General features: G+C 35.9%; 4 protein-coding genes and 1 non-coding gene across 7 annotated transcripts; 3 read left to right on the top strand and 2 right to left on the bottom strand.

The window, feature by feature from the left end:
- Window positions 1-12,174: 12,174 nt before the first annotated feature.
- CHORDC1 (cysteine and histidine rich domain containing 1) lies at window positions 12,175-31,820 on the top strand. Of its 2 annotated transcripts, XM_069469076.1 has the most exons (11): window positions 12,175-12,343; window positions 15,993-16,042; window positions 18,907-18,963; window positions 20,017-20,174; window positions 22,001-22,104; window positions 22,646-22,704; window positions 27,219-27,289; window positions 28,471-28,576; window positions 30,301-30,420; window positions 30,858-30,920; window positions 31,169-31,820. In XM_069469076.1, exons 1-11 carry the CDS (start codon window positions 12,280-12,282, stop codon window positions 31,313-31,315), a joined length of 999 nt encoding a protein of 332 aa, XP_069325177.1. In that variant the 5' UTR covers window positions 12,175-12,279; the 3' UTR covers window positions 31,316-31,820. The 2 variants fall into 2 exon arrangements, with proteins under 2 accessions (XP_069325177.1, XP_069325178.1); XM_069469077.1 differs by lacking the exon at window positions 18,907-18,963.
- Window positions 31,821-40,219: 8,399 nt separating this feature from the next.
- On the bottom strand, window positions 40,220-78,715 carry NAALAD2 (N-acetylated alpha-linked acidic dipeptidase 2). 2 transcript variants are annotated; one of them, XM_069469078.1, is made up of 19 exons: window positions 78,603-78,715; window positions 77,761-77,872; window positions 73,176-73,362; window positions 71,540-71,641; window positions 70,728-70,853; window positions 69,146-69,332; window positions 65,106-65,199; window positions 63,989-64,087; window positions 61,841-61,926; window positions 61,405-61,524; window positions 61,219-61,301; window positions 56,926-56,989; window positions 55,891-55,958; window positions 52,788-52,879; window positions 51,117-51,207; window positions 49,184-49,448; window positions 45,989-46,070; window positions 43,806-43,898; window positions 40,220-40,433 (listed from the first exon to the last, which is right to left on the bottom strand). In XM_069469078.1, exons 1-19 carry the CDS (start codon window positions 78,682-78,684, stop codon window positions 40,241-40,243), a joined length of 2,226 nt encoding a protein of 741 aa, XP_069325179.1. In that variant the 5' UTR covers window positions 78,685-78,715; the 3' UTR covers window positions 40,220-40,240. The 2 variants fall into 2 exon arrangements, with proteins under 2 accessions (XP_069325179.1, XP_069325180.1); XM_069469079.1 differs by lacking the exon at window positions 63,989-64,087 and having other exon boundaries at window positions 78,603-78,696.
- An 8,831-nt stretch (window positions 78,716-87,546) lies between these two features.
- On the bottom strand, window positions 87,547-87,617 carry LOC138385600 (small nucleolar RNA SNORD56). Its single transcript, XR_011233820.1, has one exon. It is a non-coding gene; the product is annotated as a small nucleolar RNA SNORD56 (small nucleolar RNA).
- A 31,102-nt stretch (window positions 87,618-118,719) lies between these two features.
- Window positions 118,720-124,504, top strand: LOC138383934 (tripartite motif-containing protein 43-like). Its single transcript, XM_069469080.1, has 6 exons — window positions 118,720-119,130; window positions 119,763-119,858; window positions 120,971-121,201; window positions 121,891-121,913; window positions 122,445-122,542; window positions 124,011-124,504. The coding sequence occupies exons 1-6, from the start codon at window positions 118,720-118,722 to the stop codon at window positions 124,502-124,504; spliced, it is 1,353 nt and encodes a 450-aa protein (XP_069325181.1).
- Window positions 124,505-133,217: 8,713 nt separating this feature from the next.
- Window positions 133,218-138,696, top strand: LOC138384810 (tripartite motif-containing protein 64C-like). Its single transcript, XM_069470478.1, has 6 exons — window positions 133,218-133,628; window positions 134,192-134,287; window positions 135,059-135,289; window positions 136,066-136,088; window positions 137,037-137,134; window positions 138,203-138,696. The coding sequence occupies exons 1-6, from the start codon at window positions 133,218-133,220 to the stop codon at window positions 138,694-138,696; spliced, it is 1,353 nt and encodes a 450-aa protein (XP_069326579.1).
- The last annotated feature ends 5,483 nt before the right edge of the window (window positions 138,697-144,179 follow it).

Below are 144,179 nucleotides of genomic sequence, written 5' to 3' on the forward strand. Positions count from 1 at the left end.
AAAACATAAATGTATGATTTTTTAATATACAATATTACCATCTCTATTGTTCCTGTTTATTTATGTTTTAGTTTGTCCTTTACTTTGTAGGGATGAATTTTAATTTATTCTTGTTGGTAATCTTTATTTTTAAAACTTGCAACTCCCTCAGAACTTCAAAAATTGAAGGTTTTCTAGCAATCTAAATTTAACTATTTTGTTTAAAGATGTTCAGCTTCTTTTGAAAAGTAGTGCTACCAAATTATTTACAGAATTTTCATTAATACTAAGGGATATTTATGTTTATTTACAAAGTACGGAAACAAATTTAGGACATTTCTAAAAATTTACTTGATGCAGAGAAGCATAGGCAAGAAAACATACAGCCATGCTGAGTTTTTTTTTTCTTTTTTTTAGGGAAGGGGACATTTAACATAGACTTCATCACAAAAAAAGGTTCAGTTCAGTCATTATATGACATATGAAAATATTTATAAATTCTGATAATTAGATTTCTATTTTAATTAGGACACTATCAAAATTTAATTAAATAAAATTATACATGCTCCATAACTAATCTCCAGTACATTTCTGCTTCATAAGTTTCTTAATTTGGTAATGGCCTATAGAAACTTTCTAGTTAACAACACAGAGAAGAACTTAGGCACAGTAATCCAGTGGTCTTCCTGAGTTAAAGAGATGGATATGGGATTCCAAGAGAGCCAAGGTGAAAAGAGTTTGCAGTGCAGAGTACCGAAAGGTAGAGAGCTACAAAGAGGGAGAATTCCAGAGATTTGCAGAGTCTCACTTGAGAATCAACTGAGTACAGATTAGCACACGAATTTGAGAAAACTACAAAAAGATGGGGAAAGCACCATTTGAAAATATTAGAGAAAACAACCCTAGAGTTCACACAACGTGACGATATTTCAGCTCCCATCACAGTAAAAACTTCACAATCCATAAGGCATTAGCTAGAGCACTCAGGTCTTTGTCTCAGTAGAAGGCAAAATAGTCAAAGACTAAATGCTACACTGGTTCTCCTTCTCCCTAAAAAAGCTTAAAAGGAATACTCAAATAATAAAACTGTTTTCAAGTAATTTAACTGCAAACCAGAACAAATATCCAGTACCCACCAAGCAAAATTAATAGTGTTGGAAAGTAAAAATTTGCCAGGCACATAGGGAAGAAGGAAAATATGTCCAATAATGAGGAGAAAAATCAGACAACTGAATGTAAACCAGAAATGGCATGGATGATATAATTAGTAGATAAAGATATTAAAAGATAAACATGTTAAGTAGACATATAGAAGATTTGTTTTAAAAACTTCTAAAGATGAAGACTACAATGTTTGAGATTAAAGAAAAAAACATTGCACGGGATTAATGGTAGATTAGATTTTAAAGCCTCACTTTCAACAATGAACACACCATCATGACAGAAATTCAATAAGGCAACAGTGACTTGAACAACACTACAGAACAAATGGACCTAACAGATATATACAGACTATTACACCCAACAGTAACAAAATCCACATTCTTCTCAGGTGCACACGGAACATTCTCCAGGATAAATTGTATGTCAGTCTATAAAATAAAATTTAACAAATTTAAGAATACTAAAATCATATCAAATATCTTTTCCTGCCACAATGAAACTGGAAATCAATAATAGGAGGAAAATTGGAAAATTCACAAATGTGTGGAAATTAACATACTCTGAATAACCAATGGGTCAAAGAAGAAATCAAAAGAGAAAGAAAAAAATATCTTGAAACAAATGGAAATGGAAACACAATATACCAAAACTTACAGATGCAAAAGCACTTTTAAGAGGGAAGTTTATATTAATAAATGCTTACATTTGTAATGTCTCCTCTTTCATTTATAATTTTATTTATTTGAGTCTTTTCTTTTTTGTCTCAAGATAAGCTAAGTCTCTAAAGATTTGTAAATTTTATCTTTTTAAAAAATCAGCTCTTACTTTTATTGAACTTTTCTCTTGTTTTTCTAGTCTCTATTTCATTATCTCTGCTCTGATCTTTATTATTTCCTTCCTATACTAACTTTGCACTTATTTTGTTCTTTTTCTAGTTCTTTGATTTTTAAAATTAGGTTGTTTGAGATCTTGTATACAAATGGCTAGCACATATGAAAAGGTGCTTAGAATCACTAATCATCATAGAAGTGCAAATTAAAACCATAATGTCATATTTACCTTACACCTGTTAGAATGGCCATTGCCTCCCATCCAAGTACTAACCAGGCCCAATCCTGCTTAGCTTCTGAGATCAGACGAGATCAGGTGCGTTGAGGGTGGTATGGCCATAGACAGATCGGCCATTGCCAAAAAGACAAAAGATAAGTGTCAGTGAGGGTTTGGAACAAAGGGAACTCTGGTGCACTGTGGGTGGGAATGTAAATTTGTACAGCCATAATGGAAAACAGTATGAAGGTTCCTTATAAAATAAAACTACTATATGATCCAGCAATCCTACTCTGGGTATATATCCAAAGGAAATGAAATCAGTATCCCAAAGAGATACTGTACTCCCATGAAATTGCAGTGTTATTCAAAATAGCCAAGATATGCAAACAACATTAAGTGTCCATTGACAAATAAATGTATAAATAATATGTGATTGATATATACATGTATTATGTACCTATACATAAAGATTAAATTTTAATCTTTTTCTTGTGCATTTGTTTAACTTCAGACTGATCACTGGCTTTTTTTTTTTTTTTTTTTTTTTTTTTTTTTTTTTTTTATGACAGGATTTCACTGTATTATCCGGGGTAGAGTACATCATTGTAGCTCACTGCAACCTTCAACTCCCAGCCTCAAATGATTCTTCTGTCTCAAACTCCCAAGTAGCTGGCACTACAGGCACACATCACCATACCAGGCTAATTTTTCTATTTTTTGTGATGATGGGGTCTCGCTGTGTTGCCCAGGCTGGTCTGGCCTCAGGTGATCCTCCCATCTCATCCTATCAAAATGCTAGGATTACAGGGGTGAGCCACCACATCTGGCCTTATTTAGCCTTTAAAAAGAAAGAAACTTGTCATTTGTGACAACATGAATGAACCATTATGCTAAGGGAAAGCAATAAGAAACAAGAAAACTAATAATGTATCATCTCATATGTGGAATCTTAAATAGTCAAATTTTAAAAGCTAAAGTACAATGGTAGTATCAGGGACTGGCAGGTAAGGAGAAAGAAAATGCTAATCAAACAGTATAAAGTTTCAATATGCAAGATTAATAAATTCTTGAAATCCAATGTACAACATGGTGACGATATTACAATACACTACTGTATACTTGAAATTTGCTAAGGGAATTAGATCTTAATTGTTCTCACAAAGAAATAAATTATAATTATGTGAGATTATGGATACATTAATTAGGTTGATTATAGTGAATGTTTCACAGTATATGTATACATCAAGGCATCATGTTATACACCTTAAATACACATAACTTTTATTTGCCAATAATACCTCAATAAATGCAAAAAAAAAAAAATCCCCCAAGGAAAACTCTAGGCCCAAAGGGCTTCACTGGAGAATTCGACAAAACTTTTCAGGACAAAAAGCCATTTTTCCCATAAACTTTTTCAAAACTGAAAAGGAAGAAATACTTTCCAACTCATTCTATGTCCTCACTATTACCCTGTTAGGAAAATAGGGAAAGACATTATAAGAAAATAAAATTACAGGCCAATATTCCTCATAAATATAAATGCAATAATTCTTCAGAACATGTTAGCAAATCAAATTCAAATATATGTGGAAAAAGTAATAATAATACATGACAACCAAGTGGAGTTTACCCTAGGAATGCAAGGTTGGCACAACATTCAAAAATCAATCAATGTAATTCACTATACTAACAAATGAGAAAAGGATATTCATATGATCATCTCAATATTTGCAGAGAAAGCATTTAACACAATCCAATATCCATTCATGATAAAATCTCTCAGCAAACAAGGACTGTAGAGAAATTCCTCATCTTGTTAAGGAGTAACTACTGAAAACCCATAGTAAACATCATAATTAATGGTAAAGACTGACTACTTTCCCTAGGATAAGTAACAAATCAAGTATATCAGCGCATATTATTTCTATTCAACATTTAGGGTGGAGATTCTAGCCAGCGTAATATAGCAAGAAAAGAAATAAAAGGCATACATATTGGAAAGAAAGAAGTTAAAGTGTCTCTAAACTCAGATGACATAATTATCTATCCAGGAAATCCAACGGAATCTATAAAAAGTAACTTCTAATGAGTGAGCTGAGGTTTCAGAATATAAGATCAAAATACAAAAATCAATGGTATTTCTATATACTAGTAACAAACAATTGGAAATAGAAATTTCCTATAGTCCGAGCTACTCAGGAGGCTGAGATGGGAGGATTGCTTGAACCCAGAATTCAAGCTTAGCCTAAGCAACATAGCAAGATCTTGCCTCTAAATGAAGGAAGGAAGGAAAGAAGGAAGGGAGGGAGGGAGCGAGGCAGGGAGAGGAAATTTTAAAAAATTATATCTTTCTAATCACATCCAAAAATTTGGAATATTCAGGAATAAAGCTTACAAAAAATATTCAAGATTTGTAAACTGAAAACTTCAAAGTGTTGCTAACAGTAATCAAACACCACCTAAATAAGTGGAAAGATATACAATGTTCTGAATGGGAAGTCTCAATATTATTATAATGTCAGATCTCCCTAAATTCATCTAAGATTCAACACAATGCCAATCAAAATCTCAGCAGGTTTTTTTGTGAACAATGACAAGCAGATTCTAAAATTCATGTGAAGATGTGATTGACACAGAATAGACAAAACAACATGATAAAGAAGAATGATGCTGAAGGAAAAACATCTAATTCAAAATTTATTATCACTACATGCCTATCAAAATGGCTAAAATTGAAAAAAATATAGTAAGAATACAGAATGTTAGCAAGGATGTGGAGAAACTAAATTACTAACACATTGTCAGTGGGAATACCAACTGTTACAGTACTCTGATGACCTAACAATTGCACTCCTGGCCATTTATCCCAGAGAAATGAAAACTTATGGTCCACAAAAGCCTGTATACAAATGTTCACACCAGCTTTATTTGTAATAGCTAAAAACTTAAATCAGCCCAGACATCTTTCGACAGAAGAAATGTTAAACAAACTGTGGTACATACATACCATGGAATACAACTTAGAATTAAAAAGATACAGACCCACAAGTTTGATGTATCTCTAGGGAATTATGCTGAGATAAAAAAACGAGTCCCAAAAGGTTAATTACTGTATGATTCCAAACACATATGATTCCACATATATAACAATAAAATTTTAGAAATAGAGAGCAGATTGCTTCCCAGGCATCACGAACCAGATAGAGGGTGGGCTGGTGGTGTGACCGTCTATCCAGCAACATCAGTGACCCCATAGTGTTGGAACTATTCAGTATTTTGACTGTGGTGCTGGGTAAATGATAATACATGTGATAAAATTGTATAGAATGTAATATAAACACACACACACACACACGAGTACAAGCAAAACTGGGAAAATTTAAGTATGGTCAGTAGACTGTATCAGTATCAATATTCTGATTGTGATAATACACTATTGCTTTACAAAAATGTTACCGTTGGGAAAAACTAAAAAGTGTACAAGACATTGTTCTGCATATGTCCTACAATCGCATGTTAATCTACAATTACCTCAACAAAAATTTTCATTTAAAAAATATTATACAGCTACAGAAACCAAGATACTGTGAAATTTGCTATGCCTAGACAAATAGACCAATGGAACTGTTTTAAAGTGGAACATATATTCTACTTATAGTTAATTAGAGCTATATTGAATTTACCACCTATGTGTTTTCTATTTGTCTCATCTGTTTTAGGCTCCATTTTCTCCCCTTTTATGGATTATTTGGATTTTTTTATTTGTATTATTTATTTTTTCCCCTCTCCTAGTTTTGAAGTTATATATTGTTTTATAATTCTATTAGTGGTCACCCTAGAACCTTCCTCCCCAGCTTTTCAGAGTCTCAGGGTAACTGGTACCTTATACTCATCCAGACAATGCAACGACCTGAGACAATTTTAACTTCCTTCCAATGTGTATGTCATTGTTATCTGTAATATTAATTCTATATACTTATTTTACACCCCCCAAGATTATATAATTATGTCAATATTCATTTTTATTTACTCATATATTATTTTTATCGTTCGTTCTTTATGCATCTCTGACGTTTCCTCTAGGAACCCATTGATTCTGCCTATGGAGTTATAACTATGAGAGAAATCTGACAGAAAGGGGGTTTGACCCCACAATTTAATGCTGTGACAAGCTGTCATTCCATAAAGACATCTCAGAAACATAAGAATACAGAACACACATTACCCTAAATAAAATTAAAAAACTGAAATGGGAAAATGATGATATATTGGTAGTGATTATCAAAGCAAATTAAACATAAGATTTAGTAAAAATTTTGCAAGTATGGTGACAAAACTGAATATAAATTTCAAAAATTATACCTGAAGAAATATATAACATGAAAACTAAAAGTTTAATATTAATAACGTGGCTTTAATTCTTCTCATTACATTATTAAAATCTGAGAAAATGAAAGTGATATCAGAATAAATATATGAATTTCTATTAATTAACCTGTTACTGGGCTGAAAACATTATATACATTAATTTAATACTCATGACAACCATCTTAAGTAGATGTGTTACTTTTCTCTTGCTGCTGTAACAAATTACCTCAATCATAGTGACTTGAAAAAACACAAATTTATGATTTTATAACTCTCTGTGTCAGAAGTCCAATATGAATCTCACTGGGCTAAAATCAATGTATCAGAAGGGCTTTGTTCTTTTTTGGAGACTCCAGAAGAAAATCTGTTTCCTTTTCTTTCTAGTTTGTAAATGCTGCCCATCATCTTTGGTTTGTAGATCCCTCCCTCATTATTCAAATTAGGAACAGTGAGTTGAGTCCTTCTCACATCACATCACTCTAACCTCTTCTGCATCCCTCTTCTACTGCAGGGTTCCAGGAACTAAAATGTGGAAATCTTTAGTGGATCATTATGATGCCCATCACAGTATATCCTCTGGTTTCTAAAGATTCTTGTCACCCATATGTTTACTTCAGCTCAAGATTCTCAAAATTCTGAACTCATTATAGCATAAATTAAAAATCCAGAAAACTCATCTAAATCTCATCAGCTCAAAAGTCCCAAATCTCATCATCTAAATAATCTAAATTAGGTATGGGTAACATTATGGATATGATTTACCTGGGGACACATGTTTTTCTTCATCTGTGGATCTGTGAAACTAAAGAAGTATACAATGTTAAATTCATGTTACAAAGGAGACCTAGCAAGATTAAGTAACTTGCCTAGGACCACATCCTTATTAAATTAGAGATTATAATCTGTTTTCAACTTTGAAGTTCATGATAGTCTTAACCACTTCATTATCTAGTGGACACAAACTTCTTAACTTCCTCATTTTACAATTGGAGAGTTTAGAAGATATTATTTCCTTGGGAAATAAATAAATAAGGTACAGGGAGAGGCTTTAAATATGTATATTCCTATGACCAAGAAGTAGTTTAAGTCAAGAAAAGATCTGGATGAGACCAAACTGAAGGGACACTATTTTCAGCTGCACTGGAGAATCCTGTGATAATGATATTGTGGTAGGCTGAACAATGCCTCCTTCCCCCAACAAGAAGCCCACATATTAATACTTGAAACGTGAATATTTTCCTTAGTTTTGAAGGTAAGTTTGCAGAATACAGAATTCTTTGGCTAAAAATCTTTTTCTTTCATTACTTTGAGAGTGTCATCCTATTACCTTTTGGTTTCCATAGTTTCAGATGAGAAATCATGTGTTAATACTATAGAAAATCCTTTTGTCAGTCATTTCTCTCTTGCTGCTTTCAAGATTCTCTCATTGCTTCTGGCTTTTGTCCATTTACTATGATTTGTGTGTACTAATCTCATTGAGTTTGTTCTATTTGAAGTTCATCAAATTTGAGAAGTTTTCAGTTAATAATATCTTTAAATATTCTTCTCCTTTTCCTTTCTCCTCTTCTTCTGTGACTCCTATTACGTGTATTCTGGTAAGCTTGATAATGTACCACAGGTCTCTGAGACTTTATTTATTTTTCTTCATTTTTTAAATGTTTCTTAGACTGGTTGATCTTAACTGACTTGTATTCAAATTCATTGATTTTTTTTCCACCAAGACTAATCTGCTGTTGAACTCCTGTAGTTAATTTGTTAGGTATTGTCATACTTTTCAATTCCAGAATTCTTACTTTTTAAAATAATTTTCATCTATTGATAGCATTTGCTGAGACATCAGTCTCGTATTTTCTTTTAGTTCTTTACACATGATTTCCTTTATTTCTTTAAACATAATTATAATAGTTAAAATCTTTGTCTAGTAAGTCCAATGTCTTCCTTAGGGACAGTTTATAGTGTATGTTTTTTCTGTTTGCTGTATACGAGCCATTTTTCCTATTTATTTACATATCTCATAATTTTTAAGTTGAAAACTGGATATTTTATATGTATACTATGGTAACTCTAGAAATCAGAATCTCTTCTCCCAGGCTTTCTTTTGGTTGCCATTTATTATTGTTGTTGCTGTTTCATTTCTTTCCTGGACTTCCCTGTTTTGTGTGGTCACTGAGTATTCCACTCAGCTAGCTTTGCAGTTAGCTCATAATTATACAACGATTCCCTTACATACCCTGAACAAATAAGCCGTTTATTCTTTGTTGAGGCTCTATGTGTATATTATGACATGCTCTCAATATTCTGACAGTTTACAGTTCTGCATTAGTCTTCCCTTCCTTCTTGGATGGGGCCTAAACGTCAGCTAGAAGTGAGAGCTTAGGGCCTTCTCAGATCATTCCTTCACATGTACATAGCCCTGGCCATGCATGTAGCTTTCTTAGAGTTCCTTAGGAATGTCAGAGTTTTCCAAAGATTCTTGTGTAATCTCACTCATCAAATATTCTGTTTATATTTTTATTGGCCAGATTTTTATTTACCTCAACTAGTATAGCCTCCTCATGCAGCTTCCATGTTAAACAATCACTACAGATTGTTTTCATCAAATTTCCTGGAGACAGGATTTTTTCCTAATCAACAAGCTTTGGGTAGGTAAAAATAATCATAACTCATGAAAATGGAGCTTTTCCAAGGAGCTGTGAGATAGATCAATAGTGCCAGTTGTCTGAGTATTGGGATCAGGTGGGGGTAGGGGGGTGGGGAGGGCTCTGAAAGCAATTCTGCTCCCTCTAGTGGCTTCTAGAATTCTGCTTTACAAGTTGTTGGGAGGCTGCTGGATTTCGAAAGGACGATTTAGCTATGAAGAAGAGAATGGAAATAAAGAAGTTAAAATATAACACAGCTTGTTGTTTTTCCTGACATTCAGCTCTTTGGTTGAGTAAGTGCTCTTTGGATTACTGAAAGCCTTCAGTTAATTTCCAGATTTATGGAAAAGTTTGTCAATTTTGACACTGTGCTCTCTGTTTTTTAAGGATGAGCTCATTGTTTTTTGGAGGTCTCTGCTCTGCCATTCTGGAAGTCCTGCCTCCTCTTTGTAGCTTTTGTAAGTTACCCTAGACTCCCTTTAGTAATTGGTGTAGCTGAGTGCTGCCATTTTCTTTCCTGTCTCTTACTGCCTCCAAGGAGGTTTAATAACAAATATGCAGAAAACAAAGCTTTTGAAAATGTTACAGGTAATAACTAGTAGAATTAAAATCATATTTACGGTAAAATCCTTTCAATTATTCCTCATTGTCCTAAGGATAAAAGCCATTTTATCATCTTTACAACTGTCTCTTAGGCTGCCTATGTGTTATGGCTTCTAACTACCCCTCCAGCTTCATCTAGCATTCCTTCTTTTCTGGGCCCTGGTTTACTTCAATGACTTTTTAGTTTCTTTAATGTTATGCTACTTTCATCTCAGAACCTTTGTCTAGATTATTACCTATGCCTACACCCCAACCCCAGATCAAGCAAATTCCACTGTCCCCACTAATTTAGCATAATGTAATTTCCATTCATAACATTTACAACAATTATCAGACGCTGATTTTACCTTTGGGAGTATTTGATTCATGTCTGTCTTAGGAAATTCAAACACAATGACGACAGGTAAAGTGTCATTGCACTTAATGCAGTACCAACACCTATACTAACTACTGTTTCTGTACCATTTTTTTTCTTAAATATAAGAATGATTTAATTTTACAGTTAATCAAAATACCCGAAGGAGGAACATAAACTTTCCATATATAACTATATTCTTTCTTTTCTTTCTTTCTTTTTAACATCTATAGCTATAAATGGTTGGGGTGGTAGGGAACACTGAAAATAAATTTACCAAAAAGTTATTTTAGCCACTCAATACTTATTATTGCTGGGTGGTATAATTATTGTTGATTGTATTCTTAATGTATTTCTGCATTTTCCAAATTATCTACCATAAATAATTATTTTCTAATTCTAAAATGCTATAGATGACAAAAACTGGCAATAAACATTAAAACTATTTAAAAGATTTAGCTTACTAACAATTCTGATAATGTTGCAGTGGTACTAGGATACTCAAAACAATAGACTTGGCCACAACTAAAACTTTTTAGAGCTCTCCATTTCTATTTCTGTATGGTTAAATTCTATGGTCTCTTACTTCCATGGATGGTGAAATTGCCAATTGGTAACACCTTCTGGAAAGCAATTGGCAACATACACCTTTAAAAATTTTAAATTATTTAAAAAGGTTTATGACCTTTATCCCAGTACTGTCACTTTCCAAAAATGATCCCAAACGAAGAATTTAAAATAAGAGAAATGATATACTATAAGTCAATCATTGAAACTTATGTATAATAGACAAAGTTGGGGAGATTCAGAAAGGTTAAATTACAGTGTATTTGTTCAACAGAATATCCCGTAATTCTTAACAATGATTATGAAACAAAACAAAAATATTCACCTTAGGTTAAATGAAAGGGAATGCATCAATGTATGTATCTATGTTGGGATTACCATATAAAAACGTAATACTTCTAGGTAGAAGAAGAGAAAGGGAGTATGGAAAACGGAGAAGTCTGATTTTAGGTGCAGGAGAATTGTAAGTAGATCTTTCTTTAACAAACTTGTGATCACTGGGAACATTGTATGGCTTTTTACTTTCACTTACAAACTACCGATTTAATATTTTAAGATCATTCAGTATGTTATCAAAAAGTATTTGCTTTTATTGCAAATACCCCAAGTTTGAGAAATATGCAAGTTGGAGCTAGTACTGTCTACATGCGCCTGTGTCAGTGTATTATTGTACTTTTTATAACGTACTTGAGATTTTACTAGATATTCCAGGATTGGACAATTGAGCATTGACAAATTGGTTAAGTGGAAGCTAATAAGAAATACTAACGATTACACCAAAGTCTTACAGCAATTGTGACCATTTGTAGCACTGTGTTTGATCTACAATTTTGTTACTCTGATTTTTACGTGCTTTATTTACCTTTGCAAAGTAATCTGAGTGCAATTGTTCGGTTATTCAAACCGCTCGGGATGCCTACTTTTCTTCAATGCTCCAGAGATCAGGACGCTGGAGACAAACACACACGCACAAAAGATTCTTCCACCATTCCTTTCCTCACTTACTAAGTTCTCACATTCTATGCACGGATTTGGAAATACCGTACGACTCTGCACTTTTTCTCAAGCAGCTAGCGGGTAAGCAGATACCGACCAAGCTGTGTAATCACAGCCTCTAAAGAAGCAGGAATGATGCTGGGCCGCGGGGTACAACAAGGCAGGGCGGCCGCTTTGCTGAGGAGATACCCACGGCCAATAAAGAGTGACAAGTCTGGAGACAGCATGTCAGTCCCACCTTCATTTGCAGCTCTTTAACTCTCTCCTCCACAAAAGGCCGGGCTCCGTCTCCGACCCCTCCTGCCACTCGCAGGAGTCTGACCTATTGCCGCTCCGCTAGTGCCCGGCCTCCCGCCGCTTCCTCCGCCTCTTCCCATCTCTTCTGCGCCTGCGCGACCGGAAAATTCGCGAAGGTTCTTGAAACGGAACTAGTCGTTTCCGGAAGCGGGCAGCCGCCTCAGCGGTCAGACCGGTGTTTGAGACAGAGGAGTGGTGAACGCATCATTTTGCGTTTCGCGGTGTCTGGGCCTTGCCTGTCTGTAACGGTTGGGAAAGAAGATGGCCTTGCTGTGCTACAACCGGGGCTGCGGTCAGCGCTTCGATCCCGAGACCAATTCCGATGGTAAGAGAACGGCGCTGGCAGCCCGCTTTCCCCTCGCCACCTCGTCTACCCGCGGGAGGCCCTTAGGGCCCGAGGGCTGCCCGGGCCTTCCGGCGAGCCGGCTTCGTGACGCTCCGGTGAAAGATCCCTCCGGGGCCTCCCTTGGCTGCTCGCGTTGTGCACCGCGGCTCCTTGGCCAGCGCCCGGGAGTGGCGTCTGGCCGCCCTCGGCGCTCCTTCCGAAAGAGACTTTCCCCACGGCCCACGTGTTTCCTGGGTCGCCCCCGCACTGTCTTTATTTCGGCCCGGAATTTAGAGCAAACACTCTTATCCCCGGTCCCCTTGGTCTCTTTGGGGAAGCAAAAGTTAAGGTACTACTGAGTTCGCTTTGCAGTTCTCCAGATAGTATTGGCTGTGATTGTGTGAGTGAGGGAGAGAAAGGAGGGATTGGGCGGGCAGCGGGTGATCCTAGCGTTTAAGTTCTGCCTCGTGTTAGTATAGAAGCTTGTCGCTTGTTCTGTCGACCCGCTGTTAAAAACGACTTACTTTTTAAAGTGTTCTTGGTTAGGGAAATTACTCTGTCTTTATGCTCAGTTTTGATATACTTGCCCCCAGGGGTACATTCGTTGTCCTTTGCTTGGTAGCAGCATTAGTTGCTTGTTTTTGGAATGGCGTCCACATTTTTATACCTTGCTATCTTCAGTATAAAATGAGCAAATATCCTTTACAACACTTAGGTAGAGTTAAGGATGTGAAGTTAAAGAGGCTACGCTAGGTGAACGATGGGAAACGACCAGTGAGTTTGAATTTTGATTGGTGAATGAGATAAAGAAGTGAGTTGATTCCTTCAATTTTGTGGGAAGTGACAACACTGTCTGAAGTTCAACTAGCATTTATTGCATGTTTTCTATATGCCAGACATTGGCAATAGATGCCATTAAATTGGTATGGCCAGCCAGTGTATCCTGTGTGCCAGACTTTGTCATCTCATTTAATCTTCACAGCAGCCCTGGAAAGTATGCAGTATTCGAGCCATTTAATAGAGAAACCGAGTTCAATATGGTAGTTACATGGTTCAGTATTCTGCAGGAGATTAGAACCAGTGCCTTTTAAAAGCTTTTTCATCTCTGAAATGTTTGAAATACTTTGGCACACAGATAAATTGGTGATGTCATTTAAAATAAGACTATTGATTTAAAGGGTTTTAAGGAAGAGAAAAATCCAGTCTGTACAATATTCAGGTTGGTGTTACTGACATTTTTATGATGTAAATATGTTACTCAAGGAGAAAATCGTGAGATTTCAGTAGATAGCAGATTTGAGAAAGGACGATTTTAAAACCCTTTGGTGTTGGTAGCCTTGGTGTCTGTAGATATTTTCTACTTTAATATCAATACAGAGGAAAGGCTGATGCTGTGTTGTATGGGACAATAGGTTTATTTGGGGGTAGTTAGTACTGTCTAAAGTTCAAGGGAGATACAGCCATTTGTTGGAAGTCGGTACTTCACTGTAAGTGAAGTGATACAGTGCCTAGGAAAGAGAGAGAAGGGAAGGCCAGGACATCCAGAAGAATAGACAGTCTTAAAGATTGAGTGGTCAACGGTACCAGATACAGCAGGGAAACTCCCTTAAGATTGATGAAGGTTTATTCACTTAGCAAAATGAGGGTTGTTTTAGAGACCTAGTATAAATACTGAAATAAATTGGTTGAGTGAATGAATGGAAAGTGAAGAAAATGGAGATAGAAGACAAAAACTAATAGTGAACTGTGGGCTTGGTTAGGAAAAAGTTTTATAGAATGGAAGAGGTTTAAGCTTGTGCTTTGACTAAATTAAAGGGGTGAAGTTGAAGATGCAAGCAAGTTCTATCATGCATGGAGTCAGATGCTGGATCCATTATCCTTAAAAATCTGTTAATCTACACTAAATATTTTCTAAATTGGTGCTGTGACATAATTACCGTGTTTATTGACTTAGTCTCGTGATTTTTTCCCTATAGACAAAAATTATACTCCCTTCTAAGCTGATAGGATATTTTACCTAGTTTTATTCATTTTAGCTAGTTAAGTGGGTGTTTAAAGTAGACACGGTTGGTAACTTGCATATGTTAAACACTTATTCTAGAAAAAAATTACAACTTCACAAGCAGTTATTTAATTTACACATGCAAGAAAAACTGAAGCAACTGTTAGTAGCAGAGGGAGATTTTAGCCAAGGTCAAACTTAATGTTAAAAGCCCTTGATATTTGACTGTGTTGTAGCTTTCTTACTCATAAAATAATAATTTAAGCAGAACTGGTAAACATGATAAAAGCTAATAAAGAATGGTTAATTGCTTTTGAAAGTAGTGTTTCTCAAATTTTGTTCATACTAGTTCGTTTAAGATGTGATTCATTCCTGCTGCCATTCTATCCTAGTTGACTAGTATTATGACATTTTATGCTTCTGACTGTGTTGTATACATTGTGCGTTTTATGCTTTGGACTACATTCAAGTTGATATTCAGAAATACTGTATCCTTTACTTCCATTGCCCTCTCAGCTTCCCTTCCCTCTGTATATACATTTCTACTTCTAACTTCTTTTTCAGCCCTTAATTCCATTATTCCCCTTAATTAATAGTATCTTTCTGATCCATGGGTTTACTCACTGTATGAAGAAAATATCTAATATTTTCTTACTATATTAGCTAGCATAGTATCTATGTAACACATGGTTACTGAGGAAGCAATACTGGCTATTAATATGGGATAGGGAGATTTCTCTGAGTACCAGCAATTAATCATTTTAAGGCAACACAACAAATTTAATTGGGTTGTAGAGAAATGAAAGCTGAACAAACTCAAAAGGTTGAGTGAGGTAGCCTTGTAAGGAAATTGCAGAGGAATTGACATCTTTTCTCTAAGCCCAGAATGCTATATAGCCGGGGAATAAGTGTGTTTGTTATGTGTGGGGTGTTTTGTGTTGGTGTTTTGTTTTGTTGTTGTTGTTTGTTTTGGTTGTTTTTTTTTTGTAATATAATACTCCCTATTGCAAATTGTAATAACCCCATTTTCATGAGAGTTAAATAGTAAAGATTGATGGTGTAGTGGGAGGAAAGTACAGAATAACAACCAGTGACAATCCTGAAAACAGACAGTAGAACTTAAACTTCTTTTCAATGAGCTTTGTATGTAGGAATTGACAACTGTCTACAAAAGTGACATTAGCAATAAGATACTACAACAGTTTTTAAGATTTTGATCCTATTCTTCCAAAGTATCTTTTTAGGGAATCTCTTGAGAAGCTTTTGTGTATCAGTGCACTTAAGAACATTTAATTTTGATAGTATTTTTGTAAAAGGATTGAAAGATGACAGTCATAATCTTGGGAATTCAAGTTTTGGTACTAAACAAATTTTACTACAAAGATTAGAGGAATATATAATTTGTTATACTTAAACTGTTTTATGTTTTTATCTATAGCAATTGTACTCTTGAATTAGAGTTTTAGCTGTTAACTACTTTAATACAATATACTTTGTTATACGTCAAACTCAAGCATTAGTAAATTTTTAAGAAACAATATTACCTGCATTTGGGAAAATAATTAAAGGTAACCGCTGAAATAATGATGTATATATTTTACTGAATTATAAAGAATGGCACTTTTTTCTTCTCTATTTTTTTACCAGATGCTTGCACATACCACCCAGGTGTTCCAGTCTTTCATGATGCATTAAAGGTGGGAACTAGATATATTTTCAGTTTCTTCATATGTATAGTAAAATGAGAAATGTAATACTAAATCTTTATTAGTCTTCTCTTTTTTCCCCTCAGCTTGTGACTTACTTCTTTCTTACTGATCATTGTGAGGTGCTTTAAGCAGAACTCCACTAAAGAAAAAGAAGATAGCAGATGGTGGTCTTAAAGTCTTTTCCAGTTATAAATTATATTATTTGCATTTCAGTACTCATTTTCTATACCCCCTTTCTTGACTTTCCTAATTTCGAGGGGAAATAGAAGTAGTTGTACTGAATCTCAGTCTCTCACTGCTGGCTGATAAAAACAGCTCTGAATTTAAAGAAAGATTGTTACAAACACTTAATGATCCTAATTTCAAGGCAGACATGTAAGTTTAAAGTGTTTTTACTGAAAAGAAATGTTGGCGGTTTTCTAACTGTACTTCCTTGATCTGTAGAATTAGAGAAGTAATAGAATGTCCAGATTTTTGGTGGTGATCTTTTTATTTATTTTATTTTATTTTTTTAGAGACAGGGTCTTGCTCTGTTGTCCAGGGTGGAGTACAGTGGACCAGTTATTATCTCAGTGTAACCTCAAATTCCTTGGCTTAAGCAATCCTCCTGTCTCGGCCTTCTGAGTAGCTGGGACTATAAGTGCATTCCATCACACTCCCCTAATTTTTTTTCTTTTTCTTTTTTTTAAGAGACAGCATTTCCTATGTTGTCCAGGGTGGTCTCAAACTCCTGAGCTCAAGCAGTCCTCTCACTTCAGCCTCTCAGAGTGCTGGGATTGCCGATGTGAACCACCATGCATGGCCTGACCTTTTTTATATTCATGATATTATAATATGGTACATTTAGAGAGTTAACTTTGTATATCTTAAAAGAAAATGCTACAGTGGGGCAGCCATGGTTTTAGGTACTACTACCTTTGTTCTCAGGAATGTAAACAGTCTTATATGTTTAAATATTGTTGATCCCCTTCAAATGTCTTAATTATCCTTCCAGAAAGTAGTTGGACTCTTTTGGTCCTTAAGTGTTATACAACCAAATCTAGCCACAGATGTACATTAGATAAAAAGTTTATGTTGCTCTGATTAGTTCTCAGTGAGGAAAACAGAATAAACATTCAACAGGGAAAGCTGAGACTTTATTCCTCCCAATATCTTTTTTTAGCCTCTTTACAAACCTTTATGGGGGTAGAAACTGTGGTTCTGTGGGAAGATTTATTTTTCTTTCTTGGGAATTTTATATTTCCTAGACTGCCATTTATTCTGATTATTTTTCTTAGTCTACCTTTTCCTTTTTCTTTTTTTCTCTATGCTATTTTTCTCCTATTTCCTAACCATGGTCTTTGGCTTCCTATTTTCTCTCTTTCAGTTCATTCATTTGTGTCCTCAAATGTCACCTCTATTCCAGTGGCTCTTACAACATATTTCCATTCATGTGTCTCATTGGCAACCTCAAACCAGTTTTTAAGGTGAACACTGACTCTAAAAATAGTCTGCTTCTCAAAACTTTACTGTTCCTAGTGATGATGCTACGGACTACTTCCTAGTCATTCTGTCCATTGCTCATTTTTTTTTTTGTCCTCACCTCACTGTTAATTACTCTAAATCTTAATGATTTCACTTTGAAGTATTTTTGTTTCTCTTCTCCAATTCTAGTGTTTATTATTGTCTCTATCCTATAAATATTTCTTGAAGACCTAGATTTTCTAAGACTATTGAGTTTCACAGCACAGTAGATTTCAGACAAAATGGGTACATCAATACAGGGCCACTACTTTTGTGTTTGACCAAATAAGAAGTCAAACATTGCATTAACAATTTCAAAGAAAGACCATTTTAAGATTAGAAGGGGCATATTCAGAGAAAAGGACAATCCTGCTCAAGAAAAGACAGCAAGCAACCTCATACTCGCATGCTTACATTTATCCTTCTTTTTTTTCATTTTACTGAGGACTAACATAGAATCCAGATTGGGATTTAAGGACAGCTGGCCTCTATCATGGTTTAGATGTATGTATCCCAGTATCTGGCATAATTCTGTGTATATTATTAAGACAGTAAAGCTTTTCTCTTACAGAGTAACTTTTCTGGTAACTATATTATCAGTACTATTTAAATCCTATATTTAAGGTTGTGGCAATTGATTCCTCTATATCTCAATGCAGAAGAAAAGAATTAAATTTCAAAATAAAGGAAAATTTGAATTATTGGATATTTAAAGTTCCCTTTAAAGAAAAAGAACCTGACAATGCATATTGTGAAAAAAATCACTACCAAATTCCCTATGCAGTATATTGAGAAACAGGGAAGTCCAGGTGGATATGAGCAAAGTTGGTCCTTGAATTTGGGACTTCCCAAGTCTTTAGACTGCTGAATTTTTGTTCCAGTATTCTCTACTGTAAATTGGACTTAGAGCCATTTTTGGTAAGCTACTTGTATTTTGTTCAGAAATCATAAACAGTGGTACGATACTTTCATGCTTTTGACTATAAAGATCACCACAGATAACAGGCTGCTGTGTTAATTAATCTGTTATTCTGAAAATAGAGAGCTTATTGTTATCTTTAGGAGATTTTTAAAGTAAAGCACTTTCACTTAAACAGAAGCAGTTTAAAGTGCTTTCTCTTGATGGTACGTCACAACACAAATCACCTTAATAATGGTTAGTTGTTGTTTTTAAAAATCAATTTACTTGATTAGGTGAATCATATGCAACACTAAAACTGAAAAATATGTATATGCAAGTTACTTACAACTCAAGGATATAAATACTAATACAAGTAGAGTTGTTTTAGTAAAGGGTTGTTGTTCTCATGCAAATATAGTTTTCAGTTTTTTTCTCTTATCTTTCTTAGGGTTGGTCTTGCTGTAAGAGAAGAACAACTGATTTTACTGATTTCTTAAGCATTGTAGTAAGTACTAATTTTTTTTCTAGATTATGTCCCTAAAAGTACATATAAGAAGCTTCAAATCTGAGGAGTCTGATTTCTGGTATCTCTTGACTGGTCCTTGTCAACTTGCAGGTAGCACCTTTTAAAATGGAGTTTATCTTTTTTTTTCCAGTGTCTCTAAAATAAAGAATTTATCTATCTGTTTTAGAGATTGACATTGTAAGATACTAATTACTCATTTGTCATTTTAGGTGTATTTTATTTTATTTCTTTTAAGAATCTTAAAGACAGGTTCGTTCTTGATGTTAGAGTATTGAAAGAACATCAATAAGAAGGGACTGGTAGGCAACAGTTGAAGGCATTTTCAATTAGGAACAATAAATTTTTGCCAAATCTAAGATACCATTGAGGTGCATCATGATTTTATGTACCACTAAGAAACAAGACTAAAGCTGCTGATAAACTGACATGCTATTGATTGTATGATTTCAGAGGTGAGGTGTTAAAATGTGTATATAACTCAGTGGAATGTGGTATTAAAATAGCTAACATTTAAACATGTACCCCTGCCAGATGTGCCAAGTATTCTATTTTATTTAATCCTCTCAAAAAATATTTTAAACGCCATTTACCTCTATTTTACAGTAAATTGGGGTTTAAAAACATTAGCTATCTTGTTCAAGGTTATATAGCTAGTAAGTAGGAGAACTGGGGCTCAAATTGAGGCTTTTATGAGTAACAGACTTTTGTATGTGAATAATTTTTAGAATTCTCTTTGTGAGTTTCTCCAGAATTCATTTTCTATAAACAAGTTTATGCTATATGTTTAATAGAATAAGCATATATTTGTGAAGTATAATTCAAAAGCTTTTTTTTTTTTTATCTTTTTTTGAGGCAAAAACTAATCAGAAGTAAGAATTCACTTAAAAATACAGCACATTTGTAGTCCTATTTTTTAGTTTCTTAAAATATAAAACTGGAGAAAATTGTAAAATAACGTAATAAAGGAGTGAAAATACAGTATTTTTATCATGGCATAAAATATAACTCTTACTGAATACATTTCACTAACAGGGCTGTACAAAAGGTAGACATAACAGTGAGAAGCCACCTGAGGCAGTCAAACCTGAAGTCAAGACTTCTGAGAAGAAAGAACTATCTGAATTGAAACCTAAATTTCAGGAGCACATCATTCAAGCCCCCAAACCAGTAGAAGCAATAAAAAGGCCCAGGTATAATTTATACAGTTGCCTATTTCAATACACTTGAATAATAGCATTTGTTCATGGTATTTCCTTTTGATTTAGCGTAATACCATTTGTAGCTACTGTAAGCCACCAAATTTTGAACCATTTAGTTCTTCGCTTAAATCTGCCTTTAACTTTATTCCCCATCAACGTGAGAAACATATACGCAGTAAAACTTCATTGCAGATATGCTTATTGTATTATCATAATTACAGGTACATGTACCTTCAAGGTAGGGGAGTCAAATACCTGTCTTGTCTGTTGGCATGTATTTTTTTTTCCACTGTAGCACAGTGAAATTCTTTCAAGGAGTTGTTCTTGTCCTGGGATCAGTTTGAATTGAAAAAGAGCACAGAGACCTGATAATCACTCATCTTTACTTTCAGATACCTGAAAAAATTACTTTTAATCTCATTAATACTGGTGAATTTTTGATATTTGATTTTGATGACTTACCTGTTAAAGCAGTCTTAAAATAGCTTTTGCTTATTTTGCAGTAAAATGTTACAGATTCTTCATCCTCACTTTTTGATAACCAGACTCTATGTTCCCACACATGTACATTGGTTACCTCTGTTATACCAGCTCTTCTTTATAACTGGCTTTGAGTACTGAATTATTTTAGAACCAAACTCTAGATCTTAAAAAACCTGATTTGGGGCTTTAAAAATGACTCTTGTCAAAATTTTTATTCTTGCTATCAACTCACAGTATTCCCAACTTTTGCTCTTTGATCCTACTTAAATAAATTTATACAGTATTGGATGATACAGGACCAAGGTAACGTTCAGAGACTTTAGATGGTTATTTGTTCATTAACACTCTGGATACATATCATTGTTAAAGGAACTATTCAGAATGATTTTATTCCATCTCCACATTTTTCGTAATTATGATACTATTAAATGCCTTGCTGTGACTGATTTGTCAGTTAAATAAATTATTAGAAAAATACAAAAGCCTATCATGGCTCACTCTTAATCTCTTTAGTAATAAAGTAGAATCTTCTATGATAATATGAATTAATATTTTCTTTAAATGATGGACTAATACTTTTATTTAAGAGACAGAAAAATTAAGTACTTTATCCTCAGTTCATTTGGTGGTACTATGGAATATGAGGATATCGGTCTTTATGTACTTTTTAAATGCCTCCTGTGTCCGTTTTTTCATTGTTAACATAGAGTGAATAACCTAGGACTTCTATTTTTTATTGCTGCATTTATTAAATTCTCAATATTTATTGAATAGGGTTAAATGAATTATATATATGAAACTTAACTATTCTAAAATGTTAGAGGATATTTTTTTTTAACCCTGCTAAAATGGCCTTACGATACTATTGTGTCTCAATTTACAGATCCATATGTCCACATAAAGTAAATTATCTTCTCTGGTAGAAGTGAATATGGATACATTTAGTACTTATTTATTGCCTGTTTATTATGTGCTCAGCATTTTGTTGGGCATGGAATGTAGAAGTACTTTGTGGTTCTTTCCCTAGAGTTACTCATTTTGACAAACTTGGATTTCTATCTTAATTCCCTTCCCATTAGTGCAACTGATAATTAAATGTGCTGCCAATAGCGTGATTATTTGAGACTCATTATTTTAGTATAAGAACCTTTTCCACTTTTCCTTAGAAAGCAGATACATTACAACAATTATTTGTAAAATACTTTTTAATGGGAATCACTTGATTCATGAAACATTTGGCTTCTCAAAACAAAGCTTTTAAGGTTATTAATTTGGAGTACAAAGAAATATTTTAGTACATATTAATGTGGTAATAAGGTTTCAAAATTCTCTAGCCCAGATGAACCCATGACAAATTTGGAATTAAAAATATCAGCCTCCCTAAAACAAGCACTTGATAAACTTAAACTGTCGTCAGGGAATGAAGAAGATAAGAAAGGTAAGATTTTATTTTGTTTTATTGTAATTATTTTCTGTACAAGTAAGCAGTCCAAAAGAGATAGCAGGAGTTTACTGAATATAAATAATGAAAGAGCACATTGTGGTAAAAAAACAATAATACTGCAGAATAAATATATGGTTAATTTTCATTATGTCTCTATTAAAAATGAGAACCTATTTAAAATTGGTTTTTTTTTATGGTTTATTGTTTTTTAACAGTAAGTTAAATTTCTTTGATTGAAAATATTTTCTTGTGTGTGGTATAGGAACATATTTATTCAATATTCCTGACCTGTACCTGATACCATGGGAGGAAAACATCCTTTCATGATTTCTGTTTGTATAAAATTAAGATACGGCAGTTTATTATAGAATAGAAGTGCATCATATATCATTCTGGGGATATAGGCAAAATCTCATCACAGTAGTTGGTTTTTTTTAAAGTATTGTTTTATGGAAAAGATTTCTTTTTAAGAATGATGCTGCAGTGAAAAGTTTAATTTTAACTTTTTAATTTGATTTTTTTTTCTTTGTTTCAGAAGAAGATAATGATGAAATTAAGATTGGGACCTCATGTAAAAATGGAGGGTGTTCAAAGGTATATATTACAAAATTGTGATGTGTTATGAAGTAAAATTTTAATTGTGAAGAAAAAGTGCAGTTCACTGACTCAGTTCAGCAAACATTTGCATGCCTATTATATGTTGGACGTTATGCTGTGGACCAGGGCTGTGAACATGGATAAAAGCCTCTGTCTCTGAGGAGCATCATACCTGATAGAATCATGGGAATAAATATAATTTAATCAACATTTGCTGAGCACTCGCTGTGTACCAGACATTGTTTTAGGGCCAGCTATATAGTATAAAGTAAATGAAAAATCTATGTTCCTGTAGAGCTGATATTCTAGTATGGGGAGGACAGTAAATAGGTAATTAAATATTATGAATTCAGGTAGATATGAAGAAAAGCAGATTAAGGAACTAGAGTGGTTGGATTTGGGAGCTAAATATTTATTGTAAGATTGTCAGTGAAGTATTTTTTGACGTGATGACACCGAATAATATAACAGCTGTGTTTTGTAAACCTGGAGGGGGAAATGTGCTGTAGATAGTGGGAGCAGCAAGAGTAGAAATAGGCTTTAGAATTTGGCTATTAAAGAAATAACAAGGTCTGTGGAGTTTGGACAAGGGTGTGAAAGTATCAGGTAAGAGATGTAGGCAAGATTATGGAGGTTCTTATAAGCCACAATGAGAGATTTGGGCTTTATTCTAAGCATGATGGGAAGCCATTACCTGTTTTAGGGAGGGATTTTAAAAAGATTATACAACTGCTGGTAGAGCAGGAGTGAAATTGGGAGAAGAAAAACCAGCTAGGATGCTGTTAAAACCAGGCAGTGGGATTGGAGAGTAGAAGTTCATTAGGAAGTGATTAAATGTGGGATGTAATCAAACATTTCAGTGAGGCCTTTTCCTACATATTGCCTACTCTATGTAAAATTGCATACTCTTCAACATTTTCTCTCTTCTCCTTTTTTTCGTTATAACTTTTTACCTTATATTCATTTGTCATATTTATTTTTCTTATACTCTGTCTCCCTCCCCCCCCACTCCCCACTAGTATAAGGTTTATGAGGATAGGGTTTATTTGTTTTGTTCTTTGTTGTATCTTGAGTGCTTAGAACAGTGCATATAAAATGAATAATTTGGAAGTACAGATGGTTCCCAACTTACAATGGTTCAACTTACAGTTTTTCAACTTAAAGATGAGTTTATTGGGATGTAACCCCATCATAAACAAAAGAGCATCCGTATTAGTATTTGTTAATGGATTGGCTGTGAAGGAAACTTGTGGCTCCAGCATCTGGGTGACTGGCAGGCGACAGCATTAACTGAGAAGGTGAAAATGGAGTGAGAGCAGGTCTGTATTTTTCCCACATGTTACTTTTGAGATCACCTTGCTCATTAAGCGAGGGAAATATAAATGTATTCACATGTATATGAGGTAGAAGTAGTAGATACAAGGGAATGAGTAATTGTTTGGAGTGAGGAAGGCAGTATAAATGGCAGGGTAATGGCAGAAGATCAAGGAGAAGGCATCAGATGAGTTTTGAAAAATGAATGACTGTATTGTAAATGGAAAAACAGGGAGAGGATATTTCAAGCATAGGTGGTAGCAGTAGCGTAAAGAAAACAGTACTTAATAATAATAGTACAAAATTTGATGCTGTGGAGTTGAGATTAATAGAATTAAGTAGGGACCAAATCCTAGAAGGCTTTACTAGTAAAACTGAGAAATTAGACCTTATCTTAGGTTACGGAGGCCATTAAAGAAATTGTTAATCTTTTTCATTGAAGTACAACATTGAAATTTGTTAAAAGGTATACAAATACAAGTTTATAGCTCGAGATTTTCACAAAGTAATTACAACAGCATTACAGTGCACTCATTTTCCTTTTGTCATTCATTATTCCCTTCCTCAAAGGTAACCCATATTTTTCTATCAACATAAATTTGTTTTACTTATTTTTGAATTTAATGTAAAAAGAATTATAGAATATGTATTTTTTCTTATATTTGTTATCTTCTGCTTAATGATATGTTTGTTATAGTTAACCTTTGTTGCATGTAGATGTAGTTTTCTTCTCTTTCATTGCTTTTAAGATAGGCCATTGTTTGTGCCACAATTTATTTTTTCTTTCTTTTGTCCTTTAAAAAATTTTCTTTGAATGATGCTATTATGAATATTCTTGTGCATGACTTTTGGGACACATATACAAAGTTGTCCCTTATCTGAAATGCTTGGGACCAGAAGTATTAGTATTTCAGATTTTTTTTGATTTTGGAATATTTGGTTATTATACCTGTTGAGCATCCCTAATCCAAAGATCCAAAATGATCCAGTGAGCATTTCCTTTGAGCATCATGTCACTGCTCAGAAAGTTTCATATTTTGGAGCATTTTGGATTTCAGAATTTTTGGATAAGGGATGTTTAATTTCTGTATGTTTAGCTTTTTTTTTTTTTTTTTTTTTTTTGAGACAGAGTCTCACTCTGTTGCCCAGGCTAGAGTGAGTGCCGTGGCGTCAGCCTAGCTCACAGCAACCTCAAACTCCTGAGCTCAAGTGATCCTCCTGTCTCAGCCTCCCGAGTAGCTGGGACTACAGGCATGCACCACCATGCCTGGCTAATTTTTTCTATATATATTTTTAGCTGTCCATATAATTTCTTTCTATTTTTAGTAGAGATGGGGTCTCGCTCTTGCTCAGGCTGGTCTCGAACTCCTGAGCTCAAACGATCCGCCCATCTCGGCCTCCCAGAGTGCTAGGATTACAGGCGTGAGCCACCACGCCCGGCCTGTATGTTTAGCTTTAACAGATAATTCCACATAGTTTTCTGAAGTGATTGTATTACTTTACACTCCTGCCAGCAGTATGTGAGTCTAGTTCCACTTCTCCCATGTGTCAGCAACACTTTGTTGTATCAGTCTTTTATATTTTCAGTCATTCTGGTGTGAGTAGTGTTCTCATTGTGGTTTTGATTTGTACTTCCTTGATGGTGAGGTTAAGTACCTTTATGTATATTTATTAGCCATTTGTATATCTTCTTTTGTAAAATGTCCAAGATCTTACACCTATTTTTCTAATATCTTTATCTTAACAATTTGTAGGAATTCTTTGTATATTTTAGCTGCAAGTCCTTTGTCAGATACTAGTGCCTTTTTACTGGCTTACTGGCTTTGATAAATAGAGACTCTTTAATTTTAATGAAATCTAATTCGTCCATCTTTTCCTTTATAACTATTGCTATGTCCTATTTAAGAAATCTTTGTTTACTTTTAGAGCCATGAAGATTTTCTCATATAGATGGACATTTAAACCAAATAAATAAATAAATAGAGGGGGAAAAGGGGCGGGGGGAAGGACATTTAAATACACAAACCATCTGGAGTGGATTATTTTATAAAGTATGAGGTAAACATAATTACAGAACTTTGAAAAAGAGGGTGATAGTAATTAGATAATATCATTGATAGTAGAGAACAGAAATTGAAGGTTGAGAAATGAATTAGTAGAAACGTGTGTTAGTATAGTGTGATTGCCTAAAATTTGCTAGTTCATGAGGAAGGAAAGCAAATTAAACTGATAGGTTGACAGGATTTCATGATAGACTACATACGGGTGAAGTAAGAGGAGAAACTGAAGACAACTTAAGGAATTTTGTTTTGGGACACTGAGTGGATACGATGCCATCAGATACCCATGGGATGAAGAATAGGTTTGAGGGGTAATAGTGATAACTTTAGAATCTAATGTATTGCGTTTTATGTGCTTATGTCTCTTGCCTACATCTCTTACCCGATACTTTCACATCCTTGCCCAAACTCCACAGACCTTGTTATTTCTTTGGGGTATATACATATCTAGTACTATGCTTTGGATTTACAAAAAATGAAGAGTTTTATTTTCTGCACTTGTAGGTAGTTGCTATAAATACAAAAATAGAAGGAAAATATACTATACATCCATGTTTTATTAACATAACTTTTTGTGAATTCATCTGTAGAGCCTTCACCTACTACAGCAGTGGGGCCCGGAATCTTCCAGACAAACACTGGATATATATATAGGTCTGCAGCTCATTTTACCCTTTATAGGGATAAGAAATCACCATCACTCTGGAACTTCCAGAATTGCCTATTAATTTCCCCATATTAATTGATAGCGCCCACATGGAGTATACTGTACACATAAATCATACTGTAACTGTATTTCTGTTCAGAGTACTAATCCCTTGGTTTCAACATTGTTCTGTAAATTTAAATACCTGAGTATGATTGGATGGGACCTCATACTCAAAAGGGTGAAAGCATCTTAATGCCTAATTTTCCATTATTTGACTTTCTCACAGGGACCTAAAACTTAATCAGGTCCCAAAAGGGAGTCATTTTTCATTCTTAACGACATCCTGGGATGAATTTATGAATGTTCTAGGATACTGTTGTTATTTCTTGAGTTATTTTCATAGTGGTCACCAGTACTACAAATATGTACAAGATATAACTGTGAGATATGCGGCTAATTTTTTTTTATCCCTCTTTTTTGTCTTTTAGACATATCAGGGTCTACAGAGTCTAGAAGAAGTCTGTGTATATCATTCTGGAGTACCTATTTTCCATGAGGGGTAACTTATACATGACTTACTAAAATACTTTGTGGTAGAGTTTAGGAAAGTTAAATATCTTTAAAAATTATTTGCCATGCAGTGTTACAAGGCAGTTTGCTTACATTGCCATTTAATCTTTACAGTAACCTAGAAATGTAGGCTTTGTCTTTTTTTATACATGAGTAAACAAACAATGTTACAGTTATTAAGTGGTCATTATACTTCAAACCCCATGTTTTTTTTTTATACTCTATATTTCAGTGTGATGCTCTTTTTATTTGGGCTAAATTAGTTTTTTGTTTGAAAGACTGTCTTGCACATGGAGGGGCATTTACAGTTTTTGGCCATGGGTACTAATTTTCTAAGAAGACCCTTAGTTTTCCATGGCCCTCAGTTGAGAGCCTCTCTTCTATATTATCCTGTAGTTTATAGAAACAGTACTGTGTTGAAATCTTCCACTGGTTTTATATTCTTCGGGAATCAAACCTGAAGTTTTACTGTAATTTTTTACTTCCTGTGTTGGATTTTTCTCAAATAATGGTGGGTTTCGTTAGTTTTTAATATGTTTTCATGTTCTTACTTTACTGATTTGTTGAAATGTCAGCCTTATAAATCTTTGGTCATACTACTTTTTGGTAGTTTCATGAGGAAATTGGAGCGTGATCTATCAGTGAAAAGCTGATTGGAATTCTGTGATGATTTTATGTGTCTTTACTCAGGAGCTCCAAAATTACTATAAAAAATGGCATTCTGGTTTTAAAATTACTAGTGTTCTGATACACCATATAACCATTTTTAGCTGTTTAGTAACTTACGAGATATTAAAGTTGTACACTTGATGATTTTTTAAAAAACTCACACTTGTCACTATATTACTGAATTTAACACACTAACTGCCATGTGAGTTGTATTTAACTCACGCTGGTTTTGAGCCCAGGACCTTGTGAAACATACGTAACTCAACATGTCTCTTTACCTTGAGCTGTGAACTCTTGTTCACGTTGCACGTAACTCACACACAGAAAACAATAAATACCAAATTTTTCATTAAATTAAAAAGGATCGTTTTGTTTTCAAAGTTTTTATTCTATTTTCATAATAAAACACCATGACCCCAAGGGAAAAAGAATTTTTAGTGTGGCAGTCAGTGTGTTAATTGTGAGATTGTATTTCTTAAATTTTTTTATGACAATTTAAAGGATGAAATACTGGAGCTGTTGTAGAAGAAAAACTTCTGATTTTAATACATTCTTAGCCCAAGAGGGTTGTACAACAGGGAAACACATGTGGACTAAAAAGGATGCTGTAAGTACCTTTCAAAATAACACTAGGTTCTATTCATCTGAGTCATTTTTAATAGATTTGAGATTTTTTTTAAAAAGCTTTCTTCCTCACACAGTAAAGTTTTGACATGCCTGCAAAGTAAAATTAATCTGAGTCAAGCTTCCAGTACACGATGCCCTTAAACATGGTAGCCATTGTGTATATTGATGCAGGTATATGGGTTTTTGTGAAATACGCCTGCCAAAATTGAAGTATCCTTGTGTTTTTTGCTTACTAACATTAATTCAAAAGGCTGTTCCTACTGTTTGGTTTGTAAAAATTACTTTTCTACTAATTTGATGTTATTAAACATTTAGACCTCTATTTCTCTTTGGCCAGTTAAAAAACTTCATTCAACCATTTGCAGGTGCACAAACACTCCACCTAGTGGCCAAAGGGGAGGATTGCAGGCTTGTTTTTGGTGGAATTCTTTTGAATGCCTCTGCTTTGCTGCAAGGATATTTATCAAGAGAAAAAAGAAAGCATCAGTTCCTACTTCCCAGCACAGCTTTTTTAAAAGTTTTGGGGCTATGCAAATAATTCCCCCAAAGCCCATTAAATTGTAAGAAGACAAGCACTTTATTGCTAAATAAATTTTTGCCTGTTAGCTTAGGTTAACGTATTTTATGTTTTAACTGTTCAAATTTAATAGTTTAGATATTTATTCAACATTTGAGTATTCTATAGTTGCTTTTCAGTAATACATGTTGGATATTATAAATATACCCCTGAAGTTATAATACTCCATCTACCACAAAACTTCCAGGAATGTTTTATTAGCAAAAAGTGAGCTCTGTCTGTATATTTTTTCTAAGGTTCAAAAGTTTGAAAGTTGTTAAAAAAAAAAAATAAAATTTTTTCTATTATGTTAAAAAGTTTTCAGAGTATAACCCTTGAAGGAATGATGTATTTATTTCATATATGCAGTTATCAAGTATTAAGTATTTAAGGTAGTAGCTAAGGGCAAAATGTGAGTGCCATATGTAATTTAAATTCAACTAAATTGTACCAAAATGTAAATAGTGTCTTTACTAGGGTAGTTTCTCAGAATGTTTCCTGAATTATGTAAATAAATTGTTCTCATTTATAAAACAAATCCCCATTTGCTGCTTTTAAAAAAAGAATGTAGAAATATACCACTGTTATGTAATGATTATTTCCATAATAGTAATCAAAACATACCACAAATTCTCGTTTTTTCTTAATGTTAACATAAGAGGAAAATGAGAATTCAGTACTGGTAGTAGAGAGTTAAAAGTGGTCAGGTTTCCCCCAAAATTCTGATTTGTAGAAAATATAAGCTGAAGGTTCCTGTGCATGAGGTTAAGTTGTTGTCTGATCCCACTAACCACATGTCCTTTCCATTTCAAAGACTGTTGAGGGACAGTACTTAGTGGATTATAGAATGTTAAAATTGGATAAAGTTTATTAGAAGTTCTTAAATTGTCTTTTTAAATGCATATTAATACTGTGGTTGTAAAAGAGAAGAAACAAATGGAAGGGATAAACTTTGTTCTCAAATTATAAAACTATGAAGAATTTTTGTATCATGGTGTATTCTGTTTAAACTTCTTGATGTTTACTATAAAAACATTAAGTTCTTAGTTGGGCATGGTAATTTTTTCTCATTCGGATGAGTCAAATTTCTCTTTTTAAGACATTAATTATGTGGCACTTTTTAAACTTACAAAGTTCTTATGTTACAGGGTAAAAAAGTTGTTCCCTGTAGGCATGACTGGCATCAGACTGGGGGTGAAGTCACCATTTCAGTATATGCTAAAAATTCATTTCCAGAACTTAGTCGAGTAGAAGCAAATAGTACATTGGTAAGTACACAAAATAACTTGAAATTCTCTTCTCCACATTGTCCTTTATGTTAATGTATTACGTAATAAAATATTGTTCATACTTCAGGTGATTTTAAGGTCTTACAGTGTCTTCCATATGAAAAAATTAAATTCATGAAATTCTATTTTAAATGAAAATCTCTGCATAATAGTTACTTGTGAAGCATTGTGGAGACAGTAGCTTAGAAGATTTGTCAAGTTATAATATTATGTAAGCTACAGTTAAAAAATTGAAAATAATGTACTTCTCAGTATGAAACTTAAAGTCAGTTTTTCTTTTGTGCTAATGGTTTTCTCATAAAAAAAATTAGCAGTTTCTTAAAATAGCTTAATTGATTTTATCAATGTCTTGTTTTTACAATTGGCAATGATAAACCTTTAATTTGAATTTGATCAATTAACTTTATCTTTTTCAGTTAAATGTGCACATTGTATTTGAAAGAGAGAAGGAATTTCATCAAAATGTGAAATTATGGGGTGTAAGTATTATGAATCCATAAGAATTTCTTCTAATAATTTAAAATACTGTTTGTAGAATAAAAGGCAGTAAGCATTAATGCAAAGTACACATATAACTTAATATTATATCTCCCCCAAAAGTTTGTCTAGATATAAAAATGGCCTTAGAAGCTTGGATTGGGGGTTATTAGCATAAACAAGACTTTCGTTTTCCTGTGAAACTAATAAAACCACCCAGGTTTACTGTAATTCTTTTGATGTGTTTCAGGTGATTGATGTAAAGCGAAGTTATGTAACTATGACTGCAACAAAGATTGAGATCACCATGAGAAAAGCTGAACCTATGCAATGGGCAAGCCTTGAACTGCCTGCAACCAAAAAGCAGGAAAAACAAAAAGAAGATATAACAGATTGAGTGGGAGGGGGGAAAAAAGCTATTACCTATTTCAAAATTCTTAATGTGTGATGAAGTGGTAGCTTGCGACTGTAATCTTGTTTTGTTTTTGTATTGTTGCTAAATCTGGCATTTCAGGGTCAAGATTTGGTTTTTAAAAACCAAAGTCGGTTGGTTTATTTTTTTGTGCCTCCCATCTTCCTTTTGAGTTACATAAGATTGATTATTCATGTCTCCTCACTTACAGAACCATGGTTTGTCCTATACTTCAGGAAGCTGGAAAATAGCTAATGGACATAATTGCAGTATTTCTATGTTAAACAGAGAAATATTAAGGACCATTTTTTTTTTCACATCTCTATTATCCCATAATTAGTGTAAAGCAAGGTGAAATGTCAAATTTTTAATCAGTTTTTTCATGCATTTGTGTTCCTATAATACTTGAAAATAAGGAAGACATGAAGCTCTGCATTGTTTTTTTCCATGGCATGATTACTTTTTTTAGGAGGCTTAATTCTAAGGTAGTGTATAGTAAGTAGTTAAAGGGGAATATATGCATTGGTTAACAAATGAGAATTTGTTTACAACTAATAGAATTTAAAAATTACATCAAAACTTGAATTGCTTGCCAAGCATTATGACTTAAGAGTATGAGAAACATAAATACAAGTACAGGGGCATCAATTTGGTTAAAATTCACCATTTTATAAGACTAAGCAATAATGTTAAAAATCTTTTCTGATTATTTAAATATCTTTGTATGGTGTATGACTAAATTGTACTTGATTTACAGATTAAACTCTCTTAAAAACTTTTAGATCCATATAAAAAGAAATTATATATATCTCAGCTCCCTGATGGAAAGCTATATCTGTAAAATTATAGACTTAAAGGTTTGTGGAAATACATTAGGGGATGAGAAAACTAAATATACAAACTTACTTTATGACAGCTGTCTACTACATGTTAAATAAAACAGCTTAATTCTTTTGGAATTTTTTTTTCGTTAAGGTTTTCATGAAGAGCTTCGTGATTTTAGTGATACAATGTTGATTATATATTGTATTTTATTTATTAAATATAGGTAACATAGATTATTTATGCTAGTTGGACTGATTAAAGGATAAGTTACTTTTTGAGGCAGTTCAGAACTCAAAAAATTAAAGAATGTTATGAAGGCCAGACTCTGACAGAACTTAATAAGTTTGGGAATTAATTAGGCTTATATAAATTAAAAATGAAAAGGGTGGTTTATTTCTCAAACCCCTTGAGTGTTTTCCTTTTCTTGGTATTAATGGAATTCTCATGAAGAAAAATTTGCAGAAGTGCTAGTTAATAAAGTGTATATATCATTCTACTACCCTTAGCAAATGACAATTAGATGTAGTTATATAATTATTAAAAGGTTAAGCTCTGTTACAAATACAGACAAAATCTGGCAACTAGACTTTTCATGACATTAAAATGCCATTACAAATTTTTGGCAGTAAAAATGATACACAAATAGAATGCATAAATGTCTAGTATACTTCAAGATGTATTTTTAAAAGTTATCTTTTATAATTTAGGAACCTGGGTTCATTTCAGAGACATAAAGTCTTATTTTTGGGGGAGGTTGATACTTTGATTAAAGGTAATGATTAATACACCTTTTTTAATGCTTCCTTCTTGAGGCTGTTTTCCCTTAAACAATATCTTAATCCGTTATATGTGATTGAAATATTATTTAAAGCAAGTGGATTATTGTAACCTCAGATTCAGTTACAAGGCACTGATTTCTTTTTTATATACAGCTTGTGTATTTAGTTTGGTTACATTAGTAACCATCTTATTTTTTTTTTTTTTATTCCTAAGAGTCTTTGAATTTGTTGTCCACGTAAAAATTTGAATGATATTTATCTTATACTTATCCATAAAGGGACACAGTTAGAGTTAGGTAGAATATGTTTTACTATCAATTTGTCAAAAAGTTAATAAAAATTTAATTTTATTGAATCGTTTCTCTGGAAATACGCTTTGTCTTTTTTAACATTCAGAGAACTTCCTGTAGCAAAGCAGTCAAAGCTAGGTGTAGTATACACTTCATAACCAGGTGTATCGTGAACTTGGTATAACTAAACTCAACTCTCGGAAACCTAAAATGTTATTTTTCTTGCCTATCGCGTTTACTTGTATAAAGGAAGTCATGTTCTAAGAAGCTGAGCTTTCTTTTTAACCTCTTATTTTGAGATAAATTTTAGATTTACAGAAGAGTTGTACTAACAGTATTATAAGAGTTCTTATATCCTAATTATCTTTTCCTTAGGTTAAAATCTTATATTATCATAAAACGTTTACAAAACTAAGAAATTAACCTTGGTACAATACTGTTAAATAAAGTAGAACATTTAGTTTTTAACTATTTAGTGGAACTCTTGAGGGTTAGGTCTTGAGATCACCCCTACTTTTTTTGGTAATAATTTGAGCTATTAATTTATAAACAATTAAAAATATGAATTGGAATCAAATGTTTACAGGTTGGTGGTTTATAACTTTTTGGTGTAACCATATACTGGCAAAGGACTATAATTATTATTTTACTTTATTATAATTTATATTCCAGAGATTTTAATTCTTATTAAATGTAACTTTTTTGATTTTCTTTAGAAAATTCTTCAGCCATCAAAGGGTAAAGAAAATCTTAATTCTTGGCGATATTGTAAGGGGACTTTGAATTATTGCCTCCAAATGTGTTGCTTTTTTAAAGAATCAGTCATTCCTGAACCTAAAAATTCATGGCATGCATACACCTAGAATAAGTAAACTTTTAAAAACTAATTTATGAGGGCTGGTGTCGGTTTTAGGTCATTTGGGTATGTACTCTTTTTTTTTTTTTTTAACAGATAATTTTAAGTTACCTATTTGAACATTAACAGGTTTTTTGTTGATGTTTTATTGCAAATTATTTAGACCTGGCATTCATATTTGTTATTTGCTTTGTTCTCTTTTGCCGATATCATAATTTCACGTCCTTGGTTCTGAAATGCAAGCTAAGTCCAGCTTTTTTTTTTTGGTTTTGTTGATAGGGTTTTTGTTTCATTTCTTTTAATTGTTTTAAAAATGGGAGGTTTTTGTTTTTGATTGTTTTGTCCTTTACTGCTTCCCTATTGCCCAGGTATCTCACAACTTAAATTTATCTGGTAGTGTTGCATGGCTTGTCTTTGTTAATTGTAGATGCCTATGGTTTTATACATGTGGCATTATCTCTAAATACCAGACTCACAAATTTTTTTCTTTTACAAAGTTATTGTTTGATTCTAAGTTTTTATAAAATTCTTAGTTCTGAAAAATTCCTTTAAGAATAGTCTTTCTAAAGACTTTTCATTAAATGCTTATAATGTGACTTTTCTTAGTTTTCTAGTTTAGTAGGCCATCTTCAATGTCCATTGAAATGAAATAAAACTTCCAGTAGTAAACATTTTTATGTTCCTTGTCAAATTTATTTATTTATTTATTTTCATTTTTAGAGACAGGGTCTTCCCTCTGTGGTCCAGGCTAGAGTGCAGTGGCGTGATCATTGCTCAGTGCAACCTCAAATTCCTGGGCTCAAGCGATCCTCCTGCCTCAGCTTCCCAAGTAGTTGGGACTATAGGCGCACACCATGACACCCAGCTAATTTTTCTATTTTTTGTAGAAAGGGAGTCTTGCTATTTTGCTGGTCTCAAACTCCTGGCCTCAAGTGATTCTTCCACCTGGGCCTTCCAAAGTGCTAGGATTACAGGGATAATCCACCACACCCAGCAGTGTGTCAAAAGAATTTAATTTGCCATTCTTTTTTGACTAAGCAGAGATGCTGTTCAAATAATTTGATTGTTAGATTATCCTTTTTTAAAACTTTGCTATTAAAGTGAGATTAGTGATTAAGTCTGGAAAAGGGAAATCTCCCTGAACTTGAGGTCCTTTCCTCTCCTCCAAAAAGTGATTAGATGGACAACAGTGTGATCCTTCATAATGTTTATTTCAGTTTATAGTTTCATATTTATTCATACTGTATTATGAACTTGTTAGTGTCTGTATCCCTTGTAAACTGCATGTATATTTGACTACTTGGCATATTGGTTGGCTCTTACAAATGTTAGACATGTAGCATTTATTGGCTGGTTACTGTTATAAGAACTTTAATGAAAATTAACTTAATACTCATGACAACTCTGTGCGGTGGGGTCTATTATTATTTGATGGTAGAGTAATTTATGACACTGTTAAAGTATTAATAGTTTATCCAGAGTTGAAACTAGTGAATTGTAAACTAACTTTGAGGATGCAAAAGTGATAGCATTCTGAACTTTGTGGGCATCCTCCTTTTGTTCAGAAAAGAATTATAATCCCTGCTTTTGAGTATGATGTAAGTATGAGTACACAGGTATGGGAATAAGTACATCCAATAAAACAGTTTAGTTAGGCATGATATGTTCTTAAGGTACAAGAAAATATATGCATTTTAAATGTTTGATACTTTAGGCTGGTTAGAGTTAATGGGTTCATGATAATTTTATGTAAAACCTTAAAGATTCCCTGTAACAGATTGGGCCCAGACTGCCTACTTTATTTTAGAGGCCAACTTGCTGTTACTGATGCCTTAGAGATTCCTTCAAGTCCCCCCTTCCTCTCTCCCAACAATAAAGCTACTTAAATTTATCAGCTGGAAAAGACTAAGGGGGCAGAGGAGGGGAACAAATTTAAGGGAGCATGAAGCCAACAGCAAGATAATGAAAACCAGAACCTGAAGATACTTAGATGGAATTTTAGTCCCATTTTTTCAGGCAGATAATTTAAAACCTTTAGGAAAAGTAGGTGTCTAATCACCTACTAATCACAGGACTTAATTCACTTGATTAGAGGACACTTCAAAAATTCTGTGATTTAGCCTTAGGAATTTAGAAATTATTGGTTAAAAGAAGTAACTTGATGCTGTAAATATATTCGTAGCTTTTTTTTTTTTTCCACAATTAGAATTTGGCAAACACTTAGCTAAGTGCTTTATAATGACTTTTCATTTACTCGGCAGAATATCCCCATGATTACATAAAGTACGAGTATATTACTACTTATTTTACAGAAAGAGAAATGGAGGCAAAGGAAAGTTGCGTGACTTGCTTCAGATCACATAATAAATGATGAAATTTGATTTTAAAATGTGAGACTGACTCCAAAATCCTTAAACTCTTAACCATGACACTGAAGACATCCAAGTCACAATGCAAGACCCAAAATTGAAACTGCCATTGCTTATTGTTTTTCTTAGCACCAAATGATTAAATTACAATAAAAGATACTGTGCTTTCAATTTTTGCAGTTATCCAAGTAATTTTTGCAGTTATCCAAATAATCAGTTGAGCCATTGATTTTCTTAAGAAAATCAATGATTTTCTTAAGAACCTTTAAAGGGTAGTTGACAAGAATTAGAGATGGATTCTGCAATGCAGCTGTAGGACTGATTCAAAGTAAAATGTCATGGTAATGAATTTGTCCCTTGCAGGCAGTCTGTTCTAAAGGCTTGTGCATATAAGCCTTAGGGCCTTATTATCATCTAGGCTCTGAACCTTACTCTGCATCTCTGTGTTTTTAGATGTGGATGATTAGAGGACTATGTACATAGGCAAATAAGTCACTGTAATGGTTTGAGTGCAATCAGTTAAAATTAAGTATTAGCGTATTAGGCAAACAGATTGTCTCATTTCAATCATGTAAAATTAGGTTCTCAACTGTGGAAGGGGAAAATGTCCCATCACATTACAAGGGAAAGATAATTTCTTAAAAGTTCAGAACTTTTACTGATTAAGCATCTTTAATGTTAAAGCCATCCCTTAATTATTTTGTGTGATTCAAAAAACCCTTTTGAACCCTGCTGAGGATAATTAGTCAAACACGGAGTGTCTGCTTCCAAGGAAGTTTCCAACAAGGAAAATAACAGGTCATTCAATAAAAATTATGCTTAAAATAAGCCTGTAAAAAGATGGTTTGGAACATATTTGGTAGACCTTATAGATTTCTTAAATGAAGGATAGCAGAATCCTGAAAAAAAGAAAAAAAAAGGGGGGGAGCCATACAAATAGAAGACAGGGGAAGGGTTTCATGGAAAAAGACTAGGGTGTGAAAAAGGCTGGAGTTGAGAGATGGCATTGGCTTGTTAGAAAACTGCTCAGCCCCCAAATTTTCTACCCTAAAAATACCCTCAGTATTGGGATTGGAGCTCGTCTAGATTCCAGTACATCAAGGTAATTAATGCAGCCATCAACAGCTCTGCTGCTTTTCCCCCAGTAAAGTGTCTTAATTCACGCCAAGCCTGATATTTAGTCCATCCCCAGAATTGGCAAATGCCCTCAGGAAAGAAAACAATAGTCTCTGCTATCTAGGAAGGACCCAGAGACCTTTAATACATCTAGTCTTTAGTGCTTCCATGGCTCTTTTAATGTATAAAGTATTTTGCATTTGATGCTTTTTCCTAGGTATTGCAACTGGTCTGATTGTCTACCATTTTGCATTTGATCCATTTTTTTCCTAGACACTGCAACTGGTCTGATTGTCTACCAGGACTACTACATTTCTGGGAGTGAAAGTCCCTATTGAAGGGTTTTTAAATGACATTTAGCATGATCACATCTAGGAAGATCATTTTGGCTGTAGATAGTATAATTATAACACAAAGGGGGAAAGGAAGTGAGGCAGTATGAAAGGAAGTTTTGTATCATTTAAGTAAAAGATAAGATACTGCTCTGAATTTAGAGTAATCACGTTAGGGAGTGGGGGAAGTGGATGAATACAAGTTATTGAAAGGACAAGAAAAAAAGCAAATGACTTCATAAAGTTAAGAAGCAATGACAAGAAAAAAGCTAAAATCTGGTTTAGTATTATAATTATTTCAAAGGTTACTATTTTACTCTAACCTCATTTCTATCCTTGAAAGCTCAAGGATCAATTAGCTGATATTTTTGAAATTCTGAACTAAATATGAGAAATGTTAAGATGGCCAATGTATGCATATGTAAATGAATTATTTATATCCTCAGAATAGAAAAACCAGTAAATTACAAAAATACAAAATAGGATTATTTGTGAACTGTATTGCATCCCACAACTCTGTACACTTTTTTCTGTTTAAAATGAAAACGGTAGTTTTTATTATATTATTTTACCCCTTACAAAAGGAATATATTCTGATATAAAAAATTCAAGCAATTCAGAAAAAATAGAGTACAATAAAGTCCACCATCCCAATGTAAGCACTGTTGACATTTTGTTTGATATCTGTATATTTAGTTTTATCACTAAGTCATGGACAATTTACCATAGAAATGAAAAATGTAAACATCAGTTTTATGATTATTTTTATATTATGCTATAATCAGTTCCCCACTGATATTTACTTTGTTACTTTTCACTATGATAAATGCTGCAGTAAACACCCTGTGTCATATATATTATCATTCTGCCCAGTTTCCTCTCTAGAACCAATTTTTACAATTTGTAGGTTGAAGTATTTCATTACATTTCACATGTTTTTTGTTTAGTAGTTTTCTATCATACAACTTCTGATTGAGCATGTTTAGATTTTTTAAATGATTAAAATAAATTATTGTATTATAATAAGAATTTATGGCTTATTCTTTTTGGTGAAGTAATTGTATAGCCAAGTTTATTGAAGCTTTGAATCAGTTTACCTGTAATTCGGAGTCATTAGGCTCTGCATAAAAGTTTGCAGATGCTGATGAATTTATAGGAGTTACAATATGAGGATCTGTGGCAGCTTTTTTTTTTTTTTTTTTTTTGAGACAGGGTCTCGCTCTTGCTCAGGCAGTCTTAAACTTCTGGCCTCAAGTAATCCTCCCGCCTCAGTTTCCCAAAGTGCTAGGATTTACAGGCGTGAGCCACTGTGCCCAGTATGGTAGCTATTTTTATCACCTATTAGACAACATTTTTATTTTGTAGAGTTGAAGTTATCAAAAGTACAGATATTACTGACTTTTTCCTGACTTTAACATTCCGTGGTGATTTCACAAGACTCGGTGTGTTATTCTGGCAACAATTCTTGCCAGACTTGTTTGTGGTTCTTTTGTAATCATTTAAGTTTACAGCCTGATGAGGTTTGACATATGTATACACCTGTGTAACTACCACCCAGATCAAGATATTGAAAACTGCCGTCTATAGGAGAGGGTTTCTTCACGCTTCTCTGCATCATCCTTCCCTATCTACCACTTACCCAGGCAGTCTCTAATTTCTAATACCATAGATTAATTTTGTCACTTCTACATATCAATAGGATCATATATTATGTACTTGTTTTGTGTCTGGCTTCTTTTCCTCAACAATGTCTGCCAGTAATATTTCATGTATTGACAGTTATTCTCACTGCTGAGTAGTAATCCACTGTGGATATGCCACACTTTATCCATTCATCTGTTGATTGTCATTTGAGTTGTTTCCATCCTAAGTTCCTATGAATGTGAACCTGCGTACAAGAGTCTTTGTGATGATTGTTTTTGCTTCTCTTAAGTAAACATGTAGAAGCAGAATTTTGGGGTCATAAAGTAAGTATATATTTAACTTTATAAGAAAGTGCCAAACTGTTTTCCAAAATGGTTTTACCATTTTTCATTACCATCAGCAGTGTGTGAGAATTCAAATTCCTTGCCATAATTTATTTTAGGCAATTTTCTGTTACCTTCTTTCTGCTACAATGACAGGGTTTTTTTATTTTGTTAGAGTAACACTTTGGTTAGGTAGTTATGCATTTTTAAAGAGCCAAAAAACTCTTTACAGACAAGACAGAAGTCTATAATCAAAACATGACATGAAAAGCAAGATTTTAGGATACTCTGGGTTCATGAGTTATCAAAGAGAAGGGTAAATTTTATCATCAGACTTTCAGCAACACCTTTAATGGCTAGGCACTTAGTTAAGACCTTATTCTAACACTTCTTTCAGAGTCTCTGCTGCTGCTTGAATTGTAAAAGCTGCAATAGAAATATGTTTCTTTACTTCTGTCCAGGCCCAGTGAGGGTCTGCTTTATTTTCAATATCAAACATCGCATCGTAGATCCCAGGAAATGATTCTCCAGCATATTTGTTATGGCTACTCGGAGCAAAGATGATGTGCCTAAAAGAAAAAAAGAAAGAGAAAAAAAAAAAATATGGCATGTTCAACTAAAGAGTATATATATGAGGGCTGTCCAGAAAGCATCCATGTGCTATGGTTCTCGTCGTATTAAAAACAGCTGGATACTTTCCAGACAGCACATTTTATAGGTTTTTATTTTTTGTTAGACCACATCTTATTATAGACCACATCTTATTATATTACTATGTTTTCTCCTCAAGTCCACTTTTGTTACTCCATTAGGAAGATATATGTATTTGATCTGAGATATTTATGCAAGGTATAATTTTAAGCAAAGAAAGTAGCTGACATGCATTTGCTAAGACGTCTCAGGAATCATACCATGTTGCTCACCCATACAGTTGGAAGAAAGTAAATTCTTTCTTGTAAGTTGTTCATAGTAGTTGTGTAACTGCCTGTGAGCATCCATAAACATGGTGATAATGTTTGCTTTATGAATATTTTTAATAAGAAAGAAGATTGAGGGGCTAATTTTATGTTGCTTTTTTAATAGATTCAACAAGAATGGCATTTGTCCCTAATACCTTTCAGATATTAAAAAGCAATAACTTAAGGAAGTTTGTATTCCCAAAGTATCATAAACACCAAGGATAATGAAGCCCATTCCACAAAAGTAAAACAGTTATATGTGGGTTGCCCACAAAGATATATTTAATTTCTGATCTAGAAGGAAAGTTTTACAATTGCTTTCCTACTTCACATAAGTAACTCAAGAGATAAAGCTACTTCTTTCCCCAATAAATGTGTGGAACTTTGCTTTCAAGAGAGGGACATATTTTATTAAACACTCTTATCAGGAATTAGGTCCAACAGTCAAATCCTAGAGCTTATTCAAAATGTAAATCTACTGTAAGAAACACTATAGGGCTCTGTATGTCAATATTAATGATCAAAGAAATTTATACTGCTAATCACTTAGATATACCAAAGCACATCAGGATTTATCACTCTTGCCTTTTAAATTTCAATGTGGCCTCAAATGGAGCTTTCTTATTAAAATCAGTACATATGCTAAGCTGTTTACAAGCATTGATATTCTGACCTGTAGAAGAGTCAGGAGATTAGAGAAAAAAGTCATAGGTCCTTAATATAACTACCCTCCTCTGGAGAATTGTAAAGGGAGGGATCACTTGAGCCCAGGAGTTCAAGACCAGCCTAGGCAACATAACAAGACCCTGTCTCAAAAATATATATGTAATCTTAATATCCAGCTAACAGTTAAAAATGTATTCTAAAAAACATGGTACAGTTTTTTTGGAGAATAATTTGGCAGTAACCTAATCAAATTTTCAAATGTGCTTATCCTTTGACCCTTAAATCCCAGGTCCTCCCTTATAGAGATATTAACAAATATTTATACAGGACACAAGGATGTCCTATTCTAGTACTTTTCATAACAGTAAATAATTGGAAAAAAACTAATTAAAAAGTCGATAAGGATGAGTTAAAATTATAGATGTAACCCATACGATGGAATGCTATTGTAACAGAGTAGTCACCTCTTCTCCCATAGATATGGAAGCATAAAATTGAGAGTGAGGAATATGTAACAAAGGAGAATAGGTAACAACAAAAATATTTTCTATCTCATTAAAACTTCCCCCACTCTTTTTGGGAACTGTGGCCTGGCCTACATCCCTGCCTGCCTCGGACAGGGAGAATGTCTTTTGTTCTCTATGTTACAGGAGATAGCTCAGCCATCCCTTTTTATTCTATATGTTTCTATAGAGTCAATTTTTTATAATGATAAAATATAGATATTTTTCTTATAAATAAATAAATACATAAAGATAGATTAATAACACTCAAGAGAGGGCTAACATTGTAGGTATTGCTTTCAACTTTTTGAATTATATAAATACTTAACTGATGGTTGCTATTTCATTTGTATCAATGAAGAAATAAACATTTGTGTTCTTATTTATAATTTATAAAAATAGCCGCTGTTTTCTGAGTGCGTCCCTTTCTGAGATAAATCTTCAATTTATTTTAAATCTACAAACCTATGGGGTAAAAGCAATTATAATCTCCATTTAAGAGCTGAGGAATCTGAGGTTTAGAGGCATAATTTTCCCAGGTCACACTTAGGACGCAGCACAGCTGGGCTCTAAAAGCCTGTGCTTGTAATTATTTAAATGTTAATACTAATCACTAACATTTATAAGAAAGATAACATAGAACTATGTTTTGCATAGCTTTATAAATAGCTTTATAAAGTAGCAAATTATCATCATCTTAATTCAGATGGGAAAACCGTAGAAGTGACTTGCTCTAAATCACACAGCTGTAAGTGAACTAGAACACAGATTTTCTGACTTTAAATGCTAGGACCTTTCTAATTTCCACCAACAAACCGGTTTAAAAGGGATCTTAAGGAAATAGAAGCATACGGCCAAGATACTGAAATAAAACATGATGTAAAGATACAGATGCCTTTCAACTTAATGGGATTATGTCCTGATAAACCAATCATAAATTGAAAATATCATAAATCAAAAATGCATTTAATACACATAAACTACTGAAGATCTTAGCCTAGGCTACCTTAAATGTGCTCAGAACACTTACATTAGCTTACAGCTGGGCAAAATCATCTAACACAGAGCCTATTTTATAACAAAATGTTTATTATCTTGTAATTTATTGAATACTGTATTGAAAGTGAAAAAAACAGAATGATTGTATGGGTACTCAAAGTATAGTTTCTACTTAATGCATGTTACTTTTGCGCCATCATAAAGTCGAAAAATTGTAAGTCGAACCATTTTTAAGTTGGGGACCATCTATATTTCTTTAGGTGAAACATGACATACATCTTTGAAAGCCGAAAATGTTATACAGAAATAGAGCTAGACTTATTCTACTTGACTGTGAAGAACAGAACAGAGTCAAAGGGAGAAAATTACGGGAAAATAGATTTCAGATCTTTATGAAAAAAACTTTATAATAATTAGACCTTCCCTAAAGTAGAATGGGGCTTCCTCAGGAGGTAGTAAGCTTCCTATCACTAGAAGATTCAAACAGAGACTGAACAACTACTTAATCTGAGAATCTATAGAAAGGATTCACGTGGACGTTGAACTAGATGAGCTCTAAGATTCTACAGCATGAAGATTTTGTTAGAGTTCTTTTTCAACTATCATTTACCATTTCACTCACAGCAAAGCAATAAACAGTACGAAATTTATCTTTCTAATTTACATATTATACTATTATTAGATCTTGCCCATATTCCTTTCAGTCAACATAGTCACCTTCCACTCATCTGATGGCATTAAAGATGACTTTGGGGATGCTGTTTTTGGTCATAGTGATGCGTACCCTTTAGTGGGATACCTGTTATTTCCTTACCTATAGAACCGCCTCCCTGGTAAACCAAGAGGATCGATGAATGCTCTTTCCAGCAGCATCAATTGGTCATTCATGATTCTCACTGCAATGGGACTTTGAGAACAAGATATACATAATTGTAACACTTACCATGGAACCATGTTTTGAAATAATATTAAATAAAGACAAGGTATGGGAAAATAAACATCTAAAATCAACAGATTTTAAACAAAATGCATATTAACATATCAAGCTTTACATGGTAAGCTACATATAACATCAGGGTCATCCTGACATTTTTAATAAGCAGAGAAATCCACTGGAAAATGGTTTATTTGTCTAGATCACAGACTGATAAAAAAGAACTGAAAGGCCAGGCATGGTGGTTCATGCCTGTAATCTTAGCACTCTGGGAGGCCGAGGGAGGATCACTTGAGGTCAGGAGTTCGAAACCAGCCTCTGCAAGAAGAAGACCCCCATCTCTACTAAAAAAAATAAAAAGAAATTAGCCAGGCAACTAAAAATATAAAAAAAATTAGCCAGGCATGGTGGTGCCTGCCTGTAGTCCCAGCTACTTGGGAGGCTAAGGCAAGAGGATTGCTTGAGCCCAGGAGTTTGAGGTTACTGTGAGCTAAGCTGACACCACAGCACTCTAGCCCGGGCAACAGAGCAAGACTTTGTCTCAAAAAATCAAAAAAAAAAAAAAGGAACTGAAAGATATTCTTTATTTATTTCTCGGAGGATAGCCAAACTTCCTGGAAAGGTAGACAAAAGTGAACTATCATGTTGTTCCTGATAAGCCATTCAGTTCTGTGGAAGAAAAGAGCAGATAAGGAAGGGCTGGGAAATAAAGAGTAAATGAAGGTTTCTGGAGTCTGTAAGAAGGGTAGGAGATAGCTGCACACAGTGGACAGAGAACTCCCTTTCACAATCTATCTTTTTGGGGAGCTGAATAAGTTCCCTGGGCTCTCCTACAATCTCAGGGAGAGGCCCTTCAAAATGACTGACATAGCTTTCTGTCGATATGCAAATTATTCTGATTAAGTCTGAAAAAATAATTGTGACATAGACTAGACCAATTTATGCTTGTTATGTAATGTTTTATTTTGAATATACCTTTTAAACTATTTTTTTTTTTTAAGGAAGAAAAGGTTAGCTTTATTTCACAGAATCAGGATAAATCATTAAGGATGAAAGAGGCAGTGCCAAGAATAAAATTCAAGTCACCTGAAAGCACTTTATGGAAAATCTACATATTCCTATAATAGAGTTCTTCTAAAGAACTAGTTAAAATATATCATTCCTTAATTTGTGGATATAAGTGAGTCTAACAGTTGCACAGGTCAATCTGAAACATGTCACTAACCTGGTGACTGTGCCACGAGGGCCACAGCCAGTGAATAGCTTTTAAACTATTTTCAACCTAAAAGTGGCAAGAAGTTAAATGAAATGCAAAAAAGTATCAATGAAAAAAGAATTTTACTTTTTTTTTTTTTCCAGTGATAAGAAAACAGAGTCTCACTCTATTGTCCAGGCTGAAGTTCTTTGGGTGATCACAGTTCAGTGCAACATCAAACTCCAAACAGCTAGGACTACAGGCGTGTGCCACCAGGCCCAGCTAATTTTTAAAGACTTTTTTGTAGAGACAGGATCTTAATATGTTGCCCAGGCTGATCTCGAACTCCTGATCTCAAGTGATCTTCCCACCTCAGCCTCCCAACGCACTAAGCATGAACCACCACACCCTGCCGAAAAAAAGAATTTCTAACCTGATACACAGGAGTATCAGACAAGGGACTGTAATGAAATATATTATAAATACACTAAACCTGTAGAGCTATGAATTACCAGCTATAGTCAGAATTCTCATCATGCCAACTCCTAAAGACATGTCTCTTTAGCCATGGACTTGGGCCAAAGTCAAGATGAGCTTTTAGTCCACCATTCAGAGCAATGCTCCTCAAACTTTAGTGTTAGTATAAATCACCTAGGGGTCTTGTTAAAATGCAAAATTCTAATTCAATGTCTTGGGTGGGGCCTGATATTCTTTTGCCTTTGTAATAAGTTCCCAGGTGCTGTGGCTGCTGCTGCTGGTAGTCTGCAGACTCTAATTGCAATGATTTAGAGGTGAATGCTTATGTGAGTTAAAACAGTTCATTCTAGTAACGAGATTGCTTTTCAAATAGTAGCCATCTGAAACTTACTTATTAAGATCAACTTGAGTAAGTCTTCTATGAAAATCTGAAGCAGCCTCTGAGAAGTTTTTCACAGCAGAAAATAAGGAGTCTTTTTTAAAAATAGAAAAGTAGAAGATAAATTAGTAAGCACAAGTGCTTCATATTTCAGAGGCTCACTTTCCTGCCCTTCCCATTCCAGACTGATTTGACTGAGTAGATGCTGAAACCATTTTTCTACTAAGCCTTCTTGGAGATCCATGACAAGTTATTAGAAAATATCACAACAAATAAATATTGTATGAAAACAAAAAATGGCTAAATTTGTTCTTAAGGAAATAACTTTCAAAAGTCTAGGACATATAATTCCTTAACCAATGGTTCACCAGAAAGCCAACATTCACTTCTTTATTCGTTCATTCAATACGTATTTTTTGGGACAACTATTATATGCTGGACACTGGATACAACTATAAATAAACTATGATTCTGTAATTATTGCAGAATAAAACAATAACATTTTTTTGTTTTCAAATAGTGGATTTAAGATCTTGTTCAAATGACAACCTGTGACAAACTGATACATTAGACTCTGAGAAAGAGGATCAGGTTTGGCTTGCTCAGACTTTTCTTTAGTTTACAAAATTTCAAAGGAAAGTAATTAGGTTCTCAGTACACTTGTCCCTCAGTCTCTTTTGGGGATTGGTTCCAGGACCCCTACAGATATCGAAATCTGCAGATGCTCAAGTTTCTGATATAAAATGGTGTAGCATTTGCACACATCCTCCTCTATACTTTAAACCATCTCTAGATTACCTATAATACCTAATACAATGCCTACATATCACTTCATTCATGTGGATTCAACATAGTACTCGGCACACAGCGAATTCAAGTTTTGCTTTTTCGAACTTTGTGGAATTCTTGCCAATTATTTTTGACCCACGGTTGGTTGAATCCACAGATGCAGAACCCATAGATACAGAGGGCCAACAATATATTGTATTTTTTATTACAACACCCCACTTATTGTTTTCCATATTTTTGAAAAAGGACTTTAACATACATTATTGATTAGTTGTTTCTATCAATCCTGTGATGCAAGCAAAGCAGGAGACAAAATATTCATTTTACAGATACAATACTTACATATCAGGACATGGGATTTCTTTTAGGTCACACAGGTAGTGAATGGTACATTCAGTCTAAGTACATTCAGTGTAAAAAACAGGGGCTTTGGGTCCTAGATATCCCTTAAGCTTTAACTGTCATTTTTTTTAAAACTTGTTCAAATAAAATAATCTAATAATATATGGAATGGAAGCCAAGAGAAGAGAGTATTGAAGATTGAATTTTAAATTTCAAATGCAGTACAGAAGTCAAGATAGATAAGAACTGAAATGTGTCTTCAGATTTCGTGACACAGGTCAATGACAACTTTGGCAAGAACATTTTCTCTAGAGTAGTAGGGTCATAACACAGCACAGTGGATTGGTTGGCAGGAAGTAAAGAACTATAGATAGGGAGTATAGATTATGTATTCATCCATTCATTTATCCAATCATACCTTCATTCCTTCGTTAATACATTTTCTCAGGAACAGTTTTTGTCTGGCACTAAATGAAGAATTTGTAAAGGAAGTGTACATCAGATAGAAGAAATGTTAAAATAGAAAAGATTTCTTTCTATGATAGCTTAAGAAAGAAAAAAGAAAAGATAAGAGAATATTTAATCTGATGGATAGTCCCCAATGGTTATAGAGATTTTGAAAATATGGCAGAGAAAAGCATTAAATCAAACTTTAGAAGAAGGTAAGCAGGTAGAGGAATTAACGTTGCATAAAGAGAGCCCTTCTATTATAACTGTGTAGTTTCTGTCCCTTGGTTGGATCCTGACTTATACAAACTAATAATAGATAATTTACCAAACAGGAATCATGGTATTTAGGATGATATCTGGATAATGGATAGCCACAGATCTATAAATGTCCATTTTTCTGCAGGCTCTGCTTATTTCTCCAGTTTGATCTCTCTTCATTTCCCCTATCTTTGCAGAGATACTCCAATCATATAAACACAATTTCCTACATTTTCTTTGCTTCACCTTATTTTCTAGATCACAGTACCTGCTCTTCATAACTTCATAAAGATTACTAATCCTTTATGTAATAATATTCAACAGTCATCGCTGACCACTCCATACCTATTCTCTGTGCTCTTACAGTACTTTTATGTACCCCCATAATAACTTGTCCTCTGCATTTTGCCTTCTCCATCCCCAGAGGAGACTTTTAGCCCTTTCAGGACTATGACTGTGTCTTACACATCTTTATATCTCCCAAGAAAAACACAGTACTTGGTACACAGTAGACATTCAGTACATATATGATAATTTTGATATATGCTAAGAATATGTGCCCCCAGAATAAAGAAAATAGTTACAATAAAACAGCAATAATGGGTAACATTCATTGAGCACTAAGTGCCAGCCACCACTGCTTCTATATATTACCTAACTAAATCTCTACAACAATCTTTGAAACATGTTAATTCTTTTTTATTTTTTTTTTTCACCATTTCACTCATATGAAATCTGACACATAGAAAAGTTAAGTAATTTTCCCAAGGTCACACAGTGACCAAATGGTAGAGCCAGTATCTGAACCAGGCAAACTGCTTCTAGGCCCAATGCTCAATGCTACTGTACTACATTATTATTTCATCCCTACTCTACAGGAGATACACAGTATAGCACAGCAAACATTAAATGGCCAGTTATAAAAGGAAAGAATGCTTATAACTATGTAGAAAATCCTTCATGTAGATAAACACTAAAAGATATATGCAGTAATAATGATAATGATAATTAAAAATACATCTGTAATGGAATTCATGGTTTTCTCTACTTTTCAATCTTTTATGATAATGCTGCATTTTTCTAGTATTGTTCTGTAACAGTAAAAATGTGCTTAAAGGCAGTAATATAGGAAAAATGTTTACCATCCTAATGTTTGTGGCAATAACTTGGCCATAAAGGATTAATTTTACACAGATCAGATTAAATCCTATTCTTTAATAGGTATTTGTTTAAAAGATTTGTCTAGAAGTCAGAATTAGTGAGAAAAGGATATATGCTAGTATGAAACAATATGCATTAATCATGATAGGAGATAATATCTCAAAGCTCTATCTTAAACACTGTAAAATCTGTCCAACCATTTCTTACCAAAGGATACTCCATGGTCTCTCAATTGTTGGTCATGCTTCTTGGATAAATTATAGATACTTGTTGCATAATTTTGCAAAGCTTTTGCATAGTCTTTAATATTAAAAGGAATGATTTTAGCGTCTGCAAGTTCATATACCAGTGCTCCTCGTAATTGAGCCACAGAAAGTTGTTTTTTAAATGTGGGGTCATAAAAATTCTCTACCAGTTCAAATGTCTCATAAATTGTGTGGTATACTGGGTAGCTGCTGTACTTTTCTGTTTTCTAAAAAAAAAAAAAAATGGAAAGAGACAAGTATAAACAAACATTATTCAAATTATAATATTTTATGTAATCATAAAAATAACTATACAAAAAATACAACTATATAGCATCCTGAGCTTTATCACCATGAAGCAAAAAGTTAAAAATCTAAGCAAAATACAACTAAATATGCCCTGATTTAAAATTTTACCATTATTTGTTTTATAATTCATGTAACCTTCATTCAAAATGCTGCTCCTTGAAAATTTTTCTTATTGTATTTTTGATAACTAAAATTAGTAAATACATATTCAAACTGCATCTTAGCACAATTCAAAATTATCTATCAGTTGACTGGTAATAAAAGGTCTGGGCAGGTAAGTATCTGCATAGCTGGAGGATAATGTATTTAAGCAGAATATAATCCTTACTTCCCAAGCAGAATATAATCAAATGCCATTTAACCTTTAATAGATAATTAAGGGCTAAAATTATGAACGTGAATTATTACATAGTAATATCCTATATAAACATTTTTTTAATTCTTAGGTCTACGTATTCTAATTTTCGTTTTTACCATCCACTACCTTGTTATAAGGCTATCATTCTTACTGCTTTTAGTACCACTAAAAAGTAATCCCTGTATCAGTCCTCTTCTTTTATCTAACTATCTGCTTCTAATCTATAGTGGTCTTCAAAACTAGATAATTTTGTTCAAATTGATGACATTATAAAACTGAACAGGCCTTGAAAAAGATTTCAAACACATCTTTTATGTATTAAATGTAATGAATATTAACACATCTTATATGTATTAAATGTAATGAATGTTATACAGCATTTATAAACATACTTTGGGTTATTGTAACTTGATTTTCTTTCTTTTACTGTATTCTGAATAGTCAAATTTATAAATGATATATGTATTATGTCACAATATATACATTATATATTATATATGGGCAAGCAACATGGTGTATTGAATTATGATTTGAAAATTGATTAAAGTTTATGATAAATCTGTATCTATTAATGTAATCTGCAGTTTGGTTTATGAAATAACTTATAACATTGACAAGCAAACATATATGTTGGTTATATTACAAGTATGTGCATATCCATTCAGGATGTTTGTGTGACAATGGTGCAAACCAGTCAGTGCAGAACAGAAAAGAGGATAAAGTTAAAAAAAGAAAATTGCTTTACTGGCTAACCAAGAGCCCTTACCTCAGATGACAGTCAAGACAGGGAGTATGAAGTGGGGCTGCTTACAATAAAGAATCTTAGCCTAGTGTTCCCCTTAACTAAAATATGTCCTTTAATTACACTTTTCCTCAGAAAGAGCATTTCACCACCTTTAAGACTCTTCTATACAGAATGAGATTTTTCTGGCAAATCCTGCATCTGAAAAAGGATCTGAACTACTCAGTACTGATAACCAGCTAAGTATCTGGCGTTACTCTGTGAACTGTCATTTCACTGAATAACTCTGGTAATGAAGTATTCATGAAATAATTCAAATTATTTCCTAGTCCATCTTCAAAGGGACAAGCAGTCTATTTCTGTTCCAGGAACGCTTGCCAGGCCACATGTCCACCAAATGTCTGGTGCCAAACAACTCAATGACAGAGTTCTCACCAAAGGAATGTGGATGAAATGCTGTATATTCAAAATGATTAAATGGTTTACCTTATTCTTAGTGTAACGGGCTCTGCCTGAAGCAATTCCAAGTCTCTGAAAATAAGCTTCAAAATCACTTCCCGATCCCAGCTTATTGATTCTAGATGTAAAATATAGTACACACACACACACACACAGAAGTAAATGATACAATGTTAAATAGATGAGACAATGAATATTGTCCCAAGAATAGCAAAGAATTATATGTATACGTCTAAGAATTAAGTAAAGTTTAACCATGTTCAAGACACTTTCCTATCATCTGCTGAAAAACTGCCATGATAAACCTATAAAGCTACATTAAATACAAGAAGTTTGGCAGTGTCACCAAAGACTGCAGCCTGATGATGATGCTCTCTTCAATATTTCCAGCATTTATAGTTTTATTTAGCGGGGAAAACAACAAAGACATCAGTCCTGCCCGCAGAGAACTATCATCTAGTAAGAAATTGCCACAAAGAAGTCTGTATTTGAGACCATGAAGAATCTAAAAATGTGCCTTACTTCATTTCAGAAATAAATCTAATCACAATATATTTCCTTGCATATAAGAAACCACTATCACTGAATCTATTCACATATACATACATATAGATATATAAAATGTAATGAAATGGAAAATTACTTGTGATATAAGTCAGTAAAGCAGCATATAAAGTTGCATATGAACTAAGAATGTTAACTATATATTTCCAAACTATTAGATTATTAGATATGTTTTTAAGATTGAGACCTTCAATGTTTTTAAAATCTTTTTTGTATTCTACTATTTTTCTTAAATTAGCATATGAAACTTTTATAATGGAAACATGTAACCTTTCATAAGACTGATCCATTGGTACAACTTGAGTATCCCTGATCCAAAATGCTGAGGACCAAAACTATTTCAGATTTCAGATTTTTTCAGATTTTCAATATTTGCATATACATAATGAGATATCTTAGGGGTAGGATTCAAGTCTAACCATAAAATTCATGTATGTTTCATATATACCTTATACACATAGCCTGAAGGTAATTTTATACAATATTTTTAAGAATTTTGTGTATGAAATAAAGTTTGTGTTAAATACTTAGTGTGGAATTTTACACGTGTGGTATCATGTTGGTACTCAAAAAGTTTTGGATTTTGGAGCATTTTGGATTTAAGATTTTCAGATTAAGGATGCTCAACCTGTATATTAGAAATAGCATTTCAGTAGAAAACAAATGTAAAATAAACTCAAGGAAGCTTGAGTAGTATGAATAAGAAGAATAAATCAGTATTTATATAAAATCTAAATTGTATGTAAAGACACAATTTGGTGGTTATTAAATAATGCCCCTTAATAAATGTAGAAGGAAATAATCCATCATGAGATTTTTACTTCATCATTATCATTTGAAGTTATAATATATTATTTATTAATGTATATTACTTATTAATGGCTAATAATGTAGCAATATCATTATGGCTACAAATTTGCAAAGCTAGATCTATCTGTGCTCTATTGCACGCTAAATGACCTAGCTGTGCTGGCTAATCAGCCAAAACAAAGGCTGGACAGAGGAACTTTATTATCTTTTCTTTACTCAAATTATTAAGCAGATATCTGAGAATTGCACGTTTGGAGAAACAAGGGGCAAATGAGATGCCACAATTTATCCTATGGTAGAAAAAAATGCATACAAGTAATTTACCTAGGAAAATTTTTATTTTCAGGTGAAGGGTCTTTTTCTAACCAGCTTTCATAAAGTGATTTACGATCAAAACCATCATCAGGGCTGGAGATCTAGAAAGATACATCAAATACTGGGAATTAGAGACAGAAGCAAATAAATTCATGCCAAAATAAACCCATATATTATTTCATCAACTTGTACTTCTACCTATATGTGCATATATGTATCATATTCATTAACAGAACTACATTTTTTGCAAATGGCAAGAAATAATCTAGCCCAAATTCTTTTATTTTTATTTCTTAAAATTTTGCTATGTTGCCCAGGCTGAGAAAATGACAATGAAATTTAAGAGCATCCAAGAAACATGTTAGGTACTGTCACAGGTTTTTGAATACTTGTCCTGTTTTAATCTCATCCCATCTCTATTGAGATGCACAAAAGCATTGTGCTTACTGTTAACATAGGCCCTTACCATTCCAACAAGTAGAAGGTAACTGTGGTGAATCTCAGAGTAATGGCAGAGCTGAGAAGTAGTCACTTGTCCTGAGCTTAATATGGATGAGATGGTACTTCATCACTGCATACAAAGTCCTCAGCTTAGAAACAGTCTTGGCACTCCAGAGAACCATTCCCTTCCCCACTAGCATGTTGCAGCTAAGAGGTTTTCTGTTCATTTTTCCAGACAGCTGACTGCTCTACTCTGCTTCTGTCCATTGGCAACGGCTGAGAAAGATTCTGTTCCATTTCCTACATCCTGCTTGGATTGAATTCCCAGCAAAATCCTCTCATTTTCTGGAATCATATTATCTCAATCTAATGCTAACCAGAACTGTGTCCCATACAATTTAGATGAATCTTTAAAAAAAAAAAACAGAGAGAGAGAGAGAGAGAGAGAGAGATGGGGTCTATGCATTGAACTCCTGGGCTCAAGCTATCCTGCCTCAGCCTTCCGAGTAGCTGGAACTACAGGCGAATTCCACGATGCCTGGCCAGATCAGTCCTAACTGCTTTAGCTACATGCATTGTCAGAACAAATAGCCCTCTTCTGACTTATCAACACTTTGTCCCATTTCTTGCTCCATCAGGCAGCTGCTCTTCTCTCTAAGCTCAGCCCTTCCCCTCACCCCCACTCTCCCCTCATGTCACCAGCATGGTTTGACTATTTGTGCCAACACACACTAGAGGTCGACAAAACTGTAATAATCAGTTTATAGGACAGTAAAAAAACATCTCCTTTGTCTACCGGGTCTTGGTATGGCCATAGATAAGCATTCACCTTTGTACAAACGGGCATAGACATAAACCACTCCCTTATTGGCCCCCAAATTCCTATCATTCCTGACATCAAAGGCAGAACAGCCATCTCTCTAGCACAGCACAAATCATAAATTCCTATCCTGAAAAGAGTTCTCCCAATAAGGATTTTCTTTAAGCTTATTTTTAGATAAGATGCTTTTATGGGACATTCCAACGAAAGGATCAACAACATCAGCTGCTCAAGATGGTGAGAGAGTGGTGATGAGGATTAAAAGAGGACTCTCATTTGGGAGAACTAGTTTTTAAAGACACTAACAGTAAAAAGGGAGGGACAAAATTAAAGAAGATTAGGAAAAAGTACCTAGAGAAAAGGGATACCTACTTTACATTGTTATCTAAAGCTGACCTCAAACAAACATCTCTATAAGTAAATTTTATAGCAGGGAACTATTTAAATGAAGGGCACAGATATTAAATGAGTAGACATATAATGTTTAGAGATTCAGAGTGCTTTAACTTTCAGAATATTTTTTACTTCTAAAACTCATTTAATATTTATAAAACACCTGTGTGATCAGTAAGCATGGAGAATTATTTCCATTTTGCCTTTAAGCTTGCTACTTAATTTATTCACTACGTGGACATACAATAATGAGCAACCTTGTTAGAAATTCTTAAACAATTTCTCCATCACCAGATTTCTGAACTCCCTGGCCTATTTGTTATCATCTTTCCACCAACATCTTTTGCTTAGGCCGTGCTGAGCTGCCTACAGGTCAGGGAAATGTTCTTCCATACCTCCACATCTTTTTTGGGTACTGTGTCCTCTGCTTAGAATGCCTTTTCCCTTACTTCCACATCCTTTCATTTAATAGTCACCAATTACTATTACAAGCATTAATTATTCTGTAAACATTCTCTATGCTTCCCAACTTCCCCCAGCCACCCTAGGATTTTAGATTCTTTATTCCTTAATTGTTCACCATTGCATGTAATATCAAATATTCTAGTAAACTATAATTCCTCATTTTGGCCGGGCGTGGTGGCTCACGCCTGTAATCCTAGCACTCTGGGAGGCCGAGGCGGGTGGATTGCTCAAGGTCAGGAGTTCGAGACCAGCCTGAGCAAGAGCGAGACCCCGTCTCTACTAAAAATAGAAAGAAATTATATGGACAACTAAAATATATATAGAAAAAATTAGCCGGGCATGGTGGTGCATGCCTGTAGTCCTAGCTACTCGGGAGGCTGAGGCAGTAGGATCGCTTGAGCCCAGGAGTTTGAGGTTGCTGTGAGCTAGGCTGACGCCATGGCACTCACTCTAGCCTGGGCAACAAAGTGAGACTCTGTCTCAAAAAAAAAAAAAAAATAATTCCTCATTTACAGCTCTGCATCCTCTCTAGATTACAAAGTCTTTGAATTCAGTGACCCTGTCCTTTTATCATTGTTGCTGCTATAATTCATTTTACAAGGCCTGATACATAGTAACAACTCAATATTTCTTGAATGAATGAGTAGCTAAGGCAGTTTTTGAACCCCAAGCTTTTCCATTCCAGCTCAGTGTACTTTCTGCTACATCAAAATGCCTCTGCCAGATAAATATTATATATCCTATATATTATAACTATGTATATAATTATTAAGAGCTATTATTAGAAAAAAGAGACTGGTGATATTATCTTCATAGTTATGTCATATAAGTAAATAGTATATGAAAGATTTTGTTTTGTCATATTATCTGTTCTATCACCTATCAACTATGTTCTATCACCTGTTAATAATAAGCACCAGAAATTTAGGGGAAAAAGTATTATTCTTTTATCCATTCATCAGCAAACATAGTACAACAGATCTCCTTATATACCTCTTTTGTCAGTTTATACACCAATTGGTAAAGAAGGGGTGTACAATCAACTCTTAGAGTATAATTGCCTGAAAAATAAATAAGACACAAAGAGTATTATTTCATACTTCCAAATGAAATTCCATTTATGTTTAACTCTAACTTTAGTTTCTAATTTTAAACAAGACATTATGGTCTTCAAATCAAAGACATCATTCTCATGGAACAAAACAGGGTGGAAATAATTAATCAGGAGCAAGAGAGGCTACAGCACATATTTTAGACAGAAGAAGGTCTAGGTAGACTTTGGTTGCTAAGGCAGCAGCTTCCACAGCGATTGTAAGAGTCATCTTTACAGCAACATTTCTTAGGGGGACTTTGGCAAAGGAAATGGTAAGGCTACAACATTCATTTCTTATTTTGTTTCTTTCAATTCAATAGTATATATCAAGACACTAGACAAGAGCATGTGAGTAATCAGTAAGTATGCTCTGACATGTATCTAGAAATAATGGCAATGCAGTAAAAGTCTAGACACACAAATCTCATATGTCAGATTCAAAAGGAAGTTTTTAGTTTGTGCTTACTTCAAATTTGTTACAATAAAAACACAAACTATTTCTGTATGAAATTTTCTGTGAAATATTTCTTTTGAAATATTTTGGCCTAATTCCTTTAATATCTCCATAGAAAAAATGTGATTATAGTTTTAAGTAGTAATCTAATAAAGACATGATAAATATACCAAAGAAATTAGGAACAATAGCTTAGTCATGAATCATATTGATTCATATGAATAATAATCATCTTCTTTGTGATAAAAATGGAAAATGAAGGTGTTATTAAGGCATCTCATACGAAGAGGTGTCATATAAGTAAATAGTGTAGTAAAGATTTTGTTTTGACTTATTATATATATGAGTCAACTATGTTCTGTCACCTATTGAAAACAAGCACCACAAATTTAGCAGAGGTAGCTAACAAGTTGGAGTTTCTAGACTTAAAGGATAGTCTACTGCTCAACAATAAATAAAAATTACCTGGAATGAAACTTACCTTCTATAGATGAATCTGAGTTGATATAAGCAATGCTTCTCTCCTGGAGTATTTTTGCATTCTCCTATCATTGAAGCAAAATTGTTACGTAAGTCACAATATTTACAATTGTGAAAATATAAACAAGAAAAACAAATTAATTTTATGGAAAAGTAGTTTATAAAAACCTTTATGAATCAAATACCTGTGCCTGCCTATGACCATAATTTCTGAGAAAATACTGAAAACTGGTTGCTTGACAAATTAATACAATTAAAACATGAAGAATACTATGAAATAGTAGCTATTCTTTATTAGCAATAGCAGACAGCCCTAAAGAAAAAAATATTTTTAAAGAGTGGTTCCTTGATTCCCTGCATCAGAATATGCAGGGGTGTGGACATATTCTAATGCAGGGATCATCAGCAATTCTGATTCAGCAGATCTGGATAGGGTGCCAGAATCTGTGATTCAGCATTTCTGGAACCCTACCCAGAACCGCTGAATCAGAATTGCTAAAAGTAAGGACTGGAAATAAATTATTTTCTAACAGATATCACCAGTAATTGATTATTACATACAACAAGTTTGAGATGCACTGTGAGTGTATACTCATGTAAATTTGCCATTTTAAAAGTGAGAAATATAAAATTTTCATTTATCTATATTTACTATATATATATATATATATATATACACACATATGGAGAAGTTAAAAAATAAAAAAAGGAGAGGAAGACAGAAAAAATTAAAGGGAGAGAAGGAGGGACAGTTAAGACAAAAAAAGACTCTCCCACACTCACACACTACACAGATTCAAGAAAGATAGAGGAAGATTAATGTAGTCACACACAAATGGGAACATGTAAGAGTCCTTCACTTCTCTCTCTCTCTAGCTAATCACCTTATGAGAACATGTTAGAGTAAAATCATTTAAAGCTGTGTATAGTTGTGGCACAAATAAAAACCGTCAACTCTTTGCACTTGCCTGCACAGGCCAGATGATAGTTGCTCCATTATAGAAAAATATAAAATCAGAGTTTCCATTATAATAGATTTATAGTAAAAATAAGCACTATTCCTTATGTGTACTTAAAGAAGGGAAGTATGCTGCTGAATATGATCAAGAATCTGGTACAAAACTGGAAAAAGTATTAAAATTATCTTTTAATGCACATGTATATAAATTAATGCAAAACATATTTATTATTTTATATCTTAGATTTCTTTAGTCTTTATTTTAAGCTGCTGAAATTTAAATAAAAAGACACATGTAATTATGTATTACAAGAAATTACATATTTCCAAAAGTAAATGGCCTTCCACCATTACAGGAGTAGGAGAAAAAAAAGTAGCTGACCTAAAAATGAAATTTTATTCATCTAAATTAATATTCTATTTCCAAAATGTATATTCATAATACAAATGTAATAATAAAAATTTGCAATGTAAATATAGCAAAATTAATGTACACAAATCAGTAGCATTTCTATACACTAAAAACTGTCAAACTCAGAATCAAATCAAGAACTCAATACCATTTACAATAGCTGCAAAAATTAAAATAAAATACTTAGAGATATACTCAACCAAGGTGGTGAAAGATCTCTACAAGGAGAACTACAAAACACTGATGAAAGAAACTGTTGATGACACAAATGGAAAAACATCCCATACACATGGATTGGAAGAATCAATATTGTTAAAATGTCCATACTGCTCAAAATGATTTACATATTCAATGCAATGCCAATCAAAATACCAACATCATTTTTCACAGAATTAGGAAAAACAATCCTAAATTTCATATGGAATAAAAAAAGAGCCCAAATAGCCAAAGTAATGCTAAGCAAAAAGAATAAATCTGGAGGCATCACATTATCCGACTTCAAATTATACGACAAGGCTATAGTAACCAAAACAGCGCGGTACTGGTATAAAAGTAGACACATAGATCAATGGAACAGAATAGAGAACCCAGAAATAAAACCATATACCTACAACCAACCTATCTTTGAAAGCAGACCAAAACATACACTGGGGAAAGGACACCTTATTCAATAAATGGTGCTAGGAAAATTAGAGAGCCACGTGCAGAAGAATGAAACTAGATCCCTCTCTCTCACCATATACAAAAATTAACTCAAGATGGATTAAAGACTTAAATGTAGGCCCTGATACCATAAAAATTCTAGAAGAAAACTTCAGAAAAACTCTTCTGGACATTGGCCTTGGCAAAGACTTTATGACTAAGACCCCAAAAGCAAATACAACAGAAACAAAAATAAATAAATGGGACTTAATTAAACTAAAATGATTCTGCATGCCAAAGAAAAAAAATCAACAAACAGAGAACCTACAAAATGGTAGAAAATATCCAGAAACTATACATCAAACAAAGGACTAATATCAGAATCTACAAGGAACTCAAACAAATCAGCAGGAAAAAACAAATAACCCATTAAAAAGTGAGAAAAAGACATGAACAGAACATTTTCAAAAGAAAATATACAAATGACCAATGAAAATATGAAAAAATATTCAACATCTCTAATCATCAGGGAAATGCAAATTAAAACCACAATGAGATACCACCTTACCCCTGTCAAAATGGCCATTATTAAAAAGTCAAAAGGTAATAGACATTGGCTTGGATGCGATGAAAAGGAAATGCTATTCACTGTTGGTGGGACTGTAAATTAGTACAACCTCTATAGAAAACAGTATGGAGATTTCTCAAAGAACTAAAAGTAGACCTATCATTTGATCCAGCAGTCCCACTACTGGATATCTACCCAAAGGAAAATAAGTCATTATTCTAAAAAGACACATGTACTTGCATGTTTATTGCAGCACAGTTCTCAATTGCAAAGATATGAAATCAACCTAAGTGCCCATCAACTGATGAGTGGATAAAGAAAATGTGGTGTATATATATACACACACAAACCATGGAGTACTACTGAGCCATAAAAAGAAATGAAATGATATCTTCCATAGCAACTTGGATGGAACTGGAAGCGATTATCCTAAGTGAAGTATTTCAGAAATGGTAAAACAAATATCACATACACTCACTTACAAGTGGGAGCTGAATGATGGGTACACATGGTCATGCAGAGTGTTATAAAGGATTTTGGAGACTCGGGAGTAGGGAGGCTGGGAAGAGGGTGAGGCATCAGGTACAATGTACACTATTCAGGTGACAGGTACACTAAAAGCCCTGACTTCACCACTATACATTTCATCCATGTAACAAAAAACCACTTGTACCCACTAAATCTATTGAAATAAAATAACAACAACAACAACAAAAGACAAGTGATACCAGGCAAGTATCTGTGTGCATGATTTTTTTACCACTCCCATATTTATTTGATTCCTATTATTTTTATTATAGTATTTTAAAATAATGTAAGAGGAACTGAGTCAGAAGGAAAGTATTTTTAAAACTAAACACAATGACAAGAGAGGTATGCCATGCTTTAAAACAAGTCTATAAAACCTGGACTTATAAACGATAAAAAGCAGATGGTGGAGGGAAAGTAAGCAGTTATAGAGTACACCAATCTGTACGTAATGTATGAGCTTACCTTATACATTTAAGAACTTAGAGATTACTCAACAGAGAGACTAAGAGAAGAAGATGAAAGACAGGGGACCTAGGAGAGACACTTAAAGAACTAAGAGCTAGTGAAAATCAATCATATCTGAAGAAAAAAAATACCTCAAATTGTAAAGCAAGTCAATTTAGTAAAGTAATTCAATTTACAAAATTATCATCTTATGCTTAACAATTAAGCATATATTTTGTGAATGGTAAAATATACTTATGGTTCCAATTTTATATGGAATCCGTAAATGTGAAATTATAATTAAAATATAGCTATCCTAATAGAGTATCTTATATTTTCTCAGATGGAAGAACTCTGAGGAAACTTCAAAAACTTAAAAATTCACTCCAATGATCTGTGTCAGTTTTTAGATAAGTTAATTCACTTGTAAAAAGCAGCTGGCTAATTCTGATTATTTTCTGAGCTTACTGATTTTTCACAAAACAAATACAGTTGGAAACTGAAATATTTTTACATGAATAAATAAATTTGTCTATAGTCTAGTAATAAGAGGTTATTTTGTTTTGCCAAACTGATGTGAAAGTATTAACAAAAACAATTTCTTAAAATCTCTTGAGTCATTCTCCAAATTAAAACCATATTAGATAATGGAATCTATTTGTGACCATCTTGAGACACATATTTATTTTTTTCCCTGTTGACCAAAAAAAATAACAAGAATCTTCTCTGCTGTATTTACCTCTGCCCATTCTGTGGAACCCAGAAGTCCAAATTCTTCTGCATCCCAGCTTGCAAAAATAATAGTTCTTCTAGGTCTCCAGCCTGTAATCATTGTTAACATACATGGTTGGGTACCGCCCAAAAATAAAGGAACATTAAGTAAGTCACATTTTTTGTCATTACCTAGGAAAGAAATGTTATTTACCTCTACTCATCAGTTTTCCAAAACTCTGGGCAATTTCTTGCAAAACAGCAGTCCCACTGGTTGGGTCAATAGCTCCAAACACCCAGGAGTCCCGGTGACCTCCCAGAATAACATACCTGTCTGGAAAAGAATATGTTCAAAACAACTACAACTTTGAATATAATACAAATATAATTTATGTTTTTAAATGAAACTTCCTCCTGATTAAGTTTCCTCCATAGAAAACAATCTCCCTAGGAAACTCTGTTTCAGTTTCCTCCATAGAAAATCAATGCTGTAAAGTAAGTTTTCTTTTAGAGTTGTACAATTTTTTCCCCAAATTTAGTAGTTTCAAATCAGCCAGGAAAAAAAAAAAATCAATTCTTGATGAAATTTTTCTTTTACTTTTTAATCTCTGTAAAAACAAAATGTTTAAAAAAAAAATTCACTGACTCACCAGGTTCCACAGATCCTCTGATAGTTCCAATTACATTGTAAATCCTTGTAATTTTATTGGTGTTATGAACATGCATTCTAACCTTCCTAGAATTTCAAAAGGAATAAACTACTTAGTATAGAGCATTCATTATGTCTATAGTTTTCTTCCAATGTTTTATTATGGAAAACTATTTTCATAATGAAAGTTTATTATGCAAAACTATAAAATAGGACAATGAAGTCACATATATCCACCACCTAAATTCAATAATCGTTAACACTGTTGAACCAAGTGTAAGCAAGTTTCAGACATCATTCCATTTACTCCTAAGTACCTAAACATGCATCTTAAAGTCAAATTTTAAAACTATTTTATATTTCTCTTCCCTTATAGCTATATTGTTATTTATTTAAAATTAAAAATATTCTATTATTCAGTGTCTTAGTTGTTTATTCTAAAATTTTTAAATACACCTTACTTAACTACAAAATCAAGGAAGACAGCCCATTATCTAATAAAGTTAAAAGTATAAACATATTATTTGAATGTTTGTCTTTATATTTATATTAAATCCTGCTATTCATTAACTTTCTTCATGACTATGGAAGTACTATATAAGTTCATTGTTAAAGAGTTGGCTAAATGCTGCCTGTAACAAACACAACAAATTCTATTGTTAAATGAGATTTTGGGAAGCTTCTGCTAAAATGTACAACTACATAATGAAACATTCCCAGGTCTTCATTTTTGATTCTGATTTGAGCCATGCTTTAACACTGTTCTTATTCAATATATAGATAAACACTTACATCAATCAAATACTTCTGAGCGAGGCATGGTGGCTCATATCTGTAATCTCAGCACTTTGCGACACTGAGGCAAGAGGATCACTTGAGGCCAGGAGATTGAGAACAGCCTGGGCAACATAGCAAGATCCAGTCCTTAACATAAAAAAAATCAAATATTTCTAAAATTCTTATAAAATAAGAAAATTGAATTTTTTTTTTTTTTTTTTTTTTTTTTTTTTTTGGAGACAAGATCTCTCTGCCACCTAGGCTGAAGTACAGTGGCATGATCATAGCCCACTGCAGCCTGAAACTCCTGGGCTCAAGCAATCCTCCTGCCTCACTGAATAGCTGGGACTATACCACCGTGCTCACCCTTTTTTTTTTTTTTTACTTTTTGTATAGACAGGGTCTCACTCAGGCCATGGTCTCGAACTTCTGGCCTCAAGCAATCCTCCCACCTCAGGCCCCCAAAACACTGGGATTACAGGCATGAGCCACCATGTCCAGCCTGAACTTCTAATACTTTAAAATTTCTGCAATAAAAACAAATTCCTACAGAAACTAAAAAACACTGTGAGAATCCCAAGTTCACATAGTTAAGGTAAACTGTTAGCAAACAAGACTGATAGAATAATTTTGGTTTAATAAATACAGCTATGTCTTCATTGATTTATCAGTTATATTTCCCTCTCCTGCTACATTTCAGGCAAATCAAACTTCTTAAAGTTCTGATCATGCCATGCTGTTTCATGACTCTGTACAGGATGATTTCTCAAGGTGGCATTTCCTGCCTGCTTTGACCTGGTGGAAAACTTTTATTCTTTCTGTAAGACTAAGCTCAATAATCACATATTCTATGATCATTCATCTACAATAGTGCTGTAACACATTAATAACAATAATATTGGAAAGATCAGTCTATTGAACCTTACAGTAGCTACATAACTTACTCATTTTAACTCATTTAACCCACATAGTAAGTGATCAGTAAGTGTTGGCTCCTTTCTCTCTTCTTTACTCCCTCCCTTAACTTAACCTAGTGTTTCACATGTGTAGCATTTTGAAAGTTATTTGAAAAATTGTTTAAAAAACATTAGATGAAAAGAAAAGTTAAAGAAAAAAATACTGCTTGAAAATAAACCTATAACACAAATGTAGTAATTTTTGAGACTATGAAAATAATAATGAGATATCACTAGTTGAAAAATTCAATAGCTCATTCTGTAAGTACTTCTTAAGTGATATAAAATGATCATTTGTTTACTAGTGAAAATGAGAAAAAGAGACAAGCAAAATACATCTGGCAGAACAGTTATCCTGACATGTTTCCATTAAAAATATAAAACTTTTCCAGGCTATGAAAGTAATGCAAAATTACCTGAAAGAATTACTCCCTGTAAAGCCAGGCCCAATATTGTAACCCACATTAAGACTTCCCTTCCAGCTGTCATCTGGTGGAGCAGTTCCTCCCAAATGGCTGTTGAAAAAAAAGAAGAAAAAGAAAAAGAAAAGAAAATGACAGAAAAAGCCTGAGCATTACAATTTCCAAGAAGAAATAATAAAATTTGATGAAGAGATAATAGTTCACTCATATATCTAATAAATATTGAGTATCTACAATGTGCCAGGTACTATCAAAAATCCTTCCCTTGCAGACAGGACTGTAGTGAGACAGCCATAATTGAAATGAATAAGTAAAATATGTAATATGTTAGAGATAAGAGCTAAGGAGAAAAAATAAAATAGTGAGGGCAGATGGGAAGCATTAGCCTCCTTACTTTTGACCTAGTTACTTATGTGGGAAAGCGCTGTGTCCAAGAAATCCTGAATATGGGAGACTCATGACTGTGTTAAGGATAAGAAATTTGTAAAGAAGCAGCCAGTTACATAGTAGGAACTCATAAGCAATTATTAAGTTGTACTAACACAGACACTTAAAATACAATAATACAATAGCAAACATTAATTATTTACCATATTCTAGACACTGTGCTAACTCCTTTACATGTATGGTCTTATAATAACCCTACCAAGGAGAAATAATTACTGTGCTCATTTTACAGATAAGGAAACTCAGTCAGAGAAAGATTAAGTAATTTGTCCAAGGCCATACATCTAATAAGGGGTGGGCATTATTATATTTTTAAACTACATATCAAGTATAAATATCTAATGAATATATCTAAGAAAATCCGACTACTTGAAAAATCTCAAATCAGTATTCATTTTTTTTTTTTTGGACATAGTTTTTTATTTGAGAATTTCATTTGTAGCAAACAGAGCAATGTTTTCCTATTATTTTTTTTGTCACTAGACTGACTACTTTTCTCTTATGGAATAAAAACATGGTAGGCTCTATTATTCCTACTTCAGAAGTTATTTTGATACAAGACTTTACTTTTTAAATAATTAGGTTTTAAATATTGGTTTTATATCAGAAAATGGACACCTTAATGCAAAATATCTTAATCTCATATCCAACTAGAAAACTATACCGTAATAATATTTCTGCATCATTATATCCAATGGGATGTACAGGTATTTTGGGGATTCCCACTCCTTCTTCAATATTAAGTCTAAAGGTGTACTCTGCAAAAATCAAGTGCACAAAATGAAAACAATGAAAGAATCTGAGCAAATAGCATACAGGAATTTTTTATATTAGTATTGCAGATTTGCTATACATTTGCAATTATACCAACATTAAAAGGTCCTCAAAGTCAAACAATTGTTTTACCTAATATGGCCTATTTGACTCAACAATAAGAATTAAATTATTTATATTTTCAAGGTAAATTGATTATAGAGATTATAGATTCCCAGATTTGTTTTGACAGTTCACATAATTCTCTTGACTTTACAAGAATATTTTATTTCCTCAAGGATATTGTGAATCCTTCTTAGAGAAGCTTCATTAACCAGATGACTACAATCTGTCTCAGATTCTGAAACTTTAAGTAATTGGGGGGAAAAAGTCTCAGAGGAATATATAAGATTTTTGGAAAAAAGATAAACATTCAAACAATAATGTAATATTCTCTTTAAGGGAAGACCAAAAAGTACTGCCAGCATTAAAACCTCATTGGAACCTTGGATGTCAGCCAACATAAAGTAAGACAAACTGAATTTATCTTTATGCCTGAAATAATTTTAAAATGACAAAAATATATAAAACAATAGTTTTTCCATAAGATTTTTTCTTATTAAGTATTTTTATAAAATAATTGACTATTGAAACAAAAATCTTACCAATACAATTAGTCAGAAAAATTTTACGTACATAAGATTTCATTAACACGAACAACTTACTTGACCTGACTTTTTTTTTCACTTATAGAATATTCCACCCCAAAACAGCAGAATATACATTCTTTTCAAGTGCATATAGAACATATATTAGATAGACCATATTCTGGGCCATAAAAAAAGCCTTAATAAATATAAATAGTTTTGTTTGGACTTTTATAAAAAGACAAAAAATGTAAAAATCATACAAAGTATGTTGTCTGCCCACAGTGGAATTACATCAGAAATCAATATTAAAAAGATACCTAGAAAATCTCCAAGTATTTGAAAACCAAATGATATGCTTGTAAATAAACCATGGATCAAAGTAGAAATGAAAAGGAAAATTGGAAAGTATTGATATTTGGAGCTAAAAAAATAAAATACAATATATTAAAAGTTGTAGGATGCAGCTAAGGCAGTGCTTAGAGAAAGAGTTATAGCACTAAAATCACCTATCTTACAAAAAGAGAAAAGTTTCAAACAAATGACTTCGGATTCCACCTTAAGAAACTAGAAAAAGAACAAAGGCCAAAATAAGCAGGAGGAAGGACATAATTAAGAGCAGGGCAGAAAGCTAAGAAATGGAAAGCAAAAAAAAAAAAAAAAAAATAGAGATAATCGATGAAACCCAAAGTTGGTTCTTTGTCAAGATCAATAAAACTAATAAATGTCTGTCTCTAGCAAGACAGATCAAGAAAAAAAAAATCAACAAGACATAAATTTCCAATATCAGGAATAAAGGAGAGAATATTACTACAGTATCTGCAGACAAGAATAAGAAAATATTACAAACTCTATGCTCATAAACTCAACAATTTATATAAAATGGTTAAAATCCTTGAAAAACAGAAACTACTAAATCTCACTCAAGAATAAATAGGTAACATGCACAAACATATAGCTATTAAAGAAATTCAATTTGTCATGAAAAACAATCCTCCAAAAAAAATTTCAGGCCCAGGTAGATTCCTGGGGAATTCTACTAAACATTTATAGACAAAATTGAACTCACCCCATATAAAATCTTGCAGAAAGATGAAAAAGATAGAACAGTTTCCAACTCTTTCCAAGAGGCCAGTATTACTCTGACACCAAAGATATTATAAGGAATTAAATATACAGATCAATATCCCTTATGAATATAGAGATATTCTTAACAGGTACTCTTAAGAAAAATTTAACAAAAATTCAACAGTATATAAAAGGATAATAAATTGTCACCAATTTTATCTCAGGATGGTAGGGTTGGTTTAACATTAAAAAAATCAAAATACTTTAACAAAGTAAATAATAACATATGATTATTTCAGTATACACAGAAAAAGCATTTGACAAAATGCAACATACATTCTAGGTTAAAAACTCTCACCACATTAGGATAGAAGTAAACTTTCAGTGTGACAAACTCTCAGTGTGACAAAAAGAAACTATAAAGAACCTAGAGCTAGTATAATATTTAACAGAGAAAGACGTGATGCTTTCTTTGGAACAGAAAAAAGGCTAAGATGTCTGCTCTAACAACTTCTATTCAAGATTGTACTGGAAGGTCTACAAAAGAGCAAGAAAAGAGAATAAAAAATATCCAGATTAGAAACAAAGAAATAAAATGGCTCTTATTTGCAAATGACATGATCATCTATGTAAAAACTCTGATAAGATCTACAAAAACCCAGCAGAACTAATTGGTAAGTTTAACAAGTTTGCAGGATACAATATCAATGTATTTCCTCTACAAATACAATAGTGTTTCTATTTACTAGTAATAAAAAAATTGGAAATGAAATTTTAGAATTTAAAATTATGAAATGCTTATGAATAAATCTGACAAAATATGTGCATAATTCATACAGTGAAACTATAAAACATTGCTGGGAGAAATTAAAGAACAGAGACTCGTATCTTATTCATGGATTAGAAGATTCAATATTTTTAAGATGTCAATTATCCCCAAATTGATCTATAGATTTCATTTAATCCCAATCAAACTCCCAAGAGGCTTTTTCATGGAAATAAGCAAGCTGCTTCTAAAATTCATGAGGAAAGGACCAAGAATAGACATAACAATTTTGCAAGAGTCAAAACTTGGAGGACTTACATATCTGTTAAAATGTAGAATTATTTAATAAAAAGATTGACATACTAAGTGTTGGTGAGAATGTAGCAACTAGAACAGGCATACACTGCTGTTGGAATATAAAATGAAACAACCATTTTGGAAAAAAAATTTTAAATTTCTTTAAAAGTTAAACATCCATCTACTATATTATTCAGGCATTCCACTTCCAAGTCTTTTATACAAGAGAAATAAAAGTGTATGTACATAAAAGACTTGTATACCTGGAGCCCAGGAGTTCAAGGCTGCGGTGAGCCATGATCATGTCACTACTACTCTCTAGCCCAGGCAAAAGAGCAAGACCCTGTCTCAAAAAAAAGGACTAAAATGTAAAGATTCTTCTTTCAAAAAAAAAGGGGGGGCTTATACAACTGTTCATAATACCTTTATGCGTAATGGCCCCCAAACTGAAAACAACCCAAATTTCCATCAACAAGTAAATGAATACACAAACTATGTTATAGCCATTCAATGGAATACTGTTCAGAGAGAGAGAGAGAGAGAGGGGGGAAGGAAGGAAGGAAGGAAGGAAGGGAGGGAGGGAAGGAACAAAGAGACTACTGACACAGATATCAACATGGATAGATCTCAAAATAATTACGCTGACAGAAGAAAGCAGATCAGTGGTTGCCTAGGGATTGGCATGGAGGAGGCAGGAAGAGTTGGGAAGAAGAGAGGAAACATTTTGGGATAATGGATACGTTCATTATCTTGATTGTAGAGATCATTTCCCATATGCCAAAAGTTTTCAAATTTTACTTTTTAAAAAACACAAAACTCATTGGTAATTTTTAAAGTAGAAATGTATGAGCTAAAGAAGGATAAAAACCCTAGATAACTCAGCAAACATAAATTCTAGTTTGATAAGAGCAATAAGACTTAGGGTGTGAGGATCAGTGTTTCCGAACCTCTATTCAACTAAAGGAAGATGGAGAACATGAACTAAGTGTTCCCTCCCCATGCCCAAAGTAATACAAGAGGAATGCTTTCGAATCCCTAGCAATAATAATCCAAAATGATATAACTGTACACATTTTAGTTTTAATGTTATTTTGTAGATCTTTGCTTTTAACCTATCTAAAAGGACAAGGAGTATTTTCGCAAAAATGGTAGACTGACAAGCTCATCCATTACCTTTAGCTGGATAGCCTGGAGTGAGTGGGTCACCAGCGCCATTCAAATTTAACACATTTCCTCTCTGGGCTGCAGTACCAGGAAGATTCCATCCTTTAGGATATGGCTGTACCTCAGGGGCAAAGTAGTCAGCTGGATCTGAGTACAAGATAATTCCTATGGCTCCTGCTAACATGGCATTTTTAACCTGCAGAGGCAACGTGCAATCCATAATGCAGAAATGGCAACTAATTACCTTATTCACATAAGAAAAAGATTAATTTAATAATGTGAGAAAATTTAGACACTGCATTTTATCATGCCATTATACATTCAGTTCTCTTGGCCTCAAATGCAATTTCTCTCTTTGTAGAAATAAACTGCCATTTATTCTATAAAATTCTAAACAAGTTATCACTTCTGTGAAACAATCCTATTATCCCCAAAACTACAAAATTAATGTCTCCCTTCTTTGCACTTCTATATTTTGTATCTATTTCTATCATAGGATAGATCACAGTATATTAAAATATCTTTTAAATGTCTGTTTCTCCTACCAGACTGATGGTGTTTTGAGAACATGGATCATATCTTATCCATTTGTTAACTACGGCTTTCCAAAATCTTACATATCATACAATAAGCATTCTACTAATATGTATGGAACTAAATTGATTTAAAATCTTATGCAGAGCAGTCATAGTGTGTGAAAAACTGTCCATAGCGTTTTTGTAAACATCTAACGATCCAAACTGCCAAGAATAAGAAAATCGAACCTGTGAGATACTAATTCTTCATTATCAAAACTATTGTAGCAAAAGATGGATAACCATCAGTCTTTATTCACTAAAATACATTCCAATATTCAGAGAGTACTCTATTATATCAGTGGAAGTATAATCTGTCATGATGTTTTTGAAGGGCAATTTGATGATGCCTATTAAAATTTTGAAAGAACATATACTATGATTCAACTATTCAATGTGTAGGAATCTATACTACAAAAATCTTCACACAAATGTTTGAAGTATATACAGCTGAGGATGTACACAATGGAATTATTTGTAGTAATAACAAATCCAAGACAAGACAAGCACCCATCAGTAGGGAAATGGTTAAATAAATTGCTTATCAATTCTGTGAAATATTATGCTACCATTTAAAATGATGAAATATTTAACAAGGAGTTATATAGAAATTACTAAATACCAGCCATTAGCCTAAGCACTTTCAAACATAAAGTCATTTAACCCTAGTAAGAACTCTATGAGATTGGTGCTATTACAAGCACTCCCATTTTATATATGAGGAAACTTTGCCACAGAGAGGTTAAGTAATTTACTCACAGTACATGACCTAGATAGAACAGGGGCCCAAACATTACTTTTGTAATATAAATTAAAAATAATTTTCCTTTCCAGAAATGTAAGGTAACAGAAAAACAGGATTTTCTGTGCACCATGGCAAGTAGCAAAACATAAAACAAAAAGAAAAGAAAAGAAAAATTTTGAAAGCAGTTTTGGAAACTATGAAGCAAGCTGATCATCGGCATTTATAGGATATATCCTCTCTCATCCCTTTAGAAAAACAAATAATACTATACTTTATTTCCTCTGAAGATTTTTCCATATCTTGCAATAACAATCTTCCCAGTGCAGTTAATGTTCATCTCTCTTTCTAGTTTGAAAAAGTCTTCAATACGAGCATAGTTCACATATACAAGATCTCCCTATAGCGAAAAGAAAACAAATACATACTACTGCTAAAATTAAAAACAAAACAAAAAAATAAATTTGTTTCACAATACGGCATCATCAAAAGTTTCCTTTCCTTATCCAGAATTAATAAACAGACCCATGATAATTCTACAAAAGGCTTTAGAGAATCTTTCAAACTCCAGAAAAGTTAAAAAAAAAATGATAATATGTAAGACTTGTTTAAACAGTGTGTTCTGTTTTGAAGCAATTATCAATGTATACAAAGCCACAGGGGACAGAGTAAATAAGTGTCATGCTGAAAATTTTAACTATGTTTAATTTCTAACCATGATATTAATTTAATAACTCTGTGGTATGACCTCTAAAATCAGATATATAAATCTATAAAAAAATTCAGATTATGAACAATGGAAGGAAACTCATAAAAACATCATTTCTTTTACTGAATTAAAGGCATGTTCAGCAGTTTGTTATTTCAGAGTGGCATCTGCTTCCTCAGGGTCTGTTTTTAATGAATTTGTTTTCTTTTTCTAGTGTTCTTTTCTGTTTTATTTTATTACTAGTAGTATTTTTAATTTTAAGGAGGAGGTGCTCATAGTACTGAACATCGAACAATGGTTTAGCATGTATGATTCACCTAATCCCCTTGGTTTTAGTTCTCTAAAGACTTGAATAAAAAAACTGTCTTTTATTTTACCTCTGGCATGCCTTGGGCTGAGAAAGCATTATATGGTGGTACAATATTTGTAACATTCTCATATCCATCTGGTAGTGGTTCAAGGTATGATGTGTTGAAAATCTAGTAAGATTTGAAACATATCAAGTTGGAGAGAGTGATTCCAGATTATTATTATTAAGGTATAATTCATTTTGTCTTCAAGTATACACTTACAATTAAACATCCTGGAACTAGGTTCAATAATTAAATAGGTAAATTATACTGACAATGAGAAAGAGCTTTATCGTTATTGTCTTCAAAATAACAGAAACTTTTATAAATGCATACAATCTCAGTAACTAAAAGTTCCCTTTTGAAGTGTAAAAACAGAGCTTCAAAGATGGCACTCTTGTGACTCTCCTTTTCTCCCTATGCCTTTTCAGCATCTTTTGTGGGTTCCTTTTCTTTCATCTTCATTTAAATAATATTTCCCCATGTTTTACCCCCAGTCCACTGTTTGCCTCTATACCGAGATTTCATTGACTATCAAAATTTTGCCAATAGCTAATATGCTTATGATGCTCAGCTTTTCAGATTCATATATTTAAAAGCCGTATGATTATTTAAGCTTGGGTGTCCAAACTCAACATGTTAAAATTTGAATCTATCATCTCACACCCCTGGCCTCCCTCTGGTTCTGCATTTCCTACGTCTATTAATAGCTTCACTAGTTAATCACCCACATTAGACAGTCTAAGAGTCATCTTGAACTCTCTCTTTCCACCTCCTTCTCCTAGTCAATCACTAATCAAGTCCTACTAATACACTTCCTATTTCTCAAATCCATCCCTCTTCCTCATTTCTGCTAGCAGCCTAATTCAAAACTTCATTATCTTTTACCTGGCCTATTGTCTTAGGACTGCAACTTTTTAACTCCTTGCCTAATCTAGGTGTAATCTACAGACCTGACTGTCCGATCTATCTAAAATACTTCCTCTAACCACACCTTTCCCCTGCTTAGGACTTGTCATTGATTCCCATGGACTATAGTTAAAGTCTAATCTCTTTAGGACAGCATATAAACTCTTCTACAATCTGTCCCCAGAATGTATCTACTGGTTTCTCTCTTATCATGGCCAACTTTGTATTTTTTGCTCTTGGAATATAGAAAGTCTTCAAGCTCTCCCATTAATACTAAGCTGGTACATGTCTCCAAGCCATTGCCAGTATTTTATCTTCTGCCTAAAATCTCTTACCTTATTCTATTATGTGGTTAACCCCTTATGGTCTTTCATGACTCACATAACATTTTCAGAAAGCCTTCTCTAACTCCCAGCCTGGTCTGAATGACCCTTTTCTTTATAGATACAGAGCTTTAATCATAATCTTCAACAGCGCTTATCATATTGATTTGAAATTTGAAATATTCCATTGTCTGCCTTAGCTTACTTAAGCAAAGGGACCAAGTCCTAGTTTTCATTCTGGCCTCAGGACCTAATACCATGTCTAATACATGGTAGACCCTGAACAATTAGTTTATAACTTATTAACTTTTCAAAAAAAATGTGAGTTCTATTGTACTATGAACAAAATTTCTTTTACTTGACCCTACGTTCCAATCAACATAAAAGGGTAGGATTATAAAATATAAAAAGTAGCAACAATTTCACATCACCTCAATTCCATGTTCATCCACAATTGATATATAATTGGCATTTGTCTCATTAGGGTATGACAAGAGGACATCATAATGAACCAACTTGGCTGAATCTAGTCCAAATTTCTTCCACTGGGTTTGGATTTTCTTGGCAAGCAGCAAATTTTGTTCTGTTCCTGCTAGATGAGGAACCTTTGTAAAAGAACTGAAATGAAAAAAAACAAGTGGGAGTTAAAGACTATATTCAGGTGTGTCTAAAAACTATTTTAAATGCATTACTTACTTATCCTTTAGGTATTAAGATATCATATCTATATGAGAAATATAAGAAACCCACCTAGCGTGACCACCTTGTAAATATGCTGATTTTTAAATTATTTGTGTGCAACTGCAGTTTTCATATTATGCTCCCTCAGAAAAGAATGCATCCCACAGTAAGTACAATCAGCAGATATGAGAAAGCACGCTGGAAGAATATCATACTTCTATACCGATGATACTCCTTCTCACTGCTTATCAGACATTTTGGGAAAAAGGTCTTAATATCCGGCAGCAACCAGCGGGCACTTCTACATTTAACTTATATTTTCTTTTTTTAAAACTTATAATTTCTACTGCTGATTGTACCATCTATATAGTTGCTTATCTATCTTATTGAGGTAAAAGTCCATGCCTTTTTTAATTCTATATCCCTTAGTGCTTAGCTCTTGCCTGTTACACAAAAAGTACAGAAGTACAGGCTTGTTAAATTGAATTTGGGCAATGTTCTCTTGGTTCTGCATGTAAATGAGCCATAACATTTTTTTTTTTTTTAAAGAGACAATGTCTCATTCTGTCACCCAGGCTGGAGGGCAGTTGCATGACCATAGCTCACTGTAACTCCTGGGTTCGAGGGATCCTCCTTCCTCAGCTTTCCTAGTAGCTGGGACTAAATGCACATGCCACCACACCCAGCTAATTTTTAAAATTTTTTTTACAGAGACAAGGTCTCACTAAGTTGCCCAGGCTGGTCTCAAACTCCTGGCCTCAAGTGATTTCTCCCACCTTGGCCTCCCAAAGTGCTGGGATTACAGGCGTGAGCCTGTGTTCATCCTAAATTGTAGCCTTTATGTGACAGCACATAGTTTTTAGTGAGATTCATTTTACTTGAGGTGAAAAATACTTTAAAACACTTTCCCAACGCACCCCCTCACAGCACTAGAGCAATAATAAATACTTTCGTAAATCTGTATTTTAGTCAACCAGAGGACATCCACAAAATATACTGCAGTTGGGGAAATTAGCATTTATTGAAAACGTACAATGTGCCAAGCACTCTACACTTTCACATGTGTTATCTCATTTAATCCTTACAATCCTTCTTCTGTTGTCTCCATTTGCAAATGAGGAAACTGAAAGAGTGGCTAAATAATTTGTTCATAATTTCACAGCTAATAAATGCTGGGGCTAGAATCTGAAATTATAGTTGTCTGATCTTAAGAAATAGTGATGTTTCTAAATAATTCATCTAATCTCATTACCCAACTGCTTAAAATCCTTCTACAGCTCCCCACACCCTGCATTATAAAGTTCACACTCCAACATGGCACCTAAGGCCCTTTTAGGTCTGGTCCACTCTTCCACCTTTTCAGCTTCATTTCCCATCACTCTGTATAAACTTTTCTGTTCTATGTCACTGAGTATTCTCATTTTTCTCCTGAAATGATTTATGCTCTTTCATACCTTTTAGCCTCTATATAAGGTCTTTTCTCAGACACACATATTTCCCCATCTCCCTGAATCTCCCTCCATCACCACTTCTATTTATCCCCTTTCCCATCTTTAAACTATTAATCATCCATTAGGACTCCCCAGGCACCATCTTCTCTGTAAAGTTTTCCCTCTCTACATCACTAGATGAAAACTGTAGGTAACAGATGTTTAGTATCTTACTTTGTTTAAGAAATGTACAAACGTGTTCAGACAGATTATTTCATATGCATAGAAAAAAACTAGAGAGGCTGGGGATATTTATTTTCTACTTTATACAATTCATTATTATTATTTTCCTACAAAGAACAGACACTATTCTTGCAATGAGAAAAACTAAATATATTTTCTTAAATTGAGAGGGAGGATTAACCACAAACTTTTGCCACCCTTCTTTTAGAGAATCCAATGAAATAAAATACAGAAGTACAAAAAAAAGAGCAGCAGAGTATGACATCCTTTACCTTTATGTTTCTCCTTATGGTCCTGAGATGAACAATACAGCTCCAGATATCACATATTTAGTAATGTTCAGGAGAAACAAGTACAAACAAGAACACCTATTCCCTCTTTTGTGTTTCTTCTGGTTTTTTTTTTTTTTTTTTTTTTGAGTCAGAGTCTCACTCTGTTGTCCAGGCTAGAGTGCCGTGGTGTCAGCCTAGCTCACAGCGACCTCAAACTCTTGGGCTCAAGCAATCCTTCTGCCTCGGCCTCCCAAGTACCTGGGACTACAGGCATGCACCACCATGCCCTGCTGATTTTTTCTATATATTTTTAGTTGTCGGGTTTCTTTCTTTTCTTTTTTTTTTTTTTTTTTAGTAGAGATGGGGTCTTGCTCTTACTCAAGCTGGTCTTGAACTCCTGACCTCAAGCAATCCTCCCACCTTGGCTTCCCAGAGTGCTAGGATTACAGGTGTGAGCCACTACGCCCGGCCTGTGTTTCTTTTTTTTAACCAAGAAAAACTTTTTGTAAAAGATCTTAGCTAAATTTTTCTTCCATTTCATTACACAAATTACGGTCATTTATCCTTCTCAAAGCAATCATTGTCAGAGGGAAGAGAATTATAATGATTGGTTTATGGACTCATCAAGAGATTCTTAGGCCGGGAAGCAGGGAAACTTTACTGAACAGATGTCCGCCAGAGGAGGGCAATCATTCTCAGTTGAGGCTCTGCCAGTAAGAAAGTGGCTGGGAGATATCAAGTCATTCTCACCATTACCCCTTTAACCCAATCTTGAACCCCTCTTTGGCTCTTAAACTCTTTTGCTGTGCTCATAAACCTTCTAGATGTGTGCTCAACAACTCTCCTACATCCTCAGCCCCTTCTCTGAATGTTTGCTTGATCTCCTTGTTTTAACTTGTTTCCTCTGAGGACCCTGCTCACCTGCAAGCCCATGCCCCTGCATATTTATTTATTTATTAAAATAACTAAATATGTACAATGAGATATCACTACACCTATCAGAATGGGTAAAATTAAAAGTAGTGATAATGCCAAAACAAGTGAGGATGCAACTGAAAGCACCACACATAATAAGTAGGAATGCAAAATGGTATTAACTACTTTTGAATTCTCTTTGGCATTTTCTTAAAAAGTTAAACATATGCTTATCATCCAACCCAGCCATTTCAAGAGAAATAAAAACATACATCCATACAAAGACTTGTAAATATATGTTCATAGAGGCTTTATTCACAATAGTAAAGAACTGGAAACAATTCAAATGTCCCTCAACTGTATATTGTAATATACCTATACAATGGAATTCTACTCAGAAATAAAAAGTAATGAATGGGGCACATTTTCTCAGGACCTCTTGAGGCTCTGTGCTCTGGACCATGGGTCACACACATACTCAGCTCAGAATAAACCTCTTTAAATTATTAATAAAGTAATGAACTACTGATACGTGCAACAACTTGGATGAATCTCAAAATCATCATTGAGTAAAAGAAGTCTCAGACACAAAAGAGTACTTACTGTATAATTCCATTTATATAAAATTCCAGGAAATGCAAATGAATCTAAAGTGACATAAAAATGATCTGTGATTGCCTAGGGCCAGGAGTGAAGGAAGGAATAAACTGCTAAGAGCATGATGGAATTTTTTGTATCATGATTGAGGAGGTGGTTTATTTAGTATAGTATACCTCTGCCAAATTCTCAAATTGTAGGCTCTACAGGGATACAGTTTATTTTATGTAAATTATGCTCGAACAAAGCTGATTTTTTTTAATGATATCCTTTTAAAAGACTCTGGACGCAGAAGTAAACGCTATGATCATTGACCTTAAGCAGTTTATAATCATTCTCCTGAATTTCACTCTTTTTTCATGCTTAGAAGCTGGAGGATTTGCACTGATCCTTTTTGCTTTCATTTTGTCCTATTTGTAAACAACAAATTATATTTTCAAGATGGAATAAAAGTTTAACTTTTGGCAGATAGAATCTGAACCTTTGATCTCTTTTCCACTAAATCACTGAATCAACAAGCATCTAACTCTTGCTGAGAGAATATGATGTCTAAATAAAATTGCTGATTAAACCCGGGCATGAGGAACAAAGAATAACATTCAGTTGCAGTCCAAAGTTACATGAAGTTGAAACATCTCTCAATAGGCCAAAAAGATACTTTTTTGGTAGATGAAGTCAGGAAAGACAGACCTACTTCTGTAATATTTGGATGGATTTCATCGTGAGTGGTTTAAATAGATATTTTAAACTATCATAAATTAATGAGTAATATATAATTTCACAAGAAGACTGCCTACATACATACAGTTATAATACACTTCTCACTCTGCGATATTTTAAACACTATTTTTAAGATCAAATATGCAAAATATACTTACCGAAGAAATGATTTAATGTTTTCAGCTTTCATTTCGGATACCAGTTTCCACCGTATACTTTGATGATAGCGCACTGAAGTGGTTGTTTCTTTGAGAGGCTTAATAAACCAGCCTGAGGGAAAAATATACATACATACACATTATCGCTTTTGGCTTTATTAAAACTAAAAGCAAAAACAAAAACAAAAAAAAGCCAATTCCCAAACAGACCATACACAGTGAGCTTAAAAAAAAATGTTCATTAGAAATGTTAATAAAAAATATGTTCATATTAAATTCAGACAATTTTCAAATTCTGATGTGTAATGTAATTTTGAGCTGATTAAAACAAGTTTTATGTGAGGATGTTCTTTAATTTTCTCACATTTTATTGAAGGCATGGCCTTTCTCATTTTCCCCTGGGCATCTAGTTCTTAGGGCAGTGTCTGACACACAGGGAGCATTCCACAAATATTTATTTAAATCAAGAGCAGTTCTTTGCAGTGCTGCCCATATTAGTTGAAAGCTTTGACTCATTAATATTGCTTTGCAAATAAAACCATTTCTTTCATCCCTGCAGAGAATGACAGCTGTAAGTTGTTCATTCAACAGCCCATCACAGTAGCCTGAACTCCTTGAGCATTTAATTAATTTGAATTTCGTTCACACTTTGCCTATTAGGAAGGCCAGAATACATCCCATTTGGTTTCTAGTTGTGCTGAAATTTGCGAAGCTCGCCGTATCTAGCTCGGCCCGCCCAGGCGAGCGCACAGCCCAATTCCCTCGAGCTCCAGGCTTTCTCCCGGGGTCTCCGCGGAGGAGCGCGAGCCGTGGGGTCGGAGGAAGGTGTTTCGTACACTTACCAACCATAAATCCCACCAGGAAAGATGCCAGCGCTGCAGCCAAGCACATCCAAAGGTACAGACGGCCCCTGGACTTCGCCATGGCTTCTTCAGGACTGAGTTTGGGGCGCCGGCTACCTTCGCGAGCCTCGGGGCTGCGGACGAACAGAGAGCGCGCCCAGGGCGCGTGAGCGCCGCGACGGTCACCGCAGCCCTTCCCAAAGGCCCGCCTCCACCCTCCCCTGTCTGTCCCAGACTAATGAAAACGAGCGAGCGCCGAGCTCGTGCTGGCCCCTGTGGGCCCCGGGGCCCCAGAGCAGCGAGAGGAAGCCTGCAGAGGGAGGACGCATTCTTCCTGTTGGCAGGAAGCTTTGGTTCTGTGGGTCCTGCAGTGACCCGGACGAAGTAGGCAGCCGGAACTGCTGAAAAACGCCCCTGTTTTCTAAAGACCTCACCTACTGCCTCTTTGCCACCCTCTTCCCAAGAATTCCCAGATTTCAGCTGCAAAGTGCATTTAAGTACTGCTTTTCCTGCCCTGTGGATTACTCGGCTTCCAGGTCCTCTGTTCCAATTTTTTACAAGCTAAGGAAGAATTTCTGGTCCTGGGTGCTTCACTGTTAACACGTTTCGTACCTCAACCAGGCATCTACGTCAAAACTGATGGCATTGAATTTTTGTTCCCCCTTACCTAAACAAGTCTTCAAATTCCTGTAAATCTGTTTTCTCTCCTTTAACTGAGGTTTTTACCTACCTCACTAGAATGTTGTAGGTTCAAATTAATGAAATTAACCCATGGTAAGGGCCTTGCACTGCCAATAGTTACTGACAGGAGGTTCTTAATGTTGGGGCTCAGAAACCAATACCCCAAAATATAGCCCTTTGACGTGCTGAACTGAAGAAGCAACCCCAAGGTCTCCCTGACCTTCCCCCTCTCCACCCCTTGCCTCCTGCTTCTCAATCCTTTGTCTCTCCCAAAGCACAGGATAAAGTTGTTCTCTGAAGTTCCCTTATCTACTTGAAGTCCAGACCTGCCAAAGGAATAAAACAATTACCTGTGGTCTCCTCCCTGAGTTTTCATTAACTCAACTCCTACCGCAGGAAAAAAGACTGAAGTCTACTAACACAACTGGGAAGATTTTTGTCACCAACTATTATCTGCTCTGAGGGCCCAGTAGACTTTATCTCAGGCCATTGTATGTTCTTCAAGCTCATTGAATTCCACTAAAAATCATTTGCTACCCACCTAAAATCATCCACACTTCTCCATCTCCCTTTCTCTAAGAAGGGTATATAACCATCTGTACCTCATTGGGTTATTGGGAAATCATTCTCCTACAATTCCCCTTTGCTATACATGTTAAAATAAATTTATATGCCTTTCCTCCTATTAATCTGCCTTTTGTGAGTTTATTTTTCTTTTTTAGCAAAACTTCAGAAGGCAAAAGGGAAGTTTTCCCTTGACTCCTACATTAACAAATGTCATTCCCTTGTCCCCAGTCCCCTATTACATTTATAAAGCATTTCTATTTAAAGCTGTTTAGAACATTTGCAAAACAGTGGTCCTTGTCTATAGAACTCCTACATCCATCCATCTCACCTCAGAGGAGAATTTTAGCAATTTATGATTGTCTTCTTAAATCTAACCAAAACCAGTATTGCAGCCAAAACAAAACTACTGAGTGGACTTTGAAGATCATGGGACATCTAGGATTATACTCCAACCTTCACAGCATTGTCTAGGGCCCTGATGGTAATGCACCTTTGCTCCTACGAAGTTGCTGGAAGATTCTAATTTATTTTTGGGGGGGAGGTAATTGTTTGTAGACATATCTAGTGAACTAATTGATTTTAAAATGTTTGAATGTTGTTTAAGTCCTAACTAATGTCAACTCCTTCAGCTACTGGTCTGTTGGACATTTCCTGACTGATTCCCCAGTGTTTTGTACCTTAGAGATAAATATCTTTTAAACGATATTTTCATAATAAAATAAATTCTCCCCAAACATACACATATAGCAGCATATGTAGGAAATTAGAATGAAATTATTCAAAAGGTTCAATAGCTAGTGAAGTAACCGTACTCCTGAAACATGATCTAAGAAACACTACCCTAGAGGATTATTTTATATGTTGTATTATTAAAGAATATTGATATTTTAATAACTATCCAGTGTCTAACAGTTGGGTGACAAGGGTGTCCTCTATACCAAACAATATCAAATTATATTTGTGCACATATTAACATTTTTAGGCTTGATTATATAATTTGTTAATTTCTAGACTCTTGGCTTTTTCTATCTGTTATGCATGGGACTATTTGTTACTGACTACATATCTCTCAAAAGGCAGATCATAATTATCTCTAGAAAAAGGTTTGTTGGAGAAAGAGAAGGTAAAAGGTAAGGAATAAAATGGCTAAGTTATTTGTGAAATTTGTTTTTCCCACTCCTATCCAAATTTTTATAGCTACTTGAAGTTTGACTAATAGAAGAAATCAATGTATTATTTAGCACAGTTTGACAGTTTGATTAATCTTCCCAAATTTAAATTATATTATTCATCATTCAATCAACATTTATTGAGAGGCTATAGCATGCCACACATTGTGACAAATTCTTAGGATATGATCTTTGCCTTTGTGAAACCTACAATACAATGAGAAGGCAAATGTTGAATAATTAAATGTAAAGAGTTCCAAGAAGAAGCAGTATTACCTCACATATGAACGTTGTCTATACCTCAGTAGGCGGCATCTGCAATCTGTATCTTGACAATCCATTGTAAAAAGTCCAGTTAGCTGGTTCAACAAGTCTTTGGCCTTTTGTTAATACAGAAGCTGAAAGTATTCAGAATTCCATCTTAATTAAGCTTGTAATGGAAGGCTGCTATCAAAAAATAGTTTCTAATTATTACCATCTTGGCAGATAATTGCACCTTGCAAAGCACACTTAACAAAGCAACATTGTTGACTTAGGCTAACCCTTTTCAACTTCTTCTTCAAAGCTAAAAGTATATTATAAAAAGAAAGTTTGGTATTGGAAAACCAATCTCTCAATAAAACCATTTGACACATTTGACCTACTCATGATTTGGTAAACCTCTAACATGACAGAACTCACCATTTTCTCCATTCAAGTTAAATTGTTTTTATATAACATTTTCTCCTCTCTTCTCACATCATAGAAGTTCAAGTCCCTTCAGATGGGTTGTGGCAAGGTTCAAAAACAAAGTGTGACATATGTACTAACAAAGCAGTATATGTAAATTCTGCTTATAGAATTAAGATTTCATTACTAAGCTTTAATAAAAAAGGAATAATGTTTAGCTTGATGATTTGTCAAACTCATAGTCCCACTAGCTGCTATGTCTTCATGTTTTGTTTGAAGATGTTGCCTTATCCTTCATATGAGAGGCTCACTGTATAGATATAGACATTATGCCATTAATGATGTCACAAGGTGGCATTACTAGGGAAGTGACAATAGGCCCACACGATATGGTCATCCAGAAAGCAAATGTTCACTTTCCAAAAAAGCGAATGGTTTATGTCATGATAGCCATGAATCATGATAAAAGATACATTCAAGTTGAGATTCTTGGCCCCCAAATTGTCAAAAATTAGTTACAAACATGAAATAAGATGTTAGAATGTTAGTACATTAAACAATATACCAAAAACTATATAAAAGGTGAGACAGAGAAAGGAGTATAGATAGTGAGCAAAGGTAAAAGACTAATAAAAGGGAGAAGAAATTTTAAAAGAAAAGCAGAAACCATGATTGGATGATTTCCTTCTGATGTCACAATTACTCTACTCAACAATAAATGTAGAAATTAGAAAAGACCCACCAAGTTAAAGTGTAAAATAGAGGGAGGACCCCCACCCATGCCTTCCCATCAACACAGAATGTGCCTCCTATCATGTTAACATTCTGGTTGGAACTGACACTGGTAAGTTATATAACTTGGCCTTTAAACTAGATTTTCCTGCTCAACCCTTATCATTCATACATGCCGTCAGCCTATCACCCATGATAGCTTTAAATATTAGTGCCAGGATCAGGGCACCTTGGTGCTTTTTCTTCTAATACTACCATCCTTTAGCCTCATTTACAGCTGCAGTCTCTGTATTCTTTCAGTATTATTTGATTCTGAATAAATCCCTATAGACTCTTAATCTTCTAACAGACCTGTTTCTACCCCATCTTGTCTGACACCTATTTTCACTTGATGATACCACTTTCCCTGAGAACCAGGTAAGTGGACATTTCCTATTCTTGCTTCTTTATTGACTCATAGAGTCAGAGGGGAAGGACAGACCCTTGCTCTGCTGCTATTCTCTGTGCATTCTCTTCTGAAGTCACTTCCTTCTGATTATATAATTTGCTTCCTCTTTTCATCATGGTTCCCAGTTAAGCTCCAAGATATTCTCCTATCTTTTCCAGTAGTTTTAACAGCTGCATTGTAGAATTTGGGTGTACCTGATTCTTTGGTCCTTTACTCCTCATTTTTTTTCCACTTCTCCCATCCAATCATTTAGGTTGGTCTGTTGGCTCTGCAATCAAAATATATATTGGATCCAGCTGCTCACTCTCTTCACCAGCACTCTTCTAATTTTAGCTACAATAATATCTTACCTAGACTTCTGCAAAGCTTTTTAACTGGTCTCTCTGCCTCCACTCTTGCAGTCCATCTTCCACTCAATAGATTGTTCTTTCTAAGGCAACAATCAGATCATGTTATTATTTAACATCCTCCAAAGCCTTCCCTTTAAACTTAAAAACAATATTTAGACTCATTATAGTGAGTCTCTATCCCACATGATCTAGGGTTTAAATCTCACCTCCCTTCAAAGGAAGACTCCACCAAGGAAATACATGCAAACTAAATACATGCAGACCAGGCAACCAACAAATCAACAAAGATCACCAGCATCACAAAGAACCTGATAAGCCCAAAGGGAGGCCTTAAGGTACATGCCCTCCCAGTACATGTGTCTACAGATGAAACAGGCATTGTTACATGGTAAATGGCTAAGAAAGCCCCTGGCCTTCTATAGTGTTTTATAAGGAATCCTAATAATACAAAATATTAATAGCAAGAATGGGGTGTCCAACAATTTTATAATTGGAAGAATTTATTGGAAAAACTAAAATTATTTTGTATTTTTACTCTAGACAATTGAGACTCTTTAATTAACTGGTTACTCTCCCTGATCAGCTAAACTGACCAAGAATAGTATAGTTCATAACAATAGAAATATAATATCTATTCCGTAAGCCATATCCACAATAACCCCATAATTCCCTAAGCTGCACTGCCAGTATTCGGGATTCAGCGCTTATTCCCAGCTAAGTCTCAGATCACTTTGAAAAAGGCTGGCAGGCATTTGCCATGCCTTCTCACTACTATCCCACCTTTCATGTAAAATGCCTTCATTTGTTAGACCCAAATAAGGCTATTAATGAATGAGTGAAAGAAGTTTTCAGATGATCAAGTGATGAATTTGCAGCAGACTCTGGTTTGTACATGGAAAGCGGGTGAATAAGATCACGAGAAGAAGAGACAAAGAGTCAGGGAATCATGGTGGGGCCCAAGGGGATGTGAAATAGCCCGTTTAATGAATGAATGTTCTCTGGCCTTCACAAAGACCAAAACTGTCACAGGCTACCTATCTTGAGTCCCAAAATACCCACAGGTAACCTATCCACAACAAAACTAAATCTCTAACCAACATAGACTTTTTTTTTTTTTTTACTCCTCCTTAAAGTCTCTTCTCATAAAAAAGATGTCAAAGATGTAACTTGATAACACTAGCCAAAAAAAACAGTGGTTATTAATGTATCAGAGAAAGTATATTTAAGAGCAAAGAATACTAGTAAGGATAAAAGTAGGTTATTTTAGAATCATAAAGTGGTCAATTCAAGAGGACATAACAATCCTAAACATGTGTGCACCTATGAACAGACTTTCAGAATACACGAAGCAAACATGGGTAGAACTGCAAGAGGCAGACAAATCCACAATTATAGAGTTTGATACTCCTCTATCAATAATTGACAGAAAAAGTAGACATGAAATCAATAAGGACATATAGGATGTTGCAACGCTATCAACCAACAACAGCATATTATGCATTTTTTCAATTGTTCACAAACCAATTAACAAGTCCCCATTATGTGCTGTAAAACTAGTCTAAACAACTTTGAAATTATTAAAATCACACAAAATACATTTTAGGAGTACGATGGAATCAAATCAGACACAAATAACAGAAAGATATCTGGAAAATCCCCAATTATTTGCAAACCCAATAACATACTCTAAAATAACATATAACTCAAAGAATTAATCTAAAGGGAAATCATATAATATTTTAAACTTAATTAAACTGAAAACACTACATGCAAAAATTTGCAGAGTGTCAGTAATGCAGTACTTAGAAAGAAAATTGTAGCACTAAAAGCCCATATATTAGAAAAGAAGATCTCAAATGAATAACTTCAGATTTCACCCTAAGAAACTAGAATGATAATATAAATTAAACCCAAAGTAAGCAAAACCACAGAAATAACAATCTGAGCAGAAATAAATGATACAGAAAACCAAAGCAATTGAGATCAATAAAACCAAAACCTATTGATCTTTGAGAAGATCAATCAACTTGATAACCTCTAGTCAGAGTGACAAGGAAATAAAAGAGAGAAGACAGAAATTGCCTATCAGGAATGAGAAAGGTGACAATGCTGTAGATTCTACAGATATTAAAAGAAGAGTAAGAAAATGTTTTGAACAACTTTATGCCAATATTTTAGGCAATTTTGATAAAATAGGGGAAAAAAAAAAAAAAACCTCCTGAAAGGAACTTCAGCCAAAGACTACAAGGAACACACCTATAATTAAGCAAATTGGATTTGTTACTTCTTTCCATGAAGGAGAACACATACCAAAGGAAACCAACAGGTATCTCAGTGGTAGGGTATTAGAAGGACCTATTATGGGATTTGAACTTTGGTTGGGAGATATGAGTGCGGGTCCGATAAAGAGGGAGTTTGCTCTAATTGGATGCTGTTAGAAAGCAGAGGCATGTGGTCCACGCATTTCATTCCTAGGTATTACCCAGAGAAATCAAAGTGTATGTCCTTATAAAGATTTGTACATGAGTGTTCACAGCAGCTTTATTTATTATACCTGCAAACTGGAAACAACTAAAATTTTCATTAACAAGCATTGTAAAAGGTAAACAAACTGTGATATATCTATTTAATCAAATGCTATTCTTCAATAAGAATTTATGCACATAACAAGGATGAATCTCAAAACAAATGCCGAGTGAAAGAAGATGGGCAAAAGCAAATATATATGATTCATTTATATAAAATTCTAGAAAATGCAAACTCACCTAATAGTGTCAGAAGGCAGATCAGTAGTTGCCAGGAGAGGAACAGCAGAGATCAGGACAGTGAGATTACAAAGTGGCACAAGGAAGCTTTTAGGTGATGGATGTTCATTATCTTGATTGTGGTGATGGTTTTACACATGAACACACATGCCAAAACTTAAACGGGGCAGCTGTAAAGATATGCAGTTCATTATATATCAATTATGCCTGAAAAAAGCTGTTTTTTTTAAAAAGGAAAGAAGATAGTTGGCTTTCCTAAACTTTATGCACAGTCACCTGAACCAGAAAAAATGGACTTGACCAAGACCCTACTTCTTCCTCTATGAGTGCCAGTAGTCATATCTCAATTAGTATGTGTATATTTTTAAAATGTATTAATATTAGCTTTGATTGACAAATAAAACTAATGGGGTACAATTGATGTTGTGATATATGTATATAATGTGAAATGATTGAATCAATCTCATTGACATATACCTCACTGTGCTCATATATCATTTTTTACGGTGAGACATTTGAAATTTACACTTAGTTATTTTGAAATATGTAATACATTATTGACTAAAGTTACCCTACAGTACAATAGATCTCAAAACCTATACCTTTTGCCTATCTGAAACTTTGTATTCTTTGATCAACAACTCTCCTTTCCCTCCCTCTGCACCCCTACTCCTGGCAACCATCCTTCTACTCTCTACTTCTAGCATACAAGCATATTTTTATGGAATGAACTTGAAAGTAAGTAATCTGAAAGGTTAATTGGAAGTTGAGGCTTATATATGAGCCTCTTCCCCGCCCCCCCCCCCCCCATGTGTGTGATAAGTAAAACCATGTTTTCTCCCTTGCCTATCTAGGCAATATTATGACTCACTATTATGTTTGAAGACTAAATTATAGTCTCGAGTTCATGGAATCCACACAGAAAAATTTAGAGAATTTTTGTTTTCTTCTTGGCTCAAACACTGATTTTCCTTTTGCTTCTCTACTTAGAAATCTTGATTCCTACTCAGCACAAAAATTCTTATCTTCTCTGCATACTAGAACCATTTCATCAATCACATTGTCTCTATGCATGATGTTTACGGGCCCCACCTAGATTGGCTGAAAAGACTTTGCTTCAAAAAGTATACTTTAGGCTGGGCACGGTGGCTCACGCCTGTAATCCTAGCACTCTGGGAGGCCAAGGCGGGTGGATCGCTCAAGGTCAGGAGTTCGAGACCAGCCTGAGCAAGAGCGAGACCCCGTCTCTACTAAAAATAGAAAGAAATTATCTGGCCAACTAAAATATATATAGAAAAAATTAGCCGGGCATGGTGGCGCATGCCTGTAGTCCCAGCTACTCGGGAGGCTGAGGCAGGAGGATCGCTTGAGCCCAGGAGTTTGAGGTTGCTGTGAGCTAGACTGACGCCACGGCACTCACTCTAGCCCGGGCAACAGAGTGAGACTCTGTCTCAAAAAAAAAAAAAGTATACTTTATTCCTTTTTTCTTTTTTAAAAAATTTTCTGTCAGCCTCTGAAGGGACAAACTATCCCCCCGCTGCCATATTCCCTCTACCTTCAGCTTCCCTCAGACTGAAAGTATCAACACTCACTAGGTGAATTGCTGTAGGTAATTTATGTTGTTGCTATCGCAATAGACTTTATTCTTAGTAAGGATCTGAGGAAAATGACCTTAAATGTTATTTCAGTCAGGTTGTATACAAATGTCTATCAATGTCCTCTATGGTTATTTTCAGGCTCATTTTTGTATAGTTTACCTCTGTCCCAACTTTGACAGTCATTTGTGGTTTCCAAGAGGAGGATACAGACAATGCTACTCAGAGTTTTTAACTTACAGATGTCTGTAATAAACTAGCATTAGAATTACCTTGGAGCTTTAAAAATGCCAATGATTGAAGCCCAATCCTAGAGATTCTGATTTAATTGGTCTGATCCTGGGTGTTAATTGAGCTTGCCATGTGATTATGCATCTAGGGTTTCCAACCACTATTCTATAACCTTGTTACTTGAAGTTCATTCAAAAGATCAGCAGCGTCAATATCACCTGGGAACAGTCTCCAGCCTCACTTTAAATTTACTCAGTACGAATCTACATGTTGATAAGATACCCAGGTGAACTAAATGAACTTTAATTTAGAGAAGCACTTGGTGTCTAGAAAACATACAAACTCCAGTGGGAATCAAATTCTTAAAGAGAGTTTATTTTTTGAGCACAAGTTTTTCAAATGCATTCTTCAAGATTAATTGAATATCTTTAACAGTTTGAATTTTTATATAAATTTTAGAATTCACTTTTTTAAAACAAACCTGTGTTTTCCCTTGGATCAACTTTTATTTTTCACAGAAAAAAAAAGCTGCTTGGTTTGTAGTTTTCACCTTAATCAATTAGTATTATCTGAGACAAATTATTTAACAAATTAAACCATCGATTAAACTATATTATCGTAAATCAATTCCTTAAGGAAAATGTCTCTAAAGTGGCATCATATTTAAGAAATTGGGAAATTAGGATTCTTGTTGGGATTACACACACGCAATGCTTTTTATAATACCTTGTACTAGGAGAATATTTCCACAAGGGGGCAGTAGTATATCAATTTTATCCTCTGAAAGCTGCAAGCTTTTGCGTATTGAAAGATAAAATGGGCCTTTCTGAATTCAATCCAGTGTTTAGAATACAACAATTTGATTTAATAGGTCCTTAAAACTTATAGTCTTAGATGATTCATTTTAGTGACTTAAATTATTTTGCATTTAAAAATACTTAAAGGAATATGTACTATGCATACTGACTGATTTGACCTGTGAAGATGTTTTTACTTTATTTTCAGAAATATGCCTTTAAAAAATTTTTAAACTTCCCAAACTATGATTTTTTTATTTTATTAAAAAATAATGTGCAGATGATGTGCGCTCGCTAAAAAAAGGGGAAAAAAAAGAAAAAAATAATGGACCCACATTGTATCCAATTGAATTTTAATAAGGATTCAAAAGCAACTCATTTTTTCCAACAAATGTTGCTGGGACAATTGGACATCCATAAGTACAAAAATGAACCCTGACCTAAATTCATACCTTAAACAAAAATTAACTCAAATGAATCACAGACTTAAATGTAAAATATAATCTTGTAAAACTTTTTTTAAAAAAGGAGAAAATTCTTGGGACCTGGGCTAGGTAAAGAATTTTTAAGCTTGATATCAAAAGCAAAATCCAAAAAAGAAAAAAATCAATAAAATTGGTCTTCATTAAAATAAAAATTTTGCTCTTGGAAAGATCCTGTAAAAAGAATTCAAGGATAAATTACAGACTGGGAGAAATAATTTGCATATCTGACAAAGGACTTAGATATCTAGAATATGTGAAGAATTCTCAAAACTCAATAAAAACAAGGTACCCAATTAGAAAATAGGCATAAGGGACCTCTCTGTATTATAACTTAAACTACCTGTGAATCTACAGTTGTCTCAAAATTAAAAAAAATAATAATGCTTGTTTTTAGCATATAAAATATTCAGAGAACATAGAATTGTATAAAGTTAAATTATTGAACCATTTATTCAATCTAAATATTTCTTAATGCATATACCCATTTGCTTGAGGATGTGTGCATGTATTAATATTTTTTACAGTAATATGGTCACGAGTATATAGATTACTTTTTAAAGTTTTCAGTTACCCCACATAAGTTTTTGATTCTCTCATTCTTAATAGCCGAATAGTATTTCATTTTGTAATTAAATCGGTGATAGATTTATTCTTTTTAAATTATGCTTTCATATTTTCTTCATTATAATGTTGCAATGCACAAAAATACAAATCAAGGAGGCTTTCTTCTGTATCTCTGTCAAATAACTTTGAATTAAAATTACTAATTCAAATTATAAGCAAAATAAACATCTTAATTAATAGGGCTTCTGTTTAAGATGTTAGTAGCAGCAACATAGTTTTATTCATAGCCCTGAATCTTTCACAAAAACTGACAGAATAACTGGGATAACAAGGTAATATCCAGGAAAAAGCAATGTGACAAGTTATCCCCAGGAACCTCTTGTGAAGTCAAACCACAGGGAATCAAGAGAATCATCAACTGTCTTGGAAGAAGTGAAGGAAAGGAAAAGGATTTTCAAAAGCCCTGAGAACTGGAAAACCTAGAAATCCAAGTGCTAACACATATACTCCTCAAACTGCTGACCTCGAGCAATCCTCCCGCCTCGGCCTCCCAGAGTGCTGGGATTACAGGCGTGAGCCACCAGGGGGCTTCCTGCACCCCAACTCGTGGCAGAGAGTGAGGACGGCAAAAGCAGGTGCTGTGAGTGGTCTGTAACTTATGAACTCTACAAATTAACCACCTCTAGCACGAAGCCCTGTCCTTAGGAGAAACTGCAGCAAGTCAATTATAAATTGAGTTGGATAAGGACATGGAAGCTTAAGAAAAGAGCAGGTCCAGGTTAACATGCAAGGGAGCAAGGAAAAGGCAGTTCTCAGCAAGTTCAAGCATAGATGATTCCTTTACCTTCTAGTTCTGGAAATACCAAATGCAGTATATGTAAAATAAGAAATTTGAAGTTGAAGATTATATATACAATCTTCTGACCCATTGTTACTAATCCAGTCTTCCCTCTACTCAGATCTGTCCCACTACAGACAGACTAACAGATGCTTAGCAAATAGTATCTAATATTTTCTTAGGAAAATAGGTGCTTCCTTAAATTCCTACCTCTAGATCTATAAATTGGTTTGAGCCAACACTAGTTCTTGATCCTGCCCATCTTGTTGAGGGCAGGGCTTCTCTCCTCCTGTGGAAACCGATAAACTCCACCTGCTCACCATCAGCCATCCTCTCCTGAAACTTAGACCCTGCTCTGGGCTGTCATCCCTCCTAGTCCAGAATGAACGTATTCATTCTCCTTCTCTGTCATTTGCTCTCTCTCATCTCTATTCCATCAACATATAATGTTTGTTTGTTCATTTGCTCCTGTATTAAAAATGCCAAATACACAAACAAAACACAAAAAACCTTCCGGTAGTATGGTAGTGTGTACTGAGTTTTGTTTTATAATTAATGGGTGATAGGTTTATTCTTTTCAAATAATTTGTGCTTTCATATTTTATTCATTAAAATATAACTTAAAAAACAGAACAAATGCAGGATAAACCTTACAGAAGGAAATGTAATTGTTAGGTGCTCTGACAATATAGAAATGAGAGACTAAAAATGGGAGGAAAAGGAAAAGAAAAGATATTCTATAGATTTACTGACTGCTCATCTATCCTGGAAGTCAAAGGATTTTGTTTGTAAGAAGATAGGCATGTTTAATACCCCCAAAGGAAACATTTAAAGTTAATATCAAATTGGGGGATGACGGATCACATGGGGAGGAGAAGGAATAGAATACAGCTGGTATCATTGTTCTCAGTTTGAAGACAACAGCTACTGTCTGAAGAAATGACTTTAGGGAATTATATATGGCAGGGATCAGAACAAAAATCCAACCTTCCTAAACATCACAACACCAAAACAAAACCAATAAAAACAAATGAGATTGTGAAAGACAGATGTGTTCGTATAAATCAATAGAATAAAATACTATAACCAAAATATGACCAAACAAAATTCTCATATCAATAAAAGTAAATAGGCTTGACTCTTATTAAAAGAAAAAATATTGTCATATTGAATCACAAAGCAAGACTCAATTCTATGATGGATATAAGACACAAAGCGTTTTAGAAAAATTAAAAATAAAAGTATGGGCAATAAATAAAAGGCTCTTCTCTTTATTCATAAGGAGTATAAAGCAGTACGTAAACACATGATACATCTTTCCCTTTTGTACTTAACAGATGTTACAGCACTAGTGTGAGTTTACTTTGAATATATAAAGGAAACACCTTTATATGATTAGAAATAGAATTGGAGACAGTGATAAAAAGGAGAAAATAATCACCTCCACACTGAGGGCTGGGAGGAAAGAGCCATTTGCTGGGTACACCGTGACTACATTACCATAAGGCAAGCTATCCCAATTAGAATGTCCTTGCCCTTCGCTGAGTTCATGTATGAGCCTGCAAAAGTAGTGCTGCTTCCCACAAATTTGCTATCAGCTGTGCCATTGCTGTCCACACAGAATGAAATATAAGACCTAGATTCAGTTGTTATGTTATTGTTGGTCATATCTGGCTCTTTACAGAGGTTGTGTTATTTCAATTATATTTTGGATAATTCATTTAGTGTCAGATAAATAATCTTTCCAGAATGTGATGAGAACTACAGCTTGATCCATATAAAATGACCCTTTGGTAGAGATCCAGGCATTGAGTTTATTTTCAATTACTAACATTACAGAATCCTGGTCAGATTGAGAAACAGATTACCTTTCTATTTTCCTGGGATATGAGCACGGTTAGGTTTAGTGTGAGAGTGCTTGAAAGTTTATGATTTTTAACATTTTATTTATTTTTGTGTCTTTATCACAATAAAATTAATGCTGAAAATCGGTATTAAACAAATTAATTTAGGATGATATTTTCCCCCTTTCTTCTAATGAGAGGATATCCACAGATATGTGAGGAGCTTGATTCACCTCGAAATGTGTTGAGGGCCACAGATTCACCTAGTAATGTTTAGGGACACCTCCCCAAGTTGTGGATGGAGGGCGGAGTAAATGTAAGATAGAATCAGGCTTATACAGATCAGATGGGAGTATTATGTCCCTCCAGAAACATGGTGTATACCTAGGGGATCCGTTCTCAATATCAGTGTCTTAACAATTGTAAGATTCACTATTGACCAAGACAATAACTAAGTAATTTTTATATAATTTGGTACAACAATATTGGAAATGTGTATGCACTGTTTTTCAATTTTTCTAGTTATAATAATTTATTACACCTTGAATTGACAGAACAGTATACTTAGAATACATATAGAATAAGCACAGAATGAACACCCATGTCTCCAGCTTTCTGGTTTAAGAGCTAGAACTTATGATTGCTTTTGAAGTGACTTGTGCAACTTTTGCTGATTACATCCCCTTCTTTCACACTCGAATGACAACCACTGTGAATTCTATGTGTATGGAACTGTGTTTTATCATTTTATCATCTTCATACTTTATATTTTAATATTTTAATACAATAGGCTTACTCATTTTTGAAAGTTTTGAATGTTATGCAAATAGAATCCATGTTTCCTATAATTTGGTTTTTTGAAAATTATCTTCCTGAAATTTTTCTGTTATTTGTGCATGGTGGTGCATGCCTGTAGTCCCAGCTACTTGGGAGGCAGAGGCAGGAGGATCGCTTGAGCCCGGGAGTATGAGGTTGCTGTGAGCTAGGCTGATGCCACGGCACTCACTCTAGCCTGGGCAACAGAGTGAGACTCTGTCTCATAAAAAAAGAAAAAAAAAAAAGAAATTAACTGGACAACTAAAAATATATATAGAAAAAATTAGCCGGGTGTGGTGGCGCATGCCTGTAGTCTCAGCTACTTGGGAGGCTGAGGCAGTAGGATTGCTTGAGCCCAAGAGTTTGAGGTTGCTGTGAGCTAGGCTGATGCCATGGTACTCTAGCCTGGGCAAGAGAGTGAGACTCTGTCTCAAAAAAAAAAAAAAAAAAAAGATTCTTTCATCTATGCATTTTTGCTTATCTGATCTGGAAAATCTTTCGCCCATTACTACTTTAAATATTTTTCTGTCCTCAATTTATTTTACTTAATTTATTTTATTTTTTTAGCTTTTGCAGATTTCAACAACATTCATATTTGGCCCATTGAAAATGCCTCTGGCTCACTGATATTCTGATCATATTTTAAAATTCTCCTTTCTGTTTCATTTTGTATTGAATGCTTTGTCTTTACATTTACTAATCTAATCTTATGCCAGGTCTACTCTCATTAATCCCTGTGTCAATTCTGGTTCATTTGGAATGATTACAGTTTTTCCTCTTTATTGATATTATTTTTCCACGTCTTTGCATAATTGATAATTTTTTATGGAATTCCAGACATAGTGAATGTTTTGAGGGGTGTTGTATGGTATTATTATCCTAGTAATGTTTTAAGTGCTATTTGGAAGCACTGTTAAGTTATTTGGAAATAGTTTAATCCTTTTGGATCTTCCTTTCAAGACATGTTAGCCTGGACTGAAGCCATGTTCAATCTAGAGATAATTATTCTCCACTGCTGAGGCAAGTATTTTCTGTGTACTCTACCCATCATCCATAGAGAATAATTAGGAACAGTTATGAATAATATATATTATTTTAGTAAGTGCATACTTCTCTGAGGAAAAGATGTTGTGAATTGGTGAACAAACAAACCATAAACCAAAAAAACTTGGGGATATTTATAAAAAACATGAGCCTCAGAAAAGATTAGTTGCTTTTTTTTCCCCCAAAGCCAAGATAATTTTAAAAAATCAATAGCAGAACCTTAACCACATAATGTATCTGAAATATGTATGGCTGTATTATGGAAGGTCCAGAGACCAGGTAATAATTCTCATTCCTCACAAAAACTTTTTTTTTTTTTTTTTTGAGCAACATATTCCAAAGCTATGAAAACTCTTTATAGCCAGAGCTAAAGCTTTAGGTGGGGGAAGCTTCAGGGAAGGGAGGCTTCCAGATTAAATTATTAAGTTTTGGTAGAGTTTAGATATGAGTTATTCATTGAAAAAGGTTTTTTGTCATTTTCCACTATTGTGATTTTTTTTGTTACAATGAAATGTATAAACTAAAGGGTAAAGAACAAAAAAAACTTTTTTCAAAGAAGTCAACTTGGGAACAAGCACTATGCTGGGAAGAGGTGGGTGTCAAAAGAACCTTTCAGCAGGACTTTTCCACAGATATCTTCTCACATTTGTGAAGCCAGGGCAAGAAAACAAATTGAGCCCTACATACCAAAAGTGCAAATGTTTAAAATGCATAACTATAGCTAACAAGCTGTCAATAAATATTTTTTGTCCTTTTGCTTTGGGAGATATTTTATACCTTCATGACGTGGAAGGCTGGAGTGGAGTTTAGAATTGTCAGACCCATGCATGGAGCAGTTCCTGTCTTGTCTACTCTTGGAAAAATGAACCAGGGCAGCTCCTGGTTCAGACAGGGAATTTGGGATTTAGAAAACCAAGAGAGACTGTAGGAGCCACACATCTTCCCAGACTTCTCTGCCAGCAGAATTAGATTGGGTGCTTTTTGAGGAACCACAGAAAAGTGCTCTACTGTTTTGGTCCCAGAGCAAGAGCAACTCTTTCACCCTGTACTCATGGTTTCTGAAACTAAGAGGATCCCCTGTCCAGTGAACAGCCAAGTGCCCTCTAGTCTCTCACTTCCCTTCTTCCAGATTTCCCTTGGCTTCCCCTCTCCCATTTGACTGGCTCCATCCCCTGGTGATGGAGACTTAGGAGCTTTCTGGGACTTTCAGTTCTACAAGGTTATTAATCACTGTACCTCCACCCTGCCCCATGCATTCAGGCATCTGCTCAGCTGGGTCCCCTTCCCACAGGGATTCACCCTCCAAAGTCCCTGCCTTCTGCCCCCAGAATCAAATCTCCTGTCCTATCCTCGGGTGGCTCACTCCAGGAAAACTCCCAGATCTCAGAGGAGTCCAGCAAAGACCTCATGGTGGAATCATCCGTCTTTCCGTGTACACAAAGTGAGGCATCCTAGAAGCTAGGGCTGCCTCATTTTCCTCTCTCTAGCTGGCAGTCGTTCCTCCAGCTCCTCAGAGTCTTGCTGTACCATTCCACTGTCCCAGTGTTCTCTGTGCAGCCAAGGCAGTCCTCTAAAACTCTTGTGCACAGATCTGAGACGCTTTTTCCAAATCCACAGTTTGGCTTTCTCAGACTACACGAAAGACATTTGGAGCTAACTGTAAGTAGGAGGGGGTTTTCTCAAGGCTGCAAGGTGGCATCTCCTCCCATCTCGTAAGTAGTGAACTAAATATGTTGTGGGGAAAAGCCTCTCTCCTGATTATATTTTGGAGTAGAAATAAAATCTGATTTACTTGGATAGAACCTGTCTTCCCCTGCTCTGATACAGGGGTTCCCTGAATGGAGGCTCTCCAGCCTTTCTCTCTTAGCCCCGGAGAGGGCTGGGGTGTGCCTGGCAGGGAATTCTGTCTCCTGCTCTTGAGAGGAAACCTTAGGTGACTTTCTGGAGTGCGAAGAGCAGGAGAAATCTCTTCTGAAGTAAGGCTAAATTTGTTTACATTACATTCTTAAAATAAAATACAAAAATAAATCAATACATGAAATAAAACATGGCCAGCGCGGTGGCTCATGCCTGTAATCCTAGCATTCTGGGAGGCCGAGGAGGGAAGATTGTTTGAGCTCAGGAGTTCGAGACCAGCCTGAGCAAGAGCGAGACCCCGTCTCTACTAAAAATAGAAAGAAATTATATGGACAGCTATATATATATATATGTATTTATATATAAAAATTAGCCGTGTGTGGTGGTGCATGCCTGTAGTCCCAGCTACTCGGGAGGCTGAGGCAGGAGGATACCTTGATCCCAGGAGTTTGAGGTTGCTGTGAGCTAGGCTGATGCCAAGGCACTCTAGACTCTAGCCCAGGCAACAGAGTTACACTCTGCCTCAAAAAATAAAAAAGAAAGAAAGAAAACATTACCTACAGTAACAAAATATATGTAAAGCCAACCTCAGGCAAAATATCCCCGAAGTTTCCAAGATATTTGCCCAAATCATTAAGTGATGAAATAGTTTTTCTACCAATTTTTTTTTGTTTGTTTTTAGCAAGGGGAGGGGGAGGGGATCAACCTATTTTGTAAGTTAACAATAAAAACCATCAATCCTCCCAAATTTTTTTAGATACTTGGGAGTACATTTGTTGCGAAATTTGTGATTTTGATGAGATTATGTTTGTAGAAATTTGTTTATGGAGATTAGCTGAGATGATAAACCAATCTATTCCTTTGTCTTCAGGAAACCTAATTATCCATATTCACACCTATCTGAGGATCTGGGATATCCAATCACTTAGAAGTTGTGGGTGTGGTCTTCAGAGATCCCATAAAAGGAGGCTCAAGGAGCCAAGCTCATTCTTCTCCACAACAGGCAGAGTTAAGGTTGGAGCTCAGCGGGCTGCGGAGACTTTAGAAAGCTACCACTGCTTACACTGTGAGGTCTTGATCCCTAAACTGACTTCATATTAATTCTACAGCAAGCATTGTTGAGATTGCACATTCCTTAGGTGAGTACACAATCTACAGGAGTTCCTACGACTTGCTAACATGGAGACAAACCACATAATTTTAATGTCTAAATCAGCAAACTGAGATTGTTTTTATAAAGTGATATTGTTTGCTTAGTTAGTAAAAGTGGCTCCATTCCAATAACCTATTTACAAATTAAATTATTTCATCATGGGATCTTACTATCTACTTTGAAATTAATGTGATGATTTTTTCCCTATTATTATATATATATTATTGTTTATATATATGGTACTATTTCTAAATAGTTGCCAGATAACTTATAATTTTGTCCTTTTTGGAGATCCTATAAATTGGCTAGGAACCATTTTATTCTATAAGGAGGTTATACATGCATCACATACTGCCTTATTTGTGGTGCATTCATGTACACTTAGAAGAGAGAGTAAAATATTTTATAACATTATTAGAAAAATATTGCTGTTTATTGTGGTAATTTTGCTTCTTCATAAGCTTCAGTTTATTGACTTAAATTCTAAAGAAGCCAGGAAATGTTTAGGCGAGGGAAAGGGTGACATTGGGGATCGTGAAGGAGTCTCAGTAATAAGAATCCCATCTGTATTCATCTAGTGTAGAAATAGGGGCTCCAATTTTTTTTGTAAAATAAATTCTATGACCTGACAATTATAATTTTTGTACAATGCAAAATGTGGCTGATAGTTTTAAAAGACTTGGAAGATAATTGCTATTTTGAATTCTGAAAGTACTTGTCTGTTTGAAAGCAGGATATAGCTAATAAAGATAGAGCAGAGTCATCAGCTTAGGGTATTCATATATAAAGTATGATCCAGTTTTACAAAGTTTAATTTAATCTTTATTATTCTGATATATTCAGGAGTTGATTTGGGGAGGAAATCTGTTTGAAACAACAAAGGACATCAAAGCAGAATGTTGGGTTTTGTAAATGTGTCTTGTATACACGTTTCTTATGCATTTGTATCAATGGGTTGCATGAAAGGCATTTTCTAGATCCTGAGTGAGGTGAGTGGGAGACAGAAGACATGCAGATCAATTTAATTGTCTACATTACTGCATTTGATCAATTTTGTTATTCGTTGAAACATTTATTTTTTGTTTATAAGGATATTGTATTAAAACATCATATCTTCAGGTTGATTGATAAATAGTTCCCAGAAGAGTAAATATATCAGAAAATGAGTGTTGAGTGAATTATAGTAGTTGCTTAGAAAATAATGGTTGTTTGGTTAACTGATTTTAATTTCTATCCAAAGCTATAGGGCTGGGTGTGGTGGCTTACGCCTATAATCCTATCATTCTGGGAGGCCAAGGCGTGAGGATCCTTTGAGCTCAGGATTTCGAGACCAGCCTGAGCAAGAGCCACACACCACTTACTTGGGCGGTAACAGTCCCAGCTACTAGGGAGGCTGAGTCAGAAGGATTGCTTGAGCCCAGGAGTTTGAGGTTGCTGTGAGCTAGGCTGACACAATGGCACTCTAGCAAGGGCAACAGAGTGAGACTCTGTCTCAAGTAAATAAATAAATAAATAAATAAAAAAGACACAACTATAACACTTACTTATAGAGTAATGTTGGAGAAGTCATCAAGATAGGAGGGTTATGAAAATTAAATTCAACAATGAGGTCAAATCTCAGTCTTTAATGTCATTGCAAATCAATGAGCGGCAGGGAGCATTGACCGATTTTGAGATCCCTCCAGACCTCACCCCTGGAGCTACAGATTGGGTTAAGCTCCTGCAGTTCCAGCTATTTGGAGGAAACTAACGCCCCACAAAACCAGTACATTTATAGAGGAGAAAGAAGCTTGGCAAAGTCGATGCATTTTGGTTAGGCAACCGACAAAGTTACCTACAAAGCTTGAGAAATCTCTTTGCCTCAGTATTCCAATTGTGTCATGCAAAGTAAAGCCTATTCTGTTCTCGATAGAAGTTTTTTTTTTTTCAGTCAAAACTTGAGTAAATTTTTGCTTAGACTTTTGTCTCTCCGGGGCAGAAGAATAAATTCTTCTGATTTTCTTCCCTCAGGAAATTGGACTCAGAAATCACACAAGCCATTCAGAGAGAACTCACCTGTACCATCTGCCTCAACTACCTTCTAGACCAGTCACCATAAGCTGTGGGCATAGCTTTTGTAGGTCATGCCTCTGCCTGTCCTGGGAAGCAGCCCAAAGTCCTGCCCACTGCCCTGTGTGCAGGCAACCGTCACAGCAGAAACTCATCAAAACTGATACCCGTGTGAAGAAGATGTCTTCCCTGGCCAGGAAAGTCAGTCTCTGGAAAATCCTGCGTTCTGAGGAGCAAATATGCGAGACCCACAAAGAGTCAAAGAAGATATTCTGTGACGTGGACAAGAGCCTTCACTGTTTGCTCTGCTCTAAGTCCCAGGAGCACAGGGCTCACAGACACTGTCCCATTGAAGTGTCAGTTGAGGACCAACGGGTAAGTGATGCCTCTGAGAGCACTTTGAAAGCTGGAGGGTAGTAGACTCAGAGAGATTAGAAAGAATATGGAGATGAAGATTGTGACTCCATTCTTTACTGAGTGCATAATATGTACTGGGTATTGCTCTAGGCATGGAAAACAAAGCTATGAATAAAATACATAAATATAGCTGCCTCCATGAGGTTTGCATTCCAATGACAGGATGATAAAGTGAATCAATATTGTTTTACCTATACAGAATTATGCTAAGAGCAACATGAAAACCTCATGTTCAGAGATTACTGGCTATGAAAACCACATGGGCAAAGAGGCTTTTATTAATATATTGGAAACATATGTAATAACACTAGACCAAAGTTAGATTTGAGTATATTGGAATTAGCAGATGAGAAGCAATAGCAGATGGACATTATAAGGCAAGACGCTTGTCTCCAATTTACCCAGCTGTATAAAATATTTATTTGTCTTCCCTCATTAATAATTACATTATTTGTGGTCTGTGGTCTTAGATCTTCAAAAACAGACAGTTATGGAGGGTAAATAGGAGAAGGTAATCCTTCTATTCTCCCTAAAGTACTTTTATTGAACATCCCTTAACTCTATCAGCCAGCATCAGAAATCTGCAATATTTGCTTTTCTGGTGCTCACATTCATACTTTTTTTTCACAGGAGAAACTAGTAATGCGAATGAAATCTATATGGAACAAGATCCAAGAAAATAAGAGAAACCTGAATGAAGAGAGCACAAAAATTAACCATTGGATGGTAAGTATGGGACTTATTTCCACCAGAATCAGCTTCAGACAGACATGCCAGAACCTTATCCTTTAAGAATGTGAGCTGAAATCATCATAAGTTCTGACATTCTACACATCAGTAATTTTATAGGAAAGATAAATAATGTAGGGTCACATTGCCCTTAGTATGTCTAGACACTAAGATATCATCAGCAACTACAAACAAAAAGCAGTCCAAACAAAGTTCAACAAGCAGTAAGATGAAGGCACATACAGGGATTTGAAGAAATTCAGTAACTAGGGAACTTTGCCAAAATTTCTCAATATAGATTTAAAATCAATCTGAGTTCTGCGGGAAAAATAAGTGTTAAAAGTCCATGGGTGTTTCAGGCCAAGATTTATGTATGATCTGAGTTCTAGAAAGCAAAGAGCATAAAATTGGGTATTACAGGCATTTCATGCTGATCAATACAATGAGCCCTTGGGGGTGGAAAAGGTATAAACGATTTCAGAAATGTGTCTGCCATGATAAAAGCTGATAGCACAGCAGCTAGACAATGATACTGATTACTGGTAGGACAATTAAAACATTTGGAAAGCTTAAAAAATGCAAAACTAAAGCCAAGAGACTCAGTGGAGTGAGAGAATGAATGCATGAATATTGGGAGGATATGCAGTGAAATGAAAATGATTGTTCTTAAAATGAATGGGCAATATGAGGACTATGGTCACATACAGGAGGAAGATAGAAATTAGGATAACAGAAATCCTTTTAAGGCCTTACGTTTAGATATCTTAGAAATTCTGATCTTGTCTGATAGCTTCTAATTCTACATATAATATACAATATTTCTTCTAATTGTAAGTGGTCAGGTTTCAGAGTGGGGAGACTAATGTGTTAAATACATCAGAACATTTCATATCATGACTTAGTAAGAAACCATAAATTTCAACTGTTTGAATGTAGTATTTCAGATTTGAGAGGATAAGTATTAAAGAGATTAACTCTGGAAGATAATTCTCCAGCTGTCTCAGAAACTTATGAAGTAGATAAGAATAGGTTACTCTCTTTAAGTTATTAAAGAGAAGAAAATAAGTGAAGGAAGAAGGAGAGATGAATTATGGATTCTGAGAAGTGGAGGGTACAGATTTAAGGTGTGAATAGCTAATGGGTGGAGGACAGGAACCAAAGAGAAACAGATGAGGTGTACGTGCAGGAGGGTAAAGCTGGCCTGGAAATGTGACCCAGGAAACCCATCTACTTACAGGCTTATGTGTCCCTACTTACAAATGTTACCAAGAGTGAATACAGGAAGCTTCATCCAGTTCTCTATAAGGAAGAAGAACAACATTTGGAAAAACTGAGAGAGGAAGGTCAAAACATTTTACAGCAACTCAAGAGAAGTAAAGCAAAAATGCATCAAAAGAGTAAACACCTAAGGAAAATGTATGAGGAACTGATTGAAACATGCCACAAACCGGATCAGGAGCTGCTCCAGGTCAGAACTTTGTGTTTGCTGATGTCCACATCTTTAACCTCCATTGTTTAGTAGGTAGCCCAAATATATTTCCTCATTTCCTTCATCTCTGGTGGGGGTCACTTTCCAACCAGATATGATAGAGATAAACTAATTCCTAGCCATGAACAGCAAAGCTGTGTGAGTTGTAGATGGTTATTCCAAAGAAATTTCGCTTCCAAAATACTTATATCATTTTTATCCAACTCTTATTTCTAATAAACAGACATAAACAAATTGGACATTCCACTTTTTTCTCTAATGGACAATATGGAAATATTTGGGACATGGTCACATTGTCTTACTTATTCTCTGAGGATGTCCTAGATTGAATTGCCCTTATTTGGAACCCCTTAGCCTTCAGGGAAAACCCCTAGAAAGAGCACTTGGCAGACAGTTGATGGTTACAGGAAGACATGGTGGCTGTGGTTCCTACCATGTCCTTCTCTCTCCTCATTCACCCTCAGGGTTCTGAATTTATCAAGAGTTTTGGAGTCCATCAACAGGTTGCACTGGGCTTATCCTTTAGAGAGGAAAAGGAAAACCAGATGATTGGAAGGTTTAGTGAATGGTTGTGATTGGTAATTTTCTTAATTTTGTCAAACCCAAAGACTGGATTGGCACAACACCCAATGTCTGAAGAATTCTAAGTTTTTGTTTTTTTTTCTTCACAGGATTTGGGATATCTTTTTATGAGGTAAATTTGGCTTTTAGTGTACACTAGGGTACCATGAGGGTTATGAAAGAGATCAAGCTGTTTCTAACAAAGTCAAGCTATTGTTAATATATATTTTAGTATAGCATTACATTCTTTATGCATCGACATATTTGTGTATGGTACTGAATAGGATTTTCTGTGCTTCTTTATTTAAAGTTAGTCTTGATCCCCTGTCTGGTTGCTCAGAGGTATGTGCTGAATATCGCAAAGCAGAAGTTGCTAGAAGGCAGCTACCTATGTTCTTAGGATTCAAAATCATAAATATCTTGAGGTGCAAGAACTAGAATTTCCCAGGTAGTAGTTAAAAGCAAGTACCTCTGAGAGTCAGGAGGTGGAAGCAGTTAGGCCAAGAGACAGTAAGAGAGATTCCCCAAGAATGGTAGAAGCCTATAAGAGATTTGTGGAAGCAGCTATGATTTCAGAAGAAATCTTTGATGATGCATTTTCCATTGAATATTTATATCTTTTTTTTTTTTTTTTTTTTTTAATTTTAAAATACCATGACCCTGAGCCAAGCCCAACAGGCCTTGATCAAGTGGACTCCTATGTCTTTTCTTAAGAACTATGACAAAGTGTTTGGCACCCAACATATTAACTGAGTCCTTCCTTTTCCAGGAGTGGGTCAGTGCAGCTGCGCATGCCCCAGCCTGTCCATCCAGAGCTCAGTGCCAGACCCATCACTGGACTGATGTACAGACACCGCCACTTCGGAGGTAAGTGTCAGCCTGCGGTGTGACTGGGAATCGGTAACGTCCAATTCGGTAGTGCCTTTCTGTAGCCACTGTTTCTTTACTGATCTTTCATTTAGGAGAGAAAATAATTCTGTCAGTAGGATCGATGTTTATAGTCATATTGTTTACAGTAATATGGACAAAATACAGGATAGCTGATGAAAAAATATGAGAAAAAAGGAACACTGAGAAACAGGGCTCCTTGGGAACTGGAATCATTCCTAGAGAGCTTTCCAGTTCAATGAGTCATGCAGAATTGCAAATTTATTCAGGACCTTCCAATTTCTAATTATTAATAAATGCATTTAGTGATGGTGATATCATGTTTCATTTAAAATATATTTCCTTAAAATTTCATATTTATTGAATTATTAATAATGTGCATTTCAATTGATATTATCAGAAAATTCATGAGTAAACTAAATAACTAAATGCAGACAGACAGTAGTATTTTATGAACAACAAAAATAAAGTTGGTGATTCAACGAGGCAGGACCTAGAGCTCTATTGCACATCTATACCTAGAGGGTAGCCCAGCAGGCAGAGGAAGATTAGACTTTAGACAAAACCATTAGATAAAACCAGGCATTCGATAAAAGGCTTAAAATTCCTAGTAGGAAGACACTTTCAAAAGGGCATATTTAGGTTTTTTCTTAAGTATACATTAAGTAGCATACAATAACACTGGCAAAGCCATCACCATTTTGATAGGTCTAAGAGTCCTCTCCTTTCCCCACCCCAGGAAGGGAAATGTAGGTAAGTTTTATTGCTGAGGAATTACAGCTATACACAGGTGTCCAGTTTTTTATTTGCTATGAGAAGTAACCAGAGAGAAGTACTCATGGCCTCCCTCTTCATGATCTCTGAATTTTAAGGAATTTTTGTCCCATTGTGATTAGGTTCTTTCTGCTGAAGATTTATGGGTAGCACATGAATCTGATATTTTTTCAGCCAGAAGTGCCTTTGTGGTCTTGGCCAATTTTTCCACTTACTATCCAGGTAGACTTTCTTATCTCATAGATAATTTATTTTTAAAATAGATTTGATTGAAATATTCTCTTCTTTCCACAGTGGAGATTTCCTTCAATACTGCAGTAACCAATCACAACGTGTTTGACAGTGTGAGACACTTCAGGTTTAGATCTGACAATCAAGATGCATCTTTGGGCCGGGCGCGGTGGCTCACGCCTGTAATCCTAGCACTCTGGGAGGCCGAGGTGGGCGGATCGTTTGAGCTCAGGAGTTCGAGACCAGCCTGAGCAAGAGCGAGACCCCACCTCTACTAAAAATAGAAAGAAATTATATGGACAGCTAAAAATATATATAGAAAAAATTAGCCGGGCATGGTGGCACATGCCTGTAGTCCCAGCTACTCGGGAGGCTGAGACAGGAGGATCGCTTGAGCTCAGGAGTTTGAGGTTGCTGTGAGCTAGGCTGACGCCACCGCACTCAGTCTAGCCTGGGCAACAGAGTGAGACTCTGTCTCAAAAAAAAAAAAAAAAAAAAAAAAGATGCATCTTTGAATTCTGGCAGGGCTATCTATTTTGCTAAGTGGGGAGCCCAGGCCTTCACCTCAGGGAAACGTTATTGGGAGCTGGATGTCAACGACTCTTGGGACTGGACTGTAGGAGTCTGTAAGGATTCCTGCATTAGCACTCTTGGCACAGTGCTTGAATCTGAGGTTGTGTTTCTTCTTTTATGTGTGAAGGAGGATCATCACTGCAGCCTCTTGACCACCTCCCCAGTGATTGTGCACTATGTTGAGAAACCTCTGGGCCGGGTTGGTGTGTTTCTTGATTTGGAGAGTGGAAGTGTGAGTTTTTTGAATGTTGCCAAGAGTTCCCTCATATGGAAGTACCCTGCTGGCTCCTTCTCTTTCCCTGTCAGGCCTATCTTTCTCACTGGCCACAGATGAGCAGGGAGGAGTCAGGGACCCGACTGCAAGTTGGGGAACTCCATGTGCTGGGGAGCCCTTCTCAGTTGAAGCAAATCAATTATACTATACCGTCTTCTAAGTTTTTCTACTTTAATGCAACCTCATTATATTGTTATTAAATGAGAAGACAGTGGGAAATGCAAAATTTGTTTGGCCAATTCCTTTAAATTAAACCGATCTCTTGTGTTCCATTACCTAATATATACTGTGCTTGTTCACCTGTTTTGTGAGCTTCCTGGGGTTCTGAAAGTCTATGGGTGTGTGATTCCAATTTAATGAACACAAGTGGTACATTCTGGACCATCCTGGTTAGCCACACTACATATACCAGTCTGATATTGTCTCCTTCTTGTCAGTCTAGCACATTCTACACATCAGTTCACCTTTAGGGAAAAAATTTTATTTTACAGTGAAATCTCCATTGACCCTCAGGAGAGGATAGCCTTTGTATATGTAAACACAGAATAGCTGCTTACTTTCTAGTACTATAAATTACAAAAGAGATAGAAAGTGTCTCACATTGTGGCTATATTATCCGTAGGTCATATAATGTCTAGGACATAATGAGCACTTAACAAACATTTGATGGGTGAATAAATGAGTATGAATGCTACTTTCTATTCAACAATGTTGGCTTACAGCCTGTTGCTCCATAGTCTCTGCTTTGTCACAATAAATACAGTATCTTCACTGAATTACATTTCTGAATAGAATGTTATTTCTGAAAAAAACATGGTTCCTATGGTTTCCAGTTAATCATAGAGAACAGTAATAAAAGGAAATGATTTAAAACATTAAGCAGTCTTCTACAAAACATTAAATGCTATTAAACATTAAATACAGGGTAAACCCATTGGGTAGAAAATGCTAGGGACAATGTGGAACAAATAATGGTTGAGGCTAGTGGTTCTCACAGTTTGCTTCCAGCTCCACCAGCATCAGTATCACCTGGAACTTGTTATAAATGTAAATTTCAGGGCCACACCCAAGACCTACTGAATCAGAAACTAAGTGGGTGGGGGCTGCAATCTGTGGTTTAACAAACCCTTCTGAGGATTCTAATGAATGCTAATATTTGAGAAACGCTGATTTAAGCTGATTTACAGATGCAAAGCTTCAGTACATTTCTGACACCTGAGAACCACAGTGTCACTACACTCAATTTGATTCAATAGGAGTGATTAAGTACATCTTAGTGAAAAAAATATAATAGGAGAGGTTAAGTTCTTATCCAGAATTTTGGGGATTCAGAAAATAAGTCAATCACTTTGGATAACAGAATCTTTTCATGGAGCATACACATGGTCTTTAATATTTTGAGTCATTCACATACTATTACAAAGGAAAAACCTCCTTTCTTCAGTTTAGAAAATATAGGAAAACCATAGTAGTCAAAAAACAATCCAGATGTAAACAGGCCAAAGAAGGAATGAGTTCAATTTACCTTCTCAAATATTAGTCAGAAAAGAAATTGCAATCAAATACGAATTTCTGACATTTTTAAATTTGTTACTTATTTTTTGCTTTTCTTTAAATTTCAAAATATTACAGGGGTACAAACCTTATTTATTTATTTTTTTGTTGGCAACTATGGGAGTCTCACTATGTTTCCCTACGCTGGTCTTGAACTCCTGTCCTCAAGGAATTCTTCTGCCTTAGCCTCCAAAAGTGCTGAGATTACAGGTGTCAGCCACTATACCTGGCCTTTTTGTGCATTGTTTACCTGTCTGAAAATGCCATTGAATTAGGAGAGGATTCCAAGGGCTTTCTTTATGCATATAAATGTTCTACTTGATATGGATGTCAGCAATGTTAGAGCAGTGTTCTATGAGTCAAAATATGAAATGTGTATTCTGAGATATCAGTGGCAGATGCTATGGTCTCAAGGTGCTGTTACAATTCATCCATAGGCCCTTGGTGCAGGGACAGAGAAAGAAGTCCCCAGCAACTATAGAGAAAGGCTCAGACTCTCCTGAGATATGACTGTTCAATCAGGTATTGCAAATGGGTGTCAAAAGAATGGACTTCATAATTAATATGCTGTGATTCTGACCTGATACCCACAAAAACAACTTCAGATGCATTGAGTTAGTTCAACGTGAAAGGCAAATTCACCATTTAATATTTAGTGGATATTAGGAATATATTCTTTTGACCTTATGTCACAAAGGTATTTCTAAATAAAGAAACAAAAAGCATATACCAAATAATGCAAATAATGATATATTTAATTTGCCTAGAAAAAAATAAGGCTTTCTTTACCTAAGACACAACAATAGAAGAGAACTGCCAGGAAAATACTATGATACACAAAACCTACAAAGTATAAGTGTCCAGAATGTATAACTTGCAAACTAACAGGACAAATAAATAGAGCCCTCTCTTCCTAGTACAAGAGTCCAGAAGAATTAGTTCACAGGAAAAAAAGTTTGAAATACATATAAAAAGATGGTCAAACACATTGGCAATCAGATAAATAAAAAGTATGAAATAAAAAGTTAGTACCTTTAGATGAATACTGAAAAAATATAAATATGAAGGTTTGGTGGTGTATGGAGAAACCCACATTAACTCTTGATGAGGGAGTTTAATTTTGTACAAGTGTTTTGCAGACCAATCTCTACTAATGTTAATTTTTTCTATTTAAGTAGAGAGCAGTCTCCCTCTTGCTCAGGCTCCTCTGAACTCCTGAGCTCAAGTGATCCAGCTGCCTTGGCCTCCCAGGGTGCTAGGATTACAGACCTGAGCCACTGTGCCTCAGCTAGAAACACCTTTGTAAGGGCTTGGTAACTTAATTACTTTGAGGGAATAAGTGTAGTCTTTAGAGATTCTGTAAAGCTGTGGTCCCCTCCAGGTCTGTTAGGGACCAGGCCCCCAAGTTGTGACCAGCCCACATCCCCCATCGCCCCCTGCTCTGGAGGTTAGGAAGGGGGCAGGGCAGAGGGGGAGGCGCACAGAAGGGGCCAGCAGCAGAGGTGGCAGCCAGGCAAGCTTTGGCTTTGCTGCAGCTCCCCATCCCTGGCGTCACCACCTGAGCTCTGCTTCCCCCCAAACCCCACCTGCATCCACGGAAAAATTTTCTTCTATGGAACCGGTCCCTGGTGCCAAAAAGTTTGGGGAACCCTGCAGCATAAATCATCCTGTAAACAGCTACTTCGTTCTTCCCAAAACCTGTTTGGAGTTGGATGGGCTGTGGAGACTTGTGAAGTTTATAGCTGCCTTGAGATGAGCACCTAATCCCGGAACAAAATTTCTCAGAATTTCTTCTTCAAAAGGAATGTTAAAATCCATTAATATTATCCCGTAGTGATTACGCAATATACATAAAAGCAGTTTCTGCTCTCTTCTATTCAAAATAGGAACTTTGGGCTGGGCGTGGAGGCTCACCCCTGTAATCCTATCACTGAGAGGCTCAGACTGGAGGGTTGCTTGAGGTCAGGAGTTGGAGACCAGCCTCAGCAACAGCGGGACCATCTCGATTAAAAATTGACAGAAATGAGCTGGACAACTAAAAATAGAAAAAATTGGCTGTGCGTGGTGGCGCATGCCTGTAGTCCCAGCTACTCAGGAGACTCAGGCAGGAGGATCTCTTGAGCCCAGGACTTTGAAGTTGCTGTGAGCTAGGCTGACATCACCGCACTCTAGTAGAGCAGGCAACAGAGAGAGAATCTGTCTTTACAAAAATAATAATAGAATCTTTAATCCGTGTGTCTGTCTGCTTAGGTTGTCTGAAAGTTTAGTAGTAGAAATGATTTTATTTCTTTAAATATATTCCATTATTTTGTTAAATTATGTTTAGTCTAAAGCTGCCTCCTTATATATTTTAACTTCAACGAAAGTTTTCTCCACACCTAGTAAATTACTCCCTAGCTAGATGGGTAAACAGACTATATAAACTACTCTTGTATTCATCACCAAGTTTAAGCCAATCAAATGTGGCAAACTGTTCAAAGAATGTTCAAATAAGACCAGTGGCCAAACCATAACCAATTAGGCTGTTTCTGTAGCTCACTTCCGTTTTTTCCTTTATACTTTTCCTTTTCTGCCTGTAAGTCCTGTCCAACCACAAGACGACAGTCTCTCTAAACATTTTCTGGTTTGGGGGCTGCCTGATTCACAAATCTTTCTTTGCTGAATGAAACTCAGTTAAATTTAATTTGCTTAAGTGATGTTTTTAGCAATATAGATGCCGTATCTCTTCTTTCTACATATTTTAGCAATAATTTTTTTCTATTGTTTGTGTATGACTTAATTATTCATGTTTACTGTAAAGGATCAGAAGATAACTGCTATCAAGTAGTTGTGATTTTTAGCTGGTGCAATAAAAACATACTAATTGTATTATTTTGCCATATTTCCTAATGCATCTTTCCATGCCTTTCAAGCTGCTCATATTATAGTATCAATATGTACATATTCTTCTATGTATTTATGTAACAGTTCTGTATGAAATGATGTTTTATTTAATGTATTGAATTACTCAAGAAACATTAATTGTTGAGTGTTTAAAATGCTGTCTCTTGAGTTTTCAACTTGGATGTTAGTTTTCAGACTTGGATTTTAAAGGGTTTTCATACTTGATAGAGCTATAGAAAGTGTGTACTCTTGAATATGAGGAATTTGTAGACATGGGAAGGCTGTCAGCATTCACCTACCATGAAAATGAGAACTCTATATTGTAGCCACATGCATTTATTTTAAAACACACTTTCATTTGCTGCTGACAATCTTTTGATTTGAGATGCACATTTTTTCACAGAATAAAGAATTCTAGATTATGAGTCTGATTGAATTATGGGCAGATTGTTGGTCTTTTATGTTATTTTTAATTTCTTGAATGCATCAGGGTGCTCTAGAAGAGCAATTCACTTGCTTTGAAATTTTCAAAATGGAGACAGTAGGTAAGAACTGAGCAAACCGTATAAAGTTTAGTTGAAATTTCATCAAAAAAAAATTAAATGCATACAAGTGTTTTACCTGTCAGTTAAAAAGTAAGATAGAATGTGTGCAAAAAAAATATTCTTCATGAAATATGACAGACCACTTTAACAATTAAATTTGTCTGTGAGACTTAAGTGTGCTCTTGTGTGTATAGCATGTTTGTGTAACCAAAAGTAAAGCAGTAGGTGATTCTGTCTTCTCTTTCCATAGTACATCACACATTTCTCCATAACAATTTCCTTTCTTCCTTTTTTGTATCATGTGCTAAATCTGAACCACTGAGTACAGAAATATTATCATATACAATGTTCCCTGATTGTAAAGTGTCTGTAGGAATAGAAAGTGAGGTAATAGTATTGTTGAGAAGATTAAATGGATCATCCAAATAACAGAAGTTATTCCAATGTCTAAAAATAATATTAGTTTTTGCTATTCTTATTTAAGTATTGTGATCATTAATGGTATCAATCCTGAAATGATTATATTCATAATGAATTCATGGCAACTTTCTAAACCTTTCTACGTAACAGATAATCTACACTATCCCCAGATCCTTAAAATTATCATCTTTGCCTTTTGGAATTAAATGGCTTTATGTTTCATATAAAGGAATATTTTATGGGCATCAATCAGAAGTCTATAAATCCCTTCTCACAAACTTTTATTTTGCAAATATATCTGTCGGTGTCCTCACCTCACCTCATTGCTACTCATTTTTCAAAGAGGCATCCGAAAACTGCGTTTATACTTATTCAATAAACCAATTACTTACCTCATATATACTCTGGATCAAACAATAAATTTGCTGCCTTGGAAATATGCATCCCCTCCTGTTCAAGTTTTCATGGACTAGGGAAGATAACAGTAACCAGATAATTACAAGAAAAAACAGGCTGGGCCAGGTGGCTCATGCCTGTAATCCTAGCACTCTGGGAGGCCAAGGCAGGAGGATTCATTGAGGTCAAGAATTTGAGACCACCCTGAGCAAGAGAGAGACCTCTGTCTCTACTAAAAAATAGAAAAAATGAGCCAGGCATGAGGGTTCTCACCTGTAGTCCCAGCTACTTGGGAGGCTGAGGCAGGAGGATCACTTTAGCCCAATGTTTGAGGTTGCTATGAGCTAGGCTGATGCCACAGCCCTCTAGCCCAGGCTACAGAGCAATAGAGCAATACTCTTTCTCAAAACAAACAAACAAACAAAACAAAACAAAAACAATGAAACAATAAAAGAAAATATTTAGCCACAATTTATAGGAAGCAATAGTTTGTATTTTAACTTAAATAAATATTTTTAACATATTACTTGATGGTGGTTGAAAGCAACAAACTTAACTCACTGACAAGTGATCCTTGAGCAGGTCCTTTTTTTATACATTAGTTTTTACATACATTGGTAACACTTGCCTGAATATGTTATTAATCATTGTCACAAAATGACAATTCTATGCATCTCATTCAAAATCTGTTCAGTGTCTCTTCTAAATGTTTCTTTCCTTGAGCAAAGAAACTTTTCACAAAATCCTCCCAATAATTTTTCTTTGATACCTTATTGGCCAAATAGAGTCAAATGGCCATATAGCCGATCACTAGCAAAGGGCTACGTATGACTGTTTCAGGTGAAACATGGCCCACTGTCTGTGACTGGGGATTGGACCTGAAATACTTATTGTCATGTCCATTTAGAGGAGGAAATGTAAATAAACAAAACTGGTGTTGTCCTAGGGAGCTAGATCACAGTGGGAAGGGCTGTGATTGACAAATCAACGCAGCTGCTAAAGGTGTGAGTATTCTTGTTGTTCCTCAGTGTCTTCTTTCTTTCCTGTGGGATCCATAACCTGTCCTGCTCTGTGCAGGAAGTAGCTTGGTACCAACAGGAAGAAAGTCATTCACATGTTTTCCTGTATCATCGATAGTTTTGAAAATACACTTCAAGTCTCAAGACAACAAAATTTTTCTTTTCTTTTCTCCTCAGAAACATGGCTTCCAATACCTTCCAGAATGAATTCACCTGCTCAATCTGTGTGAATTATTTCATAGACTCAGTAACTGTAGACTATGGGCACAGATTTGCAGGTCCTGTCTCTCTATCTGCTGAGGAAGCTCAATGTTTTCCTTGCTCTATTGGTATGTAGGGAAACATCACATCCAATGGACTTTAAAACCACATTGTGTTGGAGACGCAGGTGTTCCTTGGTCAGTGGGGAAGACCCTACCATTTTCCAAGCTCTGAAGAACAATTATTAATAAATGGGATAAACAGGAAAACAAAGGACTTCTTTGAGGTTGCTAAGCACCTGCTGTGTTTGCTGTGCTGTAAGTCTAAGGAGCGCGTGGCTGACAGACATGTTTTGCTGACTGGACTGCTGAGGAATACCAGCTAAGGCGTGGCTGTGAGAGAAGTCTGAACCTGATCACTGCCAGAGAGATTGTGAAAAAAATAGGAAGATAATTCATGTAACAAATAGAGCAAAATTTATTTACTGAGCACTATGTATCAGACACTTGCCTGAATTATTTATTTGCATACATTATTGAAGATATTCTCAGCCTCATAAAACTTACATTTTTACAGGTTAAAACCTTACACCTTGTGTTGTTGTTGATGATGATGTTGATTGTGGTTGATTTTGTAATTATTCAGCTTAAGACAAATATGGACAAATCTATTAATTTCAATGACAGTACTAGCCACTACAACCAAAATTGCAAAAATCTTAATTAAGTTAAGTCTGTTTAGAGATACTGTCTTACAGCTAAAATAATAGCATTGCAGAGAGGGATAAGAAATAGCACCAGGACAACTAAAATTGAGAAAAGTGTCACGTATGAAGATTGGTCAGGTAACATAAAGTTCAAAGGTCAGTTTCTTCCAGGGTGGAAGATCCTTTCTAATTATATAAATTTATTCTGTGTTTGTAAAAGTTCAAAAGACACCAGATTTGACCGTTAGGCTTAACAATGAAAATGCACTGGCTTTTTGCCGACTTTAGTGCTGATTTTTCTCATATTCCTTGCCCCTTTCCAACTTTTGGAATGTGAAATTTGCAGTATCAATTTCTCTGATGCTCACATTAGTGCTTCTTTTGCAACAGAAGCTTCAGAAGCAAATGAGTTCTCTGTGGGCTATAAATAGGAAAATAATCTAAAGAGAGAAACCAGAACAATCAGAACATAAAAAAGAGGCAAAGGATTCTGTGTCCTTCAACACCAACTCACGACACATAGTGATTATGCAATCAGCACTTGAGCTACAATCATGTATGTTGGCTTCTGTGAGTAGCTGACCAATATGAGAAGGGGTCCATCTAACCATTTTAACAGAGAAGCATGTCCCTTTGTTAGAATCTCTTAAAACAATCAAAATAGCCAGATAAAAAATTTTATTTCCTGGGAAATATAAACCCTGAAAAGGTATAAGAAAATCACCCATCACCATGGAAGGCAATAATTAGTGGGTGATACAGACACAGGGTTCCACAGAAGTTGAACATTAGCTGAAAGATTAGGAAGAAATTCTCAGATTATTTTGATGATAAAAAACAAATTGGGGGGGCGGGGAGAATAAACTGAAATTGGAAAATCACGGAAATATTAGGTAGGTCATTCTCAGAGCTGGAGACTAGGAACGAAAGAAATCATGAGGCTGTTGGGATTCCACAGAGTTCATATCACTTAATACACAGATAGTGAGGGAGACAACGCTGAGAGATATAGGTGGAAATGTAGCATAGGTTAGTTCAAGATGAGGCCTAAATGCATAACTGAGGAAACGGCATTTTACATTTATTAATTTAAAAACATAATTTGAAGCCACTAACAGAAGTGATGAAATTAAAGTACATATACATTCTCATAGAAATAAAGATTTCCTGATGCAAATGTAGAAACAAGCAATATTAAAGGCACTCCTAACCACAAGAAAAGGAATCTAAACGGGGCCATTTGAATCACAAAGAAAGATATTATTATGAATTATTTATATTAAAAATCATCTTGACTCTTTAAGGGAGATATCCTTAAGGATATAATTTATGATTTTTTTTCTTTAAAATATCAAATGCCTACTGTGCCTTCGGAACTTTTCTCAGCCAAGACAGAAATAAGCAACACAGACAGACTCCTTGTACCCAAGGTTCTCATGAGGTTGTTGGGGGAGACAGACAATCCAGATGTCAAAAGATAAAATTTTGATAGTGTGATACATTGTGATACGGGCTTTGGAGAAAAATAGAGAAGAAAAGGGAAATAAGGAAAGTATCTTTGACAATTTGACAAAATTGAATTTTATTAATAAATACAGTAGTCAAAAAAGATACAGTGTGGAAGGTCATATTTGGGCAGATACTTCAATGAGGCTAGAAAACCAGACAGGTGGCTATTTGAGGAAGAGAGAAGTGTTTGAAAATAACTTAAGCCAAACGTGTCATTTCCCCACACCATACTTGCCTTTCATTCTCCGCCATGAAGGCTCTGATATGAAGGAGAATAAATGCGAGTAGAGAAATCTGAAGGCTGGCCTAAACGACGAGAGTGACTTATTTATGAGAAGTATAGTCTCATAATAAGTACAGTCAGTTAAGCACACTAGGTAGATGGGCCTCCATGTGAAATGAACCAAAACCTTTTTTGCAGTAGTGAAATTAAACATCACTGATATATAGAGACCAAAGAGATGTATTCTACTGTCTTTGGGCCTGGCCACAGGCAACACTCTGACCCTCCATTGCTTATTTCTGAAGTTAAGAGGAGAGAATGTTCTGTCCAGTGACCTGGAAAGAAAAAGTCTCCTCCTGTAACTACTAGTTTCTCACTTCCCTTCTTCCAGAATTCCCTGGGCCCACTCCTCCTCCACGTAAGGGGTTCTGTGCACTGGTGATAGACTCATGAGAATCTGGGGAGCTTGTGGCTCCTAGAAGGATTAATATATACTCTGCTTTACCCACACCAGGCACAGTGAACATAGGCTTCAGCTTGACTGGGTCACCTTCTCACAGGGACACCTTCTTGCTGAGTCGCTGCCGTCTGCCTGTAGAACCAAATGGCATCTCCTTTCCTATCCCTGGATGAGAAACTCCCTGATCCCAGAGGAATCAGGCAAAGGGATACTGGCCTTGTGGCTGCTGAGCTTCTTCTAGCGATATAGGGGGAATCCTGGAATGTAGATCTCCTTCCTTCCCTGCTCCCTGGAAGTTCCTGATGTTCCTCAGGACCTCGGTCTGTCTCTCACCCAGCTCAGACTGCTGCTGGGCCAGTGGTCTCTGCATAGCCAAGGTGGTTCTCTAAGGACTCCTGTCCGCACAGGGTCTGAGATGCTTCTCCAGAATTCACAGCTTGGTTTTCCATGACTGCATGAAGGATATCTTGAGCCAATGGTAACTAGGAAGAAGATTTTCCTCAAGGGTCCCACATGGCACCTAGGCAGTGGAATAAATATATTGAGTTGTAACCTTGACATCATTACTTTCTCAAGTGGAAATAAATTCCAATTTACCTGAGTTCAGCATGTTTTATGCTACCCTAACCCAGGGGTCCCTGATGCGGCACTTCCTGGCTTTTCTCTGCTGTAGCTCCGGAGCTGGCTTGGGCAGCATCAGGGCATATAGGAGAGAATTCTGTGTTCTGCATGAGGCCCCCATTCTGGAGTGTGAGACAACAGTGTTCTTACATTAAATGCTTACATTAAAATATAAAAATAAAGCAATAAATAATATAAATCATCCCTACATGACAGAATATAATTAAACATTGGACAATATATTTCAAAGTTTTCAAAAACATTTGCTGAAATGATTAACTGATAAAATCCTCTACCTTTTTTTAAGTTAAAAGTAAGATTGTTTGAATCTCACGCCTGTAATCTTAGCACTCTGGGAGGATTAGGTGGGACTATGGCTTGAGGTCAGGATTTAGATATCAGCCTGAGCAAGAGTGAGTGGCCCTCTCTACTAAAAATACAAAAACTACCCAGGCATGGAGGCATGTGCCTGTAGTCCCAGTTACTCTGGAGGCTGAGGCAGGAGGATCCTTCGAGCCCAGGAGTTTGAGGTTGCAGTGAGCCATCATGAGGCCACTGCACTCTACCCAGGGTGACAGAGCAAGTCTCTATGTCAAATAAATAAATAAATAAAATAAAATAAAAGTAAATGTCTTTAATCCCCCCAAATTTTCATATAAAGTCTGCATCAGTTTATTTGCTATGAAATTAGTGGCTGTTGATGAGATAATGTTTGTGAAGGTTAATGGGGATTAGTCAGAGGTGTTAAATCAACACTTTCCTGTTTTGAAGAAACTTAATCATCTACACTCACACCCACCTCAAGACCACCCAAATGCTATCACTGGAAAGAGGTGGGCGTGGTCTTCAGGGACTCATAAAAGGACAGACACTCCAGGAGCCCAGCTCATTCCTCTCCAGAACTCACAGAGTGCCTTTGGAGCTCACTGAGGAGACTTCTGAAACCTACCACCACATTTTGAGGCCCTGGTCCCTGAACTGACTTCATATTATTACTTCTACAGCAAACATTGGTGAAAACCTTCATATATTTTTCACGTGAGTACACAATTAACAGAAGTGCAGTTTCTGCTACTTCCCCTGCTCCCCCACAAGGAAAAAAAAAAAACCAATTGTCTGAACTTTAATATATCCGTAAACTATGAGTTTTTTAATGAAATGATCCATTTGCCAAGTTTTAAAAGTCACTTAATTTCTTTTAACCTGTTTACAAACTATTAGGTCATCTCTCTTGCTACATATTTTAGGAATTAATTTAATGATCCATTTTGGTCTATAACTTGATATATTCCTTGTTTCTTTACATTATAAAGATCCAGAAAGTAGTTTCTATAGACAAAGTTCTGTAATTTTTTATTTCAGGTGGATTCTATAAAGCAGTTTTGGGTATTTTACCATAGTTTAGTTGCATAAATATATTGCATTCTACCATACAAGTAGTAATGTATGCACAGTAAAGGGAATATTTGGCTATATGTAAGTGGATAAAGCATGGAATGATTTCGTGAAAATTTATTCTTGAGTGTTTGTAACTATCTCTACAGAAACCTCAGTCTTATGTAAAGAAAGGAAAAATGAATGGTCCTGCAGAAAAGCCTCACTGGCAAGCATGCAGAAAACTCAGAGAGGGACAGGATATCGTTATAGTGTAGAAATGAGGACTCGATTTTTGAAAATACTTTCAAACGCAGTAGAAAATAATGCTATGCTCTTCTCCTTAATTTTTTTCCTTTTATTTTTTAATTCGGGAGTGTTGATAAAAAGCACAGGAGAGCAAATGTAAAAGCTCAGCGCAGTTGTGCCTTGTTGCAGGCAGAGGATTCGTTCCGGGTGCCCTTCTCCCTGGTCCCACACGGTTCCCAGGGCAGAACTTGAGTACATGAAAAGTTGGCCTCCATATACCAGGGTTCCTTCTACCATGAATGCAGTATTTTGGATCATGTTTGGTTGAAAAAACCCATGTGTAGTGGAGCATGGCAGTTCCATCCTTGTGGTTGAAGGATCAATTGAATATTTCTATAGAGAGATTTTATGTGAAATTTGATGGAGTTTTACAAACTTAAATTCTAGTAACACTTTTGTATTTAGAAATTGATTCTGAGTGGTGGTTTGAGATAACAAAAGATATTAAGGGGGAACATTTGGTTTTGTGACTAACTCTTGCATATGCACATTTTTCATGCATTTTTGTCAATGGTTACAATCAAAACACTTTCAGGATCATGGAGACAGACAGAAGACATACAGATAATGGCCTTTTGTACATTTCTGCATTTTATCAACTGTTTTGTTTAACTTTTGTCTCTCTCATAAAGATGTTGTATTAACTGCTACATGTCAAAAGGACAAAAATTCCTGGAGTAGTAACCATAACCAGAAAATGCTTGTTGATTGAATTCACATAGCTGCTTAGAGAACAATAGTTGCTTGGATTGCCAGGGTTATTTTAGAGATGGAAAGCTAACTCATTTTAATTTTGGTCAGAGGTACGAATAGTTCTGCTTCACCACTGACAAAAAGAGTGCTTTCAGAAAAGTAAAATGAAGATGATTGTATTAATTAAAAAAAAAAAACAATGAAAGTGGATAAGCTTCATTAGCTGCCCTTCCCTAAACCAATCCCTGGCAGGTAACAGTGTGGCTGATTTCCAGACCACTCAGCGCTCACCCCTCGGATATGCACGTTGGCTAAATCTTTGAAGCCCAAGCAATTTGGAGGATGCTAACACCTCCCAATATCTGAAGTTCTTTTACACAGGAAAAAGGAGTTTGGGGAGGTGGATGTGTGTTGATAAGACCACATACAGATCACTCTACAGAGCGTGATCTTTCTTTTTGTGTTAGTATTCTATCACTGTCATCTGTAAACGGACGACTCTTGTGCTCCAAAGTGAAAAATATTTTTAAATCACAACCTGATTCAAATTTACTTAGATATTTGTCTCTCCAAGGCAGAAGATTAAATTCTTCTGATTTTCTTCTCTCAGGAAAATGGACTCAGAAATCACACGAGTCTTCCAGAGAGAACTCACCTGTCCCCTCTGCCTCAACTACCTTTTAGACCCAGTCACCATAGACTGTGGCCACAGCTTTTGCAGGCCCTGCCTCTGCCTCTTCTGGGAAGAAGCCCAGACTCATGGATCTTGCCCAGAGTGTAGGAAGCCATCACAGCAGAAAGACGTCAAAACCAATATTGTTCTCAAGAATCTAGTGTCCATTGCTAAAAAAGCCAGCCTCTTGCAATTCCTGTGCTCTGAGGAGCAAATGTGTGGGACCCACAAGGAGAAGAAGAAGATGTTCTGTGAAGTGGACAAGAGCCTGCTGTGTTTGCTCTGCTCTAACTCCCAGGACCATGGGGCTCACAGACACTGTCCAACTGAAGTGGCAGCTGAGGACCACCGGGTAAGTGATGCCTCTGAGAGCACATTCACAATGGGTAGGTAGTAGAGTTAAGAGACTGGAAGGAAGCTGAGGATCATGAGGATGGTCACTCCATTCTTCACGGAGTTTCAGATACTATTTTAGGTATGAATGATGAAATTGTGAACAGTATGCAAGTGTACCTGCCTTCATGGAATCTGTACCCAAAGGGAGGGTGATTAAATTAATGGTCATTTTTCTTTTTTGAGTATTAATATATTGTATCATGCTTAAGGCACAGTAAAGTTACCGAAACTACAAGCACTCAGAGACTTATTTTGGAAACATATTTAAAATACTGGACAAATAAATGGAAAGTCAGTGCACTACAAAAGCCGGGCACTGGCATTAGGAGAGGCAAGTTCTGAAGCAGGATGCTTCACTGAAAATGAGCCACATTACATGAAATCTTCTTTGTCAGTTTCCTGCATTATTCCACATTCTGAAATCTCTCAGAATTGATAATTATGATCAAGGACAAGCAGTACAACATTTGACTGTCCCACCCTCTTTAATGTACTTCTGTGTAACATCCCTTGCCTCTCTACACAGGTCAGGGTCTGAAATCTATGGTATTTCCTTCTCTGCTGCTCAAATGTATTGTTCCTTTGCAGGAGAAGATCTTAAAGCAGATGAGTTCTTTATGGAGAAAGATCCAAGAAAATCATAGAAATCTACATGAGGAAAAGATGCTAATCCTCCCATGGATTGTGAGTATGAGAACATTGCTCCCTGACAACCAGTTTGAGACCAACAGGCTAGAAAATATCCTTTAAGTACTTGAACTGAAATTTTCATAAGACACAAGATTCTGTGATATGTGTATTCACAGGAAAAACAATTCAAATTTTTTAAAATAATTGTTCAGGTGTTCAGGAAATGATTCTCCAGATAAACTTAAAATCATCTGAATGCTGAAGTACAAGTGTTTGAAATCCATGGTTATTTCAGGCAGAGATTTCTGTATGAGGTGAACTGTATAAATTAAAGCGTATATAATTGGGGCTGAAGGCATTTCATAATGCTGAACTCAGTGATGGGCAGAGGGAAGAAAGGGGGTGTGAACAGTCCTTTAAGAAGTGTGTCTATGAGGGTGAACTAAGGGACACCACGGGAGCCACCTGATGCTGCAGGTTTGAGTAGGAGAAAACTGAACATGCTGAAAAACTGAGGAAAATTGCAGGGAAAGACTAGGGGGAGTGAGAGAATGAACAGATAAATATTGGGAAGATTGACACAATGGCACGGGGATTAGTGTTCTTAGAATGACAGGGCACTATGGTGCCTGTGACCTTAGATCACAGGAAGAAAGCAAGCAGGATAGAAGTCAGTTTGAGGGCTTGGCGGAACATTTTCCTAAGATACCCTTTGTGTGAGGGCTTTCTATCCTGAATATAACGTATGGACAGTTTTTCTGCTAAGACTGATTGTTGAGACTGTCAATTAAGGAGATTTGAGACTAGAGACTCATTTAGTAACAAAGATCAGATATATTAGGTACAATGATTTAACAATCAGTCAGAAACTTCAATTGTTTTCAGGTGGTATTTCAGGTCTGTGAGGATACATATAAAATATTTTATGAATTAGATGAATGTTGAAGGAAGGGCTGCTTTATCTCTTCATATTTTTAAAAAAGAACGAAAAATATGTGAAGGAAGGAGCTGGATGAATGTGTGGGTTCTAAGAAATGGGAGGACAAGAATTAGGGTGCATGTAGCTGATTAGTAGAGAACGTGATTCAGAGAGAAATTGATGAAGTTTAAGTGGAGGAGGCTGAGCTGGCCTGTGTATGTGATCTGAGAAACCCCTGTCCCTGCAGGGCTATGTGTCTCTACGGGAAAGGATCATCAGGGAAGAGTATAGGAAGCTGCCTCCAGCTCTCCAAGAGGAAGAGAAACACCATATAGAGAGACTGAGAAAGGAAAGCCAAGAGATTTTTCAGCAACTTAATACAAGTGCAGCCAAAAAGGATGAAAAGAGGAAACAACTAAAAGAAATGTATAGGACACTGGTGGAAATGTGCCAGAAACCAGATGTGGAGCTGCTCCAGGTAAGAACTGAAAGATTTTATCTTAGCTGCTATTTACATCTCTGCCCTTCACTAATTCTTCAGTACCAAAGACATTTTTCTTCATCTCTAGCATCTATGCTGAGGGTCTTTCCCACTTAAGTATAATAGACAGAAACTATACCTGGTAATGTATCATTAACGCTAAGATTTATGGAACTGTGCAAGTAAATTCCCCAAGAAATACTTCCTTCTAAAGTCTGCCTTACCCTGTTGACTTCTCTAAAAACCCGGAGAGAACAAGTTCTCATGGAAATTTAGTTTTTGTCTCCATTGGGCAATGAACAGAAATTTGGGAAAAGCTGACATCTACTTCCTCCTCCTTTTTGGAAGTCCTAGGTGTGAAATGCCCTTAATTTGAGGCATGCTGCTCTTTGGGGACAAGCCCTGGGAAAGACCAGTTGCAGAGGCTGGTGTTTTGCAGCAATGCAGTCACTGCTGATGTCTTTCTCTTCATTCCAACTCAGGGTTCTGAATCTGTCAAGAATTTAGATTCTGTCACTGTGTTTCACTGGGAAAATAATACCTAGAGAAAAAAATGCATTTGTTAATATAAGGAAGTATGAGGTGATAGGTTTGATACTTTTCTAAACTTTCCCATACCCTAAAGCCTGGATGGGAAGAATAACTAATATGTGAAGATGTCTTAACTTTCCCTTTTTTCTTTATAGGATTTCGGAGATATACTGACAAGGTACATTTCACCTTCAGTATGAGCAGGGGCACCAGGGAGGGCTGTTACACAGGTCTAGTGTTTTCTTACAAAGTGAAAACATAATTTATTAACAAATTAAATCACTGGTGTGTGAGTGCATGTCCGTGAGTGTGTTTGTGTGCTATGTTTGACATTTTTTCTATGCCTTTGTATCACAAGTTAGTGCCCCTCTTCCCTCTCCTGTGACTCAGGGGTTATGTGTTGAAGGGCTGAGTAGAGATGTTACTAGAATACAGTGACCTGTGTTTTTACGATTCAGAGTCACAAACATACAGAGCTAAACAAGCCACCCAGTTACAGATAGTAGCAGAAAGAGGCAAGTAATTCTTTTGAGGCAAGGGTGGAAACAGAAGACTAAGAAAGATTTCCTAAAAAAGCCCCAGTCCATCCCAGGATTGTGTACACTGCAATGTCAGAAACGGGATTTGATGGAGCAGTCCCAGTTGGAATCTGTTATTACTTAAACACGGACACCGGACAGATTAACTGACTGAACCTGCCTCCTTGCAGGAGTGAGTCCGTGCACAAGCACCTGCCCCAGCCTGTGAAGCCAGAGCTCAGTGCAGTGCCCATCACCGGACTGCTGGACAGGCTCAACTGCTTCCGAGGTGAGTGTCAGCCCATCGGAGGGACCACCATGCAGTGTCTTCAACAATGGTTTCCTATGGGCCAGCTGTCCCCCTGCAATGATCTGTCATTGAGAGGAGAACAGCCTGTGAGTAGGCTTCTATAGCCACAGTTGTACTAGCATCATGTGGACACAAGTAAATGAAAGTTGGTGAAAGGTAATGAGATTCAGCCCAGTAACAAAGTGGGTAGAAAAAAGAAACACACACACACACAAAGACTCCATGGAACATAGAACCATTCTCTGATACACTGAGAGTTCCTTGAGTCATACAGAACTGATTATTAACTCAGGGAACTGCCCGTTCAAATTAAGTGCAGTTAATTATTGTGGTAGAATTGCTAGTCTTTTATTTTTAAATATATTCCTGTTAAAGTTTCATAGTAATTGAATTTGTAGTAATGTGCACTTGAATTGATATAATTTTTTTAATTTGTTATTTTATTTTATTTTATTTTATTTTTGAGACAGAGTCTCACTTTGTTGCCCAGGCTAGAGTGCCCTGGTGTCAACCTAGCTCACAGCAACCTCAAACTCCTGGGCTCAAGCCATCCTTCTGCCTCAGCCTCCTAAGTAGTTGTGACTACAGGCATGCACCACCATGCTCGGCTAATTTTTTTAATTTATTTTCAGTTGTCCAGCTAATTTCTTTCTACTTTTATTAGAGACAGAGGTCTCGCTCTTGCTCACTCTGGTCTCAAACTCCTGAGCTCAAAGGATCCACCAGCCTCCCAGAGTGCTGGGATTACAGGCCTGAGCCACCGCGCCCAGCCTAATTGGAATAATTAAAAAGACATGAATGATTCTCTATAGGTAAACATAAAAACTGAGAACTTATGAACAACAATAAAGTGATTGGGTGGTTAATGAGGCTTTATACAGAACTCCGTGATAGACCACAGTTAGTCCAACAGGAAAAGGATGACTAGGCCTGAATCAGGCATAAAAGCCAGATAATGCTTAGAAGGAAGTCACTTCCAATAATGTATATTCAGATTTTCTCTTCATAAGTATCAACTTGCTGGCTGAACTGGCAGAGTACAATATCCCTGGCAAGGTGCTAATGTCCTATTTAGAGCTAAGAAATGCTCTGGTCCCCCACTTCTCTGCCCCGAAAGAGAAAGGGCAGTGGAGGTAACTTGTGTTGTGGTGGACTTGGCTGCATGCACAGGCTTCCAGTTCTTCAGGTGTCAGGAAAAGCTGCCAACCAAAGCAGGCATCGCCTCCTTCCCCTTTGTAGTTCCTGAGCTTTTAGGAATTGTTTTCCTTGGGTTAGGTAAGTACTTCTGCAAATATTCTGGAAGCCTTTGAATTCAGTGCTTTTCCAGGCAGAAATTTTTATAGCAATTTCACCTGTTGTTTTCCAGTGAGACTCCATGTCAGTGCTCCCATCTCCTGTATTTCAATGAAAAACTGATTGTGACTAGACTGTTCTCTTCTTTTCACAGTGGAGATTTCCTTCCATAATGAAATAACCCATCACAATATCAGGCTGTTTGATGATGTGAGAAGCTTGATACTTAGACCTCATTATGAAGATGCATCTTTGAATTCTAATGGATCTAACTGCTTTGCTATGAGGGGAGTCCAGGCCTTCACCTCCGGGAAGCATTACTGGGAGATGGATGTAGACGACTCTACGGACTGGGCTGTAGGAGTCTGTAAAGATTCCTGGATAAGGAAGAATGGCACCTTGCTGCAGTCTAAGGACATATTTCTTCTTTTATGTGTGAAGGAGGATAATCACTACACTCTCTTCACCACCTCCCCGATGGTTCCTCACTATGTGGAGAAACCTCTGGGCCGGGTTGGTGTGTTTCTTGATTTGGAGAGTGGGAATGTGAGCTTTTTGAATGTTGCCAAGAGTTCCCTCATATGGAAGTACCCTGCTGGCTCCTTCTCTTTCCCTGTCAGGCCTCTCTTTCTCACTGGCCACAGATGAGCAGGGGTGAGTCAGGGACCCGACTGCAAGTCTGGGAACTCCATGTGCTGGGGAGCCCTTCTCAGTTGAAGCAAATCAACTTTACTTTACTGTCTTCTAAGTTTTGTCTATTCTAACATAACTTCATTTTACTGTTATTAAAAGTGTAATGCAAAAACATTTTTGGTCCACTTTCTTTAATTCGAAATCATCTATTGGGGCCCATTATCTAAAATCTATATTATGATTTTTTCCTTGCTTTGTGAATTTATTGGGTGGAGTTCTGAAAATATCAAGTGTGTTTTTCCAAAATAATGATGTAATGGAAGAACACAGAGTATGAACATCATGGACAGACCTGGTTTGTTAAAATGCACATGTCAGACTAAGATCTCCCTCCTGTTGCTATAGTAAATCCTACACACCCATTCACCTTTAGGGGAAAAAGTCTAGTTTACAGGGAATGATCTACTGAGTCTTAGGAACAGAGGAGACATTCTTTAGAAACATGTGTCCTTTAATGACAGGAATAAGTTCTAGGAAATGCATCATTAGTCAGTTTCTTTTCTTTACAAATAGCATAGAGTGTGCTTATACAAACCTAGATGGCATAGCCTACTGCACCTAGGCTGTGTGGTATTGTGTATTGCTCCTAGGCTACAAACTTCTATAGTATGTTACTATACTGAATACCATTCAATTGTAACACAATGGCAAGTATTTGTGTAACTAAACATATTGAAACAAAGAAAAGGTACAGTAAAATGCAGTACAATAATCTTAGGGGACCACCATCATATATGTGGTTCATGACTGTATATGATTTCAGAATGGCTGGCTCTTTTAGAGTACTATAAGTTTCCCTCCCTTTCTCCCTCTTTCCTCTGTCTTTTCTCACCTTCCATATCCCTAGAGTTGGGGGCTTGTGTTGATACCTTAGAGTAATCCAGAATAGCACTTTATTGTTAGGTTTCTTTGAATTGACGTACACAAGAAGGAAACTTCTGAGATTAAGAGAAGCCCTCAGGGTCTTGTCTGAAATAAAATGGATAATAGGGAAACGAACAATGTTAACATAATAGCTCAAAACAGATACAATTGCTTCAGGAGCAGTGTAGGTTTGAGCTCCACAGATTTTCTTCTGCCTCTGCGGCCACTGGGACAGCAAGACCAACCCCTCTTCCTCCTCCTTCTTGGCCTACTCAGTGTGAAGACAGGGAAGATGGAAACCTTTATGATGGTTTTCTTCCATTTAATAAAGACTAAATACATTTTCTCTTCCTTATGATTTTCTTAATAACATTTTCATTCTTTGAGTTTATTTTTGTAAGAATGCAGTACATAATACATATAATACACTAAATATGTATTAATCTCCTGTTTCTATTATCAGTAAGGCTTACATTAGGCTATTAGGAGTTAAGTTTTTGAGAAGTCAAAATGTTTTCTCTGAGGATGTTGGTTCTTTGAGACAGGAGTCTGCCAAACTCCTCATTTGCCAGCCAATTAATAACTCTTCGTTCCTTGTCCTCAAACCACTTGTCCTTGGTCTTCTGATGTGGCCTCAGAGACAAATGCAGAATTTTCGGTAACAGAATTTGACATCCCTGGGTGGGTCCCATTGTTGCCCAAGGGGAATGACACCCCACAAGTGCTGGAAGAGGCAGGGAGCAGCCCCGGGACAAAGCATCCCACTAAGAATGGAATGAGATAAGGAATTCATAGTTACCACCTATGTTCAGCACTGTTCTAGATGTCCTAGTTGTGCAACAGGACAGGAAAAACAGAGAAATATATGAGTTGGGAAGGAATAAAGCTAACATAGTTTGCATTATTGCCCTAACATGATTATCTGCTTAGAAAATTTCCTCAAATCTAGGATCTATTAGATTAATTAGTAAAATTAAGAAGAAATCTGATCAAGTAGATTGCTATAAACATAAATTAAAAGTGGGAAATGAAATATAGATGCCTTTAAATTATCAAAAATATCTAATACCTAGAAATAAATATAATAATAGATGTACAGCTCTGTGCATATAAACTATAAAACATTGTTGGAAGAAGAAATTGAAAACATATAAGCAAATGTGTGTGCGTGTGTGTGTGTGTGTGTGTGTGTGTAAATTGAGAAGTTGATCTTAAAATGTATATGTGTGGCTGGGGCTCTTTGAAGATGTTTTAGACTTCAGAGAATAAGGAAGAGACAGAACACAACACCACAGAAGAATTAGTCCTGCATTATCAGCCTCATTAACACAATTCTTCTGTACTTAGAAGACACAAATGAAACTGCCACTATACTGTGAGGGGCAGCATTTGTGGCAGAGAGGTGATAAATTCTAGTAGGACCAGGGCATAAAGGTCTATCTTAAAAGAGCCTCGTCAGCTTTTCACTCCCTCAAGTCCTGAGTGTGAGCTCATTTGGCACGAATGTGGTGGACTTACAGTCTGCAGTAGGCTCAGATTCTCAGTAAGTCACAGTTGTATTCATTACTCATTCCCTACCTCATCAAACTATTTCTAGACTTAAATATCATGAGCTCCTTGTTAATCCTTAGAGAACATGGAACATTTGAAGAGAACCAGCATGTTTTCCTCAAGTCAGAAAGGATCTATGCTTCCCATTCACTTTCCCACCTCACTCTAGCTAAGCCAGGTTTCTTGAGTGCCTCTGAAAGAGTAGCACTTTAACACTAAATTATTTTAAGCCGGATCCCTGGCAAGATAGTAGGCAGTACCTGCATCCCAGACATGCCAGGCGACACACTATGTTCTGAAGAAGGCTATGCTATAAAAGACTTTCAAATGTACATTAGAAATCGATTTCTAACAGACCCGTGGCTTCTGCATTCAGTTTCTTGCTATCTAGTGTGCTGAGGATGCCAGTTTGACAACTGGCGTTTGGGTCTGTTTCTCCTCTAAATCTTATGGTTGAAAGTTATATTAGGAAAAAGCAGAAGACCAGCTGAGCCTGATTTTGATGTTTTTCCTAAGGAAATGTTTCTAAACGTCTAAGGAGTACTGACAACAATTTAAAAACTTTTTATTAAGCTTCAGTTAAAGAGACTCACCAACTCGATCCCACCAACCACACTGGTGGGAATCCTGGAATTCATCACTGTTTGTCAGTAGAAAACTTGTACTGGCTCACATAGGATTTTGAGACATTAAAATATGATAGGAGCCTGACAGCAGCCTGACACATGCAAAATCCATGTAAGAGTCCAGAAGGATGTGGCACTGCTAATGCCCTGGCTTCTCATGACATCCTCCACCTGTCTCAGGCCCTCTTAGGAGAAGAATAAACCCCAGGGTATTTATCACCTACGTGCTGCAAAATGATCTTCCATGGGAATCTCAGGGCCTCTCAGACTGTCAGTGTTCTTTTGAAAACAGTATTTGATAAAGGCCATTCTCACTGGGGTTAAGTGATATCTCATTGTGGTTTTGATTTGCATTTCTCTGATTATTAGGGATGTTGAGCATTTTTTCATATGTTTGTTAGCCATTCTTATATCTTCTTTCAAGAAGTTTCTATTCATGTCATTTGCCCACTTTTTGATAGGGTTGCTTGATTTTTTCTTGCTGATTTTCCTGAGTTCTAAATAGATTCTTGTTATCAGGCCTTTATCTGCTGTGTAGTATGCAAATATTTTTTCCCATTCTGTAGGTGGTCTGTTTATTCTCGTGACTGTTTCTTTGGCTGTGCAGAAGCTTTTTAATTTAATCATGTCCCATTCATTTATTTTTGTTGCTGCTGTTATTGCCTTAGGGGTCTTCTTCATAAATTCTTTGCGTAGGCCAATGTCTGTAAGAGTCTCTCCTACATTTTCTTCTAGAATTCTGATTGTATCATGCCTAAGGTTTAAGTCTGTTATCCACCGTGATTTGAAAGGCCCAAAACAACACATGTTGGTGTGGATGTGGAGAGACAGGAACACTCATACACTGCTGGTGGGACTGCAAACTAGTGCAACCCCTGTGCAAAGCATTATGGAGGTATCTTAAACAGATTCAAGTAGACCTGCCAGTCGATCTAGCAATCCCATTATTGGGCATATACCCAAAGGAAAAAAGGTCATTCTGTAACAAAGACACATGTACCCGAATGTTTATAGCAGCACAATTCACAATAGCAAAGATGTGGAAACAACCCAAATGCCCATCAATACATGATTGCATTAGTAAGCTGTGGTATATGTATACCATGGAATATTACTCAGCTATAAGAAATAATGAAGATACGACATCTCTATGGTTCTCCTGGAGAGAGTTGGAACCCATTATATTAAGTGAAGTATCCCAAGAATGGAAAAACAAGCATCACATGTACTCACCAGAAAATTGGTTTCCCTGATCATAACCTAAATACACATCTGGGAACGACACCAATCGGATATCAGACTGAGGTGGGGGGTGGGGGAGGGGATGGGTGTATGCCTACACAATGAGTGCATTGCGCACCGTTTGGGGAATGGTAAAGCTTGAAGGTGCTGATTCGGGAAGGGGGGGATGGGGAGGGGAGGGATATATACCTACATGATGGGTGCAACGCGCACTATCTGGGGAACAGACACGCCTGGAGCTCTGACTTGGGGGGAAAGGCGGTACAGGAGCAACGTATGTAACCTGCAATTCTGTATTCCCCATAACAATAAGATGAAATAAAAAAAAAAAAGAAAGAAAAGAAAACAGTATTTGATGCATCTATCCTTTGTTTCCTAATTGCCTGATATTTACGACATCAATATTTCCTTAGCCTAAAAAGTATGTTTTTTCAACTGTCCATTTTTAGATTTATGTTCATATCAAATTTGTATCAAGATAAGCCCATATACCTTGGTAAATTTACATCTGTCAAATATTCTAAAATTATCACATGGGAGAAGTGTAGATTTTTAATTTCTTTCTTTCTTTTTTTTTTTTTTTTTTTTTTGAGACACAGTCTCACTCTGTTGCATTGGCTAGAGTGCCGTGGTGTCAGCCTAGCTCACAGCAACCTCAAACTCCTGGGCTCAAGCAATCCTTCTGCCTCAGCCTCCCGAGTAGCTGGGACTACAGGCATGCACCGCCATGCTCGGTTAATTTTTTCTATATATTTTTATTTGTCCAGCTAATTTCTTTCTATTTTCAGTAGAGACGGGGTCTTGCTCTTGCCTAGGCTGATCTCAAACTTCTGACCTTGAGCGATCCTCCCAGCATGGCCTCCCAGAGTGCTAGGATTACAGGCATGAGCCACCCCACCCGGCCTCAATTTTTTTGATAGGTTTAGTGGTGCATGGCAGAGATGAAAGCCTTTTAAATCAATCTTTTTCAGAGGTCTTTTGCTATGGAATGATTGGGGAGAGAGAGAAAATCTCAGGTACCTTTAGCTACTTTTTTTTCTCCAGTTGTGCACAGAGAGTTCTTCTTCCTTATTAAAGATTTTATAATTCTTTTACATTTTTAACATATGCATTCAACTCCCCTGCTAACCTATAGTCACCAGATGCTAAAGGTGTTGTCTTACTTATCTTTGAAGACTGGGTTTAATGGGAGGAGAATGAGAAGTTAGTGTGGCACTTAGAAAAACTCACTAAGGCTCACAACCACTTAATTGCTATTATTTTTATCATTTGCAGTAGAGATGAGGTCACAGAGCTTGGTTTATAAAACTTTTAAATAATGTGTGAAGGAATTCCCAAAGCAGGAAATAGTGGTGCAAGCAAATGTGGGAGGAGTCTCTCTCATGGGAGAGCACCTTTTAACAGCACTAAAGGAGGCATCCTACATAACTAATCATTTAATTTTTATTAATAAGTGAGAATACTGGAAAGTCTTTCCTCTTTAGACTTATGTAGATGATATGCATCATTTTAAGAAATGTTTGAGACAGTTTTTGAAGAATGAAAGTTCTGGAAAAGTCCTCATGTATGTGTCTATGATAACCTTTCCTTAATCTCCTAAGGATAGACATTTGAAGTACAAGGATGGTCAAATGACACGTCAGAACTCATATTTATTTACAACCCTATGTCTTGAGTCAAAGGACAACCACCTCTTCCTAAGTAATACAAGGAATTTCACCAACTATTATACATACAATTATTTAACATACAATTGAGTTCCTTGGTGCGCTTTTTTAAATGAGAAAGTTACACAGTACAGATGTGTTGGTTATTCCAGTTAATGTCTTATTGTTGGGCATATTCAGATAAATAATGATTAAGAGCTTAACAAGAATGTATAAAATCAAAAATTAGAATAAGAGACCAAATTTTAAGAATCGTGAGGTCATTGCTTGTAGAACAAAAAATTATTTAGTGAAATAATTGTTTTGGTGAAAGTTTCTCTTTGAACAACAGGTATCATGTCAACTTTCTTGCATCTCACCTCAAACCCCTCTGCATCATGTTAGGCTACTAGACTCCAAATTCAGTTTTCTGTATTTTGTTAATCCAATCAATCAATTTCATGCCTTTCTGTGTAACTTAATCAAAAGTTTTCAATTCCTTCTGGAAATAGTAGTCAATCACAAGAAGTGGGTGTGGTTTTAGGTGAGGCAAATCACATAAAAAGCCCACCTGTCCACCCTTGGAGAGACTTCTCCAGAGAAGACCCACTGCGTTTGTGGCTGCTGGGCTTTGGAGAGCCAAGAGTTACCGCTCACCTGGAAATTGATAGATCTTTCAGAGCTTCCAGAGGAGAGATCCTGGTAGTAAACTCTGGTGGGTATGGAATTGAAAGTAAAGCTCTTGTTGCTTACTTTCTCTTATAACATTTCTATTTTACTTTAAATTGATCTGTCAGCCCCCTCACGTTTTATCCAAACAAACAAGTAGCTTTCATAGTTATTAAAAATGACATCAAAATAAGTATCTGGAACTAGAAGATTTGTAATGTACTGGTTTGTTTTAAATTGTTATTTGATCTTCTTTATTTCACTACTTTCTCTATTGCGAGATGTTTTAGATTTTTGCCTGGGTTTTTTTTTTTTTTTTTTTTTTTTGGCAAGGTCTTGCTCTATTGCCCGGGGTAGAGTACAGTGGCATCATCATAACTCACTGCAACCTCAAACTCTTAGGCTCAAATAATCCTCCTGCGTCAACTCCTGAGGCTGCATGCACCACCATGCCTGGCTAAGTTTTCTACTTTTTGTAGAGATGGGGTCTCACTCTTGCTTAGGGCTGATCTCAAACTCCTGGCCTCAGGCAATCCTTCTACCTTGGCCTTCCAAAGTGCTAGGATTATAGGCATGAGCCATTGCATTCAGCCTAGAATTTTTAGGTCTTAAAGGATATATTTTCACATGTTTTATGCAATTTTGGAGCCCATAAACACCTAAAATGTTCAATATAATGTACACATATAGTAATAGTTTTTATAAACATCAAAGTAAAAGATAAATATGTTGAATTAATTGAAAACACTTCTTGTAAAAGCACTATTTGCTGTCCGTTTAAAACTTTCAGTTTGCAGAGGAGATTTTAAAAGTGTTTAATATAGATTCAACTAACTGGTAAGGGCTCCTAGAAGTTTCATTGGTAATTATGGAAAACTATTGTAAATAAACAAAATTGGTGGTCACATTTCCATTAACTGCATGTCTGTATTCTATAGTGTACAGAGGAAATCTCAGTGCTTATCTTCATTTTTTTTTTAAAAAAAGGGTTGATTAATTGTTGCTAATTATTGTAGGCTTAAATATTCCCCACTTTAGAATGCGAAGTTGTTCTCCCTGGTCATCTGAATTGACTGTGGGAAAAACTTTTCCTAAACTCGAAATAATAGATAATTTTTACATTTCATCTCTTGAAAGGAAGAGTTTTGACATTGAGCTTAGAAGGACAAGTTCAAATGTTTATAGTTTTAGGAGTTCAAACTTGAAGATAATAAGCAATGTGGGGATCTGGTAAAACAAAAAAGAAAGTTGAAGTTAATGCTAATTAAATTAGTGAAGCTTAGATGAGGTGTAATCAATGTTAACAGTCTTCAGAAAGTCGATCACTGAACTCGTAGGCAGGGAGTATAGACTATCAGCACGGAGACTAAGTGTCTTTTGTATGTTACAATCATAAGATCGTTGAGACAGATAGAGAGAGACAGAGAGATTCTTGATGTGTTTCTGGACCAATCAGCTAACATAAGTAACTCTGGCATTGAAAACATTGCTTGTTTTAACAAAAAGGATCCCAAAGACTCCCTTGTCTCATTTTGCCATTTATATCACAGTACGGTTGACCTTTGTACCTGTAGGTTCCACATCTGTGAATTCAACCTACCACAGATCAAAAATATTTGGAGGAAAAATGTCTGTACTTAACATGTAGAGACTTTGTATTCTTGTCATTGTGCCTAAACAATACAGTATAACAACTATTTACATAGTGTTTATATTGTATTAAGTAGTACAAGTAATCTAGACACAACGTGTAAAGTATCTGGGAGGATGTGCCTAGGTTATATGAAAACACTATGTCATTTTATATAAGGGATGTGTTCTCAGGAATCCTGGACCCAACCTTTCTCGGCTATTGAGGGATAGCTGTATAAATCCAGCCTGTCTACATTTACCAAGCCTATGTATTTACTGGGGGGCTAAGTTAACAGGGAGATTAAACAGAGCTCAAGCAGACAAGCAGAACTGTCCAAAGGCTTTTTTTTTTTTTTTCTTAACCTCATCAGGACAGAACTGTAACTCTCCTCCTCTCTCTTTTTTTTTTTTTTTTTTTTACATTTTATTTTCAGAAACATGGATTCAGACACCTTGCAAACCTTCCAGAAGGAACTCACCTGCGCCATCTGCATGAACTACTTCATAGACCCCATCACCATAGACTGTGGGCACAGCTTTTGCAGGCCCTGCCTCTGCCTCTACTGGGAGGAATCCCAGAATCCAATGCGCTGCCCTGAGTGCAGGGAAATATCGGAGAAGACAAACTTCAAAACTAATTTTGTACTCAAGAAGCTGGCTGCCCTTGCCAGGCAGGCCAGACCTCACCAGGTCCACCGCTCCGAGGAGCAGATCTGTGTAGAGCACAAGGAGGTGAAGGGCCTCTTCTGCGAGGCTGAGAAGACACTGCTCTGTGGGCCCTGCTCCGAGGCACCAGAGCATGTGACTCATGGCCACCACCCAGTAGAACAGGCTGCTGAGCAGTGCCGGGTAAGTGATGCCTCTGACGCCATTTGGAATCTATAGGATCCTAAATCAGAGAAAAGATAAGGACTTACGAAAATGAAGTTGACAATGGAGACAGTGGGGGTGGTGATTTCTAAATGTAAATCCAAAGACATAAATGTGTCCTTCCAATGTTGTTGACCGATTTGGCACTCCAATCATGGCTGTGCTGATCCTACACTAAGGAAGTTTCCTTAGAAGCAGTGTCAAATGTATGCAGTTGGTGCAGCCATGGAGCAGGGGGCAGGACCAGGAACACTGGCTTCTGCTGCAAGCCTGACTGCTCCATAGCCAGGGTAGACAAAAAGCCCATTTCTCAGAAATTGGATTATGTTATCTTCAGGGTCCCTTTGAATTTTCTGTTAAAGGTTTCTATCCTGTTTGATATCCCAAATATTAGAATCCAATGTGGTTAACATGGAAAATTCTGACCATTCCGTTTTAACTCAAAATTACTGTTCTCTTAACCATAGTTTTCCCTCGTAGATGAGGGGATGAAATCTGCAATACCATCTTAATTATTGCTAAAGATCTTGATTATTTTGCAGGAGGAACTTATAAAGACAATGGACTCTTTATGGAAAATGACTCAGGAAACACAAAACGATCTAAATCAAGAAAGTAGCAAAACTCAGTTATTAGCGGTAAGAATGAAAATGTTTTGTTTGTTAGTATGCAGATTGACATATGGCTGGCTTATGCATTTTTAGCTAAATTCAAATTATCAGTTTTATCCTTTGATAGTGATTTCTCCCCAGGAAAAAGTAGTGATTTCAAATGATAAATCAGAAATCAGAAATATGGAGGCTTACAGCAAGGCTAACTGGATTTCATAAAACAAAAAGTCACAAAAAATATACAGGCCAGAGAAACTAGTGCAAAGAATGCTAATATGAACAGGGTATGATGGGTGTTCGTCATACCAATTTGACGCTTTGGATAAAACTTCTCAGATACTGAAGTTAAGACAACTTTGAGCTAAGTTTGGGTGTAAAGAAGAGGAGAGAAAAGGATCACTACTTAGAATAAATATATAGTAAACTTTAAATAAATCTGCATCATATGGTGTGTGCCTAAATATTTCTTAATATTTAGGAAAATCAGGCAAAGGAACAATAGAAATGGAAGAAGATCCAGGTAAATGAGGAAATCGTTGATGGAGTAAGAACTGTGAGAAGTACCATGGGGAGAAAAGCTACGACCCTTTAGACACTTTGACTTAAACAAGGAGAGAGAATAGGGATGTGGAAAAAGGATGGACAGAAAGAACTAGAAAATATTCAAGATCGTTTAGAGGATGAGGGAAAAAGTTTACTAATTACTTGCTTGATGATAGGAAGGAAATAATGATTTGAAGTTTTGGTTTTCTGTTGAGAGTGAGGGCATGTCATCCTTTTAATTGCATATCATTGCAGGAGTATGTGGCCTTGAGGAAGGTGATAATCCAACTTCAGTATCAGAAGATGCATCTGTTTCTCCTTGAGGAGGAGCAACTGCACCTGGAGGCACTGGACAGAGAAGCAGACGGGATTTTCCAACAACTCCAAGACAGTGAAGTGAGAATGACCCAACACAAAGAAAGGATGACAGACATGTACAGAGAGCTGACTGAGATGTGCCACCAGCCCGACATGGAGCTGCTCCAGGTGCGGGGGAGGGTCCATCCTGACACAGGAATCCTTTGCTGGGCGATGTTGCCAGAACATTGAAATGTTACCTGCTGATACCAGTACTCAGCTGAGTGACACATGCTCCTGGACTCCCACCATTCTGTTTGTCCAATCACTTATTTCTGCAGATTCTGCTCATTTGGGGGAGTTTTTTTTTTTGTTTTTTTTTTTTTACCATTTTAGTAGATAATATAGGGCAAAATTCTTATCAGTGCCATCAGGAATACTATTCACACAGAAGTATTATCGAACATCAGCAAAACTGTTGCCAGGGAAGTAAACTTTGTTGGAGTAACACTCAGTTTATGTCACCTAATCCACCATCACTTTCTGTTGTCCCACACGAAAGCAATTTGCTGAAGGCATTGGGGCTTTGCCTCTTGCACAGGCAAGGTTTGTAGAATTTGGTAACTAATTTCAAAGAACACTTTTCTATATGGTTTCTTGATTTCTTTTAATTGTCCTATGTGGTCAGGCCTCTCCTGGGAATAAGACTGGGACATGAGTGACGCTGGGAACGAGATCTCCTTGCATCACTACACAGCCTCTTCCTGAGCTCCTTCCTTCTCAGTGGGCACTGAGGAAGCCCCTCAGGGCTCAGCTCAGACTCTGTTGTTAACATAGCCTTGGATGGTCCCTTAGAGGGGAATAAGAAAAAAATACATTATTAAAACACAAAATCAACAACAAAAAACAACGAAGGTGCAGTTGAATATATTCTCATGATTAATAACTTTTTGTTTTCATTGCAGGACTTGGGAAATGTATTGGAAAGGTGAGTCTACCCTAAGGATCTGCTCTTTCTGAGAAAGTTGTTCTCTTGTTAAGGAAGTGGATGTCATGTTTTGGGTTATTAACGTGGGTCTCTGTGGCTATTTTCTGCTTTTTTTCAAAAGACATTCTGAAGCCTTCTCCTCCTAAGTCTTGAAAGTTTCCTTCTTCTGTGGCTGAATTCAAATATAGCTAAAACAATTTGCTATTCTGGGCTTTGTTCTACTCATTCCCCCAATCTTCTCCAGCCCTGCCCAATAAACCTGAATAAGGAGACTATTCTAAGTTACCACAGAGAAGCCCTGTCTTCAAAAAGGTGGAAGGTGAAAAAGACAGAGGAAAGGGGAGGATTCTCTAAGGACGGGAAGGCGAGGGAGGTTTTGTTCCCATGAGTAGCCGTGGCCAGGCCCTGCTCCTTCACAGCACACTCCTGCTGTAGGCAGGACCTCCGAGGACAGTGGCCGCCTCAGGGCCCTCAGGACCCTCAGGACCAGGGCTGTGAGGCTGGAATTGCATTCCCTTGCTGGTAGAAATGATCAAAGCCTTCTGGCTTAGTGGACATTCTCTTTTAGACATTGACTTTGTCATTGGTGACTACTGCTGGCTGAAGTCCCAAAGGCTGTACCTGAGTTTTCTGTTCCCTATCACATACCCAGGATTTTTGCATAATCTGAGTTGGTGTGGGGGCAGAGGGAGGGAACAGCACTCAAAAATTTTAGCAGTTGAATATTTTCTCAGAAGAATGGGGAAATTGGAATGTGATATAAGTGAAATTTAGAAAAAAGTAAAATTTCTTATACACCCAAGAGTGCGGAATAAAATGTATATCCAATTAACAAAAAATGGGAGAATTCAGATGAAATATTCATATCTTAGACTAAAAACCAGTATGTTTACAATGACGGTGTGAGTCACCCTTGCCCTGCAGTGACACTGATGCCATTCTTTACAGGAACCAGTTAGTGCAGACGCAGAAGCCCCAGCCTGTGAACCCAGAGCTCACTTCGTGGCGCATCACTGGACTCCTGGACATGCTGAACAACTTCAGAGGTGAGAGCCAGCTCTTTGGCAGTCAGGCCTCAATTTCTTTCTTTAGTGGGTTTTTGGGGATGAGCTCTGTCCTATTTAAATTTTTTCTTACATGAAGGTGGTACATGATTTTCCAAAATTTTTTAATCGCCTTTGTCTGAATAGTCATAATGATCAAGACTGAAATTTTTGACTTAGAGTTTGCTGAAAATGCAAAAGAAGATACACATTTCAGTTATATCTGACGTAGGAAGAGTAAGAGTATTCAGGTCATGTGGTTATGAAGAGATACAATGCTTATTCTCAGAGTAACAATCAATAATTTGGTTTATTCAGTTACTCCTATTTTGAAGGTTTAGACTTGGCATTGATCATTTTTAATTTCTTCTGTATTGCATTTATCATGCATTGTACAAAGAACATGTAGTTATAAAATCAGAATGATTTGATCAACAGGAAAAATGACTAAAATGTCGATGAACAGAACAATGTAAAGCTATTAGATTCCTCTCAAAACAACTGCAAGAAGCAGGATCCGTGAACAGGGCTCAATGACATTGGGCACTCAGCAGCAGAGGGCTCCAGCTAGGATTAGACTGGATGTGGTGGGGTCTGAACAGATAGTGTTGAGCCAGAACATTCCTTTCAGAAACTTCCAAACTACACATGTGGAGTTCTAACAAATTTTTTGATGTTTGAAAATGTAACAGGTACAGTTTATATCTTAATAAATACCTGCATCCTAGCAAATGCATATCTGTTTATTGACGGTATTCAAGACAACACAAGAGGAGATTTCTACTAAAGAAAAAGAAAGTTTTAGGTGTGTCCTGAAACAAACTATTCAAAGGTACACATTAAATCACTGCTTCACATAGTGATATGGCCAGGTTTTTTTCTATGAGAAGGAATATTGTGTGCTGTAGGGGTGGTCATAAGTCTTGATCTTCACAGATTTGTGAGTCTGAACTCTCTTTGCTCTTTTTATTCCATATTTTCTTGAAGGAGAAGCAAATGAAGTGACTAATTGGGCAGAAATCCTCTGCCTCTCAGGGCACTTGCTGATCTGATCTTTGCTTCTTTTTGCAGTGGACAATCCTCTGAGTATGGAAATGGCCAGTTGCTATATCCGCCTTTCTGAGGACCTGAGAAGTGTGATATTTGGAGATGAACGTCACAGTGCACCCTGGGAGCTCCAGACGGCAGAGAGCTTTGCTGCATGGGGAGCTCAGGCCTTCACCTCGGGCAGGCATTACTGGGAAGTGGATGTGACACACTCCTCCAGCTGGGTTCTGGGCGTCTGCAAAGATTCCTGGGCACAAGCTACCAGTATTATTATTGATTCTCAGGATGCGTTTTTGCTGTTTTCTTTAAAGGGGAGCAATGGTTATCGTCTCTCCACCAACTCCCCACCCTTAGCTCAGTGTGTGCAAAGGCCTCTGGGTCGGGTTGGGGTGTTTCTGGATTATGACACTGGAACAGTGAGCTTCTGTGATGTTTATAAAGCTGCCCTCATATATAGTTTCCTCCCTTCCTCCTTCTCTTGCCCTCTCAGACCTTTCCTTTACCTATGTTCCCCATGAAAATTCAGGTTTCATGATAATTTACTGGTGAGCTTTCATGCCTGATGAATTTATGGTTCTGAGACCTCATGTGAGGCAACGGGACTGTGCAGGACTGTCTTCGAGCTCATTGTAACTTTAAGGGACATAATCACTGTATGGTTATAAAATGGGATAACCACATTGAATGTATAAATTTGTTTATTAAATTATACTTTGATAAAATTATTTTTATGGAGTATTTACTAGAATAACAGCAAAGGCTTTTTCCTTTTCTTCATAACAGGTTTATTGCGATATATTCACGTAATCTGAATTATTTAATTCAGTGATTTTTTAGTGTATCCAGAATAGTGCAGCCATCATATCTAATTGCAGGGTATTTTCATTGGCCCCATAGAAACTTAATACCCATCAACATTTCTTCTCCATTCCCTGACAACTTTTAATCTACTTTTCATCTTTATGGATTCATATACATGAAATCATACAATATGTGTCTTTTTTGTATCTGGTTTCTTTTACAAAACCAGGGTTCCCCTGGGTTGTAAACAATGTATTTTAATCGCATATTTGAACCTGGTTACAATAGAAGAAAGAAGTGTTATTATGTGTTAGCTTATTAAACAAAAGGAAGAGTGATGATTTTTTCTTCAAGTCTGACAGAGTTGAATAGATCCAAGTGTCTGACACATGTCATTTCTCTACATCCTAACCTTTGTCACATTTCAGCTCAAACACAACAATTTTTCAGGGAAAACATTTGGACTCTATAGACCAAGGTGGTTCTATCGTATACTCTCTGAACATATTATAATATTTCTTCATAATATTCAACACACTCTTATAACAAACTATGATACTTAGGTAGTTATTACTACTATATTGAAAATTCCAAGGGGGTTAAGACAGTATTTATGTAATAAACAGGAGGCAAATAAATGGATAAATAAATGAATAAAGGAGTTAATATGAACAAATGTTATTCTAGCATTAAGAAAGCTTTCCAAAATGTAAGAAACATAATAGAACATACTAATGATTAATGATATCAAACGATAAGAAATAGATTGATTTCCATATTCACAGTCTAAAGAAATTATATTATGTTAAATCCATGGTTAAGTCTTTGAAAATATCTAGACCCTGCACTGACTCTGTGGAGGCCAGAGTTTTATGTGGCAGAGAGAACAGAGTCCATCAGAATTAGCAGAAATGTTACGGAGGCCACTGGATTTGACTATGGTCTGGATAAATAGTTTTGAGCCTAACATTTCCATTTATTAGGGAGCAGAGTGACTTCGATGAATAATTTGGTAGGTGAGGAAACAATTATACATCAGTTTTATGCCCTGTCCTGTGTAAGCTGCTGTGGGAAACATTCTCCTGCATTCAGGGCACTGGGCTGGTGCCTCAACATGAAATACTGCAATAGCTAACAGTGAGTCTCTGATTTACAAGGACAAGGACAATGCACAAAGGAAGAGATAATATTTTCCCCAAGAATTAGAGGTAATGACAGAAAGAAAATATGCTTGTAAGAGGGATTAGACAGAAGTCTTCACTAAAGTTAGTCAGGGAATATTGTCATGATAATCAAGTCCTTATTTCTTCCTCTTGATTGGAAGAGTATCCTTTCTCAGTACTAGCACCAGAGAAAAGCAAAAGCCTCTGGATGGGACTGAATACAAAGTTCTTTCTCTACTTTATTGTACATGTGTATGTGTACCTGTGTGTTTATAGGTGTGTGTATGTCTGTATGTGTATATTATTACATGAAGTTGTATATAACACATAGTACAATACGAAGCTGTAGCTCAGTTGAGAAGCCATGTGTGAGGCCAGCAAAAATCAAAATCCCCAGGAGAACTTGTTACAACATGTATTACCAGGCCCCACACCCAGAGTATCCGATTCAGTAAGTCTGAGCTGGGGTTCCAGAATTTAACCTTTCTAACATATTCCTGGTTGCTGCTACTGCTGCTAGTTTGGGGATCACAAATTTGATAACCACTGTTTTGGGCACACTTGGCACAAAAATATGTGGTGTTGATTGATTTCAGGTGTAAGTAATTGCAATCAGCTGTTTAGAGTAAGTGTTTACTGTGTTAATCTACTGTGTGGGAATAGCTTTTCAGATAATCAAAATAAAAAAAAATTCCTGTTATTTTGTTTTGTGGCTCAAAAATGGGTAATATTTACACTTTATATTCACAATGAGTAGGTAAATACGGAAGACCAGATTCTATGGTTTTATATAATCCATTTATAAAGGATGTGATAGAAATCTGTTGATTAAATTACATGAGCTTAAGCCCAATCCTATTACAGGCATTCTGTATTTTAGAAGGGACTAGGCTCAGGGTATTTCCCCAGGCATCTAAATAGAACACTCACAAGGGAACAAAAGAGCTGTATAAGTATACCCCATAGTCATCAATTATGTTTTGGGTAATAGTTTCACAGGTGAGGATTTCCGCAGAGTGGTAAGAAGAGAAAAGCTAAAATTTTAGTGATTCATTTCCTATTCTTTGATCAAGGAGCAGCGTGTAGATCTGTTAGGCAAATAGATGAAATCTCTGGCTCTTCTAGAGACAAGGGTGCCCTGCTCTGGTGTTCTCTAAGAAATTGCCCCACCTGGGAAGGATGGTAAGGGCGGGATTCCACTCTGTTGTTGCCCCACCCTTAATCCTATCTCAAGCAACTGCCACACCTGGGGAAGGAGGGAAAGTTTAACCAATCTGGGAATTCCCCAGCCTAGGCATGATAGGATTTGGAAAGTGATCTAGAGTGACCTAACACTAATTATTCTGTCATGAGCTTAAATCTACATTGTGGTTCATCCCCTTCTAGGTAGGGCTTTTAGAGAAGGACTTTGGATACCCAGATAGACCCTTAAGAACACCTGTTTATCATTTGATACCATTCCATACATCCTGAAAGCTCTTCCCCAGTATAGGAAAATAAAAGGAAACAACTCAAGAATTCCCAGAGAGTCAGTCAGAAAGTCAGTGAGTCAGTCTGTCCATCGGTCTGTCTCTCCTAACTCTCAGAGACAGACCTGATTCATTTTATAATAAAAAGCTACTCATGTGAAACTGCTTCTCCTTGTGCACTCCTTAACACCAGCCCTACTTGTAATTTTTTCTTTTTGTTCCAAGCAAGAAGCCAAAGAACTAGGATAACAATCCACCAAGTGGCTGGACCTGACATTTTGGTGTGTCTGGTCATTCTTTGGCCAAGAGCATACCAAGACCTAAGAGCAGAATGCCTTGACATTTTGGTGCCAGGCCTCAGATTTCTCTGTCTAGGTCAACAAGCTCGTCCTGTTCCATGAAAACATTCCAAATTGGATAACTTTGTTTAGGAGGTGTCTTTTTTATTATGGCTGGCCACTCAATGACCAGTGCTATTACAGATAACCAGGTTGTAATACCAACAGATATTGTCTTGGTGCTCAAAAGAAAAAAAAATAAGAGGATTTAAGTTTGAGAGTCATGCACAGCCCCTCTTCCAATGAATTAGAAAGTAGTCATCTGGAATGATAATTTGGCCAAATGGCCCGGGTCATTCCCTGGGATACCCAGCTCTAACAGCCCCCAGCTGGCAAAGTCTTTCCCTTTGCCCGCTCCCCCCTTTTCCTCCTTACTTTCTAGATGGGTGCAAAGGGATCAAATATCCCTCTTAACTCTCCTTTGGGGTGCATTCTTTCTAACGGGGACAAGTAGGATGCTTTCTGAAGGCCCTGGGTGACATTGGGTTCCATGGTCCAATCATTATGAAGGGGTCCCTTGAAAGGGGGAGGTGACTCAGCTCCTACCGTTGATGGAAGTAGCAGGGGAGTCTGGACCAACTCTGCTTCATAAGCCCATAGTTCAGTGGAGTCAAAACAAATAAAAGAGGGTCTGGAGAACTGCACCAATCACCCTGATAAGCATGTAGAGATATTCCATCATTTGTGTTTAGCCTAAGACTTGGCTTGGGAAGATGCGCATGTTACTGTAAGCCAGACTTTTAATGATTTTGAGAAATCCAGAGTATTAAAGGAGGCACAAAAGTTTGCCAATGGGTTACACCTTTCAGATCCTAGATATCCAGTGGGTGAAACAGTGGTGCCTATGATGACCCAAGGTGGAATAATAGTTCCTCAGAAGAGATGTGGGAGAGAGAACAGTTTTTAGTAAGTGTCCAGGCTGCTCTCAAGGCCATCAGGCAAAAGGTGGTCCATTATTCTAAAGTCTCCACCAGTACCCAGGGGGCCGAGGTAATCCCCATAGCCTTCCTGGATCAGCTCCAGCAGGCAATAGAGAAGTACAGCATTCTTCATCTTAAGTCCTAAGAGGGACATGTGATATTAAAAGATATGTTTTTGATCCAAGGATCACGAAATATTAGGAGAAATCTCCAGAAGCTTGTCCAGGACCCTGCCACCTCCCTGGATGACATAGTGGCTGCTGCTAAATTTGTTTTTATGACAGAACCTCTGAGCTTGTGTCTCAGGCTAAGAAAAAGGAATGGAGGAAGGAGTCTAGGCCTGCACAGTTAATGGCAGCATTTGCACCCACATTGGGACCAGTAGCCAAAGCCCTCACCAAAGTAAGGGAACTTTGATGTTGCATCTGCTGATGGGAAGTCATTGGGCTAAGACTTGCCCCAATAAGGATAGGCCACCCAAGACCCCTTGTCACTGCTGCTATCACTGGGCCATACTCTGTCCTATGGAATCATCCCAGGAGGGGACTTGGTCCACAGACTGGCTCATGGAACAATAATGAAGGAGCCCTCTCCCATTGGCCCCATGACAGATGACTATTACCGGACTGGAGCCAAGGGTAACCCTCCTGGTGGCAGGTAGATCAGTAAACTTTCTCCTTGATACTGGGGCTGCCTACTCTGTCCTCCTCACCTACTCCGGAAAACTGACCACTCAATCCTGTGTGGTTACCAGAGTCTCCAGAGTCCATACCAAGGAATTGTTTACTCTCCATTTGCTTTGTCTGTGGGAGGACATGATTATTGAACATTCATTTCTACTAATTTCTGCTAGTACTGTCAACCTGCTGGGATGCGACTTGCTTTCTAAACTGTGAGCAGAGTTTCTTTCTACTCTCAGGAGGAACCCAGCCTCATAGGCCACTTAACAGATTCAGAGGGCTCAGGCCAAGATCAACAGGACTGGGAGGCAGATTTCCATGTGGTAGTTTGGGATGTCAGTTCCCCAGGCCATGCTAAAACTGCCCATCTGGTTATGGTCCATCTCAGACCACAGCAGGGCTATCCCCGTGTTAAACAGTATCCTTTGCGACCTGAGGCCCGGGCAGTTCTTGAGATCCTTATCAGGAAATTCTTAGACTTGGGTCTGCTTATTCCAACTTGCTCTCCTGGAAACACCTCTATTTTACCTGTCCAGAAAGAGGACAGTATTTATCCATTGGTGCAAAACTAAAGGGCAGTCAATGAGGCGGTGGTGCCTTTGCACCCTGTGGTGCCCAATCCTTATATAT

Source organism: Eulemur rufifrons, chromosome 6 (genome assembly GCF_041146395.1).
Source record: "Eulemur rufifrons isolate Redbay chromosome 6, OSU_ERuf_1, whole genome shotgun sequence".
In the NCBI taxonomy this organism is placed as follows: domain Eukaryota; kingdom Metazoa; phylum Chordata; class Mammalia; order Primates; family Lemuridae; genus Eulemur; species Eulemur rufifrons.

Coding starts and splice junctions, on each gene's coding strand:
- CHORDC1 (XM_069469076.1), top strand. CDS start 12,280: ATGGCCTTGCTGTGCTACAACCGGGGCTGCGGTCAGCGCTTCGATCCC. Junction 30,421..30,857: donor TAGAAGCAAATAGTACATTG/GTAAGTACACAA, acceptor TATCTTTTTCAG/TTAAATGTGCACATTGTATT. Junction 30,921..31,168: donor AAAATGTGAAATTATGGGGT/GTAAGTATTATG, acceptor GATGTGTTTCAG/GTGATTGATGTAAAGCGAAG.
- NAALAD2 (XM_069469078.1), bottom strand. CDS start 78,684: ATGGCGAAGTCCAGGGGCCGTCTGTACCTTTGGATGTGCTTGGCTGCA. Junction 70,854..71,539: donor CAGCCCAAGGCATGCCAGAG/GTAAAATAAAAG, acceptor TTTTCGCTATAG/GGAGATCTTGTATATGTGAA. Junction 43,899..45,988: donor ACTCAAGTTGATCTTAATAA/GTAAGTTTCAGA, acceptor TTGTTCTCAAAG/TCCCATTGCAGTGAGAATCA.
- LOC138383934 (XM_069469080.1), top strand. CDS start 118,720: ATGGACTCAGAAATCACACGAGTCTTCCAGAGAGAACTCACCTGTCCC. Junction 119,131..119,762: donor TGGCAGCTGAGGACCACCGG/GTAAGTGATGCC, acceptor GTTCCTTTGCAG/GAGAAGATCTTAAAGCAGAT. Junction 122,543..124,010: donor CAGGCTCAACTGCTTCCGAG/GTGAGTGTCAGC, acceptor TTCTTTTCACAG/TGGAGATTTCCTTCCATAAT.
- LOC138384810 (XM_069470478.1), top strand. CDS start 133,218: ATGGATTCAGACACCTTGCAAACCTTCCAGAAGGAACTCACCTGCGCC. Junction 133,629..134,191: donor AGGCTGCTGAGCAGTGCCGG/GTAAGTGATGCC, acceptor ATTATTTTGCAG/GAGGAACTTATAAAGACAAT. Junction 136,089..137,036: donor TTGGGAAATGTATTGGAAAG/GTGAGTCTACCC, acceptor CATTCTTTACAG/GAACCAGTTAGTGCAGACGC.